Source organism: Fusarium coffeatum (assembly GCF_003316985.1).
Source record: "Fusarium coffeatum strain FIESC_28 chromosome Unknown BRIP53273_contig_202, whole genome shotgun sequence".
NCBI lineage: Eukaryota > Fungi > Ascomycota > Sordariomycetes > Hypocreales > Nectriaceae > Fusarium > Fusarium coffeatum.
In genome coordinates, this window is record NW_022157995.1 from 1 (window position 1) to 135,671 (window position 135,671).

General features: G+C 48.8%; 42 protein-coding genes across 42 annotated transcripts; 19 read left to right on the forward strand and 23 right to left on the reverse strand.

Moving 5' to 3' along the window:
- Positions 1-144: 144 nt before the first annotated feature.
- On the forward strand, positions 145-1,105 carry FIESC28_08530 (uncharacterized protein; the record flags this gene model as incomplete). The annotated part of the gene is made up of 3 exons (XM_031162668.1): positions 145-179; positions 339-410; positions 472-1,105. The coding sequence occupies 3 exons, from the start codon at positions 145-147 to the stop codon at positions 1,103-1,105; spliced, it is 741 nt and encodes a 246-aa protein (XP_031013223.1).
- Positions 1,106-1,962: 857 nt separating this feature from the next.
- On the forward strand, positions 1,963-2,762 carry FIESC28_08531 (uncharacterized protein; the record flags this gene model as incomplete). Its single annotated transcript, XM_031162669.1, has 2 exons — positions 1,963-2,021; positions 2,075-2,762. The coding sequence occupies 2 exons, from the start codon at positions 1,963-1,965 to the stop codon at positions 2,760-2,762; spliced, it is 747 nt and encodes a 248-aa protein (XP_031013224.1).
- A 426-nt stretch (positions 2,763-3,188) lies between these two features.
- FIESC28_08532 (uncharacterized protein) lies at positions 3,189-5,508 on the reverse strand (the record flags this gene model as incomplete). The annotated part of the gene is made up of 8 exons (XM_031162670.1): positions 3,189-3,545; positions 3,602-3,939; positions 3,989-4,089; positions 4,142-4,401; positions 4,452-4,943; positions 5,000-5,151; positions 5,230-5,335; positions 5,443-5,508. The coding sequence occupies 8 exons, from the start codon at positions 5,506-5,508 to the stop codon at positions 3,189-3,191; spliced, it is 1,872 nt and encodes a 623-aa protein (XP_031013225.1).
- Positions 5,509-6,979: 1,471 nt separating this feature from the next.
- Positions 6,980-8,969, forward strand: FIESC28_08533 (uncharacterized protein; the record flags this gene model as incomplete). The annotated part of the gene is made up of 3 exons (XM_031162671.1): positions 6,980-7,032; positions 7,136-8,866; positions 8,924-8,969. 3 exons carry the CDS (start codon positions 6,980-6,982, stop codon positions 8,967-8,969), a joined length of 1,830 nt encoding a protein of 609 aa, XP_031013226.1.
- A 738-nt stretch (positions 8,970-9,707) lies between these two features.
- Positions 9,708-12,125, reverse strand: FIESC28_08534 (uncharacterized protein; the record flags this gene model as incomplete). The annotated part of the gene is made up of 2 exons (XM_031162672.1): positions 9,708-12,014; positions 12,111-12,125. The coding sequence occupies 2 exons, from the start codon at positions 12,123-12,125 to the stop codon at positions 9,708-9,710; spliced, it is 2,322 nt and encodes a 773-aa protein (XP_031013227.1).
- An 807-nt stretch (positions 12,126-12,932) lies between these two features.
- FIESC28_08535 (uncharacterized protein) lies at positions 12,933-13,881 on the forward strand (the record flags this gene model as incomplete). The annotated part of the gene is made up of 2 exons (XM_031162673.1): positions 12,933-12,955; positions 13,122-13,881. The coding sequence occupies 2 exons, from the start codon at positions 12,933-12,935 to the stop codon at positions 13,879-13,881; spliced, it is 783 nt and encodes a 260-aa protein (XP_031013228.1).
- A 1,107-nt stretch (positions 13,882-14,988) lies between these two features.
- FIESC28_08536 (uncharacterized protein) lies at positions 14,989-16,629 on the reverse strand (the record flags this gene model as incomplete). Its single annotated transcript, XM_031162674.1, has 7 exons — positions 14,989-15,475; positions 15,528-15,819; positions 15,870-16,121; positions 16,179-16,269; positions 16,375-16,400; positions 16,456-16,499; positions 16,616-16,629. The coding sequence occupies 7 exons, from the start codon at positions 16,627-16,629 to the stop codon at positions 14,989-14,991; spliced, it is 1,206 nt and encodes a 401-aa protein (XP_031013229.1).
- A 3,330-nt stretch (positions 16,630-19,959) lies between these two features.
- Positions 19,960-22,517, reverse strand: FIESC28_08537 (uncharacterized protein; the record flags this gene model as incomplete). The annotated part of the gene is made up of 3 exons (XM_031162675.1): positions 19,960-19,982; positions 20,033-21,263; positions 21,315-22,517. 3 exons carry the CDS (start codon positions 22,515-22,517, stop codon positions 19,960-19,962), a joined length of 2,457 nt encoding a protein of 818 aa, XP_031013230.1.
- Positions 22,518-23,320: 803 nt separating this feature from the next.
- On the forward strand, positions 23,321-25,107 carry FIESC28_08538 (uncharacterized protein; the record flags this gene model as incomplete). Its single annotated transcript, XM_031162676.1, has 5 exons — positions 23,321-23,323; positions 23,380-23,823; positions 23,887-24,110; positions 24,161-24,965; positions 25,018-25,107. The coding sequence occupies 5 exons, from the start codon at positions 23,321-23,323 to the stop codon at positions 25,105-25,107; spliced, it is 1,566 nt and encodes a 521-aa protein (XP_031013231.1).
- A 538-nt stretch (positions 25,108-25,645) lies between these two features.
- Positions 25,646-27,990, forward strand: FIESC28_08539 (uncharacterized protein; the record flags this gene model as incomplete). The annotated part of the gene is made up of 6 exons (XM_031162677.1): positions 25,646-25,877; positions 25,932-26,244; positions 26,309-26,885; positions 26,935-27,645; positions 27,705-27,753; positions 27,791-27,990. The coding sequence occupies 6 exons, from the start codon at positions 25,646-25,648 to the stop codon at positions 27,988-27,990; spliced, it is 2,082 nt and encodes a 693-aa protein (XP_031013232.1).
- Positions 27,991-28,439: 449 nt separating this feature from the next.
- Positions 28,440-29,742, reverse strand: FIESC28_08540 (uncharacterized protein; the record flags this gene model as incomplete). The annotated part of the gene is made up of 3 exons (XM_031162678.1): positions 28,440-29,298; positions 29,354-29,455; positions 29,510-29,742. The coding sequence occupies 3 exons, from the start codon at positions 29,740-29,742 to the stop codon at positions 28,440-28,442; spliced, it is 1,194 nt and encodes a 397-aa protein (XP_031013233.1).
- A 1,660-nt stretch (positions 29,743-31,402) lies between these two features.
- On the reverse strand, positions 31,403-32,388 carry FIESC28_08541 (uncharacterized protein; the record flags this gene model as incomplete). The annotated part of the gene is made up of 3 exons (XM_031162679.1): positions 31,403-31,464; positions 31,539-31,932; positions 31,999-32,388. 3 exons carry the CDS (start codon positions 32,386-32,388, stop codon positions 31,403-31,405), a joined length of 846 nt encoding a protein of 281 aa, XP_031013234.1.
- A 1,182-nt stretch (positions 32,389-33,570) lies between these two features.
- FIESC28_08542 (uncharacterized protein) lies at positions 33,571-34,390 on the reverse strand (the record flags this gene model as incomplete). The annotated part of the gene is made up of 2 exons (XM_031162680.1): positions 33,571-33,924; positions 34,040-34,390. 2 exons carry the CDS (start codon positions 34,388-34,390, stop codon positions 33,571-33,573), a joined length of 705 nt encoding a protein of 234 aa, XP_031013235.1.
- Positions 34,391-38,873: 4,483 nt separating this feature from the next.
- On the forward strand, positions 38,874-39,660 carry FIESC28_08543 (uncharacterized protein; the record flags this gene model as incomplete). The annotated part of the gene is made up of 2 exons (XM_031162681.1): positions 38,874-38,924; positions 38,983-39,660. The coding sequence occupies 2 exons, from the start codon at positions 38,874-38,876 to the stop codon at positions 39,658-39,660; spliced, it is 729 nt and encodes a 242-aa protein (XP_031013236.1).
- A 903-nt stretch (positions 39,661-40,563) lies between these two features.
- FIESC28_08544 (uncharacterized protein) lies at positions 40,564-42,954 on the reverse strand (the record flags this gene model as incomplete). Its single annotated transcript, XM_031162682.1, has 1 exon — positions 40,564-42,954. One exon carries the CDS (start codon positions 42,952-42,954, stop codon positions 40,564-40,566), a length of 2,391 nt encoding a protein of 796 aa, XP_031013237.1.
- Positions 42,955-44,753: 1,799 nt separating this feature from the next.
- On the forward strand, positions 44,754-46,379 carry FIESC28_08545 (uncharacterized protein; the record flags this gene model as incomplete). Its single annotated transcript, XM_031162683.1, has 2 exons — positions 44,754-46,205; positions 46,266-46,379. The coding sequence occupies 2 exons, from the start codon at positions 44,754-44,756 to the stop codon at positions 46,377-46,379; spliced, it is 1,566 nt and encodes a 521-aa protein (XP_031013238.1).
- A 651-nt stretch (positions 46,380-47,030) lies between these two features.
- FIESC28_08546 (uncharacterized protein) lies at positions 47,031-49,397 on the reverse strand (the record flags this gene model as incomplete). Its single annotated transcript, XM_031162684.1, has 1 exon — positions 47,031-49,397. The coding sequence occupies one exon, from the start codon at positions 49,395-49,397 to the stop codon at positions 47,031-47,033; it is 2,367 nt and encodes a 788-aa protein (XP_031013239.1).
- Positions 49,398-53,729: 4,332 nt separating this feature from the next.
- FIESC28_08547 (uncharacterized protein) lies at positions 53,730-55,050 on the reverse strand (the record flags this gene model as incomplete). Its single annotated transcript, XM_031162685.1, has 3 exons — positions 53,730-54,325; positions 54,410-54,866; positions 54,931-55,050. 3 exons carry the CDS (start codon positions 55,048-55,050, stop codon positions 53,730-53,732), a joined length of 1,173 nt encoding a protein of 390 aa, XP_031013240.1.
- A 1,434-nt stretch (positions 55,051-56,484) lies between these two features.
- Positions 56,485-57,543, reverse strand: FIESC28_08548 (uncharacterized protein; the record flags this gene model as incomplete). Its single annotated transcript, XM_031162686.1, has 4 exons — positions 56,485-56,550; positions 56,626-57,004; positions 57,204-57,323; positions 57,521-57,543. 4 exons carry the CDS (start codon positions 57,541-57,543, stop codon positions 56,485-56,487), a joined length of 588 nt encoding a protein of 195 aa, XP_031013241.1.
- A 3,840-nt stretch (positions 57,544-61,383) lies between these two features.
- FIESC28_08549 (uncharacterized protein) lies at positions 61,384-63,821 on the forward strand (the record flags this gene model as incomplete). Its single annotated transcript, XM_031162687.1, has 4 exons — positions 61,384-61,488; positions 61,542-61,680; positions 61,738-62,792; positions 63,153-63,821. The coding sequence occupies 4 exons, from the start codon at positions 61,384-61,386 to the stop codon at positions 63,819-63,821; spliced, it is 1,968 nt and encodes a 655-aa protein (XP_031013242.1).
- Positions 63,822-63,848: 27 nt separating this feature from the next.
- Positions 63,849-65,285, reverse strand: FIESC28_08550 (uncharacterized protein; the record flags this gene model as incomplete). The annotated part of the gene is made up of 1 exon (XM_031162688.1): positions 63,849-65,285. One exon carries the CDS (start codon positions 65,283-65,285, stop codon positions 63,849-63,851), a length of 1,437 nt encoding a protein of 478 aa, XP_031013243.1.
- Positions 65,286-65,774: 489 nt separating this feature from the next.
- On the reverse strand, positions 65,775-68,766 carry FIESC28_08551 (uncharacterized protein; the record flags this gene model as incomplete). Its single annotated transcript, XM_031162689.1, has 6 exons — positions 65,775-67,100; positions 67,153-67,338; positions 67,389-67,480; positions 67,527-67,641; positions 67,691-67,843; positions 67,909-68,766. The coding sequence occupies 6 exons, from the start codon at positions 68,764-68,766 to the stop codon at positions 65,775-65,777; spliced, it is 2,730 nt and encodes a 909-aa protein (XP_031013244.1).
- A 925-nt stretch (positions 68,767-69,691) lies between these two features.
- FIESC28_08552 (uncharacterized protein) lies at positions 69,692-71,690 on the forward strand (the record flags this gene model as incomplete). Its single annotated transcript, XM_031162690.1, has 3 exons — positions 69,692-70,074; positions 70,128-70,434; positions 70,485-71,690. 3 exons carry the CDS (start codon positions 69,692-69,694, stop codon positions 71,688-71,690), a joined length of 1,896 nt encoding a protein of 631 aa, XP_031013245.1.
- Positions 71,691-72,061: 371 nt separating this feature from the next.
- On the reverse strand, positions 72,062-74,914 carry FIESC28_08553 (uncharacterized protein; the record flags this gene model as incomplete). The annotated part of the gene is made up of 5 exons (XM_031162691.1): positions 72,062-72,598; positions 72,653-73,421; positions 73,469-74,609; positions 74,669-74,790; positions 74,859-74,914. The coding sequence occupies 5 exons, from the start codon at positions 74,912-74,914 to the stop codon at positions 72,062-72,064; spliced, it is 2,625 nt and encodes an 874-aa protein (XP_031013246.1).
- A 750-nt stretch (positions 74,915-75,664) lies between these two features.
- FIESC28_08554 (uncharacterized protein) lies at positions 75,665-76,998 on the reverse strand (the record flags this gene model as incomplete). Its single annotated transcript, XM_031162692.1, has 3 exons — positions 75,665-76,173; positions 76,224-76,678; positions 76,733-76,998. The coding sequence occupies 3 exons, from the start codon at positions 76,996-76,998 to the stop codon at positions 75,665-75,667; spliced, it is 1,230 nt and encodes a 409-aa protein (XP_031013247.1).
- Positions 76,999-78,135: 1,137 nt separating this feature from the next.
- Positions 78,136-80,294, reverse strand: FIESC28_08555 (uncharacterized protein; the record flags this gene model as incomplete). Its single annotated transcript, XM_031162693.1, has 5 exons — positions 78,136-78,372; positions 78,424-78,772; positions 78,824-79,186; positions 79,239-79,846; positions 79,917-80,294. The coding sequence occupies 5 exons, from the start codon at positions 80,292-80,294 to the stop codon at positions 78,136-78,138; spliced, it is 1,935 nt and encodes a 644-aa protein (XP_031013248.1).
- Positions 80,295-83,801: 3,507 nt separating this feature from the next.
- FIESC28_08556 (uncharacterized protein) lies at positions 83,802-85,270 on the reverse strand (the record flags this gene model as incomplete). The annotated part of the gene is made up of 4 exons (XM_031162694.1): positions 83,802-83,988; positions 84,038-85,105; positions 85,168-85,184; positions 85,238-85,270. 4 exons carry the CDS (start codon positions 85,268-85,270, stop codon positions 83,802-83,804), a joined length of 1,305 nt encoding a protein of 434 aa, XP_031013249.1.
- Positions 85,271-86,036: 766 nt separating this feature from the next.
- FIESC28_08557 (uncharacterized protein) lies at positions 86,037-87,480 on the forward strand (the record flags this gene model as incomplete). Its single annotated transcript, XM_031162695.1, has 3 exons — positions 86,037-86,050; positions 86,225-86,233; positions 86,355-87,480. 3 exons carry the CDS (start codon positions 86,037-86,039, stop codon positions 87,478-87,480), a joined length of 1,149 nt encoding a protein of 382 aa, XP_031013250.1.
- A 1,531-nt stretch (positions 87,481-89,011) lies between these two features.
- Positions 89,012-89,647, reverse strand: FIESC28_08558 (uncharacterized protein; the record flags this gene model as incomplete). The annotated part of the gene is made up of 2 exons (XM_031162696.1): positions 89,012-89,539; positions 89,597-89,647. 2 exons carry the CDS (start codon positions 89,645-89,647, stop codon positions 89,012-89,014), a joined length of 579 nt encoding a protein of 192 aa, XP_031013251.1.
- A 4,063-nt stretch (positions 89,648-93,710) lies between these two features.
- Positions 93,711-96,292, reverse strand: FIESC28_08559 (uncharacterized protein; the record flags this gene model as incomplete). The annotated part of the gene is made up of 3 exons (XM_031162697.1): positions 93,711-93,818; positions 93,880-96,214; positions 96,270-96,292. The coding sequence occupies 3 exons, from the start codon at positions 96,290-96,292 to the stop codon at positions 93,711-93,713; spliced, it is 2,466 nt and encodes an 821-aa protein (XP_031013252.1).
- A 424-nt stretch (positions 96,293-96,716) lies between these two features.
- On the forward strand, positions 96,717-97,886 carry FIESC28_08560 (uncharacterized protein; the record flags this gene model as incomplete). The annotated part of the gene is made up of 1 exon (XM_031162698.1): positions 96,717-97,886. The coding sequence occupies one exon, from the start codon at positions 96,717-96,719 to the stop codon at positions 97,884-97,886; it is 1,170 nt and encodes a 389-aa protein (XP_031013253.1).
- Positions 97,887-98,130: 244 nt separating this feature from the next.
- Positions 98,131-99,666, reverse strand: FIESC28_08561 (uncharacterized protein; the record flags this gene model as incomplete). Its single annotated transcript, XM_031162699.1, has 2 exons — positions 98,131-99,025; positions 99,074-99,666. 2 exons carry the CDS (start codon positions 99,664-99,666, stop codon positions 98,131-98,133), a joined length of 1,488 nt encoding a protein of 495 aa, XP_031013254.1.
- A 1,711-nt stretch (positions 99,667-101,377) lies between these two features.
- FIESC28_08562 (uncharacterized protein) lies at positions 101,378-109,607 on the reverse strand (the record flags this gene model as incomplete). Its single annotated transcript, XM_031162700.1, has 10 exons — positions 101,378-101,487; positions 101,548-103,754; positions 103,805-103,856; positions 103,908-104,734; positions 104,779-104,888; positions 104,949-105,487; positions 105,543-105,897; positions 105,946-108,631; positions 108,680-108,845; positions 108,896-109,607. The coding sequence occupies 10 exons, from the start codon at positions 109,605-109,607 to the stop codon at positions 101,378-101,380; spliced, it is 7,764 nt and encodes a 2,587-aa protein (XP_031013255.1).
- A 2,174-nt stretch (positions 109,608-111,781) lies between these two features.
- On the forward strand, positions 111,782-112,649 carry FIESC28_08563 (uncharacterized protein; the record flags this gene model as incomplete). The annotated part of the gene is made up of 3 exons (XM_031162701.1): positions 111,782-111,858; positions 111,915-111,965; positions 112,097-112,649. 3 exons carry the CDS (start codon positions 111,782-111,784, stop codon positions 112,647-112,649), a joined length of 681 nt encoding a protein of 226 aa, XP_031013256.1.
- Positions 112,650-113,482: 833 nt separating this feature from the next.
- FIESC28_08564 (uncharacterized protein) lies at positions 113,483-115,068 on the forward strand (the record flags this gene model as incomplete). Its single annotated transcript, XM_031162702.1, has 3 exons — positions 113,483-113,621; positions 113,678-113,875; positions 113,933-115,068. 3 exons carry the CDS (start codon positions 113,483-113,485, stop codon positions 115,066-115,068), a joined length of 1,473 nt encoding a protein of 490 aa, XP_031013257.1.
- A 418-nt stretch (positions 115,069-115,486) lies between these two features.
- On the reverse strand, positions 115,487-117,475 carry FIESC28_08565 (uncharacterized protein; the record flags this gene model as incomplete). The annotated part of the gene is made up of 1 exon (XM_031162703.1): positions 115,487-117,475. One exon carries the CDS (start codon positions 117,473-117,475, stop codon positions 115,487-115,489), a length of 1,989 nt encoding a protein of 662 aa, XP_031013258.1.
- A 303-nt stretch (positions 117,476-117,778) lies between these two features.
- On the forward strand, positions 117,779-119,026 carry FIESC28_08566 (uncharacterized protein; the record flags this gene model as incomplete). Its single annotated transcript, XM_031162704.1, has 1 exon — positions 117,779-119,026. One exon carries the CDS (start codon positions 117,779-117,781, stop codon positions 119,024-119,026), a length of 1,248 nt encoding a protein of 415 aa, XP_031013259.1.
- A 1,867-nt stretch (positions 119,027-120,893) lies between these two features.
- FIESC28_08567 (uncharacterized protein) lies at positions 120,894-122,470 on the forward strand (the record flags this gene model as incomplete). The annotated part of the gene is made up of 4 exons (XM_031162705.1): positions 120,894-120,939; positions 121,036-121,162; positions 121,240-121,775; positions 121,836-122,470. The coding sequence occupies 4 exons, from the start codon at positions 120,894-120,896 to the stop codon at positions 122,468-122,470; spliced, it is 1,344 nt and encodes a 447-aa protein (XP_031013260.1).
- A 3,843-nt stretch (positions 122,471-126,313) lies between these two features.
- Positions 126,314-127,666, forward strand: FIESC28_08568 (uncharacterized protein; the record flags this gene model as incomplete). The annotated part of the gene is made up of 2 exons (XM_031162706.1): positions 126,314-126,591; positions 126,646-127,666. 2 exons carry the CDS (start codon positions 126,314-126,316, stop codon positions 127,664-127,666), a joined length of 1,299 nt encoding a protein of 432 aa, XP_031013261.1.
- Positions 127,667-128,439: 773 nt separating this feature from the next.
- Positions 128,440-131,442, forward strand: FIESC28_08569 (uncharacterized protein; the record flags this gene model as incomplete). The annotated part of the gene is made up of 3 exons (XM_031162707.1): positions 128,440-128,647; positions 128,710-131,311; positions 131,358-131,442. 3 exons carry the CDS (start codon positions 128,440-128,442, stop codon positions 131,440-131,442), a joined length of 2,895 nt encoding a protein of 964 aa, XP_031013262.1.
- A 333-nt stretch (positions 131,443-131,775) lies between these two features.
- Positions 131,776-132,508, reverse strand: FIESC28_08570 (uncharacterized protein; the record flags this gene model as incomplete). The annotated part of the gene is made up of 5 exons (XM_031162708.1): positions 131,776-131,918; positions 132,018-132,157; positions 132,210-132,343; positions 132,401-132,413; positions 132,474-132,508. The coding sequence occupies 5 exons, from the start codon at positions 132,506-132,508 to the stop codon at positions 131,776-131,778; spliced, it is 465 nt and encodes a 154-aa protein (XP_031013263.1).
- Positions 132,509-134,050: 1,542 nt separating this feature from the next.
- On the forward strand, positions 134,051-135,515 carry FIESC28_08571 (uncharacterized protein; the record flags this gene model as incomplete). Its single annotated transcript, XM_031162709.1, has 2 exons — positions 134,051-134,257; positions 134,313-135,515. 2 exons carry the CDS (start codon positions 134,051-134,053, stop codon positions 135,513-135,515), a joined length of 1,410 nt encoding a protein of 469 aa, XP_031013264.1.
- Positions 135,516-135,671: the final 156 nt, after the last annotated feature.

Below are 135,671 nucleotides of genomic sequence, written 5' to 3' on the forward strand. Positions count from 1 at the left end.
ACCCGACGTAAGAAAAAAAAAAAAAAACCTAGGGAAAAAAACCTTACTACCACTGAACATCCACTTTCTTCCAACATTCGCGACAACTCCATTCACCTCCCTCTCAACATTTTAAGTCCCCCGTTACGGAACTATTCAGAAATCATGGCGGTTCGCGCTCAGTTCGAAAACTCCAACGAGTATGTACTTGTATCCCTTGTCTGAAGCTATTTTGTGCCTTACGAACCCCGCCCCCGCCGTCTCTAATCATTTCGGATGCTGGTCGGTTGCCTATGCGGGCGATAAAGCTACAAGAAGCAGAATTTGATTAAAAAAAACATTGCTGACTTTGTATCTAGGGTCGGTGTGTTCTCCACCTTGACCAACTCTTATGCTCTGGTTGCCCTTGGTGCCAGCGAGAACTTCTACAGGTATTCAAATCGTCTTTCCCTCTATTCAATCTCTATCTGGCATCGTGCTTACATTTTCTAGTGTCTTCGAGGCTGAGCTTCAAGATATTGTCCCTACCGTTCGCACTACCATCGCCGGTACTCGTATCATTGGTCGCTTGACTGCCGGTAACCGAAAGGGTCTTCTTGTCCCTACGACCACAACCGATCAGGAACTGCAGCACCTGCGCAATTCGCTGCCCGATTCAGTCCGCATTCAGCGTATCGAGGAGCGCCTGTCAGCCCTTGGGAATGTCATTGTCACAAATGATCATATCGCCCTTGTTCACCCTGACCTGGAGCGCGAAACAGAAGAGATTATTGCAGATGTGCTTGGTGTGGAAGTATTTCGACAGACCGTCGCCGACAACGTTCTAGTTGGTAGTTACATGAGCCTTTCCAATCAGGGAGGTCTCGTGCATCCCAAGACTCCTATTCAAGACCAGGACGAGCTATCCAGTTTGCTTCAGGTTCCCCTCGTCGCCGGCAGTGTCAACCGCGGTTCCAACGTCGTCGGTGCTGGAATGGTTGTCAACGACTGGCTCGCAGTTACTGGTCTCGACACCACCGCCACCGAGCTCAGTGTTATTGAGAGTGTATTCCGCCTCGGCGAAGGCCAGGGACCCAGCAACATCAACACCAGCATGAAGGACACCATGGTCGAGTCTTTCTACTAAGCTTGATCTGTGGATTTGTTTTCTGCTTGTAAGTTGGTTGTTTGTATGGACTTTGCTGCTGTTACCTACTCTTTCGGGTTATTGATTAGACGGCTTCATTTGCGTCGTTGAACGAATTTTTAACTTATACGGGGCCTGGTGTTTGGAATATTGCGTGATTTTGCGGATGGCATCAGGAACATGGTATTCATGATCATCGAACGATACGATTCATATAAGAGGAACAGAACAGCCATCAGCCATTTCTCATGGAATGAAAAGGACCAAGAGTTAAGTGGGGTCAATAAACCCTGCTCGTTGTGTACATACGTGCATCCCTTCGATCCGCCTGGGATACTGGATTGCGTGAGAGTCGCTCCCCTTTTGCAGAGGAACACTCACTCATATTGTAGCTGCGCTCGAGACGAGCGTGGCAGAGAGTCGAAGCTTGTATAGACTAAGTAGAGGTTCTATCACAAATACAGTCGGCTCCTCGGCTCCATACCTTTGATCCTGCAATCAACCCGGTTTCTGGGAAGAAACATACCTAGGTATCCATTAGCATCAACATCAATCGGTGTCAGGTGCTCTAAATTATTGGCGATAGTTTGTAGCTCCCAGTGCAAAGTGAAGTACATCTTCGCATCATCTTTGTCATGCTCCTAGTAGAACAACTACTCCGTACCTACTACCTAGGTACCTATACTGGGGATCTCATCTACCCCGCCTTCACCGCCTGCCATTTTGGGGACCTCAGCTCCCCCACCACAAAATATCTAGGTAATCACGACGACCTCTTTTAACATACAACTAATCTAACTAATCTGAACGCTTAGCTCCAGATTCATAGAGCAAACAGCCATAGGACCTCAATCATAATGGCATCGAAAGAAAAGCCACAGCACCTGGAGCCTTCAAAACTTGGCACAAAACAATAGTCCGACCTCCCATATATCTTCCTCTTTTCAGTACTGACATTCTGCCCCATAGCTGGGATGACCTCTACACAAATGAGATATCAAACCATTCTGCCGACCCCTCCGACATTGGAACAGTTTGGTTCGACGACTCAGATGCTGAAGCAAAGATTCTAGAGTTCCTAGACGGGCTGATCGACCCTGCTGACCCAGAATCACCGGTCCTTACCCACGACAAAACTACCTTTCTCGATCTCGGCTGCGGCAATGGCTCCTTACTCTTCTCTCTCCGTGAAGAGCATTGGTCCGCGCGTGCTCTTGGCGTCGACTACAGCCCCCAAAGCATCGCTCTCGCGCGTCAAATTACAGCTACAAAGGAGGACCTTGAAGCACCCGTCGAGTTTGAAGAATGGGATCTTATAGCTGGGTCTTATGGCCCAGTGCTCAACGGCGAGCAGATTCAAGGTTGGGATGTTGTGCTTGATAAGGGAACGTTCGATGCCATTTCTCTGAGTGATGAGAGGGACACTCAAGGACGACGGCTGTGTGAGTGCTATCGTGAACGAGTGCTGCCACTTGTTCGGAAAGGCGGCATCTTTCTGGTAACCAGCTGCAACTGGACCGAGACTGAGCTGAAGGGTTGGTTTGAGAAGACTGGTGTTGAGGGATTTGAGGTCATTGGCAGAGTAGAATATCGATCTTTCAGCTTCGGAGGCCACAAGGGTCAAACCATCAGCACACTCTGCTTTCGCAGGGTATGAGTAGGTCTAGTTGCATTAGAAATAACGGACATAGATACCCATTTTATCACATTGTGCTGGCCACATCACCTGACTCCAAATCTTCATCATCACTCACTGAGAACTCTGATTATATCATACAATGGTATTTGGTCTCATCGGCGCTGGACTACCCTCCCCTGAAGCTCCTGTCATCATCCCGACGATTTAGCTGTATCTACCCCCGGCGTCTCCAGAGGGCTTGTATACGGGTTTCGTGTCTTTTCAGAATATTCCCCCTCCTCAAACGCAAGAATATTCAGCTCAAACCACTGGTTTCTAAGATGCAACGCACGACTTCATTGACTCTTATCTGTCTTTCTCTCTTTTTGCAGCGATGCGGACGTAACAAGAAAAGCAGACAAAAATCTGTATCGACAACAATTATTGCTTCATTACGTCTCTCATCTATGGCGATGTATTCATAGGCTCTCCGCCAGCAATAGGTCCCGAAATTTCGGCAGCTGCTGTCGTCGCAAAGTATCGCACATCCACGTCATCGTCCTTCTGCAACTTCTCCAGGTTAGGAACGACACGTTCTTGGATCAGCTCCGAGCCCCTTGGCGACGGTGTGATCTCACTACCCTGCTTCTCCAAGTCGTACAGGGTGCCCTCATCGGGGAGACGTCGGAGTACGTTGATGAGAACGCGGTATGTCTTGGCGACGTTGAAACGAATGTTGGGGATGTCGTCAGAAACTAGCTTGTCGAGCATAGGCAGAATCGATTTAGCAATAACGTCCATGCTCACAACACTCGCCAGTGTCTAAGAAGAAGAGGTTAGCTAGGCAGTCGTGGCACGGAAAGAAGGGTGATGAATACCGAAATGGCAAAGCACGTGGTCATCCTGTAAAGGTAGTTGGGGTGGTTGCCCATAGCCATAACCTTGGGGATGATAGCCTCACTGGCCCACTCGACACCAAAGACCTCAGTAAGCTTCTTCAGGTTGTGAGTAGCCGCTTCACGAATGGAGAAGACTGTATCTCCAAGCCAGCCCATACACAAGTTACTGAGCTTCTCGTCGAAAAACTGGACACCAAGCTGGCTGGCTAGGAGAGGGATGTACTCAATAATGGCAAGTCGTACCCGCCATTGCTTATCCTCGGCGAGTTGTACGATTGCAGGGAGAAGAGATTGAGAGAGCAGATCGATGCCAATAACTGTATGTTGTCAGCGTGAATTCTCGTGGTCAACAGCTTTATTGGTTACCTTGATTCACGAGCTCGAGCTTTGAAATGATATGAAGTCTAACCTCGGGGAACTCGTCCTTGAGCATCTGAAGAAACATAGGCAGAAGGTGGTCGATGGTTCTATGGTACAAATTAGCATCGGGCGCCGGGGCTTCGAGAGCTCACTACTTACTCCTGCTTTCCAAGAATAGGAGCTAAGCCACTGATCTGGGTGCCAAGCGCAGCACGGACATGTTGAGAAGTGTCGGAGACAAGGTCCTCGATACTACCCATGATGTCGTTGAGGAGAACGTTACGGTCGACAAGAGCGCAGAAGCCGGGAATCTGGCCAGCAATAGCGGTTCGCACCTCAGCCTCATTGTCCTTGAGAAGCTTTACAAATGCGGGAACAAGATCCCTGGAGACAACCTCCTCGTCTACTGCCTTGGCAATCTACATAACATCAGCACACCATGAATCAAAACCAGGAAGTTATAACAAACCTTCTCAAATCGATCCGCAATCATATAGCGAACTCTCCAACTCTTGTCCTCTATCAAGTTGCGCAGGGCTGTCAGCAACACACCGTGGCTGGCCTGCTGTTCTTTGGGAACGGCTTCGGCGATGGAAATGAGAACCTCGACCGTAAGTAGTCGGACGCTATCCTGATCGTCTTGTGCGAGATGTTGAAAAAGGGGTATCATTTCGTCGACAACGATGGTGGCGGACATCTCCTTGACAAATTTGGCGAGGTTGGTGGCAGCCTGACGACGGACCATAGGTGTCTCATCGTGAACCAACAGACCGAACTGCTGACGCAGTTGCTCTTGAACAGGTGGGGAGACCTTGTTGTAGGGAGTCGTGAAGAGACCGCAACCCGAAACCTTTGATGTGAACCAATCGGCCTTGGCGAGGCGGATTGTGAGGGGAATGAAGTACTCTTCAACTTGTTGAGGAGCAAGTTCGGAGCAGATCTTGTTCAGGGACTCGACGGCCTGGAATGATGATTAGACGAGGGAACGAGGGACAAATAGAGGGACGCGCGAGTTACCTTGTCACGGACGACAGGCTCCTCGATAGCAGCGAGGTTCTCGAGGGGAGACAGCAAAACATGACCCCACTGAGAACCGCCAACATACTCGACAAAGCCGCCAAGTTCTTCACTCAGGGCAACAAGAACCTCATCTTCATCCTCCACGGACTCTGTACAGAATTATGGTTAGGAGAGGTCTTTGTTTGAATCGCAACTTGATGTGCGGGAAAGCTAGATCGAAGACTGACCGTCGAGGAAGGGGATGAGCTCCTCACGAGTTCGTTCAGCGCCGAGAGCAAGAGCAATGGTCGAGAGACGGTGGATGGCGTTGAGACGGAGAAGAACATCGTCGTGCTAAATAGTAACCGAGCGTTAGTAATGGGTAGTGACTTGTTGGTTATAAGAGAGGTAGGCAAACGAAGCGTTGTGCTGAAGCGTGGCGTCACCGCCAAACGACATACCTTTAGCTCGTCAATAAGTACGGCGATAGGGTACAGCTCATCGCCAGAGTTGGGCGCGTCAGCCATGGCGAGCGGGGCGGTAGAATCGCAGATTTATCAAGAAAATGAGTGGCAGCGTCCGAGAGGAGTCGAGATGATCGTTAGGAGGGTGGAAGAAGGAAGGTTGGACGACTGCGGGTGGATCGCGTGTGGTAGGTGCTGGGCTGAACTGGACGGGTGGGTGATGCAATGATTTGCGCGGAGTTCCTACACACGATTTTTGGCTGAAAGACAAGGGCAGAGACGATACCACGCAATGAAGTAGAGCCCTGGGCTAAGCTCAGCGCGGAGAAAGTTGGCCGGTAATGATGCAGAGTCAAGGGCGTAGGGTCGTAGCCTATGTCAGAGTCGTCGAGGTTTCAGATGTGGACATGTGAATACGTAGAATCAATAGATGAGAGAGGGAGGAAGAAGAGAAAGCACAGAGGACGTGGAGTAGGATGGAGCTGGATGAGTTGAATGTGCCTGTGCTGGCAGGGTGTCCAGGATGGGTGAGGCTGGTGACTCCCTCTGGGTAGGTGCTGTAGGTAGTGCTGTAGTGGCTCACCTCCAGCTACTAACTGCCCGTCCATAGGCACCTACTCAGGTACGGATGCCCTGAGGGGCATCCCCCAAAATCCAATGCCTGCGAACAGCTACCTAGGTACCTAACCTTAGTAGCCCGTAGTCGAGAGGAGACAACGGGCAGCAGTCAATGTGTGGCTGAAGTGGGGTCGTTGTGGCTACCACTCATTTCCTTGGGAAACATGGATCTTTGAGGGGCAATCTAGGTTCCTGACGCTTACCTGCAGTACTAACCTTGGCCAGAGCTCAGATACGAACGTTGTGGCGTACAGGAAAATAGCTGGCATGATAGCTGAGCATCAAGCTTACATACAGTCCTCTCTCACGTACAATTCTGGCAGAAGTACGTTTAAATCCCAGTGAATTCCATAGAAGAAGCATTCGTGCACTTGTGAGTCATTGGCTCTGAAGGACTTTCCGAAGACTCTAGGTAAGGTAGATCGCAGGCTATATCTTGGATACAGCTGTCTTATAAGGACGTATTATCCAATACTTCAACAATCATTTTGTTCCAACCTTTTAAATTGAGATCGGGTTTAATTAAGCACCTACCTACGTACCTACTACCTAGGTACTAAGTAGGTAATTCTTCTTTAGAACATACCTAGGTACTAAGGTATGCAATCTTCACATCGCTTCACTGCATCCGTTTACCAAGCTAGGTAGGTAGGAATATCAATGATCCGCCAGATCACATACCCCGCCAGATGGGTCCGATAAGGGGGTACCGCCTTACCATGCCACACCACTGCGTTCACTAGAGTACCCTGGTACCACATCCCACTTCTGTCATTCTCATGCAACGACGGCATCCCCAAAATTTCCTGTGACTCAGTGCAATTCATATCCAACGCTCGACGGAAGTCTCGCCTTGACCTCCAATTCTTCGTGAAAAGGATCACACCACAAGACAGGCTCGAGGCCACGCTTCATTATGCCTACCATCTCCGTCGATAAGTACAAGCTTTACGAAGCTCTTGGTCAAAAGTGCGAATCAATGCCCCTCTTCTTGAACCCCCCACCATAGTCTCCGACTTCGCGACCATATTTGATATGCGTATGCTAACATAATTTTTTTTTTCTGATATAGATTCACGACCGAGGAGTTTGAGGATCTTTGCTTCGAATTCGGCATTGAGCTAGACGAGGATACTGAGAACGATGATCGTCCTATTGTGAACGGGGAGCAAGAGCCTCCCCAGCTCAAGATTGAGATCCCCGCCAACCGATATGACATGCTTTGCTTTGAGGGTATCGTCTCCAACCTCAACGTCTTCCGTGGCAAGACTGCGCCTCCAAAATACCGCCTCGTCGAGCCCTCTAGTGGAAAGTTAGAGTCGATTACCGTCAAGCCTGAAGCTGAGCAAGTCCGACCATATGTCTCCGGCGCTATCCTCCGCAATATCAAGTTCGACAAGAGCCGATATGAGTCTTTCATCTCTCTACAAGATAAGCTTCACCAGAACCTTGCCCGAAACCGAACACTAGTTTCCATCGGTACCCATGATTACGACACCATCAAAGGCCCTTTCACCTACGAGGCTCTGCCTCCCAAGGACATCAAGTTCACCCCACTCAACCAGACCAAGGAAATGGACTCCGCTGAGTTGATGAACTTCTACGAGAACGACAAGCACTTGGGACGTTTCCTCCACATCATCCGCGACTCTCCAGTTTACCCTGCTATCTACGACTCCAACCGTGTTGTGTGCTCTCTTCCTCCAATTATCAACGGCGACCACTCCAAGATCACATTGGATACCACCAATGTCTTCATTGAGATTACCGCTACCGACCTGACTAAGCTCGACATAGTCACCGACATCATGGTCACTATGTTTTCCATGTACTGCTCGGAACCCTTTACTGTTGAGCCTGTCCAAATCAACTCCGACCACAACAACCAAACCCGCATCACCCCTAACCTCAAGCCTAGAGTCGCTGAGGTCGAGATTGATTACCTCAACAGCTGCACTGGTCTCAATCAATCCCCTGAGAATCTGTGCAAGCTCCTCTCTAAGATGTCTTACATCTCTGCTCCCTCTTCGACAGACTCCAATATTCTCGAGGTTGCTATTCCCCCAACCCGAGCTGATGTGCTCCATCAATGTGATGTGATGGAGGATCTCGCCGTGTGCTATGGCTACAACAATCTCCCCCGCACTGCTCCTTCACGTAGTGCTACTGTGGGTGCGCCTCTACCTGTCAACAAGCTCAGTGATATTATACGGATTGAGGCTGCTGTTGCCGGCTGGAGTGAGGTCATGCCTTTGATTCTTTGTAGTCATGACGAGAACTTCGCTTGGCTCAATCGCAAGGATGATGGGAACACTGTCGTGCGTCTCGCCAACCCCAAGACCGCAGAGTACCAAGTTGTGCGATCAAGTCTTCTCCCCGGTCTTCTCAAGACCATTCGTGAGAACAAGGGCCACAGTGTTCCCATGAAAATCTTCGAGGTCTCGGATGTTGTCTTCAAGGATGAGACACAAGAACGCAAGGCCCGCAATGAGCGACATTTCGCCGCCGCCTGGTACGGCCGGACCAGCGGGTTTGAGGTCGTCCACGGTCTCCTTGATCGTGTCCTGCTCATGCTCCGTACTTCTTTCCTTACTCACGACGAGGGCCTGTCTGGTAAGAGTATTGATTTCGAGATCAAGGAGAATCCTAGCAAGCCCGATGGCTATTGGATCGAGGAACTCGATGACGCTACTTTCTTCGCTGGTCACGCTGCCTCAGTGTATCTTCGTCTTGGTGGGAAGGAGAGGCGCGTGGGCGAGTTCGGCATTCTGCATCCCACTGTGTTGGAAAAGTTTGATTTGAAGTGAGTAATCAAGATGCCTACATGTGGCTGTGACAAAACTGACCGACAACTTTGCAGATACCCCGTTAGCACTCTCGAGATTAACCTCGAGGTGTTCCTGTGACGCGGCATGAAGAAACTCAAAGAATACCTAGAGCCTAAGGGCAAGAGGCGAAACAAGATCGTAGATGATAAAGACGTTTCAATAGCCGGAATGATGCTACGAGATAGACAAAAATAAAGATGAAAAAAGACAGAAAAGCCAAGTTTGGACCATTGAGTAATCTGCTATGCTAGCGACATGCTTTGCTATATAAGGGGATCATGGAGTAATCTATTGCCATCTAAGCCCGCGCTGTGTATTGATTCGCACAAGTTCAAAATGCATTCACTGCCGAAGTTCAAACAAAGCCAGGAATGCTGCCTCTAATACCAACGGCCGATCAGTGTGAGTTATGACAACCCCCCCGCCTCTTGGATAGCCAATTTTCAAAGATCAGACACGTCCGACTGGAAATCAGACTTCGACGATATGCGCTTGTCTTCACAGGTTGAATGTACCGTCTAGTTCACACTTGTAGCGAGGCGCTTCTGACTCCACGTTTGGTTGTAATGAGACGTCAGGGATGGTTTCAGTACAGAAATCCAATGGCTCAGAGTCGCGCTGTTTGATGTACTCCCACTCGCCAGTCAGATCGCTGGGTACACTGTGGGAGCTGCACCGGCTTGAAGATGCAGCGAGATCTGTAGCCAGCACCGGCGGCGCTGCCAGTGCGCGCGACCAGGAGTAGCAATGCCGCACAGATTCATGGGTCTCGACAATTAGGTATGGGCTGGGGTCCGACTCTGGAAACATGACCCTCTATGTCATCCCACGCAACTCCTGGTCGTTGCGAGGGGGCGCAGGAATCGGATCTGAGGATGAGGCAGAATCGCCAGTGTTGGTAAATTGCCCAAGCACCCCCTTACCTAGATTGAGACCCGCGATCCCATCTCTGATGGCGGCAAAAGTGTTACCGCCGGGCTCAGTAGATGCGCTTCGATCGATTGGCGTATGCCGTGCCTCTGGCGTCAACATCTCGTGAGCTGTCTCAACGCCGGTAAGGACTGAGGGGGGGCCAGATTTGGAACTTGAGGTCGATAATCTTGGATCAGTATCTGCTTGAATGACACTAGGGTACTGAAGATTTGATATGGCGGTTTGCCGGTCGGTCTCGGCTGCCGCAGCAGCATTTAGACCACCATTCATTTCATCCTCAGTTCTTCCGAACACCTGGTGCCACCACCTGATATCCTTCAATCGCGGTAGAAGAATACGCTCTTGTCCCTTTACGTGATCATCGATGCCGGCATCAAAATCCGGGTTGGTGAATTCAGCCCGTCGGCAGAGGAAGTAGTCCCAAACTGAAGATGTTCGCTCCGCAACTCGCGCATCCTTTCTTTGTTTCTCGGAGTTGAACAGGAACGTGCCGTATTGACACGAGTACAGGTGGTAGAGAAGTCGGCGTAGGAAACGCTCGTTAAATTCGAATCGAGTATTATTTTGACGTAGAAGTTGATAAGTGCAGTCGAGGAATTGGTGAAAGACGGGACTAACCATCTTTGGGGATGTTGCTTCATCGTCGACTACCTTTCCCGGCGCCGTCTCAACAACTGCAGCCAAGTCTGGATCGTCCTTGTTCTGGTTGAAGAAACGCTTTGCACCGCTTAACACATTCTGGAAAGCATCACCTCGGCCATCGTTCTCACCAGGCTGCACCTTTGAACCAGCAAAAGCATCCCTCTGCACGGTGAACCAGTCTTCGTGGTTCAGATGGCCGGATCGCAGTCGGAACATGTGTCCAAAGGAAAGCCAGTCCTTCTCGATGAGAACGATGAATCCTTCGATAGTACGATAGTAAGGGTCAAGCATGATCTGTGCCAGTGCACTGAGCTGACTCGTGCGATCCCAGCCATCAGAGCAATGGATGAGAACATGGGAGTGGTTGATACCAATTTGCCTAGCAATGATAGCTGATCCATCCAGAACATCGTGAATGTGCCGTAGCCAACCACTTTGATGGAGCAACTCTCGGTTCGGTGGCAAAGGGGAAATATCGGCGTCTTTGAGAGCGTCAACAACCTTGTTGAGGGAGCTCCGCATGACGTGGATATTCTCAATACTAAGGAATATCTTCCGTGCAAACTTGTACTTGTCCATATTCTCTGAACCCATACCCTGAACTTGGTTGACCATGGCGTTGATAGTTGGGCGGGCATCTACAATTAAATTACTCTGTTGGGCACCGTATATTTGACGTTTTCCAGCAGCATCGTAGACAGCAGATGATTTCGTAATAAGATCGTCTTCATAACGTTCGGTGTCGGAAAGGTCTGGCTCTGTTGTTGAGTTTCCGAGGGATACATCAGCTTGACTCGATAAAGGAGTGTTGTCTTCGGACCCTGGTGGTAATAGAGCATTAAAAGACGCCGCTACTAGTTTCTCATCTTGAACATTTGTCTTTCTCGTAATTCCAGACAGGGGCTGAGAGCTTCGAGTGATGGTGCAGTTGTTGATAGGGTGAATGTATGACAGCGCCGGTATACGATTCCTCGAGCGAAACTCCTTTGCATATTTAAGGACGTTATCCGATATTTTGGTTGGGACGACCAAGAAAGCAGGGTATGTATCACAGAAGGTATAATCCTTATTGATGTGGGTGATTCTCCAGCCTTTGTCGGGCAACTTCTCACTAACTCCTTGTCGCCTGAATTCCGCTTTTGGATCATAGAATGACCAGCCGCCAACCTCTCGCTCGTGCTTCAGGGGTTTATGGTTGAATGCATAAAGCTTCTCGACAGTTCCAAGCTTGCAAGTCCGGCATTTGATGAAATCGAATGTGTCGCGAGCGATTTCACTGTCGGCGAAGTTGAATGTTACAAACGTGAAGTCACGGCATCGTAATCGAATCGACGGGGACTGGCGGGATCCAGGCGGGACGGGCCGGAATGCGCAATATGATAACATAGGAAAGGGAATCCATCTTTCGCGAACTCTGGGTTTCTGAGAAGGATCAGGAGTTGTTCCGGACTGATCGATAGGCGCGCAGAACACCAGGTGGAAGTCGGTCAGTCGTAAAGTGCCATGGGTAGTCTGACCGCCGTAGATACCCTGAACACTCTCAACGATCTATACCGCGTTAGAAGTTTGGATGACAAAATCAAGTCTTGAGCAAGAAACCCGACACTCTGAATTCGGCGACTTGAACTGAGTGACCACGCGTACCTTTCGGGCCTCCATCGTGGCAGATCGTAGGGTTTGTGCAAGACAGGTTCGCCAACTGCTTGTTTCCCTCCCTATCCCTCTCTGGATGAAGTTGTCACAAGAAACGGGTAGTCTTTCTAGATGTACGACTAGCTTCGGTCGGCGATCGCTTGGGTATCTGTATTCTAACCGTCGAAAGTTCTGAGATGGTGACGCGGAGGTAACTCGATATCGCGGGGCAATCGGAAGACAATGAGACAGCAATATGTAGTAAGGCGATCAGAGAATATAGGTTATGGGACGGCCTTGGACATGCCTGTGACCATCCCCGAGTCTGTAAGAATCCAAAGCGAACCAAATTTCTCAGCTTTGAGTAAAAGTTCAAGTCTGTTCGAGAAGCTCATCCATCATTAATCACGAGCCACAAATGCTCGCCTCCACTCCGGGAAGGATAAGGTAGCCAGAACTCGACGTCAGAGGCATGGCCCAAGCGCTTTCCCCATTCCTTCCATTACCTCTAGGTACTAACCTAGGTAACTTAGGTAACGTAGGTTGGCATCTTACTCCGGATCCGTTATAACAGTTTCTCCGACATCCCGGCATACAAAAGTGACTTGCACAGAGAGCCCCAAAAATCGAGCCCCGCAAAAACCGAATTTAGGGCTCAACCACACACCAAAAAATTGATTCGAGCCTTTGTGAGTGTCAGGTCAGTGAGGCCCGAAATCCACCCAGGATCGCGAATCTTTCTCTTCAGCCCGCCAACCCTCAGCTCGCCAACAGACTCAAGACAAGACACCTGTAGTCAAGTCAGTCCCGACAACACAAGACCTATTTTCCAAGATGGCTCACCCCGGATCTCAGATGTGAGTTACTGCCTGCGTCTATCCTCTAATTCGAAAAAGCGAAGCCATCATCACTGCGTTACCGTCATCACCCCCGCGAAATCCCCGTACTCGTTCGCCCCAGGAAAATCAAGATGCAGCAGAACAGAACAGATTAGAACATGCACTGACATTTCTTCTTCTATAGCTCCAAGAGGAGAAAGTTCGTCGCTGACGGTGTCTTCTACGCCGAGCTCAACGAGTTCTTCCAGCGCGAGCTCGCTGAGGAGGGTTACTCCGGCGTCGAGGTCCGCGTCACCCCCACCGTTACCGACATCATCATCCGAGCCACCCACACCCAGGAGGTTCTCGGTGAGCAGGGCCGCCGCATTCGCGAGCTCACCTCGCTCATCCAGAAGCGATTCAAGTTCCCCGAGAACTCCGTCTCCCTCTACGCTGCCAAGGTCCAGAACCGTGGTCTCTCCGCCGTCGCTCAGTGCGAGTCCCTCCGATACAAGCTTCTGAACGGTCTTGCCGTTCGACGTGCCTGCTATGGTGTCCTCCGTTTCATCATGGAGTCTGGTGCCAAGGGTTGTGAGGTTGTTGTCTCTGGTAAGCTCCGTGCTGCCCGTGCCAAGTCCATGAAGTTCACCGACGGCTTCATGATTCACTCTGGTCAGCCCGCCAAGGACTTCATCGATCACGCCACCCGTCACGTCCTTCTCCGACAGGGTGTTTTGGGTATCAAGGTCAAGATCATGCGCGGCTCCGACCCTGAAGGCAAGGCTGGTCCTCAGAAGACCCTCCCTGACGCCGTTACCATTATCGAGCCCAAGGAGGAGCAGGCTGTTCTCCAGCCCGTTAGCCAGGACTACGGCGCTAAGGCCGCCCAGGCTGCTCAGGCTGCTCAGGATGCCCGAGTTGCCGAGGAGGAGGGTGGTGATGAGGTCCAGGCTGTTGAGCAATAGGATGTTTAAATCACCAGGCTGGAAAAAGCCATCAAAACCTTACGAAGGAAGATGGGAGATCCGTGGGATGAGGGACGGAGGTCTACTCAGGCGTCAATTGTTCATTTGCATCTGCTAAGGGCACGGAAGGTTTCATTCTTGCTTGTAATGGTAGGCAAAGCATAGAAAAAAAAATGAAACCCGAAGATTACGACGACACGTCTTATGACTGTGTCTTCTGTCTACCAATCCTTCGACTCCAGTATTATGCGAGTCCCTGTGATGGTTTCATTGTTAAACTGTAGACGTGGTGAGGGATAAATGGCGGGGCTATTTAAGTTGCCGCGTCTATGTCAATTGCGACCTTTCTTACCATGATTTCAGGCACGTATGGCAGTATCGCACAACTCACTAATTTCGACGGCTTTCAGCTCCATTCCCTTTCATTTCACATTGTGGTACAGGACAGCATAAACTTTTGTTTCATATCGTTGTGCTTCTTGTCTATGGTGAATGGGTAGTCTCTGACCGTTTCCTATCTCTTGTTATAAGTTCAAACCTGGGCATCGTTAAACCCTGAAAAACAAAGTCCTGCGACTTGCGTAAACACATCTAGAATACCTGAGCCGTTCATGATCCTAGACATTTCAGCGGCAACGCCCGCGTTATTCACCTTTTCCTTCGCCACCCAGTATAAATCCCTTGATCCGGAACCCCTGTGTGAACAGCTGACTTGCAAGTCTACCGTCGTTCATGCCCTGCAGTTATTGTACAAAGAGAATTCGCCTGTGGCCCCAATACAAAATCCGCCAACGCCGTCCAAGACCGTGTGCCCATAGTACTCCAGTAATAGCAAACAATGCATCTCGTTTAGTCCCGAGTCCTGACCCCGTTGTGCATAGAAAAACCACAATTGACACCAACATTGGAACATGCCATTGCGTAATGTACCATTCATGAATGCTGTCCATGCTTCGAGGAGAAATGCCCGGCCAGATGGTTTAAAAATGCACAATGCTTGTTTAAGATGACGAAACATGCAAAATATTGTCGCGGAGTTCTCTCAGCGATCTGCTCAAGAAGTCCGTTGCTCCGCCATTATGTTACACGATACGTTATAGAACGCTATCATCGATCGCCCGATTTGTGACGGTTGTCGAGTTCAATGCTGTTGTCGTAATTTGCCTTGCCGTTGCCGTTCCCATTGGCGTGTCGCAGGTCGTCGTCGCTGTCGTCCGCCAGGTCGGTCAGAGCGAACCCAGCAGCTTCCTCCTCATCGTATGCACGGATCAGGCCCTCACGATCCCCCCGCTGGCTGCTAATACTGTGCCGGGAAGGATCGCCACTTCTCCTCGCCTGCATACTCAAACGAGTCTGCAGACCAGATACCATGTCGGTGCCGGTAGCGTCGCTTCCTCCTCGACCTGCGCTCAATCTCTGACCATGAGGATCGCCTCTCGAGAGGTTGAGAAGGTAGACACCAGTGAAGGTGACCAAGAATCCGCAGAGCAAAGAGAGTGTATTGACAGGATCGTTGGTGTTGAACCCAGTGAAGAGAATAAATGAAGCGCAGAGGGTTGCGGTTGTAAAGGTTACGTAGTAAAGAGGGTTGACACTGGAGCATCTGTCAGTACAGTTCTTCACGTATACGTTGGTTGAGCACTTACATGTTGGTGGGGAAGTTGGCGAGGGCTTTGTTGAAATAGTTCATCTGAGTTAGAATGCAGACAGCTGTCAAGATCATAAAGACGTAGGTAGAGGGATGGCTGAACTGATTGTGGCCAGCAAACGTCAACTTAAGCGCAATGCCAAAAGCCTTAACAGACATGACAGAAATGGACCCAACGGTGGAGCAAATGGAAAGGTAGATGAGGGCGTTCTTCTTGCCATAACGAGGGGCAATCCTGTAAATCATGAAGACGGCGAAGCCAACAACCGCGAAGGCGTAGAGAAGAAAACCTGGTATCAGTTAGAAGTGAGGCTTCAATGATGCTCTTCTGTTTACAAACCTGGTTGGATGGCCAAATGCAGAATCTCGTCGACGGTCTCAATCTCCTCGTCCGGAGGTGCGTGGAGCACAATAATAACAGCACCGATCAGACATATGGCACTGCCTAGCTTACCCAAAGTACCAAGTTCTTCTTTGAGAAAGTATGAGCCAAGAACGGCACCAATAAGCACACTGAGGGCTCCAAGGGGGGTAACGAGGATCGCAGGGGCGAAAGCGTATGCGGCAAAGTTGCAAATCTCTCCAAGTGCAACTGTCAACACATATTAGCACAAGCACCACGAAAAGCCATTCACCCTTAACTACTCACGAGTCGCGATACCGGCCCACCACAGAGGATTTTTGAGGTACACAAATCCATCACCTTCAAAGCCATGTCTCTCTTCTGCTTGAATCAATCCCTAGTGGCTGATTAGTCCCATGCATATTGTTGAGCGGTAGGCTGTACGAGAAGACCGGGCAGTTGAGAGGTCGCTGCTCGGCAGCATCAACTATGTGAGACCAACCTTTTTTGTAATAACGAAACTAGTTCCTAAAACGCTGTTAACAATGCGGTCGCGCTTGATCATGCTCAAGAGACAACATACCAATGGCTAGGGCCGATGTCATGGCAAGAGCCAGACCAATATACCTTGAAATCATGTCAGCTTTGTTATGGGAGATTGAGAAGAAAAACAGAGTGGTAACAAAGAGCCGATCAAAGTGGCCTTTCAGGAGTAAGACCACGTCAAGTGGTACGCGACGTACTTGTCTTCGATCATGATGTTTAAAAGAGCGCACAGCAGCGACGAGGCGCACAACTTCAACTCTCTATAGACAATTCCAATGCGCTGAACGCAAAAGGCCGGGCAGAGGTAGGGCTCGGGCGATAGCGCTTGGAATAGTCAGGTCAGGTTGAGGCTGAACAATGATTATTGACAATTGGCATAGGCTCGCACCGGGCGAGAAAAGCCGTATAACAATAACGAGTGTTGAAGCGACTGAGTTAAGGAAATCAAGGGCTCGAGTCTATCGCAAACGCATCAAAGAGCGGCTGTCGAGTCGCCAAAGAGCGATATGTTTCGTCGAGGTTGGCGTGGTTGCGTGGACGCTTGCAGAGAGGCTCGGCGATAGAGGGGCGCAGGTGATTCGCGACGACGGAAAAGGATCGGTTCGAGATGTGTTCGTCTCGTTGAGTACCTAGGTAGTGGTCGAATTCGTAAGCGTCGAGGGTAGATAGCGTTGTGTTTTGTCAAACCGAGCAAGCAGTAAGAGACAGCTCGTAAAGCGCAACAAAACGAGACGATGTTCACAGGTGGCAGGGGGGGTTGATAGGGAAAAAGGGACAGCTTGGCTGGATTGCAAAAATGGAGAGGCTACTGCAGTGCGGATGAGACGAGCGAGATGCAGCATGTACTCCAAGGTACCACTAAGGTTAGGTCTGGCTCGTGTGGGAGAGTTTGGGGGAGGCCAGATCAGACCCGACAAGACCCAGACTTGCCAGACAGGGGTGGCTCAGTAAGCTAGAGGCGGCGGGAGGCTTTAACAAGCCCAGCAGTGGAGACGCCAGGTACATGAGAAGTGGTGGAATTAGAGTGTACGATCAAGTACCCACCGTCAAGCAGACCTGGAGGTTTCAAAAAGAGGGCGCCAATGGACCCATTACCCCCTGGCGTCAGGTCCTTGCCCATAACGTTACAGTACCTACGGGACACCCTAAAGATGGAGTCAGAGAAGCCCTGAACTGAAATACCTCTAGCTCTCTAGGTACTGTATACGTGCGTGGTAAGAGAAGGGAAGATGGGCTGGAAGCGTAAGAGTGAGCACAGTACCTGAGTACCTCTAGGAGGATGGGACCCTATCAGGTAGTAGGTAAGTAGTACACAGGTAGAGTATAATTTCAAGTTCCAGCCAGCCAGTGCATTGTTAGGCAGTTGTAGGTTTACCTCAGGTCCAGTTGCTTTTCCATTTCTTTTTACCCATCCATTGTATGGATCTGACGACACTTCATTCCACAATCCATTTATTGGAAGAGACACTAGACAGAGATAAAACAATCGTCGGTAAAACGGCAGCGTTACGAAACCTGGCACAGACCCTAAGTGTCAAAACGCGGTTCTTGATCAGTAACTACCAATTCAAGCCTGGTTAAATACTGAAAGATAAAGTCTCAGGTTGTCCCCATGATATGTATGCACCTATCCTGTCATGTAATTAATGAAAGGCAGAGAAATACTGATTCCCTAGAGTTTAGTAGGGGTAGGGCCGAGGCTTGGACAGAACTAACCTACTAAGTACCGTAGGTAGGTAGGTAGGCAAGTATGGAAGTGCCTGCCCGATAAACTCGCTATTAATCTCACAGAAGTATAAGGTGGAAAACTTCATTCACGATTTTTGTTTTATGTGATAGTACAAAGAACAGCATGTTTATCTGTTTGCTTCATCACAGATCCATGGAATACTTCCACTCCATCTCAGTGCTCAGGTGTTGTTAATTGGTTTAAGGGGCCCGGGGATTGAACGCAAGGGGCGGTCACTTAATTAAAAGAAGCACACCTCAGCAAATACTACTAACTTCCATACCTAGGTAGGTAACCTCCCCTAGCAACGTAGTAGGTACTAATCGTACGTACGCTGTATCCGTACGGCGGTACAGTTGAATCCCTGGACCTTGAGGTTTCCTAAGTTGTCTCCATCCAGGGCAATCCTATTCGTCCCACCTAATTGAATCTTCGTGTCCACGTCAGCAGCTCGGTTCTCACTGAATCTCCAACCTTTGAGCCAGTAAACTTTGGGGATGCAATTTTTTTTATAGCATCCATCCGCATTTCAGTAGTGCCTCGTTCAGCTCCGCTGGGTCATGATTGTACATAAGATCGAGAACATGCTCAACAACGCCTCCCGCACGCCACATTAGGTATCCAGGTAGGGTTTTCACCCACATCGATGTCTAAGCCTCACCTACTCTATATCTTAGACCAATGCTCGCATAGGTAATCTAGAAGGTAGACCCTTAAAAATTAGAATCGACTACTGTGATACTGTATAGTCTATGTGGCATGGATATTTTTATTAACCATGCCACTGTTTCGGTTCCATACCTTAGCACATTAAGTAGATGTCATGTCACAAGGTCGGGCTTTGTTCCTGATCGACATTCTTAGCGCTCAACTCAATCAACTCCCTAACATACAGTACATATCCGATACTTGCCAAGCAACCTATGGATGGATTCATGACATCCATTAATTCTTCCCAAGGACTTTTCAGTGCTCAATAGGTACTAGTAGGTGCCAAACAAACGGCAACCACTGTCGTGCTTATACGGTAGAACCATGCGTTAGGTTAGGTTGTTATCACTTTCGCATGTTTGATTACTCGAGTACTTCTCATTGATCAAGGCAGCTTTCTGACCTACGGCATCTCAGATTCACAACTTGCGAATACCACCAGGATCGAATGGCTTTCTATGATAGAGCAACAACAACAACACTAGAATATGCATTTGCAATGTCCCCGATTGCAGTATAGATCCCAATCCCAGATGCTGTCCGTCCCAATCGCACCCACATTATCTAGTATACCCTTGACACCCAGCAAAATCCATCGCTTTGAGTTTCAACCGTGTAACGCCTCATTCCGCCCCACGAGCCATACAGAACTAATCCACCCGTTCTCTTACCGACAGAGGTCTCGCAATTCATTCTGAACTATTAAGTTGAAAGGGAAGGGGTATCGAAACTTGCGTAACCGCAATGAGTACGGATTCAAAAACAAAGGACCATATCGCCGATGGTCGGGAAGCGAGTCTGATCCAATAGACAGGATCACGTCGTCCTACTATGTTAGTCATCTCGCTTGCATTGCTTACCTGCGCTGAAAAATACCAGGGTGGATTTTATTGGTATGTGATGTGTTACTTCGAGGAAACCGATGTCTTACCACCAGGAACAACGCGGCGACAATGAGACTGAACAATGGCATTGCAGAGCCGTCTGTCAGCAACTCAAGTCGTCGCTGTGCGTTAATTTACCGGCAGCTGTTGATTTTAGTTATGATGAAGGGTGTTTGGCGAATTTGGGAAGTGATTGTAGTTAGTTGGGTGAAAGGTTTCAGGGGCGACGGCGTTTGGCATCTAGGCAAAGTTAGTCAACGTTGAGTTAAAAATGGAGGATTGTATCGTACCTTGCTCGACTTCCACTTCATGTTCGCCATCGTCATCGCGGGATCGCTTACCGGCGGCAGAGGGAGTGGTTGGCCCTTGATCGTCTGCCTCTGGTTCGTCCCTCCAGTCGATTTCGTTCAAGTCATTCTCCTCGACATCGACATTGCCTGTCACCTCGGCTTCAGTAGAAACTTCGCCAAGATCAATGTTGAAAGCCGCTGCTTCCTCTTCTTCCTGAAGCGTAGTTGTGGTGCTCGTGCCATTAGTCTGGGCACTGATAGCTTCGGTTTCAACAAGGTAATCCTGCTCCGTCTGCTCCGTGGCTTCGAGAATTACGTTGCCGTTCACCTCAGCGTCATCATCCAACTCAAGATTGGCAAATGGGTCGACATCACTTGCAGCGTGTGCTAGGCAAAATTCGTCAGTTTCATTGAAAGGAAAGGCTGTACTGAAATCGGAGGCGGAATGTGCATGTTTGGAAGGGGAAGGGTTGGGAATTGGCATTCTGAGCTTTGGGCCGACAATGTGCCTTTCATTGCCCTTTAGGGATTGTCGATATACTCTTTCTTCTTGGTTGTGTTTTGCAACGTACTCTGAGACGCAGGCTCTGCAGAGACAGAAGTAAGGGGAGTAGCAACAAAGGGAATCGGTGGAGTGTGAGGTTGCTTTACCGTTTTGTTCATGGTTTTCGTTCTCAGTAGCTGCGTCAGCGTCTTCGGCGACTTCTAGCAATGCTTCGCCGGCAGAAGCATCGGTTGGCAATTCGACCCGAGTCTCGGCATCAACTTCGTAATCGTCTTGAACATCTCCCTCGTGGCTGACCGCCTCTTGTGCCCCAGGAACAGAGGTACCGAGGCTCGTAGGTTCCACTGTTGAATACTTGTCATCAACTTCCACTTCATCTCCCTCATTATGTTCACCATCGCGGCTTTGTTCTTCGTCAGGATACTCATCAACCGGGCTGTCGAACTCGTCTAGCTCCTCGTGAACGCCGTCGATTGTCGCAGCTGTTTCGAGTATGCTTGCGTCAACCGTCGCAGGAGTTTCAAAGAGGTGAATAACTTCGTCAAGTCCTTTGCCGGCGGCAGCACTCTCAATGAGCGATTCCAGACGCTTCTCTGTGTTGGGTTTAGTAAAGAGATATGTATAGAGCGTTCGTGAACTATCAGGGTCTTGGTTCTTGATAAGAAGGTCGAAAATCTCAAGGATTTGACGAAAAGTGACATTTGACATGAGTTCCCCCTTGGTTGCCTAGAACGTACGTTAGCAGGGTCTTGATTGAAGATTAAGCTCATCTCTCACTTCTGAAATTTCGAGGCCAAGCTCGTCAACCTGGAGTACCAAGTCATCGTCTATGGCGACCTCGTTCTCTAGCTCATTTCGAAGGCCAGCTAGCAGTTCCTCAAGCGGTTGATCGAGGACCGATGTGTCGGCAAAAAAGCTATTGGTGGTAGAGAACATAGGGAATTCATCTCCCTTATACTGTACCGTGATAGCAGGGAAGTCATCATTTGACTTCCCATTCAAGTCCTCATCAGAAGCTGGATTGTTTGCATAATCCGGCTCGAGCATCTCGTCTTCATTGTGTGTATCTGGGTCATTCTCGCCCGTGTGATAAGTATAGACCGCAGCAGTTTCATCGTAATCAAGGGTCCCATGATCTTGTCCCATCCCAAGATCCGCGGTCTTTTCGTGACTGGTTACGTAGTCCTCTTCACGAAGTTCTTCATTGCCTTTGATAGCATTTGCTTGCGCGTCCTCATCCGCAGCCAGGCCTTCAACCTCAGTACCATCAAATGCAACCACCTCATGTTCGATTATTGCTTCAGGTGGGCTCTGGGGTCCATAATGGTCGTCGTGTCTATTTGGGGTATGTCTTTCTTCTTGGACATGTTCGGTGTCGTCCCGCTCGATTACAGGGGTACTATTTCCAGCGTGGTGGCTTCCATGGTGTGTAGCAGGTTCGGGTGCATGCTCTTCCTCGGACTCTGTTGGCTGGCTCGTAGGGTCTGCGGTCGCATCTTGCAGAGATCGTGTGTGTTCTGTCTCTTCTTCATACTCATAATCGATTTCGTGCGCAGATGCATAGTCTTCTGATACATCATCTGTCAGAATCGCCGTTTCGTTCATATCTTTGGCGTTTCCTTCTCCTTCTCCTTGGTTGCCGTCGTCAGAGAGCTGTGCTTTAGCAGCAGGCTCTTGGGCCGGAAATTCAGGAGCCTCGCTCACTTTGTAGTCCACATCTTCTCGACTGTGTGCTATGTCTTCAACATTGTCCAGGTTGGTTTCGACGTCTTCGCCCATCATCCCATTCATCTCATAGGCGTGATGGTTCAAATCATCCCCATCCTCTTGCATCTCTCTGTCTACCATTTTGAGATTGTCATCGTTCTCCTGGTCTTGGTTGGAGTCGGCCATGTCGGTATCAAAGTCGATCATATCGTCTACGGCTCGGCCATCCAAGCCCGACTTAGCCATATCGAGATCCATTTCGATCTCTGTCATGTTCTGCTGGTGCGTTTGAGTATTAAAAAATAAAAAAAAGCTTCAAGGTGAACGAATTGGGGAAATATGCACGAATTCGGAAATGAAACTTTGCGATATGCAGCAAGAAGGAATGATGAAGAAAGAAGGAGTAAGATCGAAGTCGCTGTAAGGGTGCGAGTTTGGCGTAGGCTGCCGACGCGGGTAGTATGTCGGATCAAAGAGTCAAAGACCAAGCCTGGATGGAAATGCAATTTAAGCTGGCATGCGACATTTGATTTAGGCAGATCAGATTCCTTGTGTATGATATAGAAGGACGTTCACGCGCGACGTCCCTGTGATGCGCTGTGTCTTGCGTTGCGGTTGCTCTGGTGGTGGAAATAAATAAGGTTGCGTCAAGGTGAAAGGTTGAAGTTGGACATCCAATCTCAAAACTGCAGGTGTCTGGGAAATCACGTCCATACCTCCATACTAACATAGAGGTACCTAGTCGTTAGGTTGGTAGATGGTGATTCACTAGGCGGTTTTTAGCAGCATGTGGGACCCAGAGAGGCTGAACTGAACGTCACCCAGAGAGAGGCTGGCCTTTACCATAACAAGACTAGCGCCAATAGCTTAGGTGGTGCCTTTCGTTGTTCCCCCTTCCATCATAACAGCTTCTTCCAGGTGGCCTGTAAGATGGTGGTACGTACCTCTATCCAGGCTCCTGCACCTCCCACCGACTTGAATATTGGCCCGCTCTATCTAACATCCAGGGGACGAACATTCAACAACTTGCAAATTACATCGCAATCAATAAAATCTGCTCGAATTAGCCCGCCAAGATGGTGCGCAACATCTACAATCATCACCCCTGTTTACATAATGTACTCATATTACCTAGGTCGTCCTTGCGGCTTCGATTTGCACCCGCGGAGGGAAAGCTGTCCTCTCGAGACAGTTCCGAGAGATGCCACGATCACGCATAGAAGCCCTCCTTGCCTCATTCCCCAAACTCGCCGACAGCGGTACACAGCACACGATCGTCGAACAAGACAATGTCCGATTTGTTTATCAACCCCTCGACGAACTTTACATGGTTCTCATTACCAACCGCCAGTCGAATATTCTGCAGGACATCGACTCTTTGCACTTGTTTGCACAGGTGGTCACTAGCACCTGCAAGAGCCTGGACGAGCGCGAGATCGTTAAGAACGCCTACGAGCTGCTCAGTGCTTTTGACGAGCTCGTCACCCTCGGTTACCGCGAGAATTTGACCATTAGCCAAATCAAGACATTCCTTGACATGGAGAGTCATGAGGAGCGCATCCAGGAGATCATCGCAAGAGTAAGCCAATTCATTTGGGTTTAGTAGGCTCTTCATCGCATCCAGAAACTCACTGCTTCACAGAACAAAGAATTGGAGGCCACCGAGGAGCGAAAACGAAAAGCGAAGCAGCTTGAGATGCAGCGCAAGGATGCAGCTCGCAGTGGTCGTCCTGGTGGTATGGGTGGTATGGGCAGTAGTGGCGGCATGCCTCGAAGCCCCTCTTATCCCTCATACAATCCTCCCTCGCAATCGAATACCAGCACATACGACTCGTACGAGGCTGAGAAGAACAAGTCTTTCGGCAAGTAAGTATTGTCCGTTTTCTACATGGAAGCAAGCGATTAACAATTTGAAGACCCTTGGCTCCCAAAGCCAAAGGTATGCAGTTGGGCAAGAAGTCTAAGACGACCGATATGTTTGAGCGAGTAAGGGGTGACATGGGCAGCGAAATCGACAACTCACCTCTTGTTACGCCCGCGCCTGCACAGCAAGCTGAAACACCAGAGCCTCGCATCTCGTCGACCCTTGATCGCGATGCCATTCACGTCACCATTTCAGAGGCTATTTCAGCCAAGCTTTCTCGAGAGGGTGCTGTCAACTCTCTAGCTATCAGCGGTGATCTTGTTCTCAGAATTTCAGACCCCAGCCTTACGAAGATCAAGCTTGGTCTCCAGGCCGTTCCATCTCACGGAGTCCAATTCCGTACTCATCCCAACGTTGACCGAAATCTCTTCAACGGCTCAAAGATCATTCAGATGAGCAACATTGCTCGAGGATTCCCAGTCAACAATGCCGTCGGTGTTCTACGATGGAGAGCCTCCCCCAAGGTTGACGACCCCAGCGCGTGCCCGATCACATTCACAGTCTGGATTAACAAGGATGCGGACAAGTACAACATTACAGTTGAGTACGAGTTGACAGGTGGCGATGCTTTAAATGATGTCAGTGTCGTTGTTCCTTACGCGGGCAGCGAGCCTGTTGTTTCTAGCTTCGATGCTACCTATGATGTTTCTGGAGACGCGATCGAGTGGTCTATTGGTAACGTGGATGAGGAGAACCCTAATGGCTCCTTCGAATTCGAGGCTGAGTCTGGCGACGAGAATGATTTCTTCCCGATGACTGTCCGCTTCAACAAGAGCACGCCATACATCGATGTCGACGTGAGTTTTTACTGCAAAGAAATTGTAGGACGGTTTGCTAATCATTCAAAAGGTCAACACCGCGTCTCTTCTGGAGGAGGAGGAGGAGGTGACATTCTCCAAGGAGATCAGGTCTCATGCAGACAATTTCTTGGTAGAATAGATGGAATCAAAAAGTCTAGTCTTCTGAATTTCAGACAGCCTTCTGGTCGAGTTTGGTCCATAAAAGGAAAGGGATATGTGTATTTGAGTAGAGCTGGGGATAGACATTAGTAGCAGTGTCTCGGCCGGTCTAGAACCTAATGGCGCAACGACAATTGATGTTTACATGTTTTGGTGATGTTATCGGAGATGTAGCTTTTCTTCTTCTTTTTTTCTTCTTGACACTAGAGTCAGTATTGATGAAAACATAAATGTTGAAATATCCATTCAGATGGATGTAGGTATGCATAAGAACCTTCAGGCATTGGAAAGGAACGGACTGCAAAGCATAGTGCGAGTTGTCTTTGCACGCACAGTGTGAGTTTTCATGAATTTGGTACTTTGGACTCGCAAGCAATCACAGTGGGTAGGCCCCTATAACTTGAACATCAGCGCTTTGTTCGTACATGGCAAATGCCAGTGTTCCACATCTAGATTACGGGGATGGTTATTCTGGTCTAGAAGTTGACTCTTGCGCTGCGTCAAGAGTAACGGAAACTATGGCGCAGCAAAATCAGCTCGCGCTCTTCAGCGTGACCGAGTTCCACGATAGGGCGCCTGATGGATATCCTGTGAGCTGTCCAACCCTCAATCTTTCTGCAATCTGGGATGCAGCAGACAGGAACCTACTTGTGTACAGGCCGTCGGGACAAGTCGTCTCCAAGATCCATCAAATTGGTACACCAGGTCAGAAGGCACCTGACGTGCAAGCAGTCACTTGGAGATCTGATGGTTAGTGAGGACGAATCCCTACGTCCAGAAACTTTGCTTACACGCTGTTCACAGGCCAATTCCTTGCTGTTGGATGGAGCGATGGCTTTGTCCGACTCATGGGACTCGAAAACAACAAGGCTGCCCATCATATTAAAGTTGGAGACACACCCGGGAATAAGATCACACACATTGGCTGGGCGAGTAGTAGCATTGCTGGCAAGAGTTCGAATGCGGTATCTCGGGCCTTGGGAAACAACTTGGATGAAGATTCGGCACTTGGTGGAGATGGCCTTCCGTTAGATCTCCCACGAGAATTGACGTTCCTGGAAGTCGACACAGCCTTGCCCAAGATCAGCCCTCTCCCGAACAGTAGCGCTGGCTCAGGGTATGTTTTTTTGTTTTTTTTTTACCATGCGGGCAAAGTCGATCTACTAACAGGCCGTGGTTAGAGAAGACGCATTGGTGTTTACATTACGCACTGGCATAGACTTCCTCTTCCAACCCCCGAAGCCGGAGGAGTACGACCAAGTCAGCGTCATGATTGTTGGGACGAGTGATGGCCAGCTCCAACTCAGCATCTATGACTCTTTCATCATCGGAAATTTTGAGTGCCCCAGTATTGACGCTTCATCAAGCTCACAGCTTATCCTTCATGCCTCGCACCCGCAAGTATCAACTCAGGCATTGCTTGTTGCGAACAAAACAGATGAGCCAGCAGATGTACATTTGGTGCCGATAGACCTGCCTTTCGTATCTTCCTCTCCTATCAATCTCTCTCTTCTTGCTTCGAAATTAACTACACTCCAGAAACTTTTGAGGTACCTTAAACAATCACAGCTTCACATGCAAGTCGAGTGGCGAAACACGCGAGAGCTCCCTACAAGGTTTCTACGAAGTATTGAAGGTGGTCTTGAAAACCTCGAGACTGGACCACAAAGTGTGGTTTCAGCACTATACCACTTAGCGGTGACAGGTCATGCCTATGAGCCTGTACGTGAGTGGCTTGTGGAAAGTCTGGCAGAACGGGTAGGTGGATACGTCTTTGGGCTGCTACGACGATGGCTAAAATACCTAGGGACACAAACGATGGGACAAAGCGGTTGTCTCTGGGCTGGAGGGTCTTCGAAACTTAGTCCACGAGAACTTCCTTCCAGCCCTTGAGCGTTCCGCGATCATCTTGAGCAGGTTACGAGGTCTGGCTCAATACCATGACACCCGGGATGACATCGGATTTAGTCTCCAGCAGATTAGCCGCCTGATGGATATTGTTCAATGCCTCCAGCTTGCCGGCCACAAGATTTTGATCAACGTGATGGATGAGCTTGAAAGCTTCGTTGCATTCTCCACATGGCTTCGCTTCCAGATCGATCGGCTAGCTTCGTCCAGCTCCATGAATGAAGAACTCACAGAAAAGGAGGCAATTATGGATGTAGGAAAGGTCCTGACCTATATCGAGCATTACCTTACCGACAGTCCCCTCAGGATCTTCTTCGATGAGATACCAAGCGAGGAGTATGAGAAGATCTGTGCGCATATAGAGAGCCGCCCAAGTCTCCTTCACACTCTTGATCAACAGTTAGCAAAGTGGGAGAACGGCCTCTCCGGCCTGCAAGCTCTACCGCGTGTCGAGTTTCTGGTCTCATACGCAACAAACCAGGCAAACAGCACATTCAAGGGTATTGCAGAGGCAAAGAAGCGCAGCGTCCGACTTGGAACCCCAATCAGACTTTCCACTGGCGGGGTTATCTCACAAACTGATATGAGGATGAGCAAAACGAAAACCCAGGTACTTCCAGGTCTCCCTCCATGCTCTTCTGGTCTTTGCTGACTAAATTACTCTGCTAGGGAACAAGCGTTATAACGGCTTTGGCAGCAAAGGAGATCAAGAACGAAGGTATGTGACCCCCTAAGTCTATATCTACAAAATACAGTAGGTGTTGATCTGGTTCAAGTTCAAATTTTCTGTGTTACAATCGACATCATAAATGGCATCAGCTCCAATCGACCCCCAACGAGCTGTCGTATCGACCTCCATACACGTACCCTTATCACATTCAAGTTTCTCAACGACGAAACACTTGTCATTCTGTGCAACGATCCTGGTAAGATTATGATAATGCCGTATTTATAGCAGGGGTGCTGACCATGCGTGTAAGATAATGCACCGCAGGTGATTTGCGTACCTGTCCAACCAGACAAGCTCTCATATAGCGACTACGACCCTAGTATACCCAACAAAACATCCCGTGTGTCGGTTGATAGTTTCATGGCATACTGCTTCCCGGAAACCTCAATAGCGAGGCCTTTGCGTCTGGAGGTAAATGACGGGAATAGTGTGAGGGACGATATGCCTGCAAGAGTCTGTGTGCTGGAGAGTAATCGCACCACACTGAAGACATTTGTGTTCCCCAGTCCTCCGTCTTGAAGTATCACCACCATGCACTGAAGAAAACAAAAGTAAGAGTGGTGAGGAACAGAACGACATGCATCGTTGGTGTTGACAGGTACGCTAGTATGAATAATTTACACGGTAGAATAAAAACATGAAAGATTCCTGGTTTCGCCATAGCGATCGTCGGTCTACTGCCGAGGTTTTGTGATATTGAAGAACTCGGTCAATCCCTCAACGACAGCCTCGACGTTCATATTGACCAGAGGCATGCTATCGTACGAGTCTTCCTTCATGATGGCGACGAGCGCCAAATATCGATCTACCTCACGCAGCATGATGGGCTTGTTGCCATCGTGGAGGACAAGACAGCTCTCTGCGGTGTTGCATCCAATCTGTTTGTCTATGGGCGTGCTCCACGGCTCTCCTTCAAGACGGCGGCGTCCCTCATCGCTACGCTGCCACGTCCCATAGACCTCGGTGATGTCGATGATAACATCGATATAGTCACTACAAATCTCATAGCTGGCCATGTCGGCGGTAGCACTGTCGGTTGCGATGTAAATCTTGGTAAGGACATCGAAGAGGTATGCTTTTTCAAACCGACATGTACGGCATAGGTTGGTGAGCATTGACTCAAGCGTTCCCAGGCGAGGGATGAGCTTCTGAATTACCTTACTGAAGGCCTCAAAGATGGAGTGGTTGTAGATGGAGGTGAGATGAAAGGTGACAGGTGCATTCTCAAATCCGTGATCTGACAGCTCATCCTGGATACGAATAGTGATGTCACGCTGGATGTCGAGTTTGTAGTCGTCTGACAGGCCGTCAACTTTGTGAATAAAGACCTCGATATTGATGTTGGGATAGGTTCGCTGGAGGAAGAGAATTGTGGTATTTAGGCGCATGACTGCCTCGAGATAGTCATCCTGAGCGTCAATGACCCAAATGAGGGCACCGATCTCGCTAAAGATGGCTTCGATATCAAAGCCAGGGTTTTCGAATACGTCGATTTGGCCAGGGAAATCCCAGACTTGGAAGTCCATGAATGACCTGTAGACGAAGATCAGTCTATTTGTAGATAACCTAGGCAGTTAGGGATACGCACGCCATGGAGTCCTTTTGGATACGAGCAGTGGATTCGAGGAACAAGGTTTCATTCGGAGGCAGCTTATGGAAGACCACACTCGAGATGGACGATTTACCACTCCTGTGGGCAGAAGTTAGCGATAACAATGCGCTCAAGTATCGAGCGATGACATACCTTCGTTGGCCCATCAGTAATAGACGTGGCTTCCCTTTGGGGGGCACGCCAATAGAATTGGGGCCGGGTGTGGTTGGTTTTTGCGCATCTGTCTTGGACACTGAAGCTCCGCTGAGTGACTGTTCAAAAAGACGTTGAAGATTTAGCTGAGCTGGACTTGTTCCGCTGGCCGAGGTGTCATCTGCCTCATCAAAGGAACGTGGGAAATTATGGACAGGGGGGCTGAGGGACATGTTGGGGCAGTTTAGTGTTGAGGGAAAGATGTTGTGAACAGGAGTCAAAAAAGCAATGCGAGCTCTGCTCGTTTCACTTGATACTGAGCAAAGAATCGGTTGTATCTCCAGGATCCGCTGAACTCAGTCTTGTTTTCCATGCCCTTTTCTTGGTCTGCTTCGTCAGGTGCTGCCACCTGGCGGGTATGTCATGTCCCTGCCCGTCAATGGCCATAGGTTTACAGCAATAACACTGGCCCTATCGGCATTGACACAACGCCAATGGCAAGATCACCACCTAACTTGTTGTATTGCACAGGTCGTGGCCGTGTGAGCAAGTAAGCGAGGGGGGCAGAAGGTTCCAGCCTGGTGTTGAAAGGTGATCAAAGTGCCGAATTCTTAGAATCATGCGCTCATGTCTAAACTCTATGTGCTGGGCCCGCACGGCTCGAATCAAGGAAGCCTCTCACTGTATAAGAGGCGCGTATCTTCTCACTTGAGGTGACACAAATTCATCTTCACAGTGGTGCAGCCAAGCGAGCCAAGGTCGAATCAGGAACGCTTCTTGTATTTCTGTGGCCAGCACCACTGCCACTACCAAGCACATGTTGTCTTTTTTTCTCTCCATCACCTGAACTTGGTGACATTTCGGGAGCTAGCAGGTCGAGTAGAGGATTCTGGAGATACAAACAATATGAGGGCGTTGAAGATGTCGTGTTGAATTGGTAACACGAAGAGAGTCAAGGGTCAAGTCAAGTCAAGCGCACACTTGAGCGTTGAGATAGGAGAGAAAAGACGCGCCAAACAGAGTCTTCTTACCTCCATATTTGTTTACAGAACCTGGTCGTTTGTGCTTGTGCTTGTGCTTCACGATAAGGCTCGATATCCTCTTCTATAGCCGCCTAAGGTCTACGAGAACAGGATAGACCTAGCTGAGCTGGGCTGGACTGGGCTGGTTGAGGCGAGGCTGAGGCTCAAAAGTTGATTGCTGCGCGCTGAATGGCTGTATCGAAACGAGGTTCTCCGACCTTGCGTATGACTGGCTGTTAAGAGATATTGGGCGTTGTTGATATATACCTCGTTTGTTGAGATGTAAGGTGAGTGAGTGATTGATTGATTGTTGATTACTACTGCCTAGTAGGTAGTAGGTATTCCCGTCTCCATGTCATTTGGAGGTGGTTGGATCCAATGGGACAGGGCGGGACAGGGCGGGACAGGAGCTATGACTCCCGCGGCCAACCTCTGCTGAGCCTCCCTGTAACCTGCTGAAGGGCATCGCTGATCCTCCACTACCTAGGTAGGTACGTAGGTACGTAGGTGCCAAAACAGAACCTACCAATAGAACGTAGGTAAATTTATGGAGAAATTACTAACCTACCTACCCTAGATTCGTAGGATAATCTCCACCTACTAACCTATCGTCGAGAAACAGAAACCACCTAAGTTTGTACAACTCCTTATTTATTCTCACTCAATACAACGGGAAACACTGATAATTCAATATCCGCCTTCCATTTCCCTGTCCGCTGTCCGACTCGAAGACATGGGGAACAAAGCTTGAATAAAACTCTTTCTGCGCTTCACCACCTTTGATTTGTCTCTCCCAGCAGGTGCCTCACTCTGAACTTGAACCACATTGCTGCCAGCTGTTGGATACCCCGTCGATACAATCGCAGGTATATCATGTGGCTGCGGTGCCATCTCCGCTGTTGTCGTTGCCTTGCTTCTCGTTTCTCGAAACGCCTATTCCCAACTTATTCAGAACCGGACTTCTCATCCTAGGGTAATGGATATACCAAGGGAATTCCTCACCTTACTTGACCTTCGCCTCGGAGCTCTGACAGATGCTCGTCGTTCAGTCGTTACTTGCGCCCGGTCTTTAGCATCTGATATCTCTCCAGCAACAGTGTTGCCCTTCCGTCCAGCACAGTCCTCGGCAACAGGTACAAATCTGAGATAACCTCTCGGTGCTGGAATTCCCAGTGCTTGTTCCATGTGCCTCTGCAGGAGGGCAACGTTGCGCTTGTTTGCTGCAGGTTGCATGTCGCGAGTGAGTGCTTCGATCTGGATGGTGTAGGAGGGATCACAGCTGCCGCCAAATTGGATACAAATACCATGCTGGAGCGTTGTTACAATGCACGATGCAGGACGGTTGTATCGTATCGACAAGTACTCCGACAATTCACTGATGAAAGTGAACTCGTCTTCAATCTTTGGACACAACAGTCAGACGATCATCATCCTATACCTACAATGAATTGGATGTCAATCACTCACGATGACGTTGGTCTTGATCTCTGCCAACACAACAGACGAACACCGGATTCGATCTCCTACCTCGTCAGTATGCTTCAGTGAGACTGAATCGTCAGAGATATCTCGTCTTCGAGAAAGGATGGGCAACGAGTGCTTTCTTGTCACTTTGCTGGCGTCCCTAGAGATGATCTGCTCAACATCTCTCGAGAGCCGTTGATCGCTCTCCAAAACAGGATCTAGACTTGGCTTGCTCAGCCTCGGCTTAACCCTTCGCTCGCCCGGAACTAGTCTAGGAGCTGGTGTAGGACTCGAGGGCTCCTGCTTGGGCCTTGGCCTTGGCTTCGAATAGGGCGGTTGGGTTGGGGGGTTGATTGGAACAGAAGGTATAGTCATGACTGTTGATAGATGCATTGCGCCAACTGACTATCCCTAAGCTGAGGAAGGGCTTCACAAAAGAGGAGGATTGATCAGAAGTAAGGTGGGTTATCATGTGCCGTAGAAGGCTTGGGTATTTGTTGTGTACAAACTGCTTGTGCTCCCTTACCTCGCCAGGAACACCAGACCAGTGTTGTTTTGCGGCCCTTCTATAATAGTCGTACAAAGAGTGATATTGTGTCACGTCCTGCAACCAAGCAATATACCCGACAAGGACTAGCTAGGTGTAGTTCAGATGAATGTCAATATGCACATCTTGACTTTATCAAAATACAAACGTATGCTAGGTAGCCTAGTAGCTGGTTCAAATACGGTACAATGTATTGCAGTGGTCTTTCAAGTCGGAGAGCAGACGGGAACCAAAATCAATAATTGGACAAGCCTCCTGTTCGTCAGAGGGTATTACAACCACAAACACAACCACAACCACAATAATAATACATGCAGGCTTCCTTTCTCCTGTTGCGTATATATGCGAAACGCCTGTGAGACGCAATCACTGCCTATGCACATCAAGCAAGCGAAGATGCGTTACGGCCTTACTCACCAGGATCCATGCCTGTTAGTGTTGCCCAACAAGGATCCATTTCGATCTCTAAGCGGATAGTCTAGAGCATCCAAAGGTCTCTTACTCACGTAGCACTTGCGAAACGGTTCCATACCCTAAAGAACGAATGTCATTGTTCTGGCTGTGATGCAAGTGGAGATGCCAGAGACAATCAATCACAGTATCGACCGGGCTGGAATTGAAGTTAACGCTAGGCATGACCGAGCTGCTGGGTTCTGGGTCTTGTTCTGTCTCGGTGTGGGGGTAGGTGTGTCAGAAGAAAAGCAATAAATATGTAGTATCCGTTATTATTATGCACAATAGGTGTCAAACTCCAGCGAACTCCTCTTCTTTGTTTGAATGAGATGGAGCCATACAGAACCTATACTAATGTACCGTACTATGGTGACTTGTGTGCGTGTGTTATTCCAACCAATCTCTGGCTGATCCCCCAATACCGATATGTACTTCTGTCCATAGTAACTTCAACGTCTGATCGCCGGTACGCTCAGGCTCACCCATGCTATGTAATGATCTGAGCGGCTGAGCCCGAGCGAGTCCGAGCCCAAGCCCGAGCCCGAGGGTTTGGTAACTAACTCGGCTCCAGGGATTCAAGCTCCAGACAAGGCAGGGCTTCCCGCTTTGCGCCCACGTCCGTCAGAGGTCATGCTGGAGCGTTTCTCCAGAACGAAGTGATACGCCGCCAAGCCTAAGATGATAGCTTCCACGGGAACTAACATGACGGCAAGCCCAACACTAGCCTTGCTCTGCTTGCAAAGTGTTCCAAAATGGGGCTGCATGGTCATAGTCACATCCTTCCAGCGACAGGTCCAGCTTTGAAGAGAATCGTTTGTGGTCGACGCGTCAACCCCGTAAAAGAAAGACATGGAGATGATGGCAGCAATTAACGCGATAGCTGGGGGTGTCAAGGTGATGATGACTTTAACAGCAGCGTTTCCGCGGACCTTGATGACCGTTAGTTCCGTGATTCAAACAAGTATCCGTACTGTAGAGGCGAAATCAAGAACAAAAGCAAACAAAAAGCAGATAGGCAAATTATGTAGACTGGGGGTTCCTTACGGTCGGAATTTTGCCAGCGATCAGCGAAACGAGACTGGCTACAACAACCAGGGCACCGCCGACTGCCAGAGCTACTGTAGGACGCATATCCAAGTTGGATGGCCATAGTTGTAGGAACCAATCCTCCGGAACGTAGGTAGCATGGTAGACAGCGATAGCATCTGCCGAAACACCAAGGATGGTCAGACCAGCTACAAGACCAAGGACTGTAAGGGCCAGTCGGGCACTGTCCATCAGGCGATAGAGGCGAAAGTTGGGTTCTGTTCGAACTGACTCAACGTCTGTCTCAAAGTTGGAGGCCGAGATCTCGGTCTTGGTGCCGATAGAGACGTTTGTGGTGGTGGGTTCCATTCTGATAGATCAGTTACCTACTGTAGGTAGTCTAGGTAACGAACGGAAAGCAAACTCCAAGACCGGCTGGAGAAAGGAATGAAATACAGTATGTAGAATATAGACAGAAAGTAAAACAAGAGAAGACAAAAGAAGAGAAGAACTGAAAGGTGAAGTGATAGCGATTGACCTAGACTCGAGATCGTGGAGATTTCGCCCAAAGATATAGGAAATATCGATTTCCCCATTCTTGTTCAACAAGATTAGTAAATAAGGTAGTCTTGGTTTTAAGCGACGAACGCCATCACATCAACAGCGAAAAAGACCAATTACAACAATCCGATCAATGTGATTTGATTATTTCAAAGCGCCTATCCTATGCTGCTAAGCGCGCTGTTTGCTTCGCTGCAAGTAGTGTGAGACACTGAAGAAAGACGCTGTGTCTCGATTGGTCGGGGCTCTAAAACCAGGAGCTGAGCGTGTTACTTTCAGCGCTTACAAGACTATTGACCAATCGAAAGATGCCTACGTAATCGTTCTTACCCGAAATGGTTGTTACCTAAAATCTATTTTGGTTCATGCCAAACCCGTTTGGCGTCAGCGGCTATGCACTATTAGGTTGATAATAAAGTACTAAGGTAGGTAGGTAATTGGTACGAGTAGGTAGTCTTTTGTTGGTAAGTACCTAGTCTGTCTGTCTGTCTATTGAGATGGATTGAAAGGAATGCCAAAGAGGTTTGCTTTGCTTTTCACGTCACATGTCTAGTCACATGATCTGTCGGAAAAGCCACAGCACACGCCACAGTCCCACCCTTCCTGAAATCCTCCATTCTCCAGCATGTGGACCCCGAAAATATTCGGGCTAGACTTGGCATCACCCCGAAAGACAAGAGATGAATCAAAAGTTTTGGATGCAACGCCCTTTTCAATTTCAGCTTTGCGGATACCGTTCCAGCCTACGGAGTACCTACGGCCAAACCGCAACGTTTGTTCGGTTTGTGACGCATCCGAGATGAGGCTTGACGGATTGCTTTTGTTCATCTATTAGGTTGAGGGCTTGTGCCTTGAGACTGCATGATGGATGACACTGTCACACTGTACTAAGACTACAGTACCTAGTACTCACCTGCCTATCTTTCTGCATCGTGTCGTACCTGCAGTGTCCATGATGGGATGATGACATGAACTGCCGAGCACATCAATGCGGCCTGACAGTTATCTTGATACGTACAGGGACTCACGGCGCAGCAGATAACAAGGATCAAGCAATGAAACCAGAATCGATTAGATTGCTTGGAACAATCAACATCGTCGAGGCTCCGCGATGGTTATAGTAGAAAACGCGATCAACGGGCTGCGGCCGATGCGTGATGCGATGCGATGCGATTAATGCAGTGTGGTGATTTATCACAATCAATCCACACTTGGCTTAAATCTTTACTTGACGTTGGCATGCGCCAAGCACCAGGAACTTCGAACCCAACCCTGCCAACATCAAGAGCTTCGCTTCTCAAAGGACAAGAGCTTAGCTTCAGTACTGCGGTACCAACCCTTCGTCTCTCTGGCTGTGAGGCGCTGCGGATGATCGACAGTAGCGTTGTCGCCGGTTCCGGTTAGAACAAAAACACCAACAAAATCGCAGAATAGACGAGTCAATCAGAATCGATGGAGCAGGGGATGGGTCTGACAGAGATCCCTAACGTTCAGTAATCGGAAATACAGAACCCATGACATTAAGACATTTACGAGGCCTCGCAAACCTAGATGTCGGATCCTGCGTTGAACTCGACTGAACAGCTGAGACAACATACGGAGACCGGCATTGCATCCTTTCCTAACAAACGGTCAGCCTGACACTAACATCAAATACAACTTGTTTCCCATTGGTGGACTCAAGGATAACTACAGTACATCCAACCAATTTATAGTATAGTACTGTGCAGTGTACAGGGCCCGACCCTGGTCTCTTTATACCTTGAAGAGCGAGACTTGGAGATGCAGATTTGGTGCAGCTGTTTATTACGGATACCATCATCTTGGAAAGGCCCACCTCGTTGGTTTGGAGGCAGCTGAAGTACAGCCAAGCGTTGTTGATTATGGGGGGCATTTGAAGAATGTACCGCATCTTGCGAGCACATACATACAGTATATAATTCCTTCTGCGCTCAACAACGGGGTATGACAACTCATAAGAAAGCCTCAAGCAAACACGCCTAATGCAGTATTTATGTCCTGCAGATTGCAGCTGCTTAGCGTATCCTGCTTCCGGGGACAGACGTGCTTGGGAGACCTGACACTCAGGAGCCTATCAAAGACTTTGGAAGGAAGAAGGTTCTTGGACAAGAACACTACTGTTGGCAAGTGCAGTATCCGTAACGTACAGTACAGCTCCCATGGCCAGCTTGCAGCCAGGCTGGACTCGTGGACCTCGAGTCCGGGCCCATGCACTGGTAGCCACGAACGGCAGTATGCACAACCGTATTAAACTTATTGACGATTAAAAGGGCGGACAGGACGAGAACAGACAAAAAGGCGCTACTCATAGGTAGACACCCGCTGGGGGTGTTAGTATCTCAGCGTTGCTCGAAAGAGAAAACAAGAGATCAAGATGATAGGAATGTCTCTCGCGGATCGGAATAGAATCATATCATATGAAACATGAGAAGTATTCGCATATTTGGGTTTGTGAAGCTTCGGGTCAAGTCAAGTCAAGTCGAGTCACAGTCATGACAGCGACCCCTCCCATGACATGATCCATGTCACTCGAGAAGAAATGACAAGTCTAGCCCCGGGTCCTGGCACTGGGATGATGGAAACGTCCAGATGGAAATGTTCCGGAGGCAATGGAGCATGCTGATTGGACGATATGAATCAAGGCTCATGTCTCCAGGGCTTAATCCCTGGCCCCTGATTCTACCATACGTAGGTTACACGTACAAACGAAGGAAAAGGGATGAACGTTTTTGGAAGATCAGAGGGCCAACGCTCTTGGTACTGTATGTATTGTCCTTGTACAGAGTAGCTTGTTGGAAAAGTCTGTTGAATCCCGCCCTTTCTCCCAATGGTGAATGGCGTCTCAGTGAGACACGGGTACTGTACATGCATTGCGTAAGGTACCTAGGTTAGTAGGTAGACAGACATGGCATTAGTATAGCGGATAACATTGGAGTCGCAGTATTCGACATGTTCTGTGGCGGTCTTGAATGCGGCATAAGCGCAGGCTAGCACAAGACGGTGGAAGCGGCCATTCTTGATCCACCACCACTGGAGCTTTCTATTCTACATACAGGGAGAATAACTTAAAGATCTGAGCCTGATGGAGTAAGGGTTGATTCTCTCAATCTCCAGGCTTAACTACGTATGGTAACTCTTGAGAGTGACACCCCCGTCTCTACATGTAGTGTACGTTATTGTATTGCTCCGGACCCGAGGAGTCGGTTTTGTCCGCAATGTGACTGTCCCTAGAGTTGAGGTGGTATTAGGCTTTATTATTTATGTACGGAGTATGCTGAGCTGAGCTGGGCTGAACTGAGCTCGGAAATATCCATGTATGCAATTACACTATGTACCCGACGGATACCTATGTTTGTTGGGACGTTTCCGGCCTCCTGTCAAACGGGTTCCCGTCTATCCACGTACAGTAGACTTGGAAGTTATTTCTTTTGATTATTTTTTATTCCTGGTCGAGAGTCTACTGTACTGTACGGATACATACCGTATTGTTCGAGGGGGGCCGGGGAACTTACAGGCAACTAACTACCTGAACTAACTGTAGATTGGGGGAGTCTGTGGCTTAGAGGCTGGGCTAGGCTGGGCTGGGTCCGTCCTTTTCCCCCTTGGCCGAGGATCCATTTGCCCAAGGGACCAATGGATATTTTCCCGTAGGATTGTTATTACAATAGGCAAAGTAGAGATCAATTCACTTATAATCAATTGTTTGCTGCTGAGTACTGTATATCGACTTGAGGCTTTGGGTGCAGGCAAGGCCTGAAAGGAAGGGTAAGGGTAAGGGTAAGGGCAAGGGTATGAGTATGGATATGGACATGACATGACATGGTCAAGGACATGGATAGGATACTGTAAGGGTAAGTACTTTGCAAGGATGAAGTTGGAGACTGGCCTGGTTGGACCTGGACCTGGACCTGAACCTAGACGTGAACATGGAGATGGAGATGAAAATGGAAATGGAGATGGGGATGGGGGTGGGAGATTGAGAAACACTCCCTTCCGAGTCCCTCCATCGTCATTCATCCTCTCACTTTTATTGTCACTCTCTTATTGTTTGGTTTGGTTTGGTTTATTCATGTTGGTTATATTAGTATGCGTTCCCTGCCCCTCCAATGTTTACTTTACTCTATTTCATCTTTCTTATACCTACCTGGGTACTCTGTACAACCAAAGACTATTGTTTTCTACTTGCCCAAATCTTTCAAGTTAAACTCACATTTCGACTAACCACGATATTCAATATTCAATATTCAACATTCAATCCCTGGACTGGACCATGTCTTCTCCATCAATGTCCAGTCAGCCAACACCAGCCACTGACACTTTTGTAAGTTAAATAGATCCCCGACAGCACTCGACAAAATCTCACACGATTGACTATTCAGCGAAACTTCTGCAAACTCCCTACAGAACTACGGCTCAAGATCTGGAACTACAATCTTCCACCCACTCGCCTCGTCCCAATTCAATGTGGCTCCTCATGGCCCGGCTGCTCAGATTCCCTCTCATGGACCGGCTGTACTTCGCCAGCGGCCATTCCCGTCAACCTCCACGTCTGCGGCGAGTCGCGCAGCGAAGCTCTCAAGTACTACGGTCTTGCTTTTGGCTTCGCTCGTGGTCCTGGTCAAGTCTTTCTCGACCCTGAGCGCGACATTCTCTACTTTGGCCCTCGCCATGGCTACATGGCAGCAGACTCTCAATTTCAAACAATCATGTCCATGTGCGATCCTGAAGAACTCGCCCTTGTCCGACGCCTCGCCATAAATGATGCTCTATTCTGGGTTGATGAATCTTACCGCTCCATGACTGCAGCCAGTCTTAGCGTCGAACTGCTTCGGCGCATTCAGTCCCGCATGCCTGGTCTCCAAGAGATCATCTTTGTTCCTCGCCCCGAAGAGTCGCGGGACTCGGAAGGTTACGTTGAGCCCACTATGGTCTATGTGCGCATGGCCCGCCAGATCCAGACTGCCCTTGCCACTCTGTGTGAGCAAACTCCCGGCTGGACACCCCCGTGCTGGAGCATTCTACCACTTAGTGCTTTTAAGAGCGTTGGCGCTGCTTGAGACCTGATACCTTTCTACAGCGACTGAGCAATCTGCGACCTGCGACCTGCACGTCGTCTTGGCCGCCTACAACCTACGATCCACTCTCTGAAACAAAAAGAGCGCCGAGACGTTATACGATTTAGAGCCGCTTTCAGAGGCGAAAGCAAAAACGCCGAGCCCGAGCAACGGTATATACCCTCCGAGCGCCGCTTTCGCCCGTTACATTGCTCGAGGTGGGCGACATCCCCACGGGAAGCCATTTTGGGCTGTTGAACAGTCATTTGCATCTGCCGAGTAGGTAGAAACTGCATCCGCTTGGAGGCCGAGGTTGCGGTTGCAATTGCTCGTATACCCATAATTGTTTTATCATTTCTGCAAGTTCAGGGAGGCCATTCTTCAGCGGGGACAACAGCACCGCAAAGCAGCACAGCACCATCTTTTCTGCGTCCTGCAAGACAGTCGTATGGTTCTTCTTTCCTCGTCTTTCATCCCAACCCGGAAATTCAGTTTATGGTGTTGTACAAGCTTGGTATCACAAATAGGAGCTGGCGTTGTATGCGAATAATTTAGGGCATCGTCATAGCCAATGTGATACGACGAAAGCCATTTCATGAGACTATCTAAATGTATCATACTCATACAAACCTATACCAACGAGATATGAGCCTACCAACGCCGATCCAACAATGCATACAGAACGTCCATTGAAGTCCCCCCTCATCGTGCTTTAATTCATTCATTTGTCCGAAACAGACGCCATGCCTCTGACCCAGCCACAAGTGCAGTACTTGGCTCGCACACAGATCCGGTGGCGGCGGCGGGTCGTTTTGGTACTGTATCGTGTTGCGGAGTAACCGCACGGCATCACATAGTGTTACTTCGACTCGGCCGGATCCCCTCTCCTAGGACTTACCTGCCCGGCTACTTCCCTTTGTTCCCGCCAATCCCCATGCCAATGCCCTTCCGGCGGCCCCTGATCACTGCCTCGAGTGCCTTTCCCATAGCTGAGAGGTCGCCGAGCATGGTGATATGGCCGCGTTCAGTACATACCCGCCCACCGCGGACAATAGAATAACCCTCCGGAAGCATGGCCTCTTTCGCTAATACAACGCCATCCCCTGGTCGAAACAAAAGGTCATCGTAAGCGTCGGAGCAGCAGATTCCCTCACGGCTAGTGACTTGAGCCGCGTACACCGTAGGAATACTCTTGCCATAAAGGACCGCATGAGGGGGGTAGGCGTTTGCTTCCTGGTGTTCGGGCAAATGGACGAGTTCGGAACGAAATTTGCGAGTTGCTGTAAGAGTTCGGCTGAGATAATCCAAGTAACGCTTTCGCTCCAAGTCTGAAGGCTTCTGTTCCTCCACCTTGGCACCACTCCCATTGAGTTGCGGTGCGATAGGGTTGTGTTCTTGAGCAACTGCCGTTGGCGAAGGGGGCCCCTTCTCGCTCTTGCTCTCGGCGCGAGCTCGCAGAGAGTTTGGAAGGAAGGAAGAGAAAGACGAGGACTGCGGACGATTGTGAGGCGGCAAAGCAGGCTGCATACACGGACTCAGATGCCACCTGATCCATTCCTGGGGATCATAAAAGTCGATAGGATACTCTTCTCCTGTGTTCTTATCTACAAAACAGAACCCGTCCTCTGGAAGAAAAACGAAGGACGTTCGCATAGTAAAGTTGACGCTCGCAGTGAGCAGCTTCTCGTTCAAGAGGACTACATCTCCATGGCGCATTGGGTTCAAGATGTTGACGCAACGTTGTGGCGTTCCGCAGTACAAAACCCCTGAGAAGAGATCGGGTCTCTGATTGACAGCATGGCGTGTGATAATACCACCCAAACTGTGAGAGATGACAAGAGCTCCACGAGAGCCAGCTGGTGTGTCCCGTTGGTTAGAAGGCAGCCCCTGGAGGTACTCCTGCAGTTTGCGAGACAGCAAATGGGGGCTCAACCTCCAATCGTAACCGTAGTCCCATATTCGCAGCTTGCCTGACTTAGCGTTGTCGCATGAACGGAGCCTTTTGATAAACTTCCGCGAAACATCCACGGGACCTATATGTTTTAACATGCCATCGGGCTTGATTGTTTCTTCCATGCGCTCTTCATCTTCGTCCTCCAACCCGACTTCCAGATTGACCTTGCGCATGTTGAGGCCGAGTTTCACGGGAGCCCAAACCTGATGGAAAGGTGGCTCGGCGGATCGCAAGACAGAGCCACGGTAACCCCCCATGATCACCAAGTCACCGGTAAGAGATTCAAGGACCCGGTCAAGAACAGCCGAACCGTCTTTCGAGTCAATATCAAGCTCCTTGGAAAATTGGTTCTGACTTGGTGGCGTGTCAGGAATATGAGCTGCGCCGAGCGAGTTCGTTGATTTTCGTGCCTGGTTGTAAAGTTTGGGGAGACTAGGCATTTTGAAATTCGGCACGTCGGGAAGACTGTCTTTTAAAGCCATGAATCGAATGTTGACCATCTCACGGACATCCTGGAAGCGTTCGTCATCTCCAAGAGAAGATGTGCGGGACAGACTGTGATATAGACGACTATCGTCAGAAGTGACTCGCCTCAGAACCTTTGGTCGTACAGGGGGCGAGGGCACGTTTGATTCCCGAAGGGCAGGAGCAGGTTCTTGGATATGTCGTGATAACGGCTGAGAGACACCAAGGGCATTGGGTGGAATGCGAGGTGAATGTTGGCGAGTTGCTGGGGATGAGTAACTTGAGGGATCCGGATTGCTCGTACTTGATCTATCCTGAGAGCTTGAGAAGAACGAGTTTGACATTGAAGGTAACAGATGTGTAGGTGGGGTGAGAGAAGGCAGGGCTTTTTGAAGCCTCCTCAACGCCTCCTGTCCTGCAGACTTGGATCGACTCCTAGCTGGTGCTAAGGCGTTTCCCAGGATACTTCCAGATGGTCTACTTGTATGACCTTTGGTGGCCGGTGGTTTCGGCCGAGCTTGCCACGGAGAAGGCAAAGCATGTTTAGGCGGCTCATGCAATGTGTGCACGGGAGACCTGGCTGGGGGAGTGAACTGCGGTACCTGAGGCGATGTCTCGGGTGAAGATGGAAGGTCAGGACTGGTATCACCAGTTCTGTCAGTGGGAACATCGAACAAACCAGCCCGGCTTTTGTCCAATGCCAGCGCCTTCTCAATGGCAGGCGTGTTTTGTGAAGTGAGATGTCTAGCAGCTTCACTTAGAGCAGGTTGCAGAATCGCCTCGGCTTCGTCTTGATTGCAAATGATGGAGTCGTCATCCTCATGTAGATCTGGGCTGGGTGAACGGCGTGAAGGTTCAGCTGATGCATGTGTCGCCATGACTTATTGAAATGAGCTTGAAGAACAAGCGAAGACAGAAGAAGAGTCAAAACACCAATCTAGTAACCGGATTGAAGTTAAGCAAACGGCTGACGGTTAGCAGAAAAGGACCGGGTTGTTATGTTGAACCGGTAAGTTAGACAAGTCATATAGATAGACAAAGGCGATGCACTAGCAAAAGATGCTGTTTAAGGATGATGAAGCGAAGGATTGTCAGACATATCCGTGAAGTGGTTCTTGCCGACTCAAGCGAGCAATGAATAAATCAATCAACCACGGAGATGGGGGACAGAGACGGAGGCGGTGGAGCTAAGTCAAAGAGGATTCAATCCCTCGACAGAAAGGCTGGCTGGGCTGGGCTGTGTGCGCTGATCCGGGAGGCCCGGGTGTGAATGGATCCACGATCGATAGATACTTGGTGTTTAGGTTGGTCGTCCGCTTCTCTTCGTTCTCGTATAGGAAATTCAGGATAGGCTCTGAACAGTAACGTTTCTCGTGATTTATTCGAAGAGGTCTGGTGAAAGATTGTGATTCAGCTCAATTTTTACAAATACAGTAGATACTTATCCAGTGCCTTGGTGTCATGGGTTCGGTACATTGCAAGATCCTTGTTGATTTGATGAGGTCATGGTCTAAGGGGAAAAAGGAAAACGGAAATTTAGAGCCAATTACGGGCCATTGAGAAGGTGTCTGGGGAATTGATCAACGGGCTATGTACTGTAGGCCAAAGAAAAAAGGGAAATACTAGGTACAGTAGGTAGTCTACTCATTGATTGTGATGTTGTCAAATGACGGTAAATTTTGGTTTTGGTGTTTGATAACATCCGCCCATGAATTATGGGTTGGATGTTACGGTACAGAGCCTCAACTGGCAAGAACGGCTTACTGGGATTCACGGATGACTTGTTCTGGAAGGAGCCAAGAACGGTAGCTTCCTAAGGTATTGCGACCTAAACCTGAATCACCACTACCGAGGTACCTGGATAGTACCTACCTAGCCTTACCTTACTTAGTAGGTAGTGTCAACGGATAGCAAGCAGGCACATAATACCTACGCACCAAGGAGGCAGGCACAAGTCAATCGATGGACAGCGGCATGTGATAATGGGCCCCAGCTCCTTCCTTCAGCAATCTAGAATAGATCTACCCAGGTCGGTAGGCAGGTACCTACCTAGGTAGTAGGCAGGTATCTAGTCCCGAGTTAGCATGAACTTGAGGAGAACAAAACTCCAACATCAAAATCACAGAGTTACGATATCCTCTATCAACAGCTTGTTTACAACATCACCAGGAACTGCCCAACAAATAGATTCGGAGTTTGAGCCTCCATGACATCCAGCTTGTCTGGCATAGGTAGGTACATTTCAGTGCAGTACAGTACAGGTATGCCTAAGATCTTCATCAGCTACTCATCATCCCTCTTGAATCATCAATTATATGCATCTCATCCTCATCATCTTCCTCTTCGGCCCCGGAAAGACGGCGAGTGCCACGTTTCCCCTCCACGTTCCAGCCACAGGCCACCCCTACAGTATAGTATGTACCTGCTGCCCTCCAACACAACTCAGCACGCTCATCTTCAAACCCTATGCTCCTAACGTCATCAATTGACTCTCCTCAACGTTGTTCCCCACCAGGCCCCGATCAACGGCCGGCGCCGATGCTTCGGATTTGATACGATGTTATGACTTCAAACTGACTAGGTGATACTTTACCCCATAGCCTAGTTCATTTTGTTGATCATCATTCTGATGCAAATTGTCTATTGTCGCTGAACGAAATCTCAATTGATCCTCATCATGACAACTCTCGAGGCTCGGCCTCCCTACTCGCAAGACGAGATTAAGCAGTTATACCCACATCAACTGCGCCTTCAACACGTCCAAATCCTTCTCCGACATGGCGAGCGCACTCCTATCAACGCTCGCTTCGCTTCAGCAGGTCTCGCAACCCATTGGCCGTACTGCTCTGCAGCTCGTCGGCTGACCAGTGTGATCCTCGACCCTTCTGTTATCAAGTCGGGACATGACCCTGCTACCAACCTGGGTCTTACTGCTCTCGAGTGGAAGCAACGATATGAGACAATTGGCCCCGATGATTCCCCTATTATAGTCACAGGTCAGAATGGTGAGCTCGATGATATTTGCGAAATGGGCATGTTGACGAATCGTGGACGGGAAACTACGTACAATCTGGGTCAGCGCCTACGACATCTATACATTAACCAGCTTCGGTTCCTTCCAGAAAATCTCACAACCGACACTGATACAGCTGCTATATACCTTCGGGCGACGCCTATTCCTCGTGCTCTCGAATCTCTGCAGCAAGCTTTCTACGGCCTTTATCCTCCGTCCACTCGTGGCTCTGACACTGGCCACCATCCTCCCACCATCCTCACTCGCATGGCCGCCGATGAAACCCTCTTCCCCAACGATGGCAACTGCCGCCGGTTCGCTACTCTTTCTCGCGCCTTTGCTAAACGGTGTGCTGAACGATGGAACGATTCCGACGAGATGGCATATTTGAATAAACGCCTCGGCCGCTGGATGCCTGAAGAAAACCCGCGTGTTGCTGTAGACTCTCGACCTCGTCTAAGTGGAATCATGGATACTATCAATTCCACGAAAGCTCATGGTCCAGACACCCGGCTTCCCAAGGAGTTTTATGACCCAGACGTGAAGCGAATCATCGAGAAGATTGGCGTGGAGGAGTGGTTTGCTGGATACAAGGAAAGCCAAGAGTATCGAATGCTAGGTATTGGTGCTTTACTCGGCGATATTGTTTCTCGCATGGTCGGCAGTGCTGAGCATACTACGGCAGATGGCGAGTATGAGCTGGCTACCAATAAGCAAGGCTCTATCACCATACATCCCTCTGTAAAATTCGCAATGAGCGGGTGTCACGATACTACGCTTGCCGCCACGCTTGCTAGTCTCGGGGCTTTCAACGAAGAAGACTGGCCGCCATTCACCAGTCACGTCGCAATTGAACTCTTTCGACATGCCAATATGAGTGCTGTTAAACCTGTCGGTACATGTTCCTTGGTAGGCTTGGGTGACCAACCAAAACCTTCGGCGGGATCACCGCCACCGGGAATTGGTCGCAAGAAGAGCTCCGACTTGACCGAGGAGGAAAAAGATAGACTAAAGGGCTACTACGTCCGCCTTCGTTACAATGATCGTCCAGTCACCGTTCCTGGCTGCAAGCCTCAAGGCAGACATCTAGATGGAAACGAGTCCTTCTGTACTCTGGTAAGCACTCCGTGCCCCCCTTGCTTCTTGCCTTCGCTAATAAACACTTTCTTTTACCAGGAAGCATTCAAGGAAATCGTGGACAAGTTTACTCCCACCAATTGGAAAAACCAGTGTCGTTCCAATATGACGGAGTCTGCATTTCCTTCCAGGCCCGAACCTCCAGGTTACTAAACGTGCAGGAGAGCTACGCCCTCATCGCAGGTCTTATCCGCTGGCCCTAATGCCACGCCAGCAGCACTCAGATATGAAGATCCTGTGAGCCTTAAACTCCTGCCAGTCTAAAAAGTTTAGAGACTCTTTTCTTGGACGCGTGCATACGACGCAAAACGAATTACATAGAAACCACTACAGTTCGTTGGTGCAGTGTACTACATTAATTAAAACGTGTTAAGTGATCATATGATCTGCGTTCAAGGCTATAAAGCCTGACCTGACCTAAGACTCCGTAGTAGACACAAACGCAGGTGATATATCCTCATTCATCCCATGCAGAATCTTCTCTTTGCAAACAGCGTCTCGTCCCAGCCATAAGCGCCCCTATCTTCTATAGAAGGACGTATTAACCACAAAGCTTGTTCCTCCTCAGCGCTCCCACCTCCTTCGATTGAGCAATACATCATGAAGCAAGACTGACTTTCCAAAGCAAATAAAGATACACCGAAAAGGTAAATTATCAATAAAAAGAAAACAAAGAATGAAGGTGTGTAAAGCCCAGACATAAAGGACAGTACGCCCATAAGCAGCGTCAATTACAACGTTTAAGCAAGTTTTTTTTTCGTCCAATCTCGCATGTGATGAAAGCATGAAGATGCAAAAGCGTCATTAGTTAGCAACCTCCTCCTCAACCCATCCGTTCAAACCTCCTTGGATGGCGAGACCAAATCCAGATCCCATACCGCCATAGCTGGCTTGATAGTGGTGACCTCGTCGCTCGTTCTCAGCGGGCATGCCGTTAGAGTTACCGCCGTTCTCGAATCCTGGAGCAAGCACAGGAAGACTGACAGCCCGGCTGTGCTGACCACGACCGGGAGCTAGCAGACCGCCAATGGTAGTGGAGCCAGGTGCTGCGCTGTTCGCCGGGTATCCATTCGAAATACTTGCCGACTGACCATGGCCGGAAACGGGACCTTGCTGAGAGATGCCAAGTTGAGAGATGCCGAGATCGAGATCGCTAGGCGACGGCTGGGCTGTGCCGAACAAAGCATTTTGCTGAGCAGCAATCTGTTGCTGTTGATGGTGCTGCTGTTGCTGAGCCTGATGGGACACCTGATTCAGGTACATCGTCAGAGGGTTACTGTTGGCATTGAAGAGAGCAGCGGATTGCTGAGGGGTATTGCCGTTGGTAGGAGAACCGCTATTTTGGGATCCATTAGGTGGAGGAGAAGATACACCATCTCCACGAGGAGACTGAGCCTGTTGCATCTGACGAGGTGGGTTACCGCAGCGGTCCTTGCCAAAGTTAACCTTGAACTTCCTGTAATCTTCCCGACCGCGGATAGCCTCAATCGCCTTGATAGCATTGGCAATGTTGGTGAAGTTGACGAAAGCACAGCTCTTTTCACGTAGGGTATTGACGAGCTCAATCTCGCCATACTCGGAGAAGTCTTGTCGCAGGCGCTCCTCGGTCCAGGTTTCGTCGAGGTTACCGATGTAGACGTTTCGAGAAGCACCGCCGCTCACAGCCAGGGCAATGGCAGGAGGAAGGGCTCCGGAGTGCTTGCCCCAGCCAATCTTGAGGCGTCGGTTATGGATCATAAGACCCTGAATGTTGCTGAGCGCATAGAAAGAAGCAGCTGCGGTAGGGTCTATGAAGGTAACAAAGCAAATATGCTTGTCGGGGATGTAACGGATGTGGTGAAGAAGTCCGCCGCGAACAACATTGCAAATTTCCTCGATTGTCGTCTCGGGATGGATGTTACCAAGGTAGATGGTTCGGTTACCGAGGTTGTTGATGCCGCCAGCGGTTGTGGCAACTGCAGCGGCAGCAACAGATTGTTGAGCCAGAGCGTTCGAGATCAAATCACGATCGGCACCTGTCAACATATGGGCATACCCAGGAGCAATGCCCAAGTACTGAGCAGCATTCTGTTGCTGCGTCTTGGAGACATAGGCACATCGATCCTTGCCGTAGTACACGCGACGAGGGGCCTGCCACTTGGGCTCTTGCGGGAGCTGAGAGACAGCCTTGATGGCGTTGGCAATCGATAAGTAGTGTACGAACGCAATGCTCTTCTCGCGGACGATCTTGATTGTGTCAATGGCACCAAACTTACCAAGGTCCTCTCTTAGTTCCTCCTCGGACACCTCCTCAGGCAAGTTGCCAAGATAGACGTTTCGCGAAGCCCCTGACTGCTGAACAGCCAAAGCGACAGAAGTAGGAACCTGGGAAGGTTTGCCCCAGCCGATCTTGATATCCTGACCCTTGATGCAGAGCTTTTTCAAGATGGCATCAGAGTGGAAGTGAGTGGCAGAGCTAGCATCAAGGAATGAGATGAAAGCACAGTTCTTGTCGGGCAGAAGACGAACTGACTCGATCTGACCACTTCGAACATGGCCAAGAATCTCCTCGGCGACAGTGTCCGGGGGAATGTTACCCAGATAGACCGTTCGGCTAGTTCCTGTAACGACGCCAGAGCCCATTGAGACAGGCGAGGTAGGAGGCAGAGGTGCCTGCATACCGAAGCCACCAGTAGGGGACTGGGGAGGGTAGAATTGAGGGGCACCATATGTAGAAGGAGAGACTATTCCTCCATATGACTGAGGCGAGATAGTCTGCTGCACAGGGCTCGAAATACCATTTTGCTGCTGATGGTTTCCCTGCTGCTGCTGAAAGCCAGGAAGGCTCTGGAACTGAGGACTAGCAAATGCAGCTGGAGTTCCGGGCTGGAAAGGGCTACCGAGAAGCAGCTGAGAAGGCAACAGAGGAGTAAACTGCATGTCAAATGCAGTACCTGGCGTTGCCATATCTGCTCCATTGTTGGAAGCCTGCTGGGCCATAGGCTGGGGCTGCGTATTGATTGAGGGGATGTTGCCTCTTCGAGGGTGTCGATCAGCGAAACCCGAGATGTTTGAGTTGAAGGCGCCGTGTGAAAAGCCGGTATCGCTGTTGGAAGGTTTGGAAGCATGGCCGAAGCGATTGGCAGGGCCATTAGGGGCACCCTGGCCAACAGGCCCATTGAGGTCTTGCATGCTGAGCAGATGAGGGGGGACGAGAGAGTCCCGCCCGGTGTGCGACAGTACAGCCGTTTTGAAGAATTGGATGTGCCCGAGTAAGGCACGGAGAGAGCAGCGAAGTTGGGAGGACGGTCCGGCTGAGTAACTTCAGACGATCCGAGCCTTGAGTTTACCGACTGCACAGCAGAGTTGTCTTTCAAGAGACAATCGTTCAAATCCCAACAGAGAAAAGGGGCCCGGATAACAAGACTGAAGCAGATATGTATGCTGAATGAAGCCAATAGAATCGAGAATTATGAAGCGTATCAAGATATCCAGAAGGAAGTCAGACGAAAGAGCCTGATGGAATAGAAAAAGGTCGTTCCAGGAAGCAACCGTTCAGTATATATGGACTCGAATTTGAACGGCTTCGGTCGAATCGAAACCGGAAGTTTTGGCGAGGCTGAAGATGCAAAATAACGGTTGTCGATTGCACGAGCGAATGTATCGTAAAGTCGGACGAGAAATGTAAAGCACGACAGTGCGTAGCTTGGCTTGGATTGGCCTAGCTTAGGATGATATCCAGGGAAGACGGGCGAGCAGATCAAAATATTAATAAAGCAATACGGCCGAAACGAGTGTCGACGAAGCCAAAGTTATTGTCTCAAGAGAAGGAATAGAGACGACACTGCATCTGCCAAGGAGCAACGAGAGCCTTGAACAGGGTGAGTGAGGATTGAGGAGAGAAGAAGAAGAAGAAGAGACAAAAGTCGGCGTCGGTGAGAGGACGGCACAAATGTGGAGGGAACGAGGAATCAAAAGAGGGAGAGGAGAGAGGGAGAATGAGGGATGAATTTCGAAGTCGTCCAGGTCAGGTTGACCTTTGAAAGATCAGGGACCAAGAAACACAGGGGGTGTGTGAAGTGAGCCTCAGGCCGACAGCCAGGAACAAGAAGATTAGCTTCCAAGTCAGCTGTGTTGGTAGGCCGGTAGTAGGTAGTAATAGAGCCGGTCCAGTTCAGGCCAGACCAGACCAGTCAAGTAATGTATCGTACGTAGGTAGGAAATAATAATGCAAGGTAATAATGCCCAAATGAGCAAAGAGGCGCGCCAGGGAGGGAGAGAAAAAGGCCAGACCACCAGGTAGGGGAATGAGGTGGAGGAGGGTCGGTGGGTGGGTGGAGTGTTCTGTAGATTTGAGAAGGGATAATTATGAAGAGGAAGAGAAGAGAATAAAGATTCGTATATTAAAGAATAAAAATGAATGAATGAGAAGCCGTGAGTAAATGGCAAGAGCGGAGGGAGGGGATAAAGAAGAATGAGAAGGAGCAAAGGTGATCAAAAAAGGTACATGAAGAAAGGAAGGTAGGTGTTGATGGACAACAGCCTACCTGCCTACTCTACCTACTAACTTACTAACCTAGTACCTACTTACCTAGTACCTATAGGTAGACTAGTAGGTTATGGATGGGTGTAAGTAAGAATTGGTGGAAGAATTGAATGACAAGAGTGAAGTAGAGAGTGAATCAATGCAATACCTTGAGCAGTGATTTACTGCTTCGATTGATGGATCAATCAATCAATGAATCAATCATCCAGTGTTTAGAGTTAGGTATTCATTGAACCCTTCACCAATGTGCTGTACCTACGATACATCCATTGATACCTACAGTCAGTGTCTAGGTAGGTAAGGTACCTGTATGAATAGAAACGACTGATGGTCAATTCATAAAGAGAAACCTACTAGGTAAGTCTTGAACGTCAATGCACAAGGCAATCAATCCATTGCACAAACATAAAATTAGCCGGCCTAGTCAGGACGCGGCTAGACTTGAAAGCCACAAAGCGGCAACCGACGACGGACAACGGCGAGCCAGTCATGTCACAGATTAATGCATATCTTCCCGTAGTTCAGTTCAGTTCAGGGGACAGCAGAGAGCACAGCAGTAGCCACTACCTGGGGAAGGAGGCTCTGGGGGGGAGGAGCAATTCCCATCCATCAGATCCATCAGACCAAGGACCAAGGGGGGGACTGGGCTAACCAAGAACTTACCTATCGACCCAACCTTCAAGTCCCAGGGGTGACTGGGTCCATCGATTGCCCAAAGGGGGTCAAGGTTGGAATTGGCTGCTCCGATAGTTTAATGACCCTGACAAGGATTATGTCGATTCTTTGTACGGTCCATCTACGGTAAGGTACTATGGTATCCGTAGAGGACAGGACAGGACAGTTGCAGGTGTATCAGATGGATATGATCTACTTGAAAGTTTCGGTAAATTTCATCTGAAGGATAATACTGTTTCCATCAATAGAAGTCTCGCGTCATCTTGAAACATAGTGGAAGCTTGAGTCTTGTTCCGTGAAGGAGTGAAATGTGAATGCGAATGTTACAAGGAGACCAAGACGAGCGTACCCTTGCAAATGCATACCAAATACTGTACCAAATACCACACTGTCCAATCCGATCCCGTCCCGTCCTTTGGCTCCTTGTCTCTGTCTGTCAATCAGGATTGGATCTACCGTGACTATGCCAATGCCAATTCCATTACCACGCGAGCTCTGGAGTTCTCCAGACACATAATATACGGATAGGGGTAATTGGTCAAGCATCAGGCTGACTGGGTTAGTGCAGATAATTAATGTAATTAGTATAATTGAATCGTAAGGTGATATGGATGCAAACAGAGGTCATCCAAGCCGGTTAGTACCTTGAATAGGTATAGTTGGCTTGGAGTTGGGCACAAGATTAAAGTGCAATCAATAACTCAAATCAAATCAACTTGATGCTTGAAGGGAACCACTCAGCTTGACTCTATCAGGTATCTACTCTCAATAGAATTGGTGTATTTATTTACCTCTAGGTACCCGACCTCTATGGAAGGTAGGTACTGTATTTGGACCCCTATAATGAATGCAAATGTGGTGGTGGGGTTCCTTATACGCGCTAAAGCCTAAAGCATGGACCTAAACTACTAACGTATGTGCGTATCTCCACTGCCCGCTCAAAGAGTCAATTCGCCCGCGTCGCTTGAAACGCTCAAGCCTTTGACAGCTACGGAATTACTTTTGTTTTACCGTTGTATCAAAAAGCAATTCCTCAATGCAGATATGATTTCATTTTCATCTTCTTTTTGTTTATCTCTCATACTTGTATCACCTACCTACCTAGACAAGGCAATATTACGTTTATACATACGGATACAGTACAGGTAGATACGGACATCCTTCCATCCATCCGCTGCACAAGACAAAAACAAGGTAAGGGAAGGGAAGGGAAGAAAGAGCCCGGTGAGTCGATTCGTATTCTTCCCCTTGCTGCATTGGATTGGAACCCCCCTAGTCGTTGTGAAACATCAACATGGGCCTCGCTGTATAGTTTATATGTACGGATAGTCTTGAAGCATTTCTCATCTCACTCCCAAACACAATCGCCTTCAGGCAGATGGAGATGGGAACATGTTCATGTTCATGTTCATGTTCATGTTCTATTTTGGGAAGAGTCTCAGGCGCTTCGTAAACGCGCCACCCGCTCCATGTTTTCTATATCCATAAGGTAATTACTGTAGATACCTACCTAAGTATCTATATACATCCATGTGTGCACGTATGTATGCAAAATGCCTTCCTCTCAGCGAGCTTACCGGTCTTCTCTATGTAAACGTCGGTCTGATAGTCGCATTCATTTACTGTTAGTGGTTCCATCTCTGATCCCACCACGTCCCACGATGCTACCGTACGCCTTGACCCGCTTACAGTACCAGAGCATCCGTACGGTACTTGGCCAGCAAAGGCCTCGCCTATTATTCTAGGCCTGGCCTGGCCTAGTTTGGCTGTGGTTGTGGTTGTTCCATCAGGATATTTTGTTCACCCATGTTTCCCAGTCGATCTAGCCCTTAGTCTTTCAAGTGGATCGACTTCCTTTGTGATCATGTCGTATATCTGTCACTCAGATCAATAGATGCCATGACAAAGCATTGTCAGCGAGCTTAGCGAGTGACTGAGTGATCAATGTAAATCTTAAAAGTTTCAACCATCAAGTGTCCGTGCTGATCGTGGATAAGGATGTATGTAAATACGGATACAGTTCAAAGGCAATCATGTCTAGGTATGGATGAATCTAAGCACCTACCATTAGGCCAAATACCACTACTTCTTCTGGTTCACAAGCCACCTATAGGTCTAAGAGCAAGGGCTCTTGAGTGCCTCTCAAGCCGTGGTGTCGTACAAACACTCTGATGTCTTTGTCGCCCAACTGGAATCGTATGACACAAAATTCGATGTACATTCTGACTTGATCCTATGCAACTCCCGCTCCATCATTCATAAACACATGGTACCAATTAAGCCTATTTCTAGGCACAAACCTCTCATAGTTCATCCTTGGCCTGAGCGGCATTGCCACCGTTGCCTTCCTTACCGCCATCTTGGAGACCCCTCTTGACCATGGAGCTGATAATCTCATAGACAACTTGGGCAGCAGCCAGGGCTGTCTCCTCGCCCCCATTCTGGTACGCAGGAGATACCTCAACGACATCAGCGCCAACGAGGTTCAAGCCCTCAAGGCCACGGAGGATGCGGATGAACTCGCGAGTAGACCAACCGCCAGGCTCAGGGGTACCTGTGCCAGGCGCAAAGGCAGGGTCGAGAACGTCAATGTCCACGGAAAGATAGACGGGGTTCTCCGTACCTAGGACCTTAAGGATGCCGTCGATGATCCCCTTGGTACCAAGGTCATCAATGTCGTCAGCTGTGAAGCGGACCCAGCCCTGTGACGAATCGTCTTCGTGGTCGGAGAAGTCAGTGCCTGTGAGACGAGTCCGCAGACCGGCATGGACAGAGCGCTCAGAAGATGAGTTGGAGAGCAAGCCTTCTTGGTTGGCCATCCAGAACATTGAGCCATGGTTAAAGTGAGTAGCCCCCCACCATGAGGGATAGGCAGCTGGGTTCCATGTATCAAGGTGAGCTGTGACGAATATGTTAGTGGCCAGGTTCTCTGAACCAAGTCTGCATAAAGGCTCCTTTCGTCAATATCGACTTGGGGACTTACCATCAAAGTGCAGAACCTGAACTGGCTTCCCGTGAATCTCGTTCAGCGCCCTTAAAGCAGGAAGAGCCAAGGAATGGTCACCGCCCAACGTTACAAGTCGAGGCTTTGGAGCCAGCGCCGACACAGTCCTCCGCCGACCAAGCTGCTTGAACGCCTGAGTCATCTGCTCACGGGCAATGCCGTTGTCGATTGGCGTGACAGAAACATCGCCACAGTCAACAATTTTAGCCCAGTTCTGGTACGGGTTAACACCTGCCCGAGGATTGAAGCCGCGCATCGATGTTTGACGGGCAGACGCTGAGCGGATTGCTCGGGGTCCAAAGCGAGCACCTGGACGATAGCTCACGGCTGTGTCGAAGGGAACACCGACTATAGCAATGTCGAAGGGCTCAGTGGGCTCAGTGAGACACTTAACATGGCTGAGGTGGGCAAACGTGTTGATACCAGCAAAGGGCCACTAAGATAGGTCATGTCAGTATACATTTCATGGGAAGCTTCTCTCCTTAGAAGCTCTCACATACCTCGTAACCCCATTTCGCCTCGAGCTCATCGAGTTCTTCCTTGGTCCACTCCTTATCATCATGCTCATGAGCACAAGCCGCTGCCAACCCCGCCAACGAGAGGAGGTTCAATAGCTTCATGATGACCGACGTATCAGTTGCAATCTGCAAGTGTTTGGGCTCGACACCGTTAAGAGAAGAACAAGAAGGAGATGAACGAAAGGAAATAAAAGAGAAACAAGAGGGAAAGAGGAAGACAGGAATGTCTATTATAGGGACCTAAATGCCCTCCACCTCGCCGGCCGGCTGCCATCCGGCCCCACGAGTCAAGGCCTATCACGATATCATATTGTACTGTATGTCTTTGTTCCGATCTATGTAAAGAAAGCCTCAAAAGAAGCCTTGATGGAATCTAATTGGTCAATCAACTAAACGATCATCAGAAAAATGTCATGAAAACACCCCGCAGTTGGCTAATAACGTCTTCTTCCCCGCCTGGAAGGCCCTGAGCTCTCTTGAGGTTGGAGGCCATTTGCCTGATTTAGGCATAGAATCGCAGATAAAGGCTCGATGCACTCATCTTTGGGCTTAGAGAAACTGTCCGGAGAATGGGTCCTGTCACTTTGGAACTAGGTTGAGATAGGAAAGTTGGAGCGACAACTCACCTCGCCTGATGTTCTCGGCAGTTAACGTTAAGTTATAAACAAGATGCCCCCCAAAACAATGGAGGTCTCGTACTCAGTTGTCTACCTAGATGCCATGCCTTGACAGCAACGCTTTACCCATCAGTTGACCGGTAGATGTGAGTCTCTGCAACCCAAATTCCCAACACCAACGATCAACTATAATACCCAAAGAAGCACGGCTGGTATTCATCCCTACGTCATTCTAGTGCTGGCTCAGGAACCGAACAGACTTGCAGTCTTTGTGTGGTTTTCTTGAAAGTCAATATAGCTCATTCGGGCCATAGGTAGAGATAAATGCAGAAGTTTCTATAACGTAGTATGAATCAAGGCAAGATATTGATGTAAATTGCACCCCAATCGCCAAACTGTCCTATCAAAGCATTCCCGCCCGGATGTATGAATAGTCATCCTCTCCATCAGCTCCCGCGTCGTCTCTCACACCCTTCTTAACCGCAACGTCTCGGGAGAATCAGAAGATCAGAGGATAAGCTTGCCAGATGTCGTCCGTAAAAGCTTATGAGCTTCGCTGACCAGAGCCGGTTCGTCATCAAAAGAGGCTCCGGCTGCCGACTAGGGCTACACTCAGTGTCTCAGCAGCTCCTTGGTCCAAATTGCCTTCTCGATCGTCCGTCATTCTTTCGTGAAAGACCCCTTTCCTCCCGAGTTACGTTGCGTCATCTAGTCCCGTCAAGAATAGGACTGCCTATCTCTGCGAAATCTCCCATGTCCCTTTCATCCGCTCTGATCATCCCGACATTGTCTCGCTGTGCCTTCACCAAGAGTTCTATTTGTGCACCTCCACTTTGGCATATCCTTGGTTGACAACCATTCCCACAGGCAAGTGCAAGAGAATGGTGTCCTGGTGCGGCTGCGGCCGACCTCTGTCTGTTTATAGGACGAGGCACTTGTGCGACTTCTTCTTTGGTGCGGGGGGTTCGAGAGCAGCCACAATAGCCTGCATACCAAGTCAGAAAAAAAAAAATCCAAAAGCCTTTCTAGATCACAATGAGTTCCACGAATGACAACATACCTCGTCAAACACATCCTTAAGTTTGTACTGGGTAAGGGCGCTGCACTCGACATACTTGACCGCACCTAGGTCTTTGGCCATTCGCTCACCATCCTCTCGTCGTACCGGCTGCATCTTTTGCTTCGACAACTTTTCACGGACACTAGGATCGTCTCTTAAATCGACCTGAGTGCCAACGATCAAGCAGGGAACTCCGGGGCAGTGGTGGCGGACTTCGGGAAACCATTTCTCGCGAACGTTTTCGAACGAAGCAGGAGAGGTGACGGAGAAGCAGACAAGGAAGACATCGGTTTGAGGATATGACAGAGGTCGCAGTCGGTCATAATCTTCTTGACCGGCTGTATCGAATAGTCCGAGAGTGTATGGCTCATCACCGATCCTAAAGCCAGTCAGCAAGCCTTCTTGACCGGTTACGTTTTTCCATTAGGAACATGCGCATGTGGTTTGTATCACAAACGACTCAACATGCCATCGCTAATTTGGGTCGAGAAGGATTTCGTAGAAAAGGACGTCCAACACAGGTGGGGGTGCGGTGTGGGGGGCTGGCGTCGATCTGACGGGTGTGCAGGTAGACTCACATAACAGTGACAGCGTAATTGTCGAACACGGTCGGGACATATTCAGAGGGGAATTTGTTTGTTGTATAGCTGATGAGAAGACAAGTCTTTCCAACAGCACCGTCACCAACGACGACGCACCTGTTTTAGGGGGTAGATGGATTAGCTCTTTGGACAAACAGGCAAACTGCGAGAGAGGGACGAGACAATATGCAGATGCGATGCGCAGGTATGCTCAGGGCGTTGTGTTTTCCAAGGCGATCTCGGTAAGGAGATAAACCAAAGTAAAGCACAACGCAACCCAGCACAGCGACATGAGCCCATGCATCCAAACGTACTTGATGGTAGCGACAACCGCCATTGTTCCTCTCAAAGACTCCTGAGTAGGAGCTCGACTCTGTCAGAGCGAAATGCAAGCGGTCGAGAGTAGTAAAGCTTTATTGGCGGGCGGTTGCGCGCGACTACGGTAAGAGAGCGGGGGGGTAGCGAAGCGGAGAAAGTCGAGTCGGTGTCGGTGTCGGTGTCGGTGTCGATGTCAGTGTCGGGGTTGCGAGATGGAGGACAAGGCGATACCGAGAGACTGCTGCTGGCGCTTTATTGTTCTGATGTCGGACGTAGGTGGTCGAAGTCAAGATTGTGGTGGATGCGGCTTGCGGTAAGTAAGTACCTAGGTAGATTGGCTGGCGGCGGATTGCTATGGAGTTGCGTTGCGTTGGTTTTGGTTTTGGTTCGGTTTGGCCTGGCTCGATTTGGCCTTGGAAGCTGATGCAGCAAATGGGTGGAGGCGGAGAGTGAGGAAGGAGGAGGCTGTGGTCGACGGGAGTTTTGGACCTGCAACAAGACGAGAGGAGGTACGGTTATTTGATTCGTTGCGCGCCCAGCAATCGGGTAGCAAAAGAGAGAGGGAGGAAAAGAGATACAGGCAGAAGTAAAAAGAGAGAGGGAGAGAGCCCAGGAGAGAGAGAGAGGCACAGGCCCTGGACAGGTAGTGGTAACGGCAGTAACTAGTACCTACTGTACAGTAGGAGAGGCAGTCGGGTGGTACTGGCAATAGCAGAGAACTGGTGGACCTTAGGTACCTACCTAGTAGATAGGTATGGAGGTACAGTAGGTACTACCTACCATGGATGAAAGCTAAGGTACTAAGGTAAGCAAATGAAAGCTGCACCGACAGCTGAACTATCTAGGTACTAAGCTAGGTACTCTAAGAGATACCGTTACAGAGGCAAGCCAGGCAGAAAACTAAGTCCAAGAAGGACCAAGTATCTAGGTACCTAGACTAGTAGTCTACCTAGAAGTACTACTAACTTACGGATAAGAGGTAGTAGCTGGAGGTAAATGATGGACCACTACGGATACCTACCTACCTAGGTATGGAGGTAGACAATGGCAGGGACCAGCGCTACCAGTCCAGTGCCAGGGCCAATCTACAGGCAGGTTGGCGTCAGAAGAATTGTCCTCTAAGACTTAGGGTACGGAAATAAAGTAGCATAAATGCTAGCCTAAGCCGGTATAAGATGACCAAATTATTTCGTCTTTTATGCTCTTGACGGCCAATTCTTCTGACATCCTGACGGACAGGGCAAAGCAGAGCCCGTTAAACAGGGGATGGGTATTTCGGGGAGGGGAGGTTCCATGGATCAGCACTTTGCCTGAGTTCCATATTTGACTAACCTCCATAGTACTAAGGTAGTAGGCAGGACAGGAGGTCCAGGAGAAAAGATGCCCAGAGGAAAAGATGCCCAGAGGAAAAGATGCCCAGAGGAAAAGATGCAAACCGTTAGTAGGTACTAACCTAGGTACCACCACGGGCAGAGTGAGTATAGTTTACAACAAGACGTGCCGACGGGACAGTTGTATTCTATAAACCAGGACTTGGTAATATGAATCAAAACAATGTCGACCTCCGAGAGCATGGAGATAGAAACATCAGGTAACCGGACTGTTTGGTTGACTACCTGGTAGGTACCTATCTAGGTTCCTTGGCTAGGTGACAATGCCAGCTACTAATAATGCCTGTCTGTTCTTTCCCTTCCAGGTATCTAATAGGTATTTATCGCTTGTTTGCCGACGAGCCTTTAGGGATCCAAGACAGGAGCAAGGGTTCAAAGCCGACCTGATGAATTTGTAGGTGCTGTTTTATAATTCGGGGGCATTGGATCTAAAGCAGAGGCATACATGGATCGATGGAAGTAAATAATGGCATGGAGCCCACCTAGTAGCCCGGTTCCATCCATTGGAAGCCTGACCTGAGGCCCAGGGGCAGAGTGACTGTTTATAGTGCGGCAGTGCCCTAAAGTGTCTGCTTTTCAGGGCTTCTTAGCGTCAGGTCAGTCCCGTCCCTATGTGCAGTGACGATCATCCATATCACTATAATTATCACTTCACTCCTTGAGGTTGTTTGTTGTTAGGGATTGCTTATCTTTTGTTGAGCTGCTTCACTATCGTTTCATACCTAGGTACTAGGTAGGTAGTCAAAAGACTCGTCCCGTCCCGTCTGGCTTCGCATGGTATGAGCTGCATGCAGTGAGGTCTAAGGTTCGACCTGGTCTTGACATCCAGAGGTCTGTCCGCCTGTCTGTGTCTGTCTGCATCCTTTGGGAATGCGCTTTGATGCAAATTGTGAATCCCGCGTGACCACGGCGTAGTCTATGATGGCAGACGGATCTGTATGCCATGTGTTTCGTCTTGAGGACCGGCTTTCTTTTGACCATCTAGTGAGTCTATAACTCTAGTACAGAACCTGTCCTTTGTACGGGCTCTTGTCCAACACATTCAGTTGGAAACATTGTTTCGCTCGCTGCTTGTGCTTCTCAAGACAAACAGCCCAGCCCAGCCCAGCCCACGTCTAGACCTGTAAGAAACAAAAAATCGGTGACTGGGGGTCCAAATGTCGGGATCAGTTATCCTTGCACCCGCTCGCTAGTAAGGACCCTAATCCACACTCAAGCTTCAGCCCAGGGATATTGCTTCTATCAACGAGTCTTTGCTCGAGTTTATGCAGCCGAGATCAGCCTCGGAATCTTGTTACATTGTACGGATACGTATCCGTACAGTACTCATGAATTTTCAGTGCAAGGCTGTCCCAATTGACAGCTGTCAAATTTCTCTTCTGAACTGTTGATTCGTCTTAAGCAAGGTATAGTACTGTACCTAGGAAGAATTAATAGGACGGATCTCACCTGCATATGATATGACATGATATCATAATGATCAGACGCGGTTCTGTTATCAAGTTCAAAAACAAAATATTTGAAGAGAAACTGCATTACATTTGGTGCGGTAAACTGCAGTTTTCTTGAATATTGGAGACCGAACAATCAGCTTCCCGGTTCAATCCTGCTTCTCTGGTGTCAATACTGATTCCGGCATATTCATTGTTCACCTTGTTCGAAATTGGCTTATCAGAGCCTCTCCCACGTACTACGTATGCTCCAAGACTGTGCATACAGATGCGCTAAGCAGTCATCGGCGTACCTCTCGGCGAACTCTTGTCTGACCCGTTGCTGTTGGTGGTGAATAAGGTAGGTAACTAACATCCAATGCGAAAAATGCACCATGATACATCGTGACGCCACACACACTTGGATTCCTTTCATCTATCAGCTAATCTAGAATCATCTGGATTCTATCCATAACACACAGAACAATAAGTGAGTTGACAATGCTATTGACCCTATGACTTGAAAGACTATCGGGGCAATGACAACTAGAAACCGATGGTCAACCCAGAGTATCTTATCTAATCACCCATTACCTAGAACTTAGAAGAGATCCTCTAATTCGGTATACCTTGAGCTAAATCGACTAGCGTCCCCAGAAACGTTGAAGCATATCTCTAGGACGAATACCTTGTTTTGTCCGCAACGTTGAATCAACTGAGCTAGTTTCCTCCTGCCCGTAGATGACCACAGTCATCAATAGCTCAAAGACGTTCTGCATCTTCGGCCAACATGTTGAAGTCACAAGTCGACGCTAAACCTCAAAGGGAGAATTGACCTGTCATCCATCCATCGCCGGGGCACGAAAGGTCCGTAACCCGAAGAGTTGAGTGGGTACAGAGAAAGAAAGAAGGCGGCTATATGTTTAGTAAAGATTTGGTTATAACCCAGCGCTTCCGCTCTGCCTTGTGCTGTTTCGATGGACACTCTCGTTGAGACTCTGGCCAACTGAGCGCTGTTCGTTGGGTCGAATCTTGGCCATGAGGCTGCTCAAATGGACTCAGAAAGACAGGCCACCAGTCCTGCTCAAAGTGAGATCCTCGGTCAGCCTCATTGTTACCACTTGTTCCTTTGCCATCTTCACTGTAAGTAACATGGTGTTCTCGGGCGCCACACTCACGCTGATTTCATCTGACAGGACATCTTTCTCTATGGTGTCATTGTTCCCATTCTTCCTTTCTCCTTTGAGGAACGAGTTGGAATTCCTCCGGGCAGAGTGCAGTATTGGGTTTCAATAGCATTGGCCGTGTTTGGTGCTGCCCTCTTGGCGAGTTCTCGTAAGTTGATCCTGTACCTCGAAACGACGATATCATGACTGATGGCGATAATGTCAGCTGTTTGGGGTTATTTGGCCGACAGAATCCATAATCGCAAGATCCCCATGCTCATAGGTCTGGTCGTTCTATGCGGAGCTACCATCTTCTTGTGCCTTGGTCGGTCTCTTGCCCTTTTCATGATTGGCCGCGCTTTGCAAGGTATTTCTGCGGCATTGACCTGGACTGTTGGTCTTGCGTTGGTTGTTGACACTGTTGACAAGGAGAATGTCGGTAAAGCTATGGGTTGGATCAGCACTGCTTGCAGTCTCGGCATCTTGGTGGCACCTCTACTGGGCGGTGTCGTCTATGGCAAAGGCGGTTACTATTCCGTTTTTGCTATGTGTTTCGGTCTGCTTGCTGTAGACATTGCCCTTCGTCTTGTCATCATTGAGGTCAAGACTGCCAAAATTTGGTTTGACAGGGCGGAAACTGCGGCGTCAGCAGATCCGGAGGGCATTGTGGGTGGTCAGAATGAATCGAGAGCCGACAAGAGCGAAGACAGCCCCGTTCAAACAACTGAATATCAGGACAAGCGCTCACCTGTCAAGACTCTAGTCAACCTTTTGAAGCAGCCTCGATTCTTGGCTGCTCTCTGGGGAACGTTTGTCCAGGCACTCATCAACACCGCGCTCGAAAGTACGCTTCCCCTTCTCACGCATGAGATCTTCGGATGGGACTCAATAGGGGCCGGACTGATCTTTCTGCCTTTGATTCTGCCGTCCTTTCTTGGTCCTGTGGTTGGTATGATAGGCGATCGGTATGGACCTAAATGGCTCGCTTCTTTTGGCTTTCTCTTTGCAACTCCCTTTGTTACATGCCTAATGTTTGTCGATGAAAACACGATCCAGAACAAGATCTTACTGTGTGGCCTCCTTACCGGCGTAGGTATTACTATGGCCTGCATCTTCGGTCCGTTGATGGCCGAGATCACTTGGTCTGTTCAGGGCGATGACGACACAGGCGGAGGACAGATTGCCCAGGCGTACGGTCTGTACAACATGGCATATTCGGGGGGCTCTTTGGTAGGACCTATCATGGGCGGAATGGTCAAGGATAGTTCCGGATGGGGGACGGTAGGCTGGAGTTTGGGTATAGTTGTGTTTGTATCAGGCATTCCCACGATTTTGTATACGGGTGGACCTCTCAACCACAGTTTCAAGATTCCCTGTAGAGGTAAAAGGAATGGGGTTTCAGTTGAGAATAATTCTTTATGAAGAGGAAAAACAAGGTTACAGTTATTGGTGATATTTCCGCTCAACGGAGGTAGGTAGGTACCGTAGGTGGTATAGGTAGGTACTAAATTAACCGATGGAGCTAGACCTAAATTGTATAGATGCTATTTAGGTATCTCTAATGGCATCCCACCTCATGTTTAAACTACCTACCTACATCTACCCTCCATCAAGAAATCTCGAAGAAGTCTTTTTTCTCAGGAAGAACTGATTCAGACTGCTTTGCTAATGACTGAGGTTTACACGGCGAGATATATCCAGGACGCAGACACCCTCTTGAACCCATCCAACAACATGGAGCAACAACATATTGACCAGCTCCTCGAGCGCTATCTCAGCCTTCTGGACGAGTACACTCAACTACGCCAAAGGCTTTCTCAAATTCAGTCTGTTGTCTACCAAAACATCGCTCGAGCGAATTTCTCCGGTGAGAGAGGCATGAGATACGGCCAGGACCATTACGACGAAAGAATGCAGGCGACACGGCTTCTTTCTATCAATCAGGATGATAGTCCAAGTCCAGATTTCTCAATCTACAATTTTATTGACGAAGATGAAGAGGAGGAGCTAGAAAAGGACGGGTCAGAAACGGGAGAGAAGAAACCAAAAGAAAAAAAGCGGAACAGAAACAAGAACCCTTTGCACTGGTTTGGCTTATTTGCGCCCATGCCTCTTCGCACCGCTCAGGCACAATCTGCTCAAGCAGTAGAGGAGATTATCCCCAGGCTAGTCTCTGTCAACGCTGAAATGCTTGAGACTGAGATTGAGGTGCGGCGGGCTCGAAAACGCCGCGCCAAAGCAGAGGCAGCAGAGAAAAGGATAGACCGAGTTTCCACCGACACTCAACCGCAGGGTACAGAAACAAAATAGGATGAAGCCATGAGAGGCCTCATTATTCTATTCTAGATGCGCCCACAGGTTGTTCAGACTCTCGGCCAGAGTCGGATGAGCATATACGGCTGCCTCCAAATCCCACCACTTCAGATTACCCATCATAGCAGTCTGCACAATCGACATAATTTCACCTCCTTCGAGTCCCAAGCATGTGTAACCCAGGATTTCGCCGGTTTTGGCATCCACAATAGCCTTCATCATGCCGCGTGGCTCTGCTGTTTCCAACGCCCTTGCGACAAAGTTCATGGGCATTTTGGCAGTTCTGACCTCTCTCTTAGTATTGGCAAGATCGCGAGCGTGGAGTCCGACATGGCCAAGTTGTGGATCGGTGTACATAACGTAGGGTGTTAACACTCTCGATACCGAAGACTGCGCCGTAGGCATAGCAGGAGTCGTGGATGCCATGGTCTCCGGCAGTAGGTTTGTGCGAATGATACGAGAATCATCGTACGACATGTGTGTGAATGCAGCGCCGCCGTGACAGTCGCCCAAGGCGTAGACGTCTGGGACCGAAGTTTGCAACTTGTCATCCACTATGATATGCCCTTTGGTCGTCGTTTTGATACCAACCTCGAGAAGATTCAGTCGATCGGTATTGGGCACCCGCCCCGTTGCCAACAAAACATGGGATCCAGTAACGTCAGTCTGGCCAGTTGTGGTGTGGATGCTGACCTCGAAAGCATTGTTCGAGTTCTTGATGGCTGAGATCGAGTTGACTGTACTCGACAAGTGTACCGTGAGACCATCCTGTTTAAGGATATCCAAAAGACACTCGGCCACATCAGGGTCTTCATGTGGTACGAGTTGTTTCGCCCTCTGAATGACCGTCACTTCAGAGCCCAGGCGACGAAAGAGCTGCCCAAACTCAAGGCCGATATACCCGCCGCCTAGCACCACGAGATGTTGCGGTACTTCGTCGAGCTCCATTATCGACGTTGAGTCGAGGACTCGTGACGGCTCGACATCGTCTAACCCTGGTATAACCGGCCGCGATGATCTCTCACCGACGTTGACGAATATCCGGTCGGCGCTGACCTCCTTCTCACCCCCTTCATTCAACACAACTCTAAGGCTTTTATCTCCAACAAAGCTTGCTTCTCCCATAAGAACATCCACCCCTGCTGCCTTCAAACCCCTGACACTACCCGAGTTCCATTGCTCGACGATTGCGCGCTTGCGTTGCCTCACGCGAGCCATGTCAATCTCAAAACTGTCATTTCCTGCGCGTACGCCATAATCCTTACCTCGCTTGGCCATGAACGCTGCTCGTCCGGATGCAATCATGGTTTTCGTAGGTGTGCATCCGACGTTGACACAGGTCCCACCCAGTGCTGTGCGCTCAATTACAGCTGTCTTGTGGCCCGCATTGGCGAATGCTTTGGCAACAGGATTGCCACTTTGGCCAGAGCCAAGGACAATAGCGTCATAATGTGTGACCATTGTATGAAGCGGTTGACGTTGAATGGTCCTCGAAGTGTGAGTGAGATGTGAAGACAAGGTGAGGAGACGAATCATGAGTGGGAATTAGCTTGACTAGAGACAACTGACAAGAGTCGGGGGCCGGAGGTCTCTTATACCTCAAGCCACTCTTCAGCCATTTATCTAGATGGGGTAGTGCTTACGTTTGTACAACCGGTGGTGAAATACACTTTGGGTGATAATGTCCTTATACCAAGCGTCTCAGGCTATCGGTCAACCTTTCTGCTACCCCTCACAAGACTGTGACTGTGACATTCACTTTGACCAACAAGCTTCACCAAATACGCTGACCAAGTGCAGGCGCTGCGTAATAAGAGATGAATAAGCTGCTTACATGGCATCGCCGATGGCGCCTCGTATTGGATTGTCTATATGTGGTCAAAAAGCAAGAGCGTTCATAAAACCAATTGTATGTTACAAAACCCAGTATCAAATATAAAATCATTCTTTTCACAACATCGGCTCTTCGCCTTGAATACTATCCCCATCATCAGCGTTATCACCTCGCAAAAGCCCGCTTCTTTCGCCACCACCGTTGTCGTCTGGCGTCCTATCCGCTACGCCAGTCTCATGGCCAACGCCAGTCGATGCCAAACCCATAGTACGCCGTGTCTCCTCAGCACCATTGAGGACGTACCAGACGTCCTTCTTCGTCAGTAAGCCCTGAAGTACGCCACGATCGCTGAATAGGAGGTAGCGCAAGCCAAGTTTCTGGAAGTAAGTAGCGACAAGATGAAGGCTTGTATGCGATGGCAGTGTGAGAGGCGTTTGGTCCATCCATGGGCGAAGATCAAGTGTCGTCCGGGGGTCAGCCATGGGCTGGTGGGAGAAGAAGGCTTCTGTCTCTAGGGGGAGCGAACGGGGTGCTTGCGTGGAGGCTGAGAGATTATAAGCAAGCTCGGCACGGGAGATATAACCAAGAAGAATAGCTTCTCGAGGGTCTGATATAACTGGGAAACCACGGTATGGGTGCATCTCGAGTATAATCGTAAGCGACGAGATGGTATGGCCCGTTGCAGTAAGAACGACGAGGTCCTCGATGCGAGTCATGACTTGAGCAGCCGGAATATCGGGGATGGCGTCGTTATTCTCGCTGTTGTCAAGGAAAGGATACTCGTTGAAATGAATCCACGATTCATAGATACCACGGCGTGAGAAAGCATCGCCCACCCATTTTGATATCATAACAGCAATCATGATAGGGAGAACATAAGTAAGAGCGCCAGTGAGCTCGAACATGATGACCACGATGGAGACGGTTAGACGAGTGACGCCAGCTAGAGATGCTGCTGCGCCGACGATAGCATATGTCCCTGGTGTCACACAAGGAATATCAGGCTCGCATGAGCCGAAGAGAAAGAAGCCCGGATGGTTGGTAACCCAAATCTCCATGACAATACCCACGGCACGACCAGTCAAGGCACCAATAGCCATTGAAGGCAGAATGATACCAGCAGGGATTTGTAAGCCAAACGTCACAGCAGCGAGGAAGAAGCCCAAGACTGAAGCAAAGACGAGAAGAACAATGGTTTTGGCTGAAGCGGCGCCTGTTCTACAGAGGCCAATAGGGTCGTCGAGAACTTGTGAGCACTCAGAAAAGAGATTAGAAACGAGCTCAGTCGTTTGGAGCTTCATGTAGAAGTTGGGATAGTTTATAAGGGCAGTGAAGAACGCCACGATGAGAACTTGGACGAATGGACCAGGGATCCATCGGTTTGATTTCTTCCAGCGAGCGATGGCCATATTCAGTTTGATGAAGAGGCCGCCATGAATGCCCTTGTAATACTGTCAGCTAGACGAACCTATCGAGAGATGGCATCTAACTTACCCCTAGAACACCAAGAATGGCGTAAGGCAATAGTTCAAAACCATGCCATCCAATGCTGTAGTGAACCTGATACAAGACAAGTTTGCCAGATCTAAAGGGGTCGAAAGCTTGAAGAACGACAGCAGCAGTCATGGCACAGACGAAGCTCTGCCACATAGTCTTGTCGGGGAAGTAGTAAGACAGAGTCTTTTGAGGGTTAGTATCGACATTTTTGAGACTGTATGAGCGCCACTCACTTCAAGACTGAACAGCACGCCACCAATGGGTGAGCCAAAGGCCACTGAGACACCCGAAGCGGCAGCGGCTGAGAGGACCTCGCGTTTCCGTGCTACAAATGTCAGTTGATAGTTGACGCCTCTGAGAACATGCCCTACCTTCATTGTCGTTGATGTTTCGAAACAATTTCGTAAACACGTTTGCACAACAACAAGCGACGTGAATCAGAGGGCCTTCTTTTCCCAACCACATGCCCGATGCCACAGCAAGAGACTGCGAGTCTGTAAGTAACAACCGTGTGATGGACATAGCTCGAACTTACAAGGCCAAGCGATTTGGTCACAAGAGTCCAGATTCCAAGGAACCGTCGGATGACGAAGCCTCCGAGAACAGTTTTGATCTCAGGGATACCACTATGCTTAGCGTAGATGGCATATTCCTGGACCAGCACGGCAGCAACGTAAGCAAACAGCATCTTTGGGCAGCTGTTAGTTATGACTTGGACGAAGGGTGAACGGGTCAGGGCATAACTTAACATACCGCGAGAGAAACAAAAAACAGATATTCAACAAACCACTTGCCGCCTTTTGAATGAACGCCCAGAGCGTCACCCCAAGACTTCCAGCCATCGCACTTGGAACCCTGGTCATAGCCATAACAGCAAAAGGCCTTGTTAAGGTAGAAATGGCCGCCTTCTGGGCCACTGGAACAGTATCCTTCCTTCAAGTCCCCAAGCCAATCGGTCGTAACGTTGATTCCTGCAGCGACAGCTCCCACAAGCATTCCTGTCAAAAGCAGAATGATCCAGACTTGGCTAGCATCGATGAGCCGCCGCACAGGACCTATAACCCCGGATGCGCTGGAGTAGAGCATACGCAGCCTCTGGCGCTCTTTTGTGTATTCAAAAATCCAGTCGATGGCAGTGAGATCCTCGTATCCGACTCGACGTCCCGGCCCTTCGACGTACCAGTCGTGCGGCGCTCCATCTTTGGTAGCTTCGTTGAAGATGACAGGTTCGGCGCGCGGGGAAGCGTTGGAGCCAGAGAAGACAGCAGGTGAAGCTCCTCTCGAAGAAGCGTTTGATCGCGAACCCGTGATGGCGGAGAGGAGTCGAGAAGGAGCAGACCACAGTGAGGGACCTTGTCTTCGCTTGAAAGTCATGGGCGCACTCAAGTTGCCTTGCAAAGGGTCGTCGCCTAGAACATGGTCTCTATCTCTAGCTCTTCCACGGCCGCTATCGTTGCTGGGTCTGACATGGTCATTCTCATTTTCGTTTTCGTTGTCATGAAGAAAGTCAAGCTCGTCGCGATCATCGGAATTAGGCGTGTGCGACGAGGACGAAGCGGACGTGGATGCGAAGGCGTAAGGGTAGGTATCGTCTCGAGGCGCTCCAGACATGATTCGGCTCATGACATTGTGCGATGGCGACGCTCGCTTTCGACAAATCGAGAGGGAGAGAATTGAGGTATGAGGTTGTGTATACAATGTTGTTGATAAAGTGACAATACAAGTACAAGTACAATATGTACCTACTAATAGATTAGTACTGAGGTAAGGTAATGGAGGACACGCAGTAAGTGGGATTCCAGTGGCTGTTATCCTGTCCTGTCCTGCGGGCGATCTATAGGTGCCTAGGTATAGTACTAAGGTACCTATGGATCCATACCTTAGTAGCCTGTAAGCTTTAATTTTTATTGCCTAAAGCGTCTAATTGATTACCTGGAAGCATCCATCATCGCCTTCATTATTTATATCTGAGACAGGGGAGGCCCCTTCTCTCAGTAATATTTCCTATCATCTATACCTAGGTAGGTAAGTATGGATATCAATTAGACTAATTGTCACGGCTGGCTGGCTAAAACATTGTCTTGCCATCCATGATCTATTTCCGGCAGAATCACTCCATGCTTCTACACCTATTTCAGTAGTACCTACCTACCTACCTACCTACTGGATCTCAATATTTATCTACTATGGATAGCATATTCTGTTCTATCAACAGTAATGGATCTGGATGCTATCATCGTTGGAGGCTTCTAGAATGCCTCGAGGTGTCAATCTAAATTGTGGGCCTCGCAAAGCTGTGCCTATGGAGGTACTACTATTCTAGACTACTAAACCTATCGCAAGTTCGATCCATCAACATGGGACTTATTCTTGACAAACATCGTAGTATACCTACCTCTCTATCCAACCAGTCTTTACTTCCAAGTGCTCGAATGCAATCAGATTGAAAACAGAAAGGGACAAGGAAAAAACACTCATACTCCATCTCATCTCATCTCATCTCATCTCATCTCATCTCATCTCATCTGGGCTAGAGATGACAGACAATACAGCCACAACTACAGCTACAGCTACAGCTTCTCAACTCGCAGACATCAGCCAGATACAATCGCTCCTCAAAACAAAGGATGATACTCAAAGGTTCGTAGGGCTAGCGCTTCTTAAATCTGTCCTCGATGGCTCAGAACAACTACGGCAAGACGAGCAGACTGTACAGAGCTTGTGGTCCAGTCTATCACCAAAGTTTCTTGATCGCCTTTTGAGGACAGGTTCAAACCCTTCAACCAAGAATTCCAACGAGTTGCTTGACTTGGTCGTGTCTGTTTTACACATATTCTCCATTCTGCTTCCAGATCAGGCTCGCTGTGACGCAAAATTCATCGACAGAATCCCTCTACTCGTCAGCGCAGTCCTGTATAGGTACCGCCGCCAAGATACATATACTATAATCAGATACTGACTGTATGCATTAGCTCTCACGATACAACCAAGCTGATACTTCAGCTGCTGCATACCTTGGTCAGTTCTCAACAAGGAGCACAAACATTCGTCAAGATACAGGACTTTAGTCCCCTTACAGAAATTGCACCTAGCCATACACAGGTTCTCGACATCTTCTCTTTTGCCTGGCTTAATTCTACCACACGCGTTCAAAACCACGCTACACTGGCTAGACAAGTCGACGATACAATCCAAAGCCTGATATCATCCTTTACTGGAACTGACGCGGTCACTCTCCTTGAGTTCCTTGGCTACTTTCTCCGCCACGCCAGCTCCGCCGTATGTTACCAGTGACACCTAATAAGCATATCTGCTAATCAATATACTAGTTCCTACCCCAGCAACCAAAGTGGCTCAAGAATGTTGTCAGCTACATTAAGAATCTCGTCACAAGCAGGCCAACACCTGAGGCTCGTGCAGCCTATACCAACGCCACTGCTTCAATACTTCAGGCCTTCCCCAGCGAAGCTCCCAAACTCGTCTTCGCAGACGATAGAAAGGAGGACAAGGCATTTTCTTACCTACTCATCAACCTTCTCCTCATCGACATACGTTCTTCCGCTCCTAGTCTTCTGGAACAGCTAAACAAGCCCGAATATTCCAAGATATCGACACGGCTCACATCTGCTTTCGATGTCATCTCTGTCTTCGTCGGATATCTCGTACAATGTCTTGAAGACGAATCCCTGGAGACTTTCTTCATGTCCCCTGAAAACCTTCTCAAGCTCCGCAAGGGAATCTCGGAGACAATGTCCCTCACGGCCGAATATCTGCGTGACCGATGGGACGCATCAGTTGCTGGAGCGATGGGTTTGCATCCTGACGCTCGTACTAGCACAGCAGACACTTCGACTGGGAAACACCACACACTGGCCTGGGACTCGATGAAAGATAATGCTGATGACGACATGTTTATACTATCTGCTGTACGAGCGTTGGCACTCTGGTTACGAGAGGAAGAGGACGGCACCCTGCGAAAAGAAGCTACAGGATTGATCGATATGTTTATGGACCTCTACAAATCTAGCTCACAAGACAAGCTCGACTTTCGATCTGCTGTGCTTGTCGCACTGGAAGGGCTGACTACATTGCCACAAGGGCGCGAACTTTTTCTTGCCAACCAAGGTTGGGCAATTCTTACTAGCGATCTCGGCTCAGTTCTTCAGCATAGCCGGACACTTCAAGACCAAGACACAGCGCGAGCCACTGAAATTGTTCGCGTCCTGCTTCCCATAGTTGAGCAAGAAACGGGTGGTGTACCTGAGGGTTGGATGGATCTGATTACCGCAGTAGCAGCATGGGACATTCCAGACTCTGGACTCTCACCCCTTTGTCAGGAAGCGATGGTTGCTGCTTTGCAACTCTGCTGCGCTATACTTGTCGAAGCCAACTCGGCCATGCGGCAAAGGTATTGGCACTCCATGGCTGCTATCCATGGCATTGCAGCTCAACTAGACAAGCAGCTCGGAAAGGACGACCCCGAGAGGGAGATGCTAGAGGATGTACTTACTACACTGGCGTCGTTGAGTCAGTAGGGCAATAACCAGATCGGAAAGTCAGATGAGCATCTAACGGGCTTCATGGAAAAGAACATTGGATCATGTGCATGAAAAGGAAGGGACCAGTATTTGTAGCATAACTTGCTCTTCAGGCGGTAAAAGGTGCCGTTCCAGGCCTGTATGCTCGCCCAATCAACCGCCCTAGATGGGTTTGCTTGGCCTAGTTGACATTTATGCACGGTGAAATCATTGAGGTCGAAGAAGTCATTGAATATTACATCGAAGCATATACTCCGCTACTTCGGAAGGACCAATACCATATGGCCACCAAACGCCATTGCAACAAATTGCCATGCCATATACCTTCCAGCCTCCGGACGATCAATGCCAAAAACCAAATGATAAGTCTAATACTCAAAATCGTCATCAACTGAAGGACCTTTGTTCTTTGTCACGCTCTCCTGCTTGCGGTACATTTCAGCGACCTGTCGGCTTGTTGTAGCAGCATCAGCCTTCTTGTCATCACGCACGCGGATAAAGCGTGGGAATCGAAGGCTGATCCCCTTGCTGCCGGAGGGATCAACACCTTCATGGGCACCAGCCTTGTAGCGTGGGCTGAGGGTCAAGTCTGCTGTCTTGACCTCCCAGACATATCGAGGCTCGAACCAAACGTCAGGCTGATGCTGGCCACCAGAGGAGTGCGAGTAAAAGGGCTTGGGCCTGTCAATGGTGATTTCCGAGAGCTGTTTGTGGAGGTCTTCCAAAACCTGCTCGGAAAACCCAGTGCCGATATTGCATACAGTTTCGTATGTTTCCGAATTTGGATTGTAGCAGGCCAAGAGGAATGCACCATACACAGAGGTACGCTTGCCTTTGCCATAGTAAGCACCCAGAACAACAAGGTCCAGGGAATCGCCAACCCCCGAAAGATAGTCCTTCTTGATCTGTGAAAGCAGTTAGCCATTCTACCCTCGACAGCAGATATTATGGACACTCACCTTGAGCCAGTTACGACTTCTCTTGCTGGGTTCGTATCCGCTCTCCGTCCCATCTAACATCTTCACCATGAGGCCTTCGCATGACGCTTTGACACTCTCGTCGAGGAAGACTTGGATCTCGTCCAGCTCCTGGCCGTCCATGTGGGTAGCAAAGGCAAATTCACCCTCTACTGGGTTGAAAGCGGTTTGTAGAAGCTCTCGTCGCTCACGAAGGGCTTTTTCAACAACAGCTTCTCCATTGAGGTACAAGAGATCGAATGCAAACACGCAGACCTTGACTTTGACATCCTCGACCTTGACATCTTTCTTCTTTCGTGTCATGAGCTGCTGGAATGGCAATACCTTCTTTTCGTCAACGTCCCAAGCCACAGTCTCGCAATCTAGAACGAAGCTCTTTGTATCAGGCTTGACCCATGTGTGGAGCTTGGTAAGGATATCAGGGTACTTTTTGGAGAGGTCCTCCGAGTTTCTGGAGAAGATACTAGCAACACCAGCTGCCGCCTCCTTGGCCGCACCCTGACTCGCTTCGTTTAGTTCCTGGGGTGCATCTTTGGCCACATAGTGTATCTGTGCTCTTTCTCCATCGTACTTATACTCGCACGTAAACTTCTGTCCTTCAAACCGATCAAGGACCTCAGTGATAGCCTTAGTCGGTTTGGCTAACATAGGCTTCAGTGGGACACCAGGTCGAAGCTTGCAGTTTTCTCGGAGCTTCATAATGCCATGTTCGAGAATAGCAGGAATGATAACATCGTAACTGGGTAGCTCACTACGTTTTGTCAGCGCATGTTCTTCTCGTTGATCAAAATTTCCTACCTGTAAACCGTTTTGAGGATTGATTCTCCCTTCTCCAAATCAGTGGTACTGGGAGCCTTGCCCCTAGCGTCTGCCTCGTGAGCAACAACAGCTTGAGCCAGAGAAACCAGGACAGTTCTCTCAGCGAGACCAAGTCTCAGCTTCCCTTCCAAGAATCGAATAATAAACTTGGCCTCACTTGGTCCACCCTTGTCCTTGGTAATATCCACTTTGCCGGTGGAATTGGCGTCAGCTGCAGCGAGAAGCTTCTTTATACCGTCAACTTTACGACCTTGGGCGCCGTTGCCGGCAACGGTGGCGATGTTCATCAATCCTTGGTGGACGCCCTTTACAGTCAAAGGCTTGGGCTTGAACATGGTCCGCTGCGTCGATCGACTCTTTACAGCGACCAACCCAAGGTCGCCGATTTCCTTCTGGTCAGCCTTGATCACCTGGAGACTTCGTCCAGTAGTTTCGCCGATAGCTTTCATAATCAATGACTCGCCGATTCCCAGCTCTATGCCCGCATAATCGGGCGCCAGCTTATTGATCATCAGCAGGACGGTGGGCAGCAGGTCGTCAGGTGTCAGACGCATGACCTGACGAAGGAATAAGGAGCAATGCTCCATGATAATCAAACGCTTGGTGGTCATCTCAACAAGAGAGAAGGTTGTACACAACGCGGCATACGGAACAGGGGTACCAGGCTGCCAATCAGGGTAAGGATCTTTGGTTTTCGACTTGAATTTTGTCTGGACCTTCTCACGAGCTTTTGCAGCAACCTCAGGCTTCTCGTCAATGTCTACCTCATCTTCCGCTTCAGCTTCGGAAGCAGATGCGGTCGAGGCTTCTTCTTTGGTGGGCTCGTCGTTCTCTTCGGGGGTAGTTTCCTTGACAGCCTTTGCTTTGGGCCTGGCCTTAGACTTCTTGGGTGACTTCGGTTTTGGTGATGGGCTGGCCGACTTGACTTTACTGGAGGAAGCAGATTCCTTTTTCTTGACGGACTCCTCATTCATCTCTTCATCTTCGTCCTCTTCAACTCGTCTCCGAATTCGTCGTGCTCGCTTGGTGACAGGTCCATCGCTATCGTCATCGACTTCCTCTTTCTTAATTTGGGTCGGTTCGAGTTCAATCTTCTTTGCGCGAGCTCTCTTTTTTGATTCTAACTCCAGTATTAGACTGTGAATGGAACCATTGGAATAATGTCACCTTTATCTGAACCTGGACTTGACTGAACCTTCGGATCAGCCTCCTCCTCTTCTTTCACCTCGTCTTTCTTGGGCTTGGTGCTGAAGGAAAGCTTTGTTTGTTGGACTGGCGCGTTTTTTGCTCCGAAGAATTTTCTGTACAGAATAGTCAATTCTGGTTAGCAATTGAGTTTCGCAGAGTTGCAATGTTCCTCCACACGCACCCAATCGTGCTCTGGCCGGACTTGACATACCCGAGTGTCGCCTGTTTGGGTGCCATTTTGTACGAATTTCCTGGCGCTTTCTGAGATAATAAACACAAATTGCAATAGTTTACAGGTCGGAATATCAATTTTGGGTTGGTCTGGCGAAGGAGAGGGGCAATCGTGAGCCCACGAGTTGAGCTGACACCAAGTAGCATGACGCGCCGGCTAGGCAACCTGTCGCGTTAATTAATGCCTGCTAATCGCGACGATAGGTGCGACCAGGACGCGCAAAATGTCTGCACCACGTGACTTGGTTGCCTAGGAAAGCAGGTGGGTTAAAGAGCCGTGGAGACTTTTGGGGAAGGGTGTCGGAAAGATTAGCATAGTCTACCGTATATTTTAGTGCCGGAATGCTCACGTCATTTTGTCAGCAGCCCTGCCCGGACAGGCAGGGTTCTGTGTCCTGGTTATTTTATACATCCGGCAATTTCCACATTTGGGAAAGTGCGATTCAAATTTATTTAGCGCAGTCGGGGGTTTTAAAGGGTCGTCTGCAAGCTCTTGTGTCTTCGGGCGAGATAGGCCGAGGCGCTTGACAAAATATCATCATGTTGAAGCGCTTTAAACTTGGGTGGAAATATTCATGTGAACCGAGTAAGACAGTAGGCATCCATGAGTTACATGTAAAAAAGCAATCCTGGGTCCTCGCCCTTCTCCATTTTCGGACCATGCCAGGCCTCTTTCTAGATAGATCATGGATGTATATTACAACAAGCAACAAGTGCTGAAATCATTATAGTGATGTGCTTCCGCTCTTAACCCCTCTACTGGAAGTAGTGGTTCTCCTCAGGAATACGTCCACGGATGTACTCAGGCTCGGATCCTCGGACGTAGATGTCCTCGAATAGAATCTCGGGCTTGGCCTCAGGCACAGCCATGGCCTCAGCAGCAGCAACCTCCTCGTTAACATGGGCGCGGGCCTCCTTGTCGATCTTCTTGAGCTCATCCTCAGTTGTGATCTCCCAATCCAGGATCTTCTGCTTGAGTCCGGCAATAGGGTCATTGGTGGAGCGCATGCGCTGAATTTCCTCACGGGTTCGGTAGGTGGTGCCAGGGTCGGACATGGAGTGACCACCATATCGGTAGGTGACGTACTCGAGGACAAGAGGACCCTTGTCGGCAGCGGTGTACTCCTTTCCATACTTGACGGCAGCCTTGACGGCGAGAACGTCCATGCCGTTGACCTTGAGACCTGGGATGTACTGACCACGCTTGTAGTAGTCGGTCAAGGCGGAGGAACGAGCGGCGGCAGTACCCATACCGTACTTGTTGTCTGTAGGATTGTTAAAAATCTTGCCAAGAATAGTAAAGACATTGACTTACTTTCGCAACCGAAGAGGGCGGGCAGGTTCCAGAGCTTGGCCATGTTGAAAGCCTCAAAGACCTGGCCCTGGTTGCTGGCACCATCACCGTAAAGGATGATGGATGCGTTCTTGTTGTTGTTGTACTTGTGGGCGAAGGCAAGACCAGCACCGACAGGGACCTGAGCACCGACAATACCATTGCCGCCGTAGAAGCCCTTAGCAAACATGTGCATGGAACCACCCTTGCCGTATGAGATACCCTCACGTCGACCGAGCAGCTCGCCGATGATGGATCGGACGGAAGCGCCACGGAGGAGAGCGTAACCGTGGCATCGGTAGGCGGTGATGATGTCGTCCTCCTTGGTGATGGCATGCTCAATACCAACGGCAACAGCCTCCTGACCAGTCGAAAGATGGCAGAAACCGCGAATCTTCTTTTCCTTGTATAGACGATCAGCCGCCATCTCCATCTGTCTGCGGGATTATCAGCAAAGAGCGTCTTCAGCTTCAACAATTGATGTTGCATACCGGGTGACAACCATCTCGCGGTACATATCCTTCAACTCCTTCTTGGTCACCTCCAGAGTGTAAGGAGGGGGGTCCAGCTCGTAGGTTTCGAAGCTCTCATCGCTGAGGTTAACAGAGAAAGGCTCATCATCGGACTTAGGGACTGAGTGGCTCAAGGACGCAGACGCAGCGTCAGTGGTGACGGAACGAATGGCGGTATAAGCAGGAGCAGCGAGCTTTGTGCGCATAGGCACAGCTCTGGGGAGTCGGAGAGCTCGAGACAACATCGTGGTTATGGAGGTGCCGCTGGATCAATTGAGGGATCAGGACGTTGTCGAGTTGATAACTGCGACTTGGCTGGATGGAGCTCAGAAAAAGTCGCTGTTGAGCGGCGGGAGCGTTGAGCTTGGCTTCCAATTGTTGGTAAGGTCTAGTCCTATGATGGTTTAGCGTGCACGTGATATATACATGCTCATGATCGCTTTGGGACTCGCAGAAGATCACATTGAGACTTCAGTTCTTTTAAAGAAACACTGCTATACTCCTAGATGCTCGAAGTATCTTTAATTCGCATTTTTCTTATTGAAAATGGTCTCTATATTGCCATTTTGGATCATCTAAGACCCTTCGACTACCGCACCTTTTCGTCGGTGTAATTCTCGCCGATGTGGGGCGCCGTCCCTTCTACCTCCGAGACACGACAATGGATTTTATTAGGTCCCCTCCCCTGTGTCCTCAGTCCTCACACTTAGTACCTAGTAGGCAGTACTTTAGTAGGTAGGTAAGTAGGTACATTATTAGTCAGTCTTGCATGTTGGCGATGGATCCCTTGTCAAACTCAACATTTTACTCCCAATTTACATTTTGGTGATAAGAAGATTCGCCAATGGGATATGCATGTTCCTGCGTAACTTACTGTCAAATATAGCGCACCGTCACCATGTAAAAAGAAATATTGAATCTTGTTTGTAGTCACCCTGGGTGACGTCTAATCCTTCTATATGTACCTAACGTCGCTGATCTGGTATTATAACTGAGATAGCAATATCAAGAACCAGAATGTTATCCGCTCCCGATAAAATCAGACCACCCTCGCAAGTCAAAATGCAACTCCTTGTTCCGTTCCTATAGCTCCAGTTTCCCATAATTCTTGTCCATGCAATCCGCATCATTTACTCATGACTTGTAATGTTTCATGAACCTGTGGTGATGCAGCAACGCCGAGAACATGCTTCCAAAATACCCTTATCGCCTCTACTGCAATTCAATAGAAATCAAACATTGCGCAACGCGGATAACCGGATCCGTCAGGGACTGAGCATTTAGTCCACTAATATAACCGCTTTGAAATGATGGTGCGCTCCATGATTAATAACAAGTTAGTCGCCATGGTAGAACCATGAAGGATTTGAATAGCTCGCAGCTTAATCGTCGTGGAAAAATGTACCGCCTTGCAGAGGGGCTGTTGATGGACCAGCGTCATGCATGTCAACATCCTGGGCTGAAGCATCTCGGCTAGGACCAGCCAGTGTTGGTTGCGAAGAACGATAGTCAATAGCCATGGCACTCAACGGGCGGTTCGGGTCATCCTCCAATACCCGCTGTTGAAGCGACAGGGGACGGTCATAAAGCATATCTTCTGGGGGTGAGAACGACCATACCTAATAAAGTCAGCAATACACTCGGTGGCTGTTTGTTCACATTTTGCTTACCTCCATGACCGTGCGGCCTTGCCTCAAGGCCAAAGCAACGCACTTTTCATCCTCAAACGCAACTCGCCAGACCGCTTCACCTTGAGCGATGAGCTCTCGAACGAGGTGCCCGGTCTTGAGATCCCATATCTTAACACGACCATCACTACCGCCACTTACAACTCGAGTATCATCAAACTGCAGACTGGTGACGCTATTATCATGGGCTGCAAGACGGTGAATTGGGCACATCTTCTCCAGCGACCAAACTCGGACCGATCCATCTGATCCACCCGTAACTAACGTGTCTCCGCGCATCTGGAGCTGGCCAACGAGAGATGTGTGACCTTGAAGAATGGCCAAACATTCACTATTGACATGTTAGCAAATAACATCGACACCCTTACAGACAGATACGTACCCGGACGTTGGGTCCCAGATTCTAACGTTTGTATCCAGGCTACCCGTTACGACCCGCTTGCCATCAAAAGCAATTGCATATATCTGACTAAAATGGCCCTGCAAAGTCTGAAGGCAGCGGCCTTCGGAAATGCTCCATACTCGAGCAAATGTATCATAGCTACCGGATACAACAATGTCACCCTTGATCTCAAGACATCGAACACTAGACTGATGCCCGACAAGGACGTTTTTGCAGAGGCCAGTTCGGATATCCCAGATCCGCAGTGTGGTGTCTCGCGATCCTGAAATCGCAGTGTTCGCGTCCGCCATTTTCAAGCATCTAACGGTCGAGGTGTGGCCTCTCAATGTGTGTAAACATGCGCTAAGTTTCATTAGTAACGGGCCAAAGCCATGCATGTAGTGAGTGTACTTACCCAGTCTTCAAATTCCAGACACGTACATCACGATCACAACCTCCACTGACCAAGGTATCATCCCACGGGACCATAGCCCAAACACCCATAACATGGCCTTGCAGGGTGCGTTGCGAATCTCCTTCTGTATCAAATACGTGGATCTTTGCATTATCAAGCGCCACAATGATATACTTGGGCGTCAAATGTAAGCTTGTAACAACACCACCTTCTTGGGTAATATTCCGTGTTGTGCTTGTGCCACCAGACCTCCAAGCAGCCTCTACCAAATACCGCTGTTTAAAATGAGACTTGTAAGTTCGTAGCCTGGGTCTACCAGACGTATTCTGTCCATCAAAGGACCGGGTACCCGAGGCATGGGAGTAAGGGCGTGTTCCCGGAAAGCTGTTGCTAGCCATATCGCCACCTTCCAGCCCATGAAGAGCCTGGAGAGAAGGTCTTGAAGAGAAATTGGGAGCGTGAGTGTACACCTCAGATAGTCGGCGGCCGTAATCATGTTTGACACAGAGGTTCTTCCATGTCATGTCGTCGCTCAGGAGATCTCGCCATCGTTTGGACACCTGTGAGGCTCGTGCCAAAACTTTCGGGTCGTCGATAAAAGAAAGTATCTACAAACCCAAGTGTTAGTTTAGAAAGAAAAATCAATGACCCCTTTGCAAACGTAGGGTAGATTCATACCCGAAGACACAATTCATCCGGAAGACTTGTGAAGGGATCCTTCTTCAGTAACGGGCTGACAAATTGATGAACAAAACTCAATTGTTGGCTCGTGCAAAGGTTCAGTAAATCTGCCAGGACCCGGGTTCGCTGGGGACCGGAACAGCTCTTGAAATGTTGTCGGACCTTTGCGAGGAAGAAATCTTCATCGTCGGCAGCGTCACTCCAATCTGGCTGGTAATGCGATGGGCCTGGGGATGCAGCGGGCGTGGGAGGCGGTGGAGGCGAACCAGTGAGTTGCTGGTCAAAGTCTGCGGCGGGCGTCGACATGCTAGGAGTTGGAGGCCCGCGCAGATGCCGTTGCTGCTCAGGCAGCTTTTCCAGGCGGTGGTTGACCATTGGGTTGGTGGTTGTGCTGAGTGTCAAGTCGTCGCTAATAGCGCTTCCTCGCCTTTCTGAAAAACTCATGGATCTTTGATAACCGGCCATGGCCCGGTCTGTCGCCGTAAATAGGGATGGTTCAAAGTCGTGTTACAAGTTGGGCGCAGTCAAGAACTATGGTTTGAAACGCGATGAAGGCAGATTATTGTAACTGGCGACGGGCGATATCGAGAATACGTCGAAGATGGATCGCGGGTGGGGGAAACGGAGAGCGAGCCGATGCGAGGCCTCTGCCAGCAATTCGTGGAGGATGTCAGCACATAGAATAAAACAAGTCGCTAAGTATGGCGCTGAAACATTATCGGAGGAAACTACGTCAAGTGAAAAGAAGTTGCAAATATTGAGAAGAGAAGAGAAGAGAAAGGGTGTAGTGTAGGAAGCAAAATTCAAGGGTGACTTGAGTTAGAGAGGGATTGTGGAGGGAGCCATTCGATACCTAGGTAAGGTAGGCATGCCATCCAGGGACGAAAGACTTCCAGGTTGGACGGGGAAGGGGACGGAGACGGGAATGCCTCTCTGAGTACTAGACTAGACCTAGTACCTACTGTACAGTAGGTAGGTAGGTAGGTACAGTCGGGTACGTTCTAGGATTGCAATCTTGGCTTCCATGTACAAGAAGCCCGGGACTGGCTGATGACCTGGCGCGTGGGTCTTGTCGGGTCGTTTGCAGGCCAAGGACAATGGCGGGATCGAGGAGGCCCAGGCGCTAAACGGAATTCGTTACAGTTCAGGTCCCTCTTTTTGTAGGATCCGTCCGCATCCCGTCAGTGGTACAAGGTAAGGTAAGGGAAGAGAAAGAGAACCGCTGACTGCGTCTTTCTTTTTACAGGTCCCAATCCCAAAGGGGGTTATGTTATGCCGGGTGTCGCCGTGACCAGCCAGTTAGTTGATGGATATCTCCTGGGTTGAGCTGACGAGACAAAAGAGGAAAGGACGGATAGAGCACAAAGAAGAGTGGGATTATATTGTCTCACCAGTGCGGCTGGATAATGGGTTTATCCGTCGTTGAGACGACTGATGCTGATGCTGATGCTGATGCTGTGAAGTGAAGTGAAGTGAATGTCCGACTACGCACGAGTGGAGGGAGGCGAGACAAAGAACGAACGAGAAAGAAGACTTACTGGCTGAATAGGGCGAGAGGGCGTGCAGCGAAACAAAAGAAAGAAAGGGTATGAATCCTTGAATTCGAACTCTATGTCCGGTATTGAAAGAGATTGACAGCCGATGATGAAGTTCCAAGGTTTCTTGTTGACGTGGTAGAACAATCTATCCATCCATGATACAGGAGGACAGAATCTACCTACCAAAGAAACACTACCTATGCTCTCTCCTTCTCCTTCTCCTTCTCCTTCTCCTTCTCCTTCTCCTTCTCCTTCTCCTTCTCCTCCTCTTCCTTCTTCTTTCTTGTTCAACCTACCTAGATAGTTCCTACCTCTATTAGGTACCTACCTACCTACCTGTTCCTTCGCTCATCAACAATTAACTCTGTACCATGGGATTCCAAACTTCTGGAACCGGTGTTTCATTCTAAAGGCTGAAACGGAGCCAAGTCTATCTGAGCGTTTCCCATTCCTATCCATTTGCTCGGCCGATACTCCGTATTAATTCGAAAACTTCTCCCTGGCATATTTGTGCCCATCAGATTCGCATTAACTATCAACTACCTAGGTACCTGCCTAAACAAGTATATTACAACGCTCAGAACCTATGCTGGTTCCTGCTGAATCAAGGCTGTGCGCGGTTCTCAGAATTACGTAGTACATAACTGGTTTAAACCATAACGACTGGTAGCCAAACTCGATGTATAGAATGACATGTGAGAGATCTACTGATGGTGGAAACAAGTACAGTAGGTGTCGTATGTATGTATGTAATGATGGATGGGTATCTCCGCACTGAGATGAACTGCAAGCAGACTTGCTGCAAGACATCGCGTCCTTGCCCCCTTCCAGTCTAGCCATGTGATGAGATGTGACACTTGGAGCGGCTCTCGAAAAGTCTGGATTGGATAGGATATTACTGTACCATTTACAATGATGTGTTAACAAACCCCCCTCCTTACAGTCAAGTCAGTCTCTATGAGATCAGGTGGAATATGCCTGGTCATTAATACGAGGTTTCATGTTACCTCGATCTTATGTCGACTGCGGTAAGATGCTGTACTGTAGGTAGGTACCTGCCTATGGATGTTGTCTCATTCAATGCAGCATGAATAAATATTGCATCCATACTACCTCTGCCTCTACTAGGTACTTGAGTACCTAAACGTCACCCAAGCCACAAAGCCATAATGTCAATCAATCTCTGACGGATGCCTCTTAGTGCCTTAGTAGGTCGGAAAGGAGTTGGAAAAAGATGAAGAAAAGAAAGACGTCGGTCGTTGGAAGATCAGTAGCGCCAATGGCGTCAATGGCCAACTTAACTTTGCCATGCCCTGGCGATTTGACTTTTATAGCACCAAGCTAGCAATGCATGATGCCTTGGAAATAGAGGCTCCTTGTGCTGTAGACAGAGAAAAGACCCTTGCCTGCAGTTGAGCCCCTTGCCAAGTATCCATCCATTTTTCGCAACCTAAACTCCTGTGTGAGCGGACTTGGCCGAACACCTTCCTTGGCCTTCTTCCCTATCATCGACATTCGCTTGTTTCAACATCTTGAATAAATCCTTCCGTCACACCATCAGCGTAACGACGTAGTCTATACCTAGGTAGTAGGTAGTCAAATACAGCCCAGAAGATCGGATCGGTCAATCTGCATTTGAGAACTATAGTAGATAATTGCCTAGGTACCTAATCACCCCTGATCGGATTTCGAATCATCCAGGAATTGTCAGGCCATTTTACTTTCTTTTGTGACTATACTATTCCAGTCACAGTACAGTCCTGGCGACTAGGTACGAAACAAGGTGCACGGCGATATACCAAGCCTGGGCTATCTATAGACTATACAGTACAGAACGATCTCTGTTGGGATACGATGAAATCAAGGTGCAGGATACAAAGATTATCCCATCTCTCTCTCATAGTAACTAATATAGACAACCTGGCGGGTTTCCTTTATTTATACGAGCACTCTAGCCTCACAGTGTCTAGGTACGTGGTAGGTATGCTTCTCGGTGTACTCTGTATCTCGGCTCGAATTCCTATTCATACAAATCCTTATACCAAAGCATCTACATATCCCATTTTACCCATGCAAATCTCATCCACTTACACGTTTTTGCCCCTTTGGAGCTGCTGTATGTCTATTTTCGTCCATTGCCATGATAGTTGAAAAGAGCTCGCCGGCTCTTGGGGAAGGAGAGAAAGAAAGAGAATAAAAGAAAAGAAAAGAAACATAATTTTGGAAAGGCGCTGAATCGATCTATGCTTTGTGGAAGGTGATTTGTTCCAGTCTTCAACCCAACCTCTCAAAATGCGCAGCACCAAGAGTCTGGGATGATTCAAGAATCTACAGTAGGCCTGACTTAATGATGATGGCCAAACTGCGTGAGAAGCGGCACCAGCATGCCGCCCATAGTGGCCAGGGTATCCCGCATCTGCGGGCCCTTGGTCTTTCGCTGAGTCGTAGCGCTACTATCTGCATAGCCATTGAGGCCATGATCGTGTTGGTGGGAACCGCTGTCTTCTTGCATGGCATGCATTGCGACATATCTGCACACCGTTAGCGAAAGCACATTTCATGGATTATTTAAAGACTCACAAGAATGTACCACCAGAAAAAAGAAGTAGCATGCCCGTCCACCAGTGATCACCCTCAACCTTACCACCGCCCAGGAGAGTGATCAAGGACCATGTTGTAATCGCCCCGAAAGGAGCAGCCAAACTGAAGACAATGAGATGCCCTCTGGCAGCTCGCTTTGATAGGCCCTGCTTGAGGAGAAGAGAGGTTAGGCCAAAGGCAGCAGGGGCTTTGTGGATCATAATGGCTGCAAAGATGATGAAGCCAAGTTTCATGTCCGAGGTGGTTGAGGAAGCACCCATGGCGATTCCGTCGGCTGCGGCGTGTATTACCAGGCCCGTGGTCGTTGCCAAACTTCGCGCTCGTCGTGGTGTTGGTGTCAGGGATCCCAAGAACCCATCTGCTTCCTCATCAACGGAAGCAGAATCACTGTTGAGGTTGTCAAGGCTGATATGGCGTGTCTGTGGCGCAGAATGAAGGCTCTCAGTTGCATGACGGGGCAGGCGATCAATAAGGAACATCAGCAAGAACCCTAACATCAGGGAGAAGCCGATCTCAAACGTAGGGACCGCATGCGCATGTTCGTGATCGTGTTCCGCTCCGTGGTTCTCCTCGTGACTGTGCCCGCTTTCCTGTCCGGTCTCTGTCTTATCTGAGCCCTTAGCAACATCTTTTGTGGCATCGTCGGCCGTTGGTATCGCTGGAACATCAGCTGCGGCCTCGACATCTGCGTGAACATCCACGCGTTTGACTCGGGCATTTCCAGCAGCTGAATGCACAACTTGACGAACAATCGCTTCAACATCCAATTCCTTGTCGCGCTTTTGAATCGAGCCTGTGCTGATCGTAACGATTGATTCGGGAAGGTCGCGTGTGGGGAGAGGATGGCTCCAGGGGCTCCGGCGCACCAGGGTTCTCACACGATGTATGTGAGCGGCCTCTGCGGGTGAGGTCGCGGCTTCGATTCCTTCGGGAATGATGACAATGAGTGAAGTGCCGACCAGTATTCCTACGCCAACACTTGATAGGAGTCGAAGTTGTGACTGGGAAAGTGACATGGACAATGGCAGCGCTCCAGCAAGGAACGATCTGTTCAACAAGTCAGCGGCTGATGAACGAGACATATGGGTTGGTGTCATGATCGCACGTACGCCAGAGCCATGACCAGCTTCATTCAATGTCAGTATCGATATTATAGGGGAACATGTGGGTGACACTTACACATAGGCCCAGAAGAAGAAGGATTCCTCCCATTGTAGATGTTATGTCAGTCGAGGTCGAGATCGAGGTCGAATGAGGATGCGCAAAAGATTAACAAGGTTGATGCGAAAAGAGAAGGAAGAAAGAAGATGACGATGGTAATAGCTATTTACGCATGATGCGACTGCCAGTGAGTCCCTCGGAGCGTATTCCTGTATGCGCTGATCAAGGGAACAGTGTTAGATATCAACGGCGAGGGACGGGCGATGCAAGGGCGGCGACGTAGTCCAGAGGTTAGGCGTTGAGGAACAATTTTATCTGGCCTCGCCCATCAGAAGTTGGATTGATAGACATCCAATCCATTGGAGCCTGGGGCTGGGCAGCTAGTACTAGGTAGGTAGTCTCAGCGCTGAACCTGCCCGAACCATGGAGCCCTGCAACAATCTGTTAGCTGTCGATTGGTCACTGCGGGGCATTTTAGACCCTTGAAATTCCCCCTAAAGAACCGGCATGGAACCTTATACATATTCATGAAGACCTGACATTCATTGGAACCATGGAAGTAATTCAGGGGTTAATAGCATCAATTCGTCTTTATTGATTAATAACAAGATTAGTCCGAGGCCGTGATGATGTTTTTGTTGAATCCGGAGAGGCTGTCATATACTACATATCAACCTTTCTACCTTTACATCTAATGTTGGTTCCATTTTCCTCCTTCTTTTGGTATGAACGACAGTGGTAACTTCAATGGTATGTTGATGATTGACTTATCGTGGCTGCCTCATCAAGGTACAATTTAACCATATGACATATGATTATGTACCTACGTAGGTAGGTACTCAACCAACTTGGAAGCAAGTACAGTGCTATTGACTCTTTCTTTGCCTACCCTATACTTACATGCATCCCGCAACTTTTCAGATGTGTAACAAAATGATAAACTTCACACGCAAAAGAGGTTTCTATCTACCATTATAGGATGACTTCTTATTAATGTATTGCTAGTTTTGTTTGGTAAGTACTGTACTAACATGGATGATATTGCTGCGTTAGTCTCTCAAACTACTTGTCTTCACCTCAACCCCACCATTGAAACTTCAACTTACATTCTCCACTCCCGCTCTTAACTTACAAGCGAAGCCCAGGAGCTTCTGGGGCTCGATGCCGTCGAACCATACGGCCCTCGCATGATGGGCGAAACTGAGCAGTCACCCCGAAGACGTCACATTCTCTCCTCTATCAACCCAGAGAAACCTCGAAGCAGCAGGAGGAGGAGGAGTCAGTCACCAAACCTCCGGTCCCCAGTTGACGTCAGGAGAGAGTCCTCGCTTGATGCGACACTAGAAACAGAGAGCGCCAGCGCCCATCTCAGCGATGGCGGGAAGGATACCACAGCTCCAAGGCGTTCCCGTCTTCGGCTGAAGGATCGTCAGAGATCCTGTCGCAGCTCACGAGACCAGCGTCGACATCGGCATCGAGATCATGACCAAGATAACGCGGAGGAGGAGGAGGACTACAGGCGATCGCGTCGCCGTCACCACCGACACCGTCGACAACATCGCTCACCTACACCACAAAACCCTCATGAACCGGAGCCTTTAGACCCTGAAGCGGCGTTTCGAGAATCCCTATTTGATGCCATGGCCGACGATGAAGGTGCCGCATATTGGGAGGGCGTATATGGCCAACCCGTCCACGTTTATTCCAACGAGCGTGTAGGACCTACAGGACACCTAGAGCAGATGACCGATGAAGAGTATGCAGCCTATGTAAGGCAGAAAATGTGGGAAAAGACGCACGCTGGTCTGCTTGAAGAGCGCGCTCGTCGTGAGGAAGCAAAGAAACGCAAAGCTGAAGAGGATCGCCACGCGCAGAAACTGCAAGAGGACATGGACCGGAGCATACGTCGTGGCGAAGAGCGTAGAGAACGTCGACGCTGGGCACAGCGATGGGAAGACTACACAACCGCTTGGACAGAATGGGACGGCACACCTGTAACGATAGCTTGGCCAGTGGAAGGCGGTCAGCTGGAAGACATTGAAGAGGCGACAGTGCGCAAGTTCTTTGTCAATGGATTGAATCCACAAGATATCGGGGAGAAGGCCTTCGTAGCTAAGCTCCGGGAAGAGCGTGTACGATGGCATCCGGACAAGATCCAACAAAAACTGGGAGGAGAGGTGGACAGTGCTACCATGAAGGGCGTAACCGCCGTATTCCAAATCATTGATAAGCTCTGGACGGACAGTCGTCCGAGGACGTAATGTAAATACCTACTTTAGCTGAATTTCCATGAGACCCCAAGCATCACGAGTGGATATGAAGCTGGTTATCACTGAACGCAGTTTCATGAGAAGAAGGCTATCCATCATCCATGTTGCGCCGAAGAGAAAGATGACCGTGGGTCAAGACAAGCTTATGCAGGAGGAAGAGAAAGAAATATCATATCATTAAGCCGACCTTACACAAGTTTATTCAGGTTGATACCGAAAGGATAAACATAATGATAAGAAATATAGGATGCCATCTTTTCATGATCCGGTGACAGCTTCGCTCTGCACAGCACGGTAATCACGAACATTCCTCTTACTTGAGTTTTTCTATCTATCTATCATCTACACTTCTAGAGAGCCGTTGGAGACGTACAAGTTAGGAGTCCAAACATGACAATCGATAACATATGTAATCCAGCTGATCGGGAGTGGTTGTCTATTCGAATTATACGACTGAAGGCTGACCCCTCCAGGGCAGGTCGAGAGGTAGGCTCATCTCAGTTGAAGCATTGAATTATATATATACGAAAGAGAAACTTACTATTGATGAGTCCTGACTTGCTTCTTGACGATGGATATTTTGGATAGCGGTTCTAGCCTTCTTGGTCTCTAATAACCTTGCACGATCTTCATGAACCTACCAACAGCTGTGTTGTAGAGTCCGATCTTGGAGACATTATAGCACGTGAAGGATTTCATGGAATCTTTTATGATGGTCACCGTACTGTCTACAAGTCCCCTAAGGATTCATCAATGGCGAGCTGGAGTGAAACAACGGCTGATTGACCCCTAAGGGAGGCCGAAACAACGGAAAAGTGATTCCAGCAGATTGACCGAAAAAGGACTAATTGGAGGATTGGTCTGCATAGACTTGGCCACTGCAGATACTTGTGCATATCCCTCTCAGTGGGAATGGGGGTCGGATAGTGAATGGCCACCTCTTTGCTTAGCTTGAATCACTACTTACCTGTCTCATATGTATTTGCTGATCTTCCCCTTCGAAACTGTGCTAATGATGAGAGAGTGTACGGATAGTGAAGGCTTTATCGCCGGCGTGAATCATCAAGTGACATCAGAACCATTCATACAACCGTCAACCACAACATGATTTGAATATGTAGCTTACGACGCTTCACATCCTTGGCTCGAACCGACCACACAATCCATGCCATCCCTGGAAGGATTAGAGTAAGACATAAGCTTGGTTTTACGCCGTGTAAATTGTTGGCCCATGCTAGCATCAGTTCACACCTACATCAAAGGGAGACGCCAAACAGGATCGCGTGAGATGTGAGCCCTATCAAGCATTCATGCTTCATCTCGTATTAATCGTGCTAATAGTAGGTCTGTGACTTTGAACTAGTCCAAGTGATGAATCCCGCGATTTGCAATTCTTTGACAACGCTGAATCAAGATGAATGACTCAGAACCCGTGTGCTTGAATTTAAAATAATGGTTAAAGATTTGACCGTGTGCGTTTCATTAATTGCTGTATATCCTGCCGTACTGTACAAAAACCATTTTACATGTTGACGAAGAGAGCAGCACCACCCATGAGAGCACCCATAGCGACAGCAGCGGTGGGCATGGCACCGGCATTGTCGTCAGTAGCGCTGCTGGCAGCGGCACCAGCACTGCTCTCGATAGCACCAGCCTTGGAGGTGAGAGAGGCGATCTGATCCTCAATAGCCTCGCTGGCGGTACCAGTGGCAGTCTCGGCGGCGGAGCTGAGGGAGTCGAGCTTGTCCTGGACAGACTCGGAGGCCTCGGCAAGGGCCGAGGTAACGCTGGCGAGAGCGCTGGTGTCGACGGTCTCGGATCCAGTCTCGCTCTCGGTCTCAGCAGAAGCGGTTCCAGAGGACTCGGTAACGGTAGAAGCGTCGGTCATAGTGGTGGTAGCACCAGTGACATCGCTGATGCGAGAAGAGACCTCGCCTTCAACTCGGGTGGAAACATCCTCGACGATGGAGGAAGCGTCGTCAATACGGGAAGAGACGTCGCCGATGATAGAAGAAACATCGTCAGCGCCAGGGATATCGACAGACTGGGCCTATTGTTTGTTAGTTAGAAAACAAGTCCATTAACTTGTACAATGAGTTGATCATACCTGAGCGTAGGCAGTCAGGGCAGCAAGGAGAGCGACAGCGGAGTACTTCATTATGTCGGTGGTGTTGGTGAGGTTGAGTTGATAGCGAAAAGAGTGTTGATTGAGATTTGACAAGTCTGGTCTGAATTCAGAATGCAATGATGAATTGATGGATGAAAGAAGAGAGGAAAAGAAGAGTAGAGTTATGGCTGGAGGTCAGGACGTTTATGTACACAGATGGCTACCCATGCCATGCAGTTCAACTACACACCTTGGACCATGATTCTATGTGCACGCCTCTTCACCCCGGACTGCCCGTCCTTAGCCCGGGGCTGGGCGATTCGCATGTTGGAGCAGTGGAGGCACGTCTATCCGTAACTAGGCCATAGATCGGGTACGGCGTACAGTAACGTACTCTACCGTACTGCCAGCGGACTTGAGCCGTACCTGAATCCCAAGTATGCATGTCCGTGCCCCAGACAACTTGGCCTAGGCATGTTTCTGACACTCGACTGATGTCAGTCAGTCATTGAGACCGCAACCAACAGTACCTACTGTACTGACTGGACACCATATACTGTGCTCAACTGCAAACGACTCTGAGCTCTAGGCTGCGTTGCAGAGTAAACGCTCGGGTAGCAATAGCTATGATGTTCTTAGTAGAGTACAGTACGGCAGAGTCCAGTGCATACGTGTGATGTCCTCAGCTGCGCCATAGCTTATGCAAGGCAGTGCCGAAGAGGGGATCCTCTGTTTCAGCTCACCCTATGTACTGTAAAGTACACATGACTCCGGAAATAAACAGCATCAGCTAGGTGTAGGTATGTTAGCAAAGCTGGGCTCAGCCAGCCTACCAATTTTGACAGCGAGTTATTGTATCCTTGTGAAACTGAGCCTCAAGCCCACGCGGCATGCATTGAACCCCCAACAAAGAGCATCGGTCGGTGTGCGATATACCCTGGTCTGGTATCCGTATTTGGAGTAGAGCATAAGACCCAGGTTGGGTTGGGAGCAGTTGCCCAGCTACCGAATTCGTTCATTCAGAAGCGAAGCTAGACGACAATTCATCAAGTGACGTCTTTGAGAGATTCAAGTTCGCGAGTACCTGCATAAGATTCCGCAATCAGGGGTTCACTGCCGACCTCTTGTCTCTATATCAGAAAAACCGGTAATTGAGTAGGAGATGATATCGAAATGAAGAACCAAGAGCTAAAAGTCAGGAACCGTGTCGGTATGGTATTGCTTGGCTGCCAAGCATACAGTACAGTACTGTACCCTGTCTTTCAGTGGCCATAAATCATCATCATTCATCACGATTCCGTGCATACTACCTACCTAGGTATGTATGCACTATGCTGTGACAGGCGTGGCCGTAGTTGAGTCTGCCGGCCAGACTAGGTATTGTACTGTCCTGTATGTACTGTAGCCTAGCTGAACCAACGTGCTCTAACTCTGCACGTTTAAGAGGCATCTGAGTCTTTGCATCTACCTAGGTAGGAAATTACCTATTGTACAGTTGTGTGGACAAGGGTGTTGTAAACAGAATCGATTAGTAGTACCCCTGGAAGCAAGATGTTCAAGTCAGACGAGACGAGTCGGTCGAAAACGAACTTTTTGACAAGGATTGAAGAACATGGAAACTTGTTCTGACGTTATGTTGCAATTGTGGGGTTAAAGTCAGCCACTTGCTCTTGCTCCCGGTTTTCCACAGCCACGACTACTAACCCAAGAAAGTGAGCTGAGTTACCAAAGAGGGAAAGACGTAGCGCTTTAGTCAGCGAAAGACCTACATACATTAAACGTCTGAGAGGTACGGATACATACTAAGGTAGGTGCCTACCTAGGTAATAATAAGTTGCTGTAAGGTGAGATCTTCGCTCTGGCAACAAGCGTCGGGTCTGATCCTTTTCGCTTTCCTGCCCTGTTCACTCGTTCCATGGATGGTGCTGCTGTGCTGACTTCCATATGTACTGTCTGTACCTATCTCTAATTATTGTTCCTGCCAGAACTTAAGTTGATCATTCCTTTCACGTAATTCCGGCTGACTATTTGCGTCACAGTGGAGTAGGAAGGAAGGAAGAAAGACCCATATTTTTGTTTGCAGGCAATAGCGGCCCTTGCTCTTCCTGCCTTTCGTTCTTGCTCCGGTTCCTACTCCGGACAGCATAGACTAGGTACCTACCTAGGCAGTACCTACCCTGCTGCTGACGGGCTATTAATGCCCAGTAAGGTACTGTATGCACTGCCTGTGCTTCACTGGATCAAAGCGTGAGTGAGGTCCATGAGCCTTGCCAGGATCCATCCAATTGAATGTCAGGACTCTCTTATAGGCTGGGCTGGTAGTACAGCCCCTGGAAACTTCCATTGCAGTCCTGTATTAACTGTTCCCCAGACTACTACCTGCTAGGGTTCCATTCCTAGCAAATTATCCAACAGCCTACCCGTCCATAGTCATTAACACTTCAGCCCTGCCTGGAGTTGTAGAGACATGGACGACGTATAAGTTTCACAAAAGATGCACACAGCAGTCGCTCGTGTACTTTGCAGATGCTCGACGTTATTTACAGCACAATTACCAACGAAACAAACCCATTCCAAGATTTACAGGAGCATTTTAATGTAATCGTGGGTGCCGTAACGTTGTACATTCACCCATATGAAACAATAGACATATACACAAAAGACCTTGGACTGAACCATGTCCTGGAGAGAAAACCTTATGTCCCCCCTCTCTGGGGGGCTCTCAACCTAGGAACAAAGATCTACTCAAGCTGAAAAGTTAAACCAAAAGTAGTGCCAACGCCTGGATACTGAGTACAGACCACCCGCCGACAGTGTGCGTTGGCCGACTAGAAAGAGAGGGAGAGAGTGAGGATCGACTGATGTACAGCAATGCAACAGTGGGAATTGCCGATGACAAGGGACCAAGTCCATCCTTTTGTCTGAGCCTTGTCAGCATCGTGCTGTATTGTACAGTACAGTACTACTACCCTTGAGGAATTCAAGAGTCAATATATTAAACGAAATATCAGAACGCCCAGGAAGTCGTTTTTGGGAATTACTTGCCAATCCCGATCTCGGTTGCAGACTACTAACCTACAGTACTAAGCTTCTTTTCTTTTTCTTGTCTCTAGTACCTGACCTGAGCGAGACAGTAAACTGCGAGAGTCCCTGAACGCGCGGCACGCGACACAACCTACACAACCTAATAACAACCTAAGCGCAGATTCGTTACTCTAGCTTGTTGAGCTAGCCAACGGTACGGATACAGGACGGTTCCCTACCTTACATTGCCTCCCTTGGCGTTGGACCTTGTTATTGCAGTCCTTCAGGATCAACCATTTCTGAACACAAGCTGACAAGCAGCCAGCAACGGACGGAAAGAATCTTCAACAATGTGGTGAAGTACAGTAGGTATAGTACAGTAGGTCGAAAAGTATCTGCAGCATGGCCAGCTCATTAACTCATACTAGGATCATTGTTTGAAATCATCATGTATGGCCCTCACAGCGCAATATCTACGTACAACACTCGTATGTACTGTAGGTATGAATGGATGTGTACGGATACGTACAGTACAGTACTTGCTTGGCTGGTCGTGTCCGTCTTGGCCTCAACGCCACACACGCCCCTAGGTGTTCCACTCTGACTCCATTTCTCTCCGTGCTTCCATAATATTTCATTGCCATAACCCCGGCTTGGCACCTTGGATCGCCATTTCAGCATAAACCTGCCTTGCTTGACTGTTTTGACCAATGCTTGCCAAGCCCATACCAAGCACAGAATTTGATCAATCCAAAAAGTTTTCCTTCTCATCGAGATGCGATGCATAATAGTGGGCTGATCGAGCCTCCAGGCTTGTCTCGTTCTCTTTCTCTTTCTCTTCATTGTGACGAAAGGGGTCCCTCCGCTAGCAAGACAAGCAATGGACAAGCTCGCAACTACTGCAAACCGACAGTACTAACCGTGTGCGGTGTGCACAGTGCACACTGCAAAGGAAATGCGAAATACGATTATGCAAATCTCAAATGCCCATATTGTAGATTTTCCTTTTTTCTTTATATCCAGTCACTTTCCAGAGAAAATTGCACATATCTGTGCCAAATATTGGAGGTAATTCCAGAATCAAGATAATTCATTTGAACATGCCTTTCTTGAGTTCCTCCACGATCTCGGCCGCCTCCAGCGCACTGCGGGCTTCAAAATCGTATCGTTTGCTTTCCGTAGCTTTGTATACAACAAGCTGTTTTTTTTGGGCATATTTAGTCCTGAACTTGATCATGAATCTCGAAAAGTGAACTCACCTTGACGTTTGTCGGATGCTTTCGAAGTACTTTGCATCCAACTACGTTGCTGAAGTGCACCGTTGTTGTTTTGCCTGAACCGTCGTGCAACGCCTTACCACCAGACGCTGGCATGATGTGTATATACTCACCGTCTATCACCAGGATGCGCTCGCTCATACCTACGATGCGCATTGGCTGTTTCCGCCAGACGGTGTATTTCTTATAGCTGGCATTGCTGAGCTCATCCTGCTTCATTGACTCACGTGCCAATGGATGACTACCAACCATTGGTGTTTGCGACTTCTTGCGCTTCTGCATGGCTTGCTCAGCTAGTGGCAAAGTCTTTGGCGACGAACTGCTCGGCGACCCGGTCATGGTTAACGGGCCATCTGTTGCGAATCGTCTTCGGTACAACTCGAGGTCCGAGACATTTCCAATGGAAGATACAGGCCGATCCAACATGACGACTGCCCCCGAACTGGGTAGTTTGAGGACATGGTTGGCTTTGTCTAGCTGTCTCTTCCGGCAGACTACGTCCAGAACCTCTGCCAAGTAAGTGTCTGTCATAACATCAAGTGTTACCATCTGGCCTGGTGCGAGGTCTGAGGACATGATATGAACTCGGAGTAGCTTCTGCTGCCCTCGGGACGTGTTGGGTACCGCAGCAGGTGCTTGTGGCATGTCTGCTGGAGGAGCATTCGATCGATAGGTTGTTGTAACGATGGGATTTTGCCGTGGCCGGTTGGAAAGAACTGAGTTAACACTTGGCCCTGGAGTGCCCCGAGGAGTTGCGTCCTCGTCTGGCTGTGTGGAATCAAGGGATACGCCGCCACTGCTATCCTGTGAGGTCACTGGCTCCTCTTCCTCGTCCTCTTGAGGCGTCAGCGATTTGTTCTCATGATACTCGTCTTCTGAAGCCTCTGCCAGTGCGAAGTCGTCGTAGGCGGTTGAATTTGATCGCATGCGCCCTCCACCTCGAGCCGCAGCATTGTTCACCGTAGTGAAAGACATCAGAGGTTTAGTCCTCTCAAAGGGGGGGAAGTCATCATCGACTTCACCACCTTCTTCAACCATACGTAGAGTCCACCAGTTGATATTAAGTTTTCCCTTGGGCAAAGGGGGTTCCAGTTTCTCCTCATTGTATCGGTACAGACTCAGACCGATGAGGTCTGCTACTGTCACCACCCTCTCGGCGCCTTGTCCATCGTGGACGCGTGGCCGGATGAGGACCTGGAATGGCTTGCTTGGCATTTTTGAGAAAGGGGCATATATACGCACGGCAATAGATCCCTGGGTACCCTGTCCGCTGAAATGTGCAAACTTTTGAAAAGGAATGGATGACTTCTTATCCTTGGCTTTAAGAGCGGCTGAGAGCAAACTCTTCGGTTGGGCAACACTCAAGGGTCGAATCATACTCATTGGCCTAGGAGGAGGTAGAGTTCCAAGAACGATGGGATGTGTCGATGGCTTCGATTTGCGAATTGTAGACTGTCGCACAAAATTCTTTGGTGGTGTCCCCACGACCTGACGAGTAGGCGATGCGTTAATGGCGTTCTCAACACCGTCGAGAATCGATGCCGAGTCTATACTCTCGGCATAATCGTCAGACATGTCTGAAGCCTCATCAGAGTCCTCTTCTTCTTCCGGAAGGAGGGATGTATCTGCTCGCTGGATGCCGGGTGAGGGTTCCTCCAGAATCCTGGCCTGAAGCTTTGCAGCTCTCGCTGCAGCGCGTGCGGCCTCTCGATGACGCTGGACCGTAGGAATATCGGTCTCATTTTCGGATGATATCTCGCTACTTGTGACCGTGTCCCTACGTGGCCTCTCCTGGACTGTCCCTAAAGCTGACTGTGAGCCTCGGCGAGGGGCTCTTGGTGAAACAGCACCGACTTGACGAAGGTTGGTGTTTTGCAGTGGTGACGAGCCTGCTCTGTTTCTAACCGGCATCTTTGCGAACTTGATCTGCTGTGCAGCCCTCTGGTCTGTATCATCGTCACTTTCGTCGCTCAAATCGCTGCTATCCTCCTCTTCCATCTGCTCGCGACGCCTGCGTCGCCTCGTAGCCATTCCCGGGCCCATAGTGTCTGACCCGGCCGCCGTGAGCATGCCGCCATCCTCCTCTCCATCCTCGAGTGTGAGTCCGGCTTGCTTTGGCGCCTGGAAGTATTCAGAAGCAATTGCAGTAGGAATTGGAGGCGAGTGCGTCCTCTTATGGTGTGAGGAGTTTGGCCGCCAGCCAGCAGCCTTGAAAGGAGCTGAGTTTATGAAGCCATCATTAACGTTAAGTAGTCGCTCTCCTACGCCGTCGGCAATTTCGTCGAGATAACTGGTACGTAGTTGATAAGAGACGAGTCTGGAGAAGATTAGTTTAGATATGGCAAGATACTTGATATGCGATCGGTACACACTCTTCTAGTTGAATGACTGACATGGTGGCAGCTTTGATAGGCGCGACTGTACCACGGAGGTTGTTGAATCAAGTCGAAAGTAAGTGGCTTGCCTCTCTCACATATTTATCACAACCCGAGCCGCTGATGGTAGAATAAAGGAGGTATTAGATAGATATCGTATCTATCATTGTGTTGCCTACTGCAGCAGATAAGTACAGGTAGTAGAGTAGGTATGTATGTAGGTTTGCGACAACTGGAAGCAGTGGGGTTGGAAGTTCAGAGCCATAGGTAGGTAGGTAGGTACGTAGCTAGTCGGAAGGCAAGCACAAGCACAGGCCATTCATAGACGAGACAGAAGTGGAGCCTCTGAACTTCATATCGCGACACTCAAGTTCGCGATTCTTTGGCATCCTTCATCTTTCTTTTTTTTCCATCATCCGATAATTAACTACTGAACCGAGCGCAATGGGTCTCGTCGACTATTCTGACTCCGAAGGCTCAGGCTCTGAAGATGAAGTTCAAGCTCCCGTCAAACCCGTCCCTAAACAAACCGTATCATCCAAGAAACCTTTCCAAAAGGTTGTCGATCGATCCAACCCAGGCAAGATCGTGGTCAGCCTTCCTCAACTCTCAAACGATAAGGCGCAGATTCCAGAACCCGCGGAGAAGAAGATAGAAATTGGCGGAGGTAGCGGCAGTGGCAGATTCTCTGGGTTCAACTCGTTTCTTCCAGCGCCCAAAAATGCCAACATACCCAAACCTGCAGCGTCGAGCAGTTCATCGACAAGGCCAGTTTTCCAATTCAAGACAAGTGCTGCGCCAGGATTTACTCGAGAGGCAGGGGAAGACCAGGATAGGGCAAACGACAATGCTTTGGAGGGTATGAGTTTGCCGCCACCAAAGGCTGCGCAGCCCTACATCCCTGAAGGACAGAAGCCCGCGGGAGAGGTCAAACTTGTCGGCAAGCCCTTGATGTTTAAGCCTTTGTCAGTAGCGAGAAACCCGCAGAAGAAGAAAAAGCTCAACTCCGGACTGGCGAAACCAACATCAGCGCCCCAGCATGAGCAGGCCGGGCTGAAACAAACCAAAGTGGCTGGGGCGCCGGCAGTTGCGCCAGCAGCAGTCCCAAAGAAGGTTTCCCTCTTCTCTATGCACACAGAAGAATCACCAGAGTCTACAACGAAGACCTCTACTGGTGGCTACGAGCCCATGTTTGCGACGGCGCAAAGCTCATTAGGCTACGATGAGGAAGCCTATGGAGACTACGCCAGCCATGCACAAGCTGGCCCGTCGGCAACTACCCTGCCGGGATCTGAATCCTTGGATACTGTCGTTGAAGACCTCAACCTAACACCAGCCCAACGACGGGAACTCTTTGGTCGTGGTGGTCTCGGTAACCAAGCAGCCAAGAAGGTCATCAACTTCAATATGGACCAAGAATATAGACATAATGAGGAGATTCGAGCCGCAGGAGAAGAGCAAACCCACAATCCTGTGCGGGCGATACAGGGAGGTGGTAAACATAGCCTGCAGCAGTTGGTGCAGAATGTACAAAGCCAGCGCGATGCCCTCGAGGACAGCTTCGCCAAGGGGAGGAGTAACCGAAAGGAGGCAGCAGGCAAATATGGATGGTGACGACGATAATAATGATACCCAATGTTATACACGACATGCAAGAATATTCCATTTTCCTATCCAATTTTCAGTCTACATATATTCGTCTTATGCGCCGTCTATGCCTATTCAAGTATCTAACCAAAAATACAGAGTCATTTAAGCATAAACATGCTTGAACCAAAGGGGTTGTCTCAAAAGGCAAATCGCTCGCCATGCAATCCAACTCCGATCTGAGAAACCAAAGTAAAACAAGCGAAAGGTATCAAAATGTCTCGACTCCAACTTTGCGACCACTTTGGAAGGCATTGTCCGCCAACATGAACCCCCATTCTCCCCGTGTTGTCGGGGATATATCATCATACTCGTGCGGTGTCATAGGACCGAATTTAGTTGACCCTGGACTCATGATAGGGGTTGGTGTGAGAGGACTGAAGGCACTTCGATTCACTGGTCCTGCAGTTAGGACCTGATCTATCGTTGAGGGCGGCTCCCACTGCTGCATGGTGAAATACAACTGGTCCGTCGGTCGTGCTGTCCGATCTCCATCTTCCTCTTCCCTAACTTCGACTTGAGCTGGCACTTGGGCTGAAGCCTCTAATTTCTTTGGTTTTGGCCTAAGAAGAGGCCCGGGAGTGAAATTCGTCTGTAGCTTGAGCAAAGGCTTCGGCGATGGTGTTTTCCCTTTAGACGCTGCTACGTTAGTCGTGACCTCGTCCGCCTCTTCCTCTATATGCCGTTCCTGAGAATCGCTGATGGGCTTGATAGCTGGTTCGACGAAGCTCGTAAGGCCTGAAATTCCCCCGTGCTGTTCCGGTCCTCCGTATGCTCGTCGATACATGCGATCCAAATCGACCAGGGCGGAGTTCGACACACTCAACCAGTCATACGATCGAAGTATAGCCGTCTTGGAAACCTTTGTGCCATTGGTTGCTAGGATGATGCGTCTGAGTTCGTCGACGGCGTCTTCGAGGCGGAGAGGGGATTTCGTCTTTGAGTAGCTAGAAAGAGCACTCTTCAAGCTGTACAATCTGTCAAGTGATAAAATGGTGAGGCCCTCCGAGCAGAAGAGGACCTCATTTTGAATGATGGAGCTGTGAATGAGTTGATTTGTGAGGCCGCAGGATGAAGGCCTGACAGCGGCCGAGAGCCACTCTGGTCTAGAGCGTGTTAGTCGAGACTTGCCCGCTAATAGTCTGGTCACTTACCCAAGGGCAAACTTCTTTTCTGTTTTGGCCAATATCGAGTTCAGTATCTTTTCAGATCTAGGGTTAAGCTCATTGGTGTGGATGAGCCGCATACCAAAACCCGATGAAGCGGTCATCATGGAGCTCATGGTATCTGTAGTCGTCGACGAGGCAGTACAAGGTGTCATGGGAGGAGGAGACAGGGGTGTTGAGGGCGACATAGGCCATTTCAACCGAGGGCTGGATATTTCAAGTGGGGGAACCTGGCCAGGCGAAGATAGCCCACTTCGCGGCGAGTCTATTGATCGAAGGGACACTGAGGAACCCTTCTTCATCAAGGACCTGAGCCTAGAAACGGGACCCTGTGAGAAGTTGAGACGGAAACCGGGAGATAGGGTCGTTGGAGTCGTTGGAGTCAATAAACCCTTGGGCGGAACGACGGATGGAAGCTGGTAGTCTCGACGAGCGACAACAAGGGTGATGTGCTGAGACTTTCGAGCAAGACAAGAAGATGCATGCTCGAGAGCAGGTGCTAGGTGCGGCGGTAGATGGTGGGCATCGAGGATAGAGGTACCAGCCTCGAGCGGGGACGAGATTCGATCCTTGAGCGACATTTTGAAAGTGCAAAGGCGAAGTCGTGCTTCAGTAAAGAGGACGACTTAAACAGCCTGCTTGACCCGGTATGTGAAGAGGATAACAAATGAAGGACGAGCAACACTCGGCTAGAAAAGAAAAAGCAATAGAATACAATACAATACAAAAGAACTGGATCAAGCAAAAGCTGCACAGCAGCTGCGGTATCCTTCTCAGGCCTGGTCTGGTATATCGTGAAACCGTCGTTATTGTAATCCTGCCTCAAGAAGAGTTTCAAGAAAAGAGAAGATGAATGGCAAACAGGAGTATTAAAGAACATGACACCATCCGCTTGAGCTTATTCTTCCCCGGACAGCTCTAAAAAAAGAACGGTAAGTTGTTTATGTTTCACTCTCCAGTCAGTCACCTTTTCCTCTTCAGGTGGCCTCCCAACAAGGCCCGCCTGACGACCCTGGCAGACGGGACAACATGAAACGGGATGATGCCGAGACCAGTTAGACCTCAGAGCCATTGACATGATATATGGATGTCGAAGGGGGGGGAAACACAGTAGAGTATCACAGTTTAGGACAAGCGGTGTTCTTCCTTTTACTGGACGGTAGTGATTTACAGGAAAGATTGACCAAAAAGGGTCTAGTGCAAGTATATCGGCGGCTAACTTGCATTAGTGTCTCTCGGCTACTATTTCGAGAGACTGGTGGGGTTCATGGAACGAGACTCGATTGGTCGCTGTCAGCCCTGTACTTAATTTAGAAGGCTGTCGGCGGCCAGAGGCGCCATCTGAGTGGCTGTATGCGTGTGAGTGTGACTGACGACGAACCTGCAGAGTGCAGACTGTGATCGAACAGGTTGAAGAATGAAGATGCTTAGAGATGAAACCATATCATATATCTTTGGAAATATAGCAGAGACGGATGATCCCTTGTTCTAAAAACAGTCTCTCTAACAACCATGTACACCATTACCGTGCCATGTTCCTGCATCATTTCCCACTATACGGATACAGAGTACTATGTAGCTACTATAGGTATTCGGTTCCTCCATCAAGTTCCGACTCTAACCTATAGTTTTGTTTTGTTTCCCCGAAATTGTTTGTAAACTTGGGAATTCCCATATTCAAAACGGCACCGTAGCCTCGGGGCTGTGGTCTTGGCCGATTTTCTAGCCATGTCACTAAAGATAGAATACATGTATAAAGCGCTCACCATCAACGGGTTAGCCAGTTCTTTATCGTTCAGCCAAGGTGCAGGCCCTGCCATTCGCCACTCGTCATTATCGTGACGATTGCTTCATGATCTAGACATGCCCGCGATATTCTGACTTTTATTCAATATGTTGTCGCTGCATGGCCTTCAGACCGCATTGTACTGTACATCGCCACTCCTTGCTAGGAAATTGCGTCTCAGAGATACTCGCTTCCTCCATATTGACTGTAATATTCATATCTAGCCCGAAGCAGCCATTGGTTGACCTGCGACTTCATATCCCGCTCGAGTCTAGACATCGCAAAGCTGAAATAGCAAACAAGTAAGAGAAGACCAAGTTTCGGCTGGCGTGCTTGTGTCTACACCACCAGAAAGCAACCCTGAGCTCTTTCTTGGTGCTCACTATCATGATACCTTCTGCATATCGTGTAGCTCGTTCATTCCTGAAGTATTCATTTCAATAATGTCATCAATCTGTTCAGATGACTCGCACGATCCTTCCCAGTCTTTAACCCAACGTCAGCCGCTACCACAAGTCTGCTATGATTGTATCAGAGTCGCTGAACGACTGTAACATACCGGACCCATCGTCTTCCATGTCATCGACGACCAGCTTGCGTAAAGGATCGATCACATCTATCACACTTGTAAGCCACTTGTTGATCACAACTCCTGAGCACAACACATTCCACTTACCATCGTGCAATCTGTGAAACCTTTTGTCTGCGTCGCTTGCTTCATTTGAACCCATATCCACTGCCGCACCACATCGTTCGATCACTTCCAAAAAACCAGTCGCAACTTCTCTGTTGACACTAGTCCGCCTACGGACGTGATGATCTTTGAGATACTCGAGACACATGATCCCGACCTGTCTTGTTGTCTCCTTGATGCCGTCGTTATTATCACGAGTACCCACGTCGATGGCCGGACCACTCCCCTTCAGGACATCGAACAGTGCGGAATCAAGAAAGTCTTTCGTGGCACGACGAACTTGCTGGTCAGGCCATGCAAGAAGTAAAGGCACCCATTGTGACACTTGTCCAAGACTGTAAGAGCGAACTACCCCAGAAAATCCCTCATCTTCTTTTTCAAGACTCACAGCCGCTCTGAAGAAGCGTACAAAATACACTCCTTCAGTGTTCTGGAGGCTCCTCACCTGTGTGGATATATGCTGCACTATTTCCGTGGCATTATCCAGCTTGTTGGTACTGTCGATGTAAGGAACAGCGGCACGCAGGAATGGATCCATAACCTGTGTCGAAGTTTCGCCACGAATGCACTGTTTCAATGTTGCTAGGACCCTGTCGTCCATTTTGCTGTCCAATCGTACTAAGTAACGAATGATGGCGTCGCTGAGGTTGGGCATCTGATCAAGTGCGAGCAGTTTCTCAACAAATAGACTGGTACAAGAAACGTTATCCAGACTATTGTATATGAGTGCTACCTCACGCGATGTCCAACTGAATGGCTCGGTTGCTTGCGTAAGACGCTCTGTTGGATCTTCTTCGATTGAGTCAGTCCCGAGATCCGCACTCATCTTGCTTATCAGGTGCTGAGCAAGTCCGATAATTGATGCGTATGAAGGGGGTTTTGGACCGTTGTTTCGTCGAATAACCCCAGCAAGCATCCTAGCCCAGACTCCGGTAAGTTCTTGTAAGGGATCGGCTGAGATGATCCGAATGGTCCTTTCCAGAAAGTCTGCAGCCAACACATGTCCAGTTTCATGATGGCCCAGTTCAGCAAAGCCTAGAATTGCCCCGAAGTATTCATCCCAGGCCCTAATGTTGACATGAAAGAATTGCCAGAGGTGGTTGAAAATAAGCATTACTCCGCCAATAACAGAACGTGGAGAAACATCGAATCTACTAAGGCTTTCGTCTCCATCGGAATCGGACGCCGGACTATATGGTTCCCGCGGATCGTACACGTTAGGAAATGTCTCCGATATCTTCTTGACTGAAGCAATAAAAGCTTTGCAAGTAAAGTTCCGTACACCTGGATCCGGATGGCGTTGCAGTAGTATGCGAAGTGCGCTGGGATAATCCTCAAAGTAGCTGTAGAATGCGAAAGCACAACACGGGCAAGAGACGATAGCCTTCGTCAGGCTTTTTTGATATGAATCAAAATCCGGAATATCCTTCGTTCTGGTAACAGCTTGGTCCAGATGACCAATCATCGTACGTATGGCTATATTCTCGAGTCCATGTTCCTGCTGAAACTTGCACATAAAGTCATTAAGACTCAGGCTAGCATCAGCTTCGCATTCAGTGTCGCAGTACGCCAATGAGTGATTGAACAACAGACGAACAAACTTCGTGCTAGTCTCGTCGTAGATGCAGTGACGACGGAGGATCAGTGTGTTCTCGGCCATGGTGTGATCTTTGAGCTTGTCCGGCACTTCGACGCGGAGAGGCATGGGAACACTGAGACTCGCCATTGTTTCCTGTTCAGCACGAAGAGACAAAGCTCGCTGATAAAACAGCATATATGCACTGTAGTTCTTATCGAATACAAGACCGTTTGAGTCGTGCAGAGAACGGTTGTCCGGACCACCGAATGTTAAATGTTCCAGTTCCGCTGGGTCCAATGGAGCTACCATGTCGTCGTTGAATTCGACCCAGCCTGGTTGATCTGTTGGGGAAGGACGCTCACGAATATAGGAGTAGTAGTGTCCAGACTCGGCGGTACCCGAATGAACAAGGACACCGACCAGTTCGAATATGTCCTCCTCACTATCGCTCTCCGGATTGCTCAAATGTTCGATGGTGTATGGTCGCATGTCAACTCGACTGGGGAATGAAAAGTAGTCGTTAATCTTGCTTCGTTGTAGGGTACGCAGATTGAAGTCGAATCTCTTCAAATGGAAGATGAGGTTTTCCGGGACTTCTTTGATGCAGGCTCTGGGATTTTGTTAGCTGGTCATCAAATAGCTAGTGAGGGTATCAAATACCTCTTTACTGCATCAACATGGCGATCACACGTTGAACACTTGTATTTGTTATCTAGTTATTTGGTCAGTATATAACTTGCAATTAAAAGAGGGTTCGCTTTACCTCCTTCCATGATCTCGCCATCTACATACGCCTGTAGACTTTCCTCCAACGTGCTTTTCCCTTTGATATCACATTGAATTGCGGAAAAGGGCTCCAGCCGCTCCGAAATGTGTTCACATTCCTTTGATTTCACTTGCTGCACAAGCTGACCGCCGTAGAACGATTTCATCGTTCTCTTTTCCTCTTGGCTAAGAAGCTCGTTTTCCCAACGGTCGAAGAGCAGGTTATAGAACTCATCGACATCCATCTGATTGTGGATATCGATCGGAGTGTCGTCATATGTCTTGATAGAACCGACAAAGTTGGACGGGTCGATACAGCGATGATAGCTCTCCTGCATATGGCCAAAGAGTTTCTGGGTGTTATCAAGGAGCTGTTGGCTAGTTTCGGCATAGCGTATACGGCAATTGAGCACGAACCGTCGGAAGCCAGTGTTCATGTAAAGCTGCGTCAGTAAAGAATTCAGGTAGCAAGTGTTGGACAAGTTCTGCAGTCCTGCGTAGCCACTTGAAGAACGCAGTGCCCTGAATCGATCGAAGTGGTAGGATAAATCGTAGAGGTACGGGTCATCTATGTAAGATATTAGTAAGTGAGGTTCTGTTGCGTTGTAGTACATGCCGTCTTCATCTTCATAGAATGGGACTTGTTGGCCAAGCCCTTCCAGGACCATCTGGATCCTGTCTCGGTCGTGCTTCACGAGAAGGAGTATCACCTCGCAAAGCTTGGCTCGAGTTTCTGCTTTAAGAACGACTCTAGGCACAGGCGTTCCACGTGGTAGACACTTGCGAGGATACAGCTGCTTCCAAAACAATGACATGGCAAGATCCCTATATACAGTCAGGATAGCTCACAGTAGGATCTTGTTCCTTACCTAGGGAGTGCTTCAGATAGTGCGATAGACGCGTCCAGATGGAGACAGAAATACAAAAGCGACGCTAAACCTTTTGCTAGCTTATCTTCCACATGCAATGATTCCAGAGTCTATAGATTTGCAGGGTTAGTTCGTGTGCTCGTGTAGTACGGATCAAGGCAATCTCATACCTCGATTGTCGTATGTTCCAGAAGAAGTCGACTGGTTTCAGTCGCAAGCTTTGCGATATCTATGAAATCAGGTGCGTGCTTGTTGATCTTTACCAATATGAAATGGATCAATTGGAAGAGTTCTTCGCACTGATGTGGGAAATTAGTTGCCTCCATCATGAGGTCCTCAAGGAGGACCCAAAAGTATCTTGCTATCAAAATGTTAATGGTGTTGCCTAGATCATAAAAAGAAATTGCAGGCTCCATAAGATTGAAGTGCTCTTGAACCGTTGCTATCGCAGACGCTCTGATACCCTGACGAGCATCGGTAAGTAGAAGACATTGTAGAGCTTCACCAAAGCCTGGGTTCGTGCTGAGTTTCGTCCAAAATTGACCGTCCATGACGCTTAGTCGAAAACACATATTAAGAGCGATGGGCACGGCGACCGAAGACAGTTTGTTAGGACAGCTTGCAACATAAGATAGTATTTCGACGAGACGGCCTGGATCTGGCATGAACAGGCTACTCGAGATAGCGGGTAGTTCTAGAGCGACGATTCCTACATCATTCATTATTAGACATGGCACGTTGAAAAAAAAAGCATTTGCACATACTGTCGTAGAACTGCCGAAACGCATGCAGTAGAGTAGCCGTGAGCCTCAATCGCATAACCATCGATGTTTGCTGAAAGATGTTCCTGTCTGAGATGGCATGCACGATCAAGGACAGGGCCGTCTCGAGAGCTTTGGTGTTTGTGACAGAAGAGGTCAAAGGTGTGTCGTTCATACTGTCATCAATGCTGACGTAACCAGAGGAGGAAAGGTTGGTATACTTGACCAAGACGTGCAGAGCGTAGAGGGACTTGTAAGGCTGGCCCGGAGGGAAAACATCGTTGTACGACGCTATTCCGTTGTCGATCCACTTCGGGAGGTGACCGTCTGTCGGTAAGGTGATGAGGAAGCTGAGGATCTGGAAAGATTAGCTCAATATCGTATTTACCGTCAAGCATCTACTCACTTGTTCTGCGATCACATCCTTCATGCTTAAATACTCCCAGATCTCGTCGAAATGCGCAGATATCTCAATCTCTAGCCAGGAGGCGCCAGGTCTAACCCGATCAGAGAGAGCTGGACCAGCCTCTTCACGCCTGACCAGTATGAGACCATCATGGACACGGAGATCTTCTAGAGATTTGCATATGTCTGCCTCACGTGGTAGAAAAGGCTGGCCTCTATAGTAAACTCGATAGTTCTCAAACCCGGTTTCTTCGCGGAGGCTAGCGAGCAAAGAAGCTGCAGTGTTTCCTTTTCCAATCACAAGTGGCTTAATATCAGTCTGCTGATCGCCATCAAAAGATTGATACTTGAGTTCCGCAGAATCCCCCTGAACCGCATAGGGTGCTTCGAAGATCAGGGTCCTCATGTCAGGTGCGGATAAATTTGGCTTTAAGCGATGAGCATCCAACATGTGCTGCAAGAATCTCAAAGAGCGCATGAATCGTCTCTCCTTTTCCTGTAACTTCTGTTCTGCAGTAGCAGGTGCCGTATCCGCATCATTATTGCCTCTGAGATTCTGGCTAAGCGTCTCGATATCCTTCGCAGCATGTTTCAGCTCCCTTAAACATCGATCAACCAGAGCCAAATGGATCGACTGCGTCCGGTGCGCAGGACCGGAAGCAATATACTCACTCTCAATATAGATGTCTTTTGTGAGGGTTTGAAGAGATCTTTCAGCCGAGCCTTCATCTTCAGCTTCAAGAGCTATGCGCCAAAGTTGTTCAATGCCACTCTGACGAACTGCCTCCCGATCATCAAGGGCAAGGTCTGTTTTTTCATTGAGGCGAAGCATAACCTCGGCCCGCACAAAATCCAGCACACCGTCACAGAAAAATTCAGCAGGAAGGCTTGGAAGGTAGAGAGACGAACAGGTCTGAAGAAAGTGATTGGGGTGGTTGTCAGAGTTGAATCCGCCATTACGACTGTTCAGTATCTCCCAACCGGCTCGTCTGTCTTCAACCGAAAGAGATAGCGGACCAACAAGCATGCCCCAAAGTTTGAAGCCGAGGTCTTGAGTGATGGTGTGTGGTTCCAACTGTATGACCATGGCGATAAAATCCCTCCGGGGTTGGTAAATAGGTGAGGCGAGGACCATCTGAGTACCCATATCTCGTCCAGAATTGATGGCATGGTCTAATTCTTCCACCAGAAGCCTTGTGAAATCGTGTTCTTCTACTAACTTGTGTAGTTCGGTGGCCACAACTCTCGAACGGATCATTATAGAGAGACAGTAGAGGCTGCCTAAGGTGGTGGTTGACTTGTTCGCAATGTCTTGAAGACAGCTAAGGTATAATTGTTGTCTTCCTTCGTGGTCTGGTCCGCATTTTAGTAAATCCTGGAGTTTATGCGTTGCGATTTGTTGCATTTCAGGATATGCGAGTTGCGACCCGCATGTGGAGATCGAAGACTCCCTCAGTAACCGTAGGCAAAGATTATAAGGCTGAATCCCAAGAGGTTGGCCTACTGAGGGTCTGTCGGCCACAAACTTCATAACATGCTCCCATAACAATCGGATAGGGGGCGTAAAGGCATCCACGGGAAGTGTCTGGAATCTATCGCAAAGAGCCAGAAGGCCGTCGGCGTCAAAGAGATGGGCAATATTGATGATCATGCGCGTCAGGGCATCGACTGTACGGGGGTCCTCTCCTGTGGTGATCCCTTGCCATATCATGTCGATGTGCTCCCTTTGATACTTCTTGGTCACTATTATAAAACCGACAATGTTGGCGCCTTCAACAGTGATCTCGGGATGGCAGTTGGATCCCAAGAAATAGTTGATAAACCCGGATCTGATTAGGTACTCGGCAATATGCTCAATGTATCTGAAGCTGTCGGTATAGGTGTGGTCGGAGTGAATCTTCCAGTTATCGACAAGTTCTCGGCACATCTGTGTAGTCCCCTGAAATCGAAGTTGCATTTGGCTCGACCGTATGAGTTTGATGTATGTTGTAAAACGTCGCTTCAAAGCAATTGCCTCGACAGCATAATCGCGAGAGACTGTAGGGAACCCTGCCAGATGCTCTTGTAATTGGCGACTTGCAACCGGAAGCCCGCCTCTGAGTGCTGCCTTGAGCATATCCGACAAAGCCGAGATGCCCTTGATGACATTATCAGCGAAGAGCTGTGTAGGGGTTTTCTCGATCATTGCATCCAATATGTTACAAACTAGTTCGTACAAAGCGAACCCATCCTCGAGTTTCTGGCTGGCTGTCGAGGTATTGTCCGGAATACGGCGATTGAGGGAGTCAGTCATGATATCTGATGCTACTTGGCATATCGATGCCAAATCATTCGTCAATCGAGGATATGTAGGTATGAGGTCTGCCAAGCTTTTGGCCAGCTGTAAAAGACAGCTAATGCTTCCGCCTGTGCTTTCTTGATAGGATCTGACGAAGCATGAGGGTGCATGTTCTAAGTGGTCAGCATGGTCATCGCTAAACCGCATTTGTAGGGTTATCGAATGAAGATGGTGGAGGTAGTTCGATGAGAAAAGTTCGGGTACCTGTCGGCCCCGTAACTCTTGTTCTACCACGAATTCCTTGACGGAAATGATGTCTTGACTGACAAACCAAGCCGATAATTTGGCAAATCCTATGAAAAATGCATTACTGTCTTCCCACAAAGCTTCGTCATCATAAATTGGAGGTCTACGATAAGTCAGTTCTGTTTGACATTGACTATATTTATGGACTTACCGACGGAAAGCCATCGCTGGAACAATGCGTGGGAATGTCACCCAAAAAGGGACATGGAGACGACATGACTCCATGGCCGTTGATCGACCAGCGCTCCTAATGTAGTCAAGATATCGGTTTAGCCATTGCTGCAGTTTATGAATGACCGATGCGTCAATTGAAGATTCTAGACTCGATCAGTGTCTAGTTTTCCAGGAAGAGTAAAATATGCCTTACGTGTTCCAAGATAGTTCGTGAGCCGTACTACCATCCCCTCCATTGTCTCGCCAGGCTCATTGAACGGAAAATCATGAATGGGATCAATCATGGTGGGATCATCCTCGATTATGGAAAGGCCAGCACTATGCTGGTCAGACAGCATATCCTCGTCTGATTGTACGGGAATAACCTCGATAGGCGGACTCGCTGACTGTGGAGAGTTTGGCCGCGTGATATCATGAACTTGAGGAGCTGGAACCATATCGACTTCAGAATCTTCCACACTCTCTTGAACCTGCTCGTTGGCAGCATCAGTCGCATTCCCAATCGCAGCTGGCTGAACCACAGCATTGGGAGAAGGAGACACTGAAGATGAGTATACCTGAGCTACATTTCTGAGATTGATGGTGACCATGCTGGAAGGAGGTTCTGCCGGACGTTCGCATATGGGAGATCCTGACTCTGGTGTTCCAGGCGCAACGGGGTTTGACGGAGGGTCTGCAACCGAGGGTCGAGGTATAACAGAATCGGTGTCGAGGGTGGTGGAGCTAGAAGAGTCGCGAATGGGATTTACTGTATCGAGGGGATTGGCAGGAGATCCAGAGAGAGAAGTACGCCGGCGTTTGCGAGACGAGATATCGCTGTCATCAAAAGGGTTCGGCCGGGTCGAGCTGGCTTCAGCGGAGGCAGAGCGATCTGGAAGGTCGGGGGATCTCGAGGTTGGATCCATCGGAATTGTGAAGAAGAGAGGTCAACGGGGACGAGGCGTGAAAGTACAGAGACGTCACACCGTCGCGAGAGACGCCCCGGCGATAGCTGCACAAAATTAACATGTGGGTTTGATAGAGGTGTGAGGTGTAGTGGGGGAGCAGCAAGATTTCCCAAGCTCAAGATGAATATCGAACAGGGAATCAGAGCCAAAGAGTTAGTGCGGGGGAAGGGTTGTAGACGAAGAAGCGGGTGATTAAGAGGCTCTGGGGTCGAAAACCAGATCAGATGAAAGGTTTCCCAAGAATGTTTGCTTCGAGGCTGGAAGTGGGATGGATAAGAAGTAAGTGGATGAAGCGGATAAGGCTTCTGAGATGGATCTGAGGATAAGGTGAAAGCCAAACCAGGATATGGGGGAGCTGGAGTATGGATTGGCAGGGCGCGGTCGCGGTTTGCTAGTGTGGGTACCCCGCCACGGCAGGAGCACTGGGGGTGCAAATAGTAGAACAAGAGGGGGAAAGCACGACGAAGGTAATGTATACCTTAGTACTCGGATAATGGGAATAGACGATGGATGAAAATAACATTGAGGGTGGAATACAGGAATGGTGCTATCCTTACCTTGTCGAAGAAATTGTCAATAAGCCAGCCTGCTTACGAGAGAGAAGAAAAAGAAGAAAAAGAAGAAATATACCTGCCCTGCTGCTGTTGCAGTTGCAGTTGCTGTAGTTGTTTCTACAAAAAAGAAATCCGAGTGGGGAAGGATAAGAGAGATAGGTACATCTGGTTGCTGAGTGAGGACGAAAGTCAGGTAGGTACTTACCTTAAGTGGTGTCAAAACTTTCGGGGGTTTTCTAGGTGGGCAGGCTCTGACGTCGTAGTGTTTAAAAGGTCAGGCAAGACTGGTGGTTGCCTTAAATGGTTTGACAGTGACACGTCCCGTCCATCTTTCTAGTGGAGACCCATAGGTTGTCAGCCTCCAGCTGTACCTGGGCCTGTATTGGGCGGGGTAGACTACCAGGTAGGCACCTAAATTGGAGGAAGAGGGAGCATGGACGGGGTGAGGATAGTGCATGCGATGCAACAAGTTAATCGCATTGAATTACTACCGACTCCTATGAGTTGGGATAGGAGTTCCAGAGAGATTAATGGGGTTTCTCAAGTATTTTGAATATTCTGGAGTGAGAGCTCTGTACACGAGATCATGAACCTAGGAAACCAATGCACCGAAGTTCTGTCGGGACTCTGCCGTGGCTGTCATGACAGCCATGTCGGTTTTTGGTGGGGGTATCTATTGGTATCAAGACATTCGGCATCCATTCAATCAAAACAAATGAGGGAAGAGACGACTTGCCAAGGGAAGGCTAGATTGTTTCATGGCTGCAAATATAGATGGCAGCTAGCTGGAGACCCAATCATACATATCTTACCGAAAGGCATAGATACCTAAGTTGTTACACCTACTAACTATACTAGTTTTATTCCATTATTTGCAAAATGACAAAACTCCGTATCAACTTGTGTCACCTCGGCTTTTTACCTCCAGTCTCGTACCTAGGGTAGGTAACTGACCTCTCAAAATTATGTGGTGATAAACTTCATTTCAGGTACATCAGCAAAATCTTACGCTGAATTTATTAAAAAATAAAACCAATTTTCTCCTCCTCGACACCTAATAAAATGAAACAGAATAGAAGTTCTTTTAGAATTGTGCATAGTGTCTCCGTTGTACTAATTTGAATACACAGCATCTCCGACACCTCTTTGCATTTTGTAACAGTTTAAGATTCCTGTAAGTTAAAATGTTGGGCATCTCGTTGATCGTCACTCCATACCGATTTCCATTTTTAGGTACTAAGCAGCTAAGGTACATACATAGTAGTAGATTCTATCTAGATCAGAATTTGTACCTGCGGCTTGTGACATATAATACGGCGCTAAAGAAGCAACTCCCCCGTTCAAAACTTCTGACCCACATTGCTCATGCATGCAGATTTCCATGCGAATAGCTCCTAGCAATCGCAATCAAGCAAAGCCAAGCAGCCCGAGCAAAGCACTTTTGTTTTTCAGCATCTCAATGTGCTTAGAACCTGCACTGTCACGTCTATCCATTTCCCAATCAAACTTTACTTGATCTGAGTGGTGCAACCAACTGTCACACTTTACTTGCCTGATCTACGTCGCCGGGTATTTATCATGTCTGCTTCAGCTACCCAAGGCGGCCGTAAGAGAGTTGTTCACCAACTTGACACTCCCTTTTCTACTGTTTCTTGGTAGGTCCATATGTTCAGCTCTGCCATCCATGTTGATGGTATTAACAAGGAGCTAGGCCCGATGTCTCAGCAGAAGATCAAGACACTATACTGGAGCTCCTGTGCGAGTAAGTGAAGTAGCCCTTGAAAGTCCAAGCATTGTCCCAGATAGAAGGGCAAACGGTATCAGAGCGAAGCAGACCTTGCTGACAAGCAAAAGCTTATTGAGCCCCATTGGACAACATCGCCAAACACACAGCAAGCGATCAGAGGGTAAGCGTGCAGCACAATTGGCGAAAGAAACCAAGAAGACAGGGGATGGTCTAGAGCAACCTGCTGTGCCGCCAATGCCCGAGATTGAGGCCAATATAGATGTCGGACTCAATTCGATCACCAGGAATTTCCAGTCTTGGTCGTCCAAGGATAACAACTCTATAGAAAACGAAGCCAAAAGGCTGTATTCTATGGTTTTCGTAGCGCGAGGCAATCAGGCTTCGACATTCAACTGCCATTTTCCGCAAATGATTGGGACTGCAACAAATCAACTTCCTGATGACGGCCAGATTCGCCTGGTTGGATTTTCAAAGCCATGTTCAGAGCGCCTGAGCGCCTGCTTGGGAGTTCCCAGAGTGTCATCTATAGCCATTGTCAAGGATGCTCCTGGAGCCGGGGCGTTGCAGGAGTTTGTTCGGAAGACAGTGGCAAAAGTGGAAACATCATGGCTGAATGCATCTTCAAGCACACAGTATCTTGCTCCCAAGATCAACGCTATTGAGACTACAGTTGGACCCAAACGTGCACGGATTGAATAGAAGGACCTAGCACGGGTGTATGCATGCTTGAGACTTCTTTGATAGTGCTGTTAAGGTCAGCCATAGATGGCTGTGAACTGTGAGAATCCGGCAAAGGGAATGGTCTTCTCTTAGACTCAAGTTGGAAACCGCAGGGTTGGTTCGAGCTGCCTTGATGCCATAGTCCAAACAATCAAATCATATCTACAAAGATTAAGCCTAACACAATCTCGTTAGTTGAGGGAGGTTACCTAGACGCACACAGAGTCTGTGCTATCGATGCCTGGGCCGTCATGTATCGGGCTGCCACCATTGTCACTCCTCTCTTCTAGTCTCAGTTTCTCTCGAAATAAATAAATAAACAAAATTTCCATCTTCCCTGCTGCACTTTAGGCAGCCATGGTATTCACTCTCAATCAAGCTTGGTGCTGGCCAGTGAAAGCATACCACCGGCAAGCAGTGCTAAAGCTGCGTCCCTAAAACCGGTGGCATCCAATACTGTCGGCTGCTATTCTCTGCTTGTTGCATAATCTGCGTGCGAAGCAGTCTTTTCCGGCACTGCTATTTCCCTCTCTTATCTTCTGTGGATAGGTGCAGGTTGGTCGGTAAGTAGAATAGGCAGGCACCCATTCCTTCCTTCACCTTCCCTCCTCTGCCACTTTTGTTTCCTTCCATCTTTTACGTCGCCTTCCGACCTCACTTTCTCCAGGCATTCTCACATTATTGTTAGTAACCATCTTAGCACTTACTACCTAAGGTAGGCGAAGCCTCCTGCGTCTATTTCTTCTCCTTACTTCATTCGTCCTTTCTAACTGCGAGAGATCCTGTCGTTCGCCAAGCCAATCTTTGCCACCATGTCTGGCCTTAAATTTGCCAACACTGGCAGTTTAATCGATGCCAAAGAACTACAGAGGATGTTCAAGGGCCAGAGCGGCGCCGGTAACGGTGGTAAATCCAAAGGCAAAGGCAACTCGCTCCCCATGAAGCGACAAGGTAGGATATACTTTGCACTATCTGACTGACACATCTGTGGACTAATACATTATCAGGGAGCTCCCAGAACTCACGCCATGCACCAACTGCTGCCCCCAGCAAGATTCATGTACTCCCTCCAAGTCTCCACTACTACGCGGCCACTCTTATGTCTGACCTTCCCAAGCGTGCAGGACCTATTCTAGGAGCCGGTGCTCTTAATTTCTTGAACAACAAAGACGGAGTATCTCAAGTGACCCCCAGACCCCCAGAACGTTAGTAGCCAGAGCCTGAAGTGTTTCGGGTGGTGCACAGGACTGATATGAGGATAGTAAACAAGGCGCCAGTCACCATCAGCCAGGCTATTAGCCCCGTTGTGGTCCCTACTGCAGAGGACAAAGGCAAGGAACCCATCCAGGGTCATATAGAGAAGACGGCATTAGAATCGAAGGGTCCCATTTCTGTTGCTGTTACTGCCCCGAGCAGCAATGTTGACCTTTCCCGAGGCTCGACCAGCCATCAGCAGCCGATTGCTACCGGAGTGTCCATGGCAAGCGCTACCGAGGGACTAAAGACTCTCAAACGGGATGAAAACCCCAAGAGCAGTATGGCAAGCACCTTCTACTCTATGGGAGATTCAGACGAAGAATCCGATCAGGAAACAACAAGTGTCAAGGTTAAGGATGAGGCTGTAAAGAAGTCCAACACTACCGTTCTTTTGAGATATTCATCTGACGACATACTGAAGTTGAAGCACACCGGGACCGAGTTCCAGACTGCAAAGCCCAAAATTGCATTTGCTCAGCTGGGTATCAACAAGGTGAAGATCCCCGAGATCTCACCTTCACTCAAGCCACAACCTGTGATGAAGCTCCCACAGACTGCAGGAGCCCGACAGAACAGCACAAAGCCCAACATCTCAGATGTCTCAACCAATATCGTCCCTCAAGCCCGGAAGGTAGAGAACGACACTCCGAAAATTTCCCAGGCTCAGGACGAGACTGCAGAATGCACCGTCCCACATCAGCAGCAACCAGGTAAGAACGAACTATCACTCGAGGGTATAAACGACTCGCGCCTTCGCCCAGAAGCTCCTGGTTTTGTACCAGCGCCATCTAATGGATTGGCTACCCTACTTATGGATGGCTTAAACAAGCCAGCGGAGACCCAAAGTTTGGCAGGGAATCTCACACGTCCCACTTGCTTAACTGGACAAATGATTATAGTGACGCCAATTCAAATTACTGATGGGCAACTTATTTCAGGAACCCCAAGCAGCCGCCTTGTCATGGAACCGAAATCTCCTGATACCAACCAGGCACAGACTCTGAACGTTCAAGTTCCAGACTCGTTCGTCCCGAACTTGCCTGGTCGAGGCGTTGAGGGAAGCAACAGCGGCTCGGCTGCCCACCCTTCAAAGCCGCGCAAGCCAACGAAGGGGCTAGGGTCGTCTATGTGGGCAAAATAAAGGATGTTGCCTCACTGATGAAAGAAAACCAATTGAGAAGGTGTTACCGGGATCACATATGGGCGTGGAAAAAACACAAGAACTATGAAAGGGTGGTCGATACATTAAAGACACTGGCCATGTACTGATAATAGGGGGATCAGAGAATTTCATTAAATCGGTCACGATTAATGCAGAATTGAAATTATAGTCTGATTTTGGTCAAATATGAAAAGACTAGCCCAGGATCGTTTCGTTGTTACTTATTGCATGTTGTTATCAAAACTCTAGCATGGTTTCCAAGGAAGCCAAGCAAACCATCTCACGCCTTCAAGGATATACATCCAACGCCCTCTCGGTTTAGGAGTAACATGGATGTGTGAGCAGTATTATGAAAGTCATAAACACAGCGCTGGTATATTTCTGCTCATTCAAAACTCTATTCGGACATCCCCTTCTCCAGTATTTTCACCCCCTCTCTCACCTTGGGAGAATAATGTTTTCTCAAGAGCTCACCCTCCCAAACTGTCGCTGCGAAAGGGTTGCTACCCTCTACACTATCACTAACGGGGTTATATCGACCATCTCCCTTACGCTCTTCGGTGTCCCATAGACTTCGGACCTTTTTGGCATGAGTATGCGCCACATCGCTAAGCAGCACCAGGACAGCCTGGCACGACTTATCGGGAAGCTGAAGTGCGGCCGTCATGAGCTGCTTGGAGAAGGCGGCGAGACGCATAGGCGGTACCGATCTGATGTTCCACGGAGGAAGAAGAATGCCGGTCAGCGAACGTAGGAGAAGAACTGTTGTTGTTTGGACATTGATCTTGGTGGCTGCATTGGTTGAGTTGGCAGGGCGTGTCAATTCGACGTCCGGGTTTGTAGAGAGGGTAAGGAGAGACTTGAAAAGGTGGGTAGTGAAGAACGACAGGTCGAGGTGGAGATCGTTACGTGAGTTGTGAGCATCTTGACCCTCGAGCAGGGCAAAGGCTGTGACGGTGCAGAGGAGAGCTTCGCGAGTAAGGTTGCGAACCGGGATGTCATCATCTTCATCGTCATCCTCGTTCTCATCCTCGTTGTCCTCTTCGCCACCGGGACCCTTCTCGGCGTCCTCTTCGCTGTGGCGGATGAGATCCTTAAGAGCTTCGAGAAGATCACCAAAGAAGTCCTGGTTGATAAGATGGGCATACTTGGCCAACCCTTCGAGAACTGCTCCCATAAGATGAGGCATTCTTAGCTTCAGGATGCGGAAATATGTGGCGAAGACGAGCTTCAAAGTTTCCGACTGCATACGATCGCGCTCCTCGTAGCTGACAGATGCATCGGCGTTGGCCATATCCTTGTCTAAAGCCTTCTGCTCTTTGAGCTCCTTACGATAGCGTTTGGTTCTGAACTCGCGCTTCTTCTTCTTAAAGGGCCCTTCGGTACTTTCAGCATGATCCTGAGAGGCTTTGCCGGAAAATTCGGATAGCAAACGTAGACTGAGGAAAAGGTTGATAACACTCTCGTCCACCTGAAATTCGCGGGCCTTCATCATCTTAGAAAGCAGAGCAACGGCATCATTAGTTGGTCGCCCTTCTTCATCCTCTTTGAAGAGCTCCCGAAGAGCTTCCAGACACTTGACACCGTCCTGGTTGACTTTGCGTCGACTGAGCTTGGTGACAAGAATCTTGAGTAGCTCTGTGCGGAAGTTGAAATGTGACACTGATGTGATGAGAGTACAGGCACATGTGATAGCGATACTGGCTAGAGTTGGTCCCCCCTTGGCTGCCCTTACATCAAGCTTGGAGCATCGAGCAAGCTCTTTGATGTAATTTTGATAACCCGAAACAAGTGCCTGCTCATAACCCCTCAGGGTGCGAACCTCCTTGGAAAGCTTCTCTCTTGGACCGTTCTCCTCCTGTGGACGTATTCGGTATCCGGGAATGACATCCTTGTAAACGGTCATTTGTGTCATGAGGGCGAGCATCTGGATGGCGATGATCTTGGATTGTCCAATCTTGACGAGGGCCTTGAATGCGCCAACATGTTCCTCTGGATTCTCATTCATCTGCGTGGCGATTTTGGCCAATTCTTCCTGGGCAGCTCGGATCTGCTGAGGCACAGGGATCTCGGGCTCCTCCTCGATCTCCTCTTCCTCAGGTTCCTCTTGTTCATCCTCACGACCTTCTAGCCATTCTGTATCGCTTTCGATCGAAGCTGCGTCATCCTCTTGTCCTTGGGCTTGTTCAATCCGACCGTCTGCTGTCTTGATAGGCAGTCGGTTGCTCTCCTTCTGCTTCTTGCCTTTGCGGGGGCGCGACTCGTAGTCTTGTTCAAGATTCCAATTCGCGGCGTTCTTAAAGAAGGACTTTTGTGCACTTTTTGACTCGTTTTGATCCTGAGACGCATGGGCAATCTTTCTTCGTTTTGTTCCGTTTGGGGCCATTTTGGCTAATTTTTCTTGAATACGACACAAAATAGGTTGTGTCCATTCAAGGTTTTGTCGTCGGTCAAATCGAGAGGTTGCAAGTCGTTTTTTTTGCGAAAGTTGACAATGTCTAGACTAGTGGGGCGGAGATCAAATCGCACTATATCATTGGACAAAACATGACTTCACCGCCAAAAAGTTGGACTTTTCTGCCGGACAGAAATGCCCCTCTGCCAAATTATTTCCTACCTACCTAGACCAGACTCAGTCTGTTTTCGCAGTCCAGCCGCTATTGCATTAATTACTCTAATTTACTCGAAAATGGGCTTCACGAAACCGCCTGTTCAGGCGCTTAAGTCTGCTAACAAGCTCAAGCGCAAGGAGCTCTTTGTCCAGTACAAGAAGCATCAAAACAAAGAGAAACATGAGGAACGACACCGGCGCAGAAAGGAGGAAGCCAAGGATCCGGAGCTCAAGGAGGCCCGTTTAGCGAAGCGCAAACCTTCTACGATCGACTCGAAACGAGTGTGGGATGATATCGATGATGACAGTCTCGGTGTTCAGGTGGATCTCGAGAAGCTGAAGCGCCGTCGCATCGAAGAGGCCGAAGCAGCAGAGCAGGCCGCTCACGAGGTAGCCATGCGCGCCGAGGAGGAGCTCGACAGAGACGACGATGTCGACAGTATGCTGGCCTCTGATGAAGAGATGGACGAGGAGCGACAAGCTGCGCTTGAAAAGAAGAGAGAGCGTCGAGCACAGCGAGACAGTAGTGTCGCGCCGTCTACAACAAGCACAAACCTTGACTTGACGCCCACCTCACTCGCCCTCAAGTTTCCTTCGCTTTTTACTGATATCCCCGCCCCAGAGCCAAAGATCCTGGTTACGACATCGCTGAACTCTACTTTGCACGAGCAAGCCAACGTCCTTTGCGAGTTCTTCCCCAACAGCTCCTATGTCCCCAGATCCGCGCATCGATATGGCCACAAGTATAGTCTCCGAGAGATTTGCAAGTATGCCACGAACCGTGAATACACGGCTGTCATTCTTCTTAACGAGGATTCCAAGAAGCCAACAGGTCTCACGGTTGTGCATCTACCTTCCGGCCCAACTTTCCACTTCTCAATCACCAATTGGATCGAGGGCAAGAAACTCCCTGGCCACGGAAACCCGACAAACCACTACCCTGAACTCCTGCTCAATAACTTCAAGACCCCTCTGGGTCTACTGACAGCTAAGCTTTTCATGACGCTCTTCCCTCCTAGGCCAGAGTTCCAAGGCCGCCAAGTGACAACACTTCACAACCAACGCGATTACATCTTTGTGAGGCGGCATCGTTACGTATTCCGTGAAAAGCGACAGACAGAGAAGAGTATTGTCGGCGCTGATGGCAAGGAGATCAAGGGCGTGGAAGGTATTCGTGCCGGTCTGCAAGAGCTGGGCCCTCGGTTCACCTTGAAGCTGAGGAGAGTCGACAAGGGCATTGGAAGAGCTGGAAGCGACGGCGACGATGCGACGCAGTGGGAGTGGAAGGCTAAGATGGAGAAGGATCGCAAGAGGTTCAACCTGTAATTGTTTTACTAAAGATGACGTGGTAGTCGTGGCGCCAGGCGTTCGTGAACTTGGACCGACCAAAGTAGCTATAGAGAGACAATGAATACGTCATTGGCGAAGTATCTTTGTGATTGTTGTTTTGTGATTCTCCTATACTCTGCACTAAGGCCGTTGGTATATAATTCGGTTCTTGAAAACTTGTTTTTCAACATTCTTGGTGAAACATTGATTTATCAGATCATGCTTTATGAGAGGACTGATCTGACTAAACAGATACTGGCTACTCGAGAAATATGGCCAAGCGTGTAGCCGACAAGAACCGAGATATCCTCCGGCAACCCAGATATGAGATAATGTATAAATAAGACTCATGAGTGATGTTTTTTCTTCTTGTTCTTTGTGTCTTCTATTTGTCCCATCCGACTGGTCATTAGATCAAGTCTGCCGCAGCGAGTTCTAGGTCTGAATATATACAATGATCAATACTCTATTGATACAATCAATTCAAGTCACAAATGGATTGTGTACCTACCTATCTAGACAAACATTGGTATTGGATGTTAGCAATCCACTTGGCAACATTCCGCGCTAGAAGTTACTCTGCCCTGGCTACCTAGGTACCTACCCAGTAACAGCGGATAGGTACTAATATATCGATACTGGGGTTCATAGGCATGGATATCTCTACCATGCACTCTCAACCTAGGGGGTCGAGATAAAAGAGTCAAGCTGTTTTTGGAGTGTCATTCACTTGATCATCAAGACCATTTGTCAAAGTCTCGACCATCCTATGGTCCGGGCTGTATACTACCAAGGTCATCATTTAGGTTATGTATTGAATGTATTCTGTAGAGTATTCCGAAAAGCTTTCCAGGGCTACTTCACCTTTGGTAGAGATATCTGTAATCTATGCTTCTCAACCGACATTTGACAATGCAACACAACAGAGCCAAGTCAAACCGAGTTACACAGTGTAATAGAGTTTATGTTAAAATAACGAGAGTCTGTAACTGCGGGTCGCACCGACGGATATTGTAACCTAATTAAAACAACGTTGAACCGTTTCATTCTTATGCTACGCTACATTCAGTGTGTTCAACATTTAGAAGTGTCAACGTACTAAGGCAAATGAGCTTGTCGTCACTGAATATTAGTAAGAAAATTTTCGATGCAAACAGTCCGGAAACATCTTGCAATGAATATTCTATTATTGGTAGCTGAGATTGTTACTCTATAGCCTACCTAATATTATGAAACGATATAGGATTACCTATCGACGTGGCGTAACGTTCCTTTCCAGGAACGGGCGCCACATCTCAGCCAATACCAGGTTCCGGGTGAGTGGCGTTATACGGGCTCTGCTACAGGCTAGAGGGGCTGTAACCTGCATCCCTTCAGTGGGCAGACCACGCTAGAATCCGCCATAAGAAGTATGTACTCTCCGTACAGATAGGTAGGTAAGACTGAATTCTTTAGTCTACTAGGTAGGTATGTGGTGATTTGATTTGCCCCTTTAACCTGATTCAGCGGCTTACCACTTCAATAAAACCTCGACGCGGTGTTTGTTACACAAGAAAAGTCGTCCGTATTCTACAATTTGGATTCTGTTATGCATACGTTCTTCTTGTATTGAACCCCAGGACCTCATCATTCTCTCATGCATAGTACCGTACCTTTCTATCCATCCCCTGTCCTATGACCCATAGGCTGTGCTTCGCTTGATTTGCGACAATTAAAATCCTGGTTGTTCATGACGCACGCTGCTTCGTCTGCATAAGGTACTCCATCAGCAGACAAGTTATTCTGCCATTGCAATTCAATGGTTCTAGTATAATCTTATCTTATCACAACCTGTCAACTCGACCTCAAGGCCTTTCTGGCAAACATGACTGCTTCTTCAAATCTACCAGGTGTCAACGGTGACGCCAGTGGTAAGACACTTCCCTCGGCCTCTTGGTCTCTCGTCATCTAGGAACAAAAGGATACAGACCAATCAGAGAAACATGAACTGACAAATCCTCCCTCAGCCAAGCCAGATGAACGCGGTAGACAGAACGACGTATGGAAACACGCCCCTGTACTCGTAGGCACAACCAAATTCGAACCTCGTTCGGATGTCAAGAACATTATGATTACAGGCGGCGCTGGCTTCATGTGAGTGTTATACTGCCCTGCCTCACCATGCCAAGTTCGACTCCACTGACCGGCCGTTCGTTTGTGCGTCTCTGAAGCGCTTGCTGGGTAGTCCGCCACCTCACTCTGACATATCCACACGCCTACAACGTTGTCTCATTCGACAAGCTCGACTATTGTGCTGCTCTTAACAATACTGGCGTTCTTGGTGAATCACGAAACTTTACCTTCTACCATGGCGATATCACCAACCCCGCTGAAGTCGTTGACTGCATGGAGCGATACAGCATTGATACTGTTCTGCATTTTGCTGCTCAATCGCATGTAGACCTCAGCTTCGGCAACTCCTATGGCTTCACGCACACAAATGTCTACGGGACTCATGTTTTACTCGAGAGTGCCAAGAAAGTCGGCATTGGTCGCTTCGTCCATGTGTCGACGGATGAAGTATACGGCGAGGTCAAGGACGACGACGACGACCTTCTTGAGACTAGTATACTAGCCCCAACAAACCCATACGCTGCCAGCAAAGCAGCCGCCGAGATGTTGGTACAATCTTATCAAAAGAGCTTCAAGCTTCCAGCCATAATCGTGCGCAGCAATAACGTTTATGGCCCTCACCAATACCCAGAGAGTGAGTCACCAGGCGATAGACGTAGAAAGCATGCACGCTTGGTATATTAACGACTGCCAGAAATCATCCCAAAGTTCATATGTCTCTTAAACCGCCAGCGACCGCTGGTGCTGCATGGTGATGGGATGCCCACACGGAGGTATCTATACGCTGGCGATGCAGCAGATGCTTTCGATACAATCCTGCACAAGGGGCAGATTGGCCAGATTTACAATGTCGGCTCGCATGACGAGGTGTCCAATCTAGAGCTCTCTTCGATGTTGCTAGATCGAATGAAGATTTCACACGACACCTCAGAACAGCTCCGCAAGTGGATCAAATACACTCGGGATAGGCCTTTCAACGACCGCCGATATGCAGTTGATGGTTCTAAACTAAAGCGACTTGGTTGGGAACAGAAGGTGTCTATCGACGAGGGCCTAAAGATCACGGTCGACTGGTTCACTCAGTTTGGAGAGTCTTGGTGGGGAGATATCAGCCATGTGCTTACGCCCTTCCCTACTGTGAGCGACGGTGAAATGGTCCCAGACGATGCACGATCAATGCGCGACGAGCCGCTTGAGTCGCAGGATGTTCGACAAGGCAAGCTACCGGAACAACAGACGAAGGAAGATACCAACGGATGTCGAGATACAAGGAACAGAGACGACACGAATGGAGTGCATCGACCTAGCGACCGTCAGATTACTGTCTGATACGGTGGCATGGAAGCAGAGAATGACGATTTTGACGCATTTACGAGAGAAGAAAGTCGAGAAGCATAGATACCACGAACAACGGTGTAAATAGATAGACCGAGACCGAAAGACAAGACAATGTACTTTGGGGCTTGATAGGATTCTGTAGAGGTTGTTGATTTGTTTTTGGGTTCGTTTCGTTTACATTTGCTCCAAGACGGAGAGGGAGTGTACTTCCAAAGGAGCTATCGATGGCACTTTTAACAGTTCATTAATTCTTTTTTATCAGTTGTCGAAGTTTAGGATACCCAGCCATGGGCAATATATTCCGAGAACGACCAGTTGCCAACTCAAAGTTCTCGACTAAATACCTACTCATCTCAGTCAGCCATACAGGCCAAGTGCCGTCACGGACAAGGGAACATACCTAGGTAAGGTACATAGTAGGTAGCCAACGAGGAGATTTTATGACGCGTCTCCTGCGTGATACATGGCCATTCAGAAGTACAAATAGCGGATAATCAGGGGCCAATGTGAACATCAATCCCAATATTTCCATTTCCAGTGCCCTGGTATCGTCCCCGTTGGTTCTATGCAGGCAGAGTAAGATAATGCCAACGCAACCCAATACCACCCACCTACATACATCCAGACCAGCGGGTCGGGGATACAATCGCACTACTCCGCGGCGGCGGTCCGACCAGTCTAAAATTCTGACAGCGCATAATACAAAGACAACACGTACGTACAGTACATACAGGTACGGTTACGTTGGTGGTGAAGCTGGTTGTTTAGCGAATGGGATCTCGGCGGGAAGATCCTTTTTAGATGGATGCCCAACATTAAGCCGACCAACCTACCGGGAATGAGGAAAACGTTTTCCGGCATCTGCTCGCTTGGTACTGTATCCGTACCGGTACCGTCTTGTACGGTTTAGCTGGTGGGATCATACCAACTGCCGAAATGTTGATAGACGAGATATGGTTGTATGTTAGAGTTTACACTATGCGGAGAATACAGGTACATGTAAGTTGGCATTCGATTGATTGGAAAGAAAGTTTCGGATTTTCCTAGTGACACGGGCTATCAGTAATACTGTAGACTGAATGGGATTTATGGACTGAGACATTAAGAGACAGGCAGACAGAGACACAGACACAGACAGAGCGGGATAGACAGAATTAGTAGGGGTAATGTACTAGACTACCTAGTCTAGTCTGTACTGTACCTAGCTTTGACTGGCACTCGGTTGACCATTCAGGAGAAAGCTCTAGAGGGGACGGGCCGCTTCGAGATTGGGGGAAGCAAGATTAGGATGTGTTTGAAAGGCGAGGAGACAAGACAACCAACGACCAACTACTAACAACCTCGAGGTGATGCCAACTGCTGTACAGAGTACAGTTTATCCGTACTGCATGATATGTATGATATGGTACGGTACGGTACGGATACCAGGTAGAAGGTACAGGATACCCCTGTCCTCTTAGTCCAAACATTATGTGCCCCATTCCACTCAAAGAATCCCAGCCTAATGGACCGTTTTCTTTCCGAACAGGGTGGAGGTGGGTAACCAACTTACATATTCTAGGTACTATGGAAATGTGTAGTACGTATACGTAGCATGGAAAATGAATACAGACAAAAGATGTAGTCTATAGTATCAGTGCTGTATATCCCAAAGAATCGATAAAGTAGCGGTTCCATTTGGTGATATCCTCATCTTTTTCAAGTCGACCTGCACCAAGGAAAGGAAAGGAAAGGCCCACAGCTGCAGTTTGTCTCTTTTCTCAATCAAGTCTAGCCCCCGTCACAACCTCGAACCGACTGTTTGTTCCCTGCTCGTTTTAACGGATACTGTTGCGTTGCACCGCTCCACCGCTATGGGATGATGGACCAGGCCCTCTCTTCCGGGATGGGATCCAGCGAGGGGTGGGAACGAGACTCTTGATTGAGAGCAAGCCTACTCGTTTGTACATAGGAAATCAACAGAGAAGGTCTCGGTTGGGCTGGAATCTGTTGTTACAGTCCTGAAAGCGCTTCGTAGAGATAACCCACATTCCCAGCTTGGAAACCAAAACGGTACAGCGACAATACTTGCAGGTAAAACATTAACTATTTGCTGTACTTAGGTGACCGTTCAATGGTGCATCGCGGCGTGTGGTCCAGGCTTTGATGATGGCCCATGCCAACATCGGAGCAACTTCAGGCCGAGAATGGATCACAAGAAATAGTGTATACAGGACAGAAACACGAACATCATATCCCATGCATCGGAAATGGTATATGGAACGGCCTATAGGTAAACTAGACTAGTATACGTACAGTAGAGTACCGAGTTGAGTTGAGTTGAGCTGAGGAATGGATAAGCCCTGACCGGCCGACCTCTCCACTGGTCGCCGAACCACCGTCGACTCGCGTTTGGATAACAGTAAAAGGTAAAAAGGCCGTTGGAGAGTTGCGACGTTTGGTGTTTGTAATAATAATAATAATAATAATATACTTTAATTGGCTTGGAGGGTGAAATACACTTTGCATGGTTATCACGGCCTTCCCACTGCTCGGAGCAGTACAGGCAGTAGATATTGTACGATAATAGGGTATCGCTGTTTATTACGATGTTTTTGGGTCTATGGAGACGAGACGATAAGCACTATATGTAGCTGACTGCATAGAGCATGCATGAAGCATTATGAGATAGGTACGTATATTCATATGTACATTTATCATCAACCCTCTATCTGTCGACTTCAACTTCGACTCCAACTTCAACACAAATTACAGCTCCAAATTCAACTCGGCTGAGAAGCAGTTGACAGTTAGTTACGGATAGTCCAAATTGAATTGCTACGACAAGTTACCTAACCGCAAACGTCGTCAACCGGCCGGCAACCCTTGCTCTCCCTCCCGATCCTTGGATCACTTCCTCCACTTGCTGTGCTCCTCTGCCCCAGTTGAGAGAGGAACAAGAGAGCCTCGAGCTTCTAGGCTATCTCTATTGGTCCCAGCAAGTTTGCTAGCTACAGTAGCTTGTCATCCTTGTTTCTCCCCGGCTTGTGCTTCAAGGTACTGTACATTACAATACTTTGTATGTAGTGTCTTTCCCTACAGATACCGACAGCTTCTCCTCCACTGACCTCTCCCTCTCCCTTGTTCTATCCATATCCATAAACCTTTCTTGGTGCTCCTTCACCCTTCCCCTGTTCTATCCTCTACCGTAGTCTACTGTACGGGTCCCTTTCCGAATACTTCGAGCCCTGATCCACGTTCTCATGGCCCCAGGTAGGCTAGGCTAGGTTAGGTAGGCTAGTTGATCTCCACTATACTCACGGACCTTTACCAATCCCCAGGTCTCCCTCTTCTTTAAGTCTTTGGATCCTCCCTCACTCATTCGCTCCCCTTCCTTACTACGGCCTCTAGGTATTCATTCAGACATACATAGTACCTCCCTACCTACCTACCTAGGTATCTATGGGTAGTAATCAATTGCTTTGTTCTTCCTGTTCTTCGAGCTTTGCTGTCTCCGGGCGACTCTTGCGATACAATACTATCGACGCCTCTTACTAATAACTCGACTACCGTACTGCTATCATCGACACTCCGTCATCACGACGGCAACTACGACTCGTTTTGGGGCCCAACCTTTTTTGCCCGCGCCGCTCGTTTCAGCCTCACTCCCCGAAGCCAAGCCATGTCGCTAGTCATCGTCACCTCCACTCGACTACGATAGTGCTGTTGTTGTTTTCCTAATTAAAAAGAATATTTAAAAAAAAATCCCTTCTCTAGACGTCCATGGCAAAGAAGCGACGGTCCAAACCACCCAGGGGAACACGGGGACGTCACAACCAGTCTCAGACGAGCACCATGTCCTCGGAGGACTCTTATGCTGTACAGAGCGGCCGGCAATCTAGCGACGGTACACCGAGTGAGCATGCGAACAGCGACGGAAACAATACAGCCATGACTAGCATCGTAGGCACCGACGAGGAGCCTCATCACCACAACGACTCCGACCTTGAGGAAGATGTCGACGAAGACGACATGATTTCCATCTATCCCGCCTCCCAATATCCCAGAGTTTCTCCCTCCCACCAGGTCGAAACTCCTTTCTCTCCAGACTCCCATGGGGCAGACTCAGATATGTAGGTGATTTGCTTAATCATACGCTGTCCGTCACTTACTGACCTTGTGCTCAGGGCTGCATCAACAAGGTCATTATGGGCGCAAGACCTCGACTATCGAGAAATTCATGGCCGGCGTTATTGTCGCGAATACTACATGCCCAACGACGACATTGAGCAATGGCGAATGGCTATTCAACATCAAGTATTTATGCACGTACTTGACGGCGAAGTCACCCTCGCCCCTATCCAGAACCCTGACCATATCCTCGATGTTGGTACAGGTACAGGCGATTGGGCGATCAAGATGGCTGAACTGCAACCGCAATGTGAAGTTGTAGGAACCGATATTGCTGCCATAGCGGAGACCAAGAGTGTGCCCATGAACGTCTTTTTCGAAATTGAGGATGCCGAAGATTGGGATCGCCACCCGGATATGTACGACTTGATTCACTTCCGGCTTATGGAGGGCGCGTTCCGGAATTGGAGTTTCGTGTACGACAACACCTTCTTCTCTTTGAAACCCGGTGGTTGGATTGAGGTACAAGATTTTGTTAGCGCCGAGGGTTTTATCCAATTCTTATCCCAGTTTCCGGACAATTCTCCCATGCATGAGCTTCTAAGGGATCTCGAGATAGCGTCGGAGAAGTCGGGACGCCCAAGAGGTACATATCACCTTGAGCCTCGGTTACTCATGGATGCAGGTTTCGTCGACGTACGAGTAACAGAATATTCTATTCCAATTACAGTTGCTGAGGCCTCGGCGGGCAAGATTTGGCTAATCTCTTGCCTGGACGGTCTCGAGGCCCATTGCTTGCGACTTTTGACAGAGTATATGGGTTGGGACCCTGAAAAGTGCAAGCAAGCCTGTGAAGCGGCCGCACGAGACTTGGCGAACGCTGCCAAGGATCCCATAAAGTCAAAAGGTCTTCAGATCAAGATGCGAATCATCATTGGCAGAAAGCCTCTCGATGCGCCTCGTACAGACTTGGCGGAGCTCCTAGGGAGAAGTCACTCGCCGGCTACAGAGCTCAACGGCAACAGTTCCGAACCCACACTTCGTGCGGACGACCAGATGTCTACGGGGCCGAGTTAGACGATGGTCTAACTATCTTCATGACGAGGGTATGAATTATCATTGGTCCTTGGTTTTGGCGATCCTTTTGGGTAATACAGGATTGTGGCGCAGATACTTTGTAGGGCGGCGTTCAACTGGCTGACAACCCAATCTTTTGCATTTACCTGTACATTCTTCAGCATTTGATCTTGGGCGGCTGTTTTCTTTCTTTATTTGAAGATACATATGGATGGCGCTTTGGTGCAACAAAATTTGTTGTCGTCTTGGGCTGTTTGGAACAACGATTACAATAATGGTCCATACCTAGTTAAAGGGAACATGAAATGATTAGACAAGACAACAAGAAATACGTGTACATGTTAGTACACTGACTGACTACCTTACTTATATTATCCTATCATACTTACCTACTCCCAGTCTATCAAGACTTTTAAATATGCTTATTTTGACGAGTACCTACCTAGTAGAGCAAAAAAGTGATGTAATGTTTGACCGCCTACAGTAGAAGCTATCAGACCTAAATTAGCTGCCTTATCGCCCAGGAGCAGTTGCCTATCGTAGCACATGAGGTGGGGAGCTCCTCTGCGTAGTACGTACAGGGCCCTTCCAACCACCGACACTTCGTCACCACCAACACCGACTCCCGCTCTCACTCACAATCCCATCAACAAGATCCAACGACCTCGAGTCAACCGTGGCTCTAGCGAATATCCTCTTCAGTGTGCGCCAGACGCGAGATTTCTTCCCTGCATCTCCGATCTTTGAACATGCGCCTGTGATACCGCGACATAATGGCCCTGGATCTCCACGACGGCTTCGACGCCTCCAATGGCGTCCCAGATCTCGAAGAACCCATCTTCACTGTAGAACGCGTTCAGTTGCAGTTCTCAGTGGCGGCCGACTTCGTTGCGGCGCAGGTTGCCAACAATGTCATTGTCCTCGCCCTCTCCAACGGACGAATCCTCCGTATCGACCTGGAACGACCCGAAGATATTGATGGTAGGGGCTCGGAGATGCTTATCAGACTATTTGCAATGACTAACGGTGTCTATTCGCGGCAGATATCGACCTACCCAAAAAGCCATCCGAGATCGGCATGATACGGCGCATGTTTCTTGACCCGACAGCTTCACACCTCATCATTTGCACCGCGCTGGGCGAGAACTATTACCTGCATTCCCAGTCAAAACATCCCAGACCACTTGGACGTCTTCGAGGCGTGTCCATCGAGAGTGTGGCGTGGAACCCTTCGTTGCCTACAGCGTCGACACGAGAAATATTGATCGGTGCATCTGATGGCAACATCTACGAGGCTTTTATAGAGACGTCAAAAGAGTTTTACAAAAAGGAGGTGAAGCATTTGAAGAACCTACACAAACTACCAGATGGTCCGATTACAGGGTTGTGGGTGGATAATATCCAAAACAATAAATCAGACCTCCGAAGGGTGGTGATAGCCACGCAGTCTCGCCTGTTTCACTTAGTGGGAAGGATAGGATTTGGACATGATGGTTCAGGGTCGGTGTATACAAGACTTTTCGAATCTGAGCAACCGGTTGTTCACGAACTGTCCAGGACCACCTCCGGCGCTCCTTCCAGCCTGGCAGTATCCCCCGATCCCCCTGACTCAGGACCATACGACGATGATATTCCTGATCGAGCATATGCTTGGTTATCCTACCAGGGAGTATTCCATGGAAAGTTATCAAACACACCCGCAGATAGCAACCTCGGCACCAAGGTCTTTTCAGAATCAAAAATGCTCTCCAGAGCACAGATTCTTTCTCCCGAGAATAGTGAGAGGCGGGTCGCAACGACTGAGGCTATCGATGCTATCGCGCTCACGCAGTGGCATATTGTGCACCTTGTCGGGGGACGTGTGATCACGACGAATCGCCTTACTGGAAAAATGGTCTCTGAACACGACGTTATTGGCCAAGGGCAGAAGCCCATTGGCTTCTCCGTGGATATGCAGAAAAACACATTTTGGCTGTTTACCTCCGAGGAGATCTTTGAGATCGTTGTCCGAGACGAAGAACGTAATATTTGGGAAATCATGACCAGGCTGCAACAATTTGAGCCGGCTCTGCAACATGCTCGAACACCACTGCAGAAAGAACTAGTCGCGGCTGCGTATGGCGACCATCTGGCCAGCAAAGGTCACTGGCTCGAGGCAGCTAGTGTGTACGGTCGTAGTAATAAGCCATTCGAGGATATTGCTTTGAGCATCATCGACAACAACCAACCAGATGCCCTGAGAAAATTTCTGCTAACAAAATTGGCCTCGCTCAAGAAGTCTGCTATGATGCAGCGGATGATGATAGCGGGTTGGCTGATCGAGGTTTTCATGTCCAAATTCAACTTGCTTGATGATACCATAAATACACAGGCGGAGCCTTCAGAACACGTCAACTCAGCCGAATCACAGAAAACACTCGAATCCGTGAGGAAAGAGTTCAGGGACTTTGTTGACAAGTACAAAACTGATCTCGACCGGAGGATGGTATACGATGTGATTAGCAGCCATGGCCGTGAAGGGGAGCTTCTTTACTTTGCGAATGCTGTTAACGACTACAACTATGTGCTCTCTTACTGGGTTCAGCGGGAGCGGTGGAGTGAGGTTCTGAATGTTCTCAAGAAGCAGACGGATCCCGAAGTCTTTTACAGATACAGCAGCGTTCTGATGACATACGTTGCACCAGAACTAGTCGAAATCCTGATGAGACATTCTGATCTGAAGCCTAGAAATCTGATTCCTGCTTTTCTAGACTACAATCGGACGTTCACGGGTGGTCCGAACGCACAGAACCAGGCAATAAGATACCTCAACTATGCAGTCTATCAACTCAACTCGAAGGATGCGGCCGTACACAACACTTTGGTTTCGATTTACGCTTCTCACCCTTCCAAGGATGAGGCTGGGCTTTTGTCATACTTACAAGCGCAAGGAGACGAACCCCGTTATGACCCGGACTTTGCTCTTCGACTTTGCATTCAGCATCACCGAACATTATCGTGCGTACACATCTACACCAGTATGGGGCAATATCTTCAAGCGGTTGACCTGGCTTTGTCTCACGGCGAGGTTGAGCTGGCAGCAGTGATTGCGGATCGACCAATGTCGAACCCGCAACTACGTAAACGCTTATGGCTTGCTGTGGCCCGAAAGGTCATCTCCCAATCAAATGGGATCAAGACAGCTATTGAGTTTCTCAAGCGATGCGACTTGCTCAAGATTGAGGACTTGATTCCTTTCTTTCCTGATTTTGTTGTCATCGACGATTTCAAGGAAGAGATCTGTGCTGCATTGGAAGACTACAGCCGTAATATTGACAACTTGAAGAAGGAGATGGATGAATCGTCACAAACGGCTACTAATATAAAGGTTGACATTGCTGCGCTCGATCATCGGTACGCAATTGTGGAACCTGGAGAGAAGTGTTATACTTGCGGACTGCCGCTGTTGAGTCGACAGTTCTTTGTCTTTCCCTGCCAGCACTCGTTCCACTCCGACTGTTTGGGGCGAAAGGTACTCGAGCAGGCAGGTGTTGGAAAGTCATCACGAATCAGGGAGTTGCAAACGCAGATACAGAAGGGTTTGGTCAGCGGCACGCAGAGGGAGATGGTTGTTGCGGAACTGGACGCTCTCGTTGCGTCTGCTTGGTAAGTCGCGATTTGCTTGCGTGACTCCACAGCTAACATGGTGCAGTATTCTTTGCAGCGATCTGGCCATCAAGAGGATCGATGAGCCTTTCATCACACATAATGATAACGTCAACGAGTGGACGTTGTAAGAGGAGGAAGGGTCATAAGACGAGAGCCTACGTACTTGATGAATCTCTTATCATGGTCTTAGATGTGCCTATACCCCACAACATTTGTTCAATACAAGAAGCGGACTTGATTATGATGCATACAGTGTCTTAGCACATAGTATAAAGTGATGTTAGACGACACGGTCTTGCCAAAGAGAGTACAAAATTGGAAAATCTTGCTAACGACCCAGAGCTAAGTATTGGAGCCGAGTGACTTGATACGGGTAATAGAAAGACTCTGAGGGACGCATGAACTCGATCCCGTACTCTAAATCCTAGATAAACTGACAAGCTGAGCCGTGGGCATATGATTTAGTACCTGCACTCTGCGGCCTCTGTGGAACGGGTGAGCATGAGGATAGAAACAATGACGCCGTACAGGCCCAGGACTTCTGCAAAGATGAGTATGAGGACCATTCCGATATAGAGGCGAGGCTGTTGCGAGCTGGCTCGGACTGAGAAAAGTTAGTTATTGGCCCAGCTTATATGAGATCAAGGAGAGAACGTGCCTCCAGCATCGCCAACAATACCGATAGCAAACCCAGCGGCCATACCACATAGGCCAACCGAGATACCAGCTCCGAGTTGCAAGAAAGCTGTATGAATGGGCATCTTCTCTTTGATGTTGTTGGACATGATGACACTGGCAACAAGGCCGTATATGGAGAGAATCTGGGCCATGATAGCACATAGGCTGCATTTGTTAGCCGATTAGGTTGGGTCAGATCTTTGCTGATTCTTCATACGTGTTCTGCATCAGCATGTCTGGTCGAAGAATGCCCGACTGGAAGATGGCGCCTGCAGACTTTGCCGTGCCGTAGGATGCGCCGAAGGTGGTGAAGACAATGGAACACGCGCAGCCTATGGCGCCAAAGAAGGACTATGAGGGACACGACAAGATTAGAGATGGCATGTCAATGGTTCGTTGTAAGCTTACAGCATACATGGGACTGAAACGGACGTTGATGTCAGTTGAATATCAGTTGGATGGAGAGGAGCACATGACATACCAACGGTCCATATTTGCGATAAGCTCAGAGTCCATGTTTCCACGTTGAGGATTACAGTTGGAATATTACACTTGAACAACGATTAGAGACACAAATAGATGCCTCCCGTATTATATAAATACAAATGTCTGGGTAGTTAAATTGTAAGCTTATGTTAACAGCCGTTTAGGTATAAGCCGACCCGATGCCTCAAAGGGCTTCAGCCGCAGGAGAATGTAGCAGAGGAGCCTTGTATTGGATGCAAATGATTAGGCAACGACCAAAGATTTGGTGAGTGTTCTTGTTTGCTGATACGATTACAGTAGGCATCTAAATAAGACGTGTTTTGAGTGGTTAGTGGTGAGCATCACAAGCAGTGAGTTGGTTGGGTTAAACGGCCCAGCCTCAACTAAGTCTACCTATGATTGTTTAAGAGCAGCATGAAACCTGAAGGTCCGTTAAGAAGCGGATGTTGAGGTCTTGGCGATGGCTTGTGAAACCATAAAATCAATTGAATTGAATACCCTGAAGTTGGCGTCGGAAGTCAGAAGTTAGATGTCGCCTCCGTTAATGATCGGAAGTTCGGCATGGATCGTCAGCCACGAGAAGTTGTCGTCAGCGAAAAAGAGAAAAACATCATATGATCAAGAAATTAAAGCCAGTTCTTTTACTCTGTATACTATACTATATTTGTTTTATTGTATTGTATTATATTATATTAATTAATGTATGTTTTAACTTGCTGCAGGGACCATGAGCCTCTCACGTCATATCATGGACGTCGTATCATTTATTAGGTAGTAGTTAGTTAGGGGAGTCAGACGCCTCAAGTAAACGTTTCATGGGTACCTATAGCACTGTACTTTGTACTTTACCTCCCGTAGTAGCGGTAGCCACTGCTGTAAGTTAGTAGTGAAAGTGCCCGATCTATTAATAATTCAACGTCCACAATAAACTCTGTACCTACCCCGGATGTTCCGTAGTATAGTACTGTACAGTAGGTACAGTAGACAGAAGTTTACGCCAGCCGCGCGTCTCATCGGATGTGACCCTCCTCCTATCAATCAATCATGGCCAAGGCCTTTTACTGTACTGTGCTGTACTTGAGTGGAGAGTTTAATATGGAACGACTCGGGATGGATGTTTCCAATATGTTTCCATCATGCAAATCATGAGGGGGTTCGTGCGGCTAACGGATGATCTACGAACAGGTAACAAAGGGGAAATGTCCTGCAAATACAAATACAATGTTTTATTCGGATGATTCCTTGACTCGCTCTCTTCCTCGGCCTCCCCGTGCCGAAAAAGGTGGTGCCCTGACGTTGGAGGGTGACGTTTCTATCGTTGACGCATCCCGAGAGTCTGTTTTGCTGCACCCGAAGACTACTCTGCTCTACTATCCTCTACTCTATCCTGATCTATCTATGACAGAGTAAAAGTCGTGGAGGCGAAGTGCATTGCCTTCGTTGTGGGACTGAACCTACTCCAAGGAATAACCCAAAGGAAAACGAAATATAAACATCAAAAGGACTCCATGTCGTCCAAAGACTCATTCATGTCTATACCAACTACTATACTTACTGTACAGGCTTTCAATTATGAATTCACTCCAACTATCTTCTGCCATTTTCTTCTCTCTACTTGCATGCGCTCACGCTATATCTCTACACGAACGACAAGATGGCCTGGAGCCCAGAGTTATGAGTCTTCCTATCATGCGTCGCAAAGTAGATGATCCTTTTGCCCATGATCGAAAACGTCTCAGTAGAAGAGATGGGACAGTCAATGTTGGTATTGATAATGAGGTAAGTCATCATCCTCAATATGTAACAGCCATAACATAACATTAACCTCCTCTAGCAATCGCTCTATTTCCTCAACGCTACTATAGGAACGCCACCACAAAACTTCCGTCTTCATCTTGATACTGGAAGCAGTGATCTTTGGGTCAATGTCGTAGGCTCGGAGCTCTGCGATACCCACGCCAACATCTGCGCAGAGTCTGGTTTATACAACCCCAACAAGTCGTCGACGTATGAATATGTGAATAGCGACTTCAATATCTCATATGCTGACGGCTCGGGAGCATCTGGAGACTATGCAACTGACACGTTCCGGATGGGAAACGTCTCAATCAAAGATCTACAGTTTGGAATTGGATATGTAACCTCAGACAACGAGGGTGTGCTTGGTATTGGATATTCCACTAACGAAGCTGTTGTCAACCAACCCAATCCAGAGTTTTACAAGAACATGCCAGCCAGACTATCTTCTGACGGGGCTATCGCTTCCAATGCTTATAGTCTATACCTCGACGATTTGGACTCTGCGACGGGAAAGATCCTCTTTGGAGGAGTCGACGAGGATCATTTCATTGGCGAACTGGTCACAGTGCCCATCATGAAGATCGACGACGAGTACTCGGAATTCTATGTTCAGCTCAACAGCGTCAGTGCTGGTTCAGAAACCGTTGGGGAAAATCTCGCTCTTGGAGTTGTTCTCGACTCAGGCTCGACGCTCACATATCTCCCCACCAGCATCGTGCAGAGCATATACGAACTAGTAGGCGCTGAATATGTCGAGGGTCAAACAACTGCCTACGTCCCCTGCGATCTAGCAAACGAGGGAGGAAACTTTACCTTTCGATTCAACGACCCAGCCGAGATCACAGTTCCCCTCAGCGAGTTGATCCTGGACTTCACCGACATCACAGGCCGTCAGATGTCCTTTGGCAACGGTCAAGCAGCCTGTTCCTTTGGAATAGCACCCTCGACCACCCAAGTTTCCATCCTGGGAGACACGTTTTTGAGGAGTGCCTACGTTGTGTTTGACCTGGACAACAACGAGATCTCTCTGGCGCAGAGTAACTTTGACGCCACAAGCTCCCACATCCTCGAGATTGGCACTGGGAAGAATGCTGTTCCCTCTGCTACTGGCGCTGAAGGACCTCAGTCTTCGGGCAACGAGAACGCTGCTGGTTCGCTTTCACCTCTAGCAAGTGACGGGATTATATCTATGGTTGCAGGGGCAGTGGCTCTTGGATTTGCGTGGCTTCTCATCTAGATAGAGAGTTGGTTTGATGATGAATCGCCTATTGCATCGAGTTTAAGGTTCGGGCTTTTTGTTAGGCGTCTCGGTTGATACTGTACATAGAGTTTCATAGAAGCATTTGCGGTTGCATTGGGGTTATAGCTAGACTTCGTAGTTGGATACCAACGA